Here is a 140418-nt window from a genome sequence, read left to right on the forward strand (position 1 = left end):
AGAGGTTCTGGATTGGGATGTTGGAATTTCAGTTATCAAAATAATCTTGCGCGAATTTTTAACTTCGGTTAGCGTTTCAGCCGAAGTCTCAGCTTTTAGTGATATTTTCAAATCCCGGACCTCAGCTGTTTCTCAGTTGTTTCCCTGCTGAAGGTTAAAGTTTTGATCAGCTCACAGCTATCAGCAAAACATCAATTCAGAACCGCTATACTCTAATCTCGACAATAATTTATCAGTTATCTACTCGCGAAGTGAGCCCCTCTTCATCGGAGAAATAAAGACCAAGTAATATATACTGGTACCATTTTTCATGAGACCTGTCGAGCAACACTGTTGCACTGCCAAATTGGCTCTCGTTACCTTTTATCGATTATTGTCATTTAAATGATTTCTTACTCGAGTGTTGCGAAGCCTGTGCCTCCCACAGCGGCCTTAGAACGAACACGCGGGAAACAGTCGCCATGTTTGTTGTAGTTTTTACCGTTGTGCTGCGGGTTTCCAAAAGCTCCTACATAATGTAAGTTATTTAGCCGGAAAGAAAAGATAATTCAGTGTTTGAAAATCAGTTATCTTTAGTAATTGCTCGCGTAATCTTTCTTTTTAGCGAATCGCGTACAAAGTTCAGAAGTGTATGTGGATCAATCTTGATCTCGATTGTCGGAGTTTGTAAATAAATTCTGTTTTGAGACTACATTGGCAAGCGTCGTTGCCTGTAGCGCCCGGCAAGACAAGCTGTAGGACATATTGAGAGAGGAAGAAATGATTTTACACGTGCGCAGTACAATCTACGTCGCAAAGTCTATTATATAACAAAGGCTGACCGGCGGATCTTCGCGCGTTAACCAAGCATTCCTGTTTAGGACCTGTTTACAAGGGGAGAGGGTTACCCTAGCGAGCTGGTTACCCTAGCACTCAAACATTTCCTCTTTTTTTCTGCGTCGTGTTTACAAGGCAGCCAGAGTTACCCAGGTAGGCGGGTTACCCTGTCTGCGTGCTAGGGTTACCCTGGCAGGCGTGTTAACTTTCTCCCTTGTAAACACTCCAGTCCACTCCACTCCACTCCACTCCAGTTAACATCCCTACCCAGGTTAACTAACTAATTGTTTCCAGACCCTTTGAGTGTAACCGGGTATTTAATTGTCCCGGGTTGTAGGGTTACCCTACCTGTGAAATTTTGCTTACGATTGTAAACCCGGGCTATCTTCTGCCCTCCAGCTATTGTTAACCCACTTGCTAGGGTAGACCTCTCTCCTTGTAAACAGGCCCTTAGTATTTCTTCAGACGCTATCAGTTCCTGTGGCTGTCATGTACACAGCAAGGTTTGCCGTGAGCAACAAAGTACTTCAAAAACAGAACCGCTATAATTATCACTGATATTTGTAGTCAGTAATATTCAGATGTTTCACGGTCATCTGCCCTCAATTTGCAACAGCGAACGAGCAATCAAAGTGGCATTTTCATTTGAGTGTCAAAATTCGGAAGATTTATTTCAGTGTAAAACGTAAAAAAATGTTTATTTACACCTTTTTATAATCAATTAAGGCACCTGCAACACAGATGGAGTAACGAGCCTTACATTTTGCGTGTTAACAATCACGAAACAGTGGGACCTCTATCATACTGAAAATGTATAAGATATTGGGTAGCTTCTAGATACCTGCTGCTCAAAGCTGAAAACAACACTATTTTCATTCTTGCACACATGATGTATAGAAACAAAGAGGGTTTTCGTGGCGACGTTGTTAAGTTTTGTTAGCTTTCATCAGCAAGATAGTTCTCTTGAGGAATAAACGTGATTAACTTTCCGTTAGGAGCCGTTTTTAGTACTCAATGTGAGTTTTTATTTAGACGATAAAGCTCGGTTTTTTTCGCCCAGAGAGAAAGAAAGTTCCATATAATTTCTTTTGCGACACACATGCAATGTTACACTCCACATTAAATGGCATAACTTCTTAAAACTGTCTTACGAAAAAAGGATATTAGAAGAAAAGGCGTGGAAATATATTTTACAGATTGTGGAGCCATTTTGGATGGAGAGGTTCGGCGCCAACACGGCGAAAATAATTCCAAATGAAATCGTATGCAATTTGACTGCTAAAGCTGAAATATAAGGCAATTAAGACGAACATAAAACATAATTAAAAAATCGTTTTCTTTCTTTTTCTCTAGTTAGTTTGCTTTGTTTTCATAACGTAGTTTTAATTCTTCTTTTTTAGCGATCCCACGTGGTTTCTGTTTGCTATTGGGACAACAAATACAGGATAAGTTATGATTTTTAACTTTGTTGTGATCGGTTATCATCGGTTAATTGAATGAATGCTCAAGCGGGGTGAGGCTGCAATCGAATTAGCCACTGTAACATGACTGCAATGTCATCCTGTATACCTTGGCCTATCCCGGGGGGAGAGTACTCCCAGAAAATTGGGTGGGGGTGTGCGGCCCGCTTCCTAAAATCCTACCCTATTTATGACCAAAATCTGCGATTTATGACCTGACAAAAAAAATTTGAATTCCCGGCTGGCGAAGTTGCCCTGAACATAGTTTATGAAGAGCTCTCATTGATCGGTTTTATCGATAAAGATGAAAAAGTAGCTTCTTCTAATAAAAAAAAAAAAAAAAACATACCCAATTCAAGACTAGAGTGCAAAAACCATATAATTTGGTGTTATCAACTGGGTTGATAATGTGAATTGGCCACCGTAAAGATATTCGAAAACCATGCCCTACTTATGACCAAAATGGCCCAAATCTATGCCCTGTTTATTACCAAAACGGCTGAAAAACCATACCCTTTGGGGTCGCACATGCCTATACAGTCCATATAAGGGAGTACCCCCCACCCCCCGTGGCAAATTTAGTGATGATCACTACAACCTTTTTTCCTACATAACTTTAAAGTAGTTCTGTCCTTTTCTATTGATGTTAAGATTTCTCTACTTACTCATCTGTTACTTCAAGATCTTTGCTATCACCGTGATCTTCGTGCAAAGTGTTTTCTAAGTTATGTCGCCCTGGTTTGTCCGTCTCAAACTGAAGTTTAAATATAAACAGACTGGAACAGTCAGAAGTAAACTGTATGTTATCAGTGTATACTCTTCGACGTTTAGCAAATATATTCATCGAACCACCATCAATTGGGTGTATAACTGTTAAAACAACTGGGAAAAAGTTTGTATAACTTCTGCGGAAAATTAAAGGCCGATTTAAAGCGCGCGAAACACTATTTAGGCTTATGGGAACATTGCTTTATTTTTTCCTCTTTTTTTCAAAATTTTCAAAATTAAGTGAAGACGTAATTTATAAACTCAAGAACAACAGGGAAGATGATCCCATGTTTTCTTGATGACAAAGATAACGTAACTGTATGATTTGGTAAGGGCATTGGTTAAGCCTGCAACTAATCAATTTGTAGCAAACATTAAAACTCTCTTAGTAATCGAACAGGAAATACCGGAAATACATTTGTAACGTAGGTGTGCAAGATATCAGTTGCTCAATCATTTTACGAAAAATATCAAAACTGTCCTGGCAATCGATCATAAAATACCGGAAACGCCATCATAACTGTATGAGCCTGTCGAGATCTGCAAATAATCAGTTACTAAGGTCGTGAAAACGATCTGAATTCTTTATTTAGCTTTGCTCAGCCTTTTGAGTGAAATTTTGAGTGAGGCGATTTTTCAAAGGTTCACTAGCTTTGTTTTGACGATTAATTCTGTCAGCTGGTTAAATGAATAATAGCATGTGTCACAAAAGAGGATAAAAGGTTCTAGATTTTAATTACTATTTTCATAAAATGAAAACATTGCACAAATGATTGGCAAACCGCCGTTTCAGCTTTGAACGGCTTTCAAACGGAAAAAAAAACACTTTGAGATACATATGTTGAGCAGATTTCCTAATTTCTGTTTTTTTTTCTTTTAATTATTATTATTATTTATTTAAAAGAGCGACATTGAGATTAGCAGAAAAGGAAGCCAATAGCTCTATCCTTAACCCTTAATAACCGGTTCCAAGTTTAAACAAAGCATTTTAATTTTGGGCAATCCTGGGGCTATTGAGTGTACGTGTTAAGCCGTCAACAACAGCCAGGCTTATTTTCCTTTGAAACGAGTGTATAATCTAAAATAAATTGGCTTTCAAACCTCCCTTTTAAATACAAAAAAATTCAAAGCATTTGAAACAAAATAGCAAAGGTAAAATGACATAACACATGGTTGATTTTAACCGTCTAAATCTGCGACGCATTCATGGCAGCAATTGTAGCACGATAAGGAAGTTTTTCGGCCGTCCATAGCAATATAATTGAGAAATGCAAATCAACACCTTCCAAACTAAACTTTGGTCTTGCCACCTGCCGAGCAAAACAAATTATAAAATTTGATAATAAATTCCAAGTTGTTTTTTTAATCTTCTTGTAGTGAGTGGGGTTACTTTTCCAGTGAAGTGAATATTTCGTTGAACACTGATCGGGCATGAGGTTATATAGAGGGAACGTCCAAATGGTGTTAGCCAACCAGGAATCATGTGTACATTCTATGTCCCCTCCACGAACTTGGCAATAAATGTGCTTTTTGATCGTTTTAATTAATAACTTACTCCAAGCGTATTCCACTAAGCTGTTTCTTCTTTCACAGTTTGGGAAAAGGGTTTTAACAGTGGAATGGCGATTTTTCGAACCTCCAAGGGAAACGAAAATTGTTTCGAAAAAATCAGACCGAGAAATCGGGGGTAAAATTACAGAGTTCGACTGAGGAGAGGGAACGACTTTTGGTTCGAGTTATCGGGAGGTTCGAGAAAGCTAGGGTACGAGAAAAGGCGGGATTCCACTGTATTTTCTGGCAATTGTGTGGTAAAGCTGACTGACATGACTTCAGGCAGCGTATGGCTGTATCTTTGTAATAGATATTTATATACTTATGAATGGGCTTGAGGCTAATATAATAACCGGTGTATGCATACATAACGTTGCCTCAGTTTCTGCTTAATCCGAAATCAACGAGGGTCCATTTTCTCGTTGAACTTTACAATGAAAGTTGTGGGTAGGGTCAGGCCCAGGGCATGGATGAAGATTTGATGTTTCGGTGTCGGGCGCACGTATCATTTGCACATGTGTTTCGCCTCGGAAAAAAGATAGCGGCTAAAGTTACCGCATTGCTTCAATAATCATTAAAGTTCATTCGAGATCGGAGATTTTCACTCTGATAACACAAATTGAACCGTGTAGATTAAATCTTTATTGGAAAAATCCTGGTTAAGATGACAGTTTGATCAACGCCGTGTGTGTTGTTTCAAAATATTCCAATGTGAATGGTAAACAACCATTCCACGACCCAAATCTTACAAAAGTAAAATTTTCGTGATTATTTTTGGAAAGTTAGGAATGCACCTTTTAACTTGAACCGCATTTCTTTACTAAGGATGAGTGCAAATTAACCCATTTAACTTCCCAGATCGGAGTGGGGATTCTCTTATCGTATTGCAAAACATTTCTTTTAGATAAGACGATACTTGATGAGTTTCTTTATTCTCATCACCATTCTGCTTGACAAAGGATAGATATCTGAAGGAGAGGTTACAGAACGATCAATCTTGTGTTAAACGAGTTCAGTTGCAGTCATCCTTATGGACGAGCCTAGTATATAAATAAATGATTTTTTATGTAACTCGTAAAATATGGATTCTTACTTTCAGCTTAACTCTTAAAACTGTCATTAATGTGTGCTCTCAAGTAAAAAAACAACCCTTAAAGAGAAGAATAACATTAAAAAGTAATTCTCTCAACCCTAGTTTTATCTTTGAAAAATAAAATTGGTATTGGAGTTGTCAAAACAATTTGCTTTGCTTTTATATGTTTGTGGACGTGAATAGTTCTTTTTTACTATCATAACAAAGATGACGGGTTGCAAATAGTAACTAGGTAAATACCAAAATACGTGTAAATGAGGATGTTTTACTTTCTTGTTGAACTATACATTGGATTTTAAACAAGGGCAACCACCCTCAAGTTGCGACGTATTCGTTCTGAATCACATCTCGACTGTGTGCGGTACTATGTGAGCCCTTAACAACACAATTGTTGAGTCAAGTCCATTTTGCTCGTTAGGATATTCGTCCACAAGATATCTGGGACCTAGATTAACGAAAACCATGTTCAGGTCATTATAATCGTTTCATTCCTTCACGTTCTTCAATCAACAAGTGGTTGCCACTCGACTCACAATCTAGTCTTTTCAAGTTTGATGAGTGTAATGTTACTAAAGTTCCTGTAAATACGTTTCAACGAAACCCCTGCAACCACCTCCTCGCTAGGGGATCAACCAACTCATTAAACTTCAGTAATTTTGGTGTCGCGTTCGGAACTAGTTCGTCCAAACGGGATCTTTTCGTCATCACTTTGATTAAAAGCCGAACCATTTTGCTTCGACCCGTGATTATTATGGATATGAGAAGACAGAGGTGCATTGTAACTGGAAAATCGCTTCCTTAAACAAGGACACACGTACACGAGGTACTTTATGTAACCTCTCCTAAAGCGTCTCGTCAGTGTTCCATAGACCAGAGGATTTAGGCAACTGTGGAGTATCGAAAGAGGAACGTCAAACTTGAAAAACACCTCCAAGGCAATGCGTCGTTCCTTTTCGCCGCCAAAGTCTAACATCATCCAAGAAAGCTGGACTGGCAACAAGCAAATTGCAAACACTAATACGATCACTGCTACTGTTTTTAAAACCTGAACGTCTTCTTTGCGTGCGAGACGCAAGAGCGCGTTTCTGTCGCGTCGATTGTTGTTGAGACTTCGTCCTGGTCCATATCTCTCCGTGCTCGACTGGAGTAAGTCAACTGCTATCCTTATATACGCTGCCGTGATAATGGCCAACGGAAGTGAATACTGCAATACAAACAAGCACGCAGTGTAAGCCTTCCTGGCCTTCAACGAAGGCCAATTTTCAGAGCAGTCATAAGTTCCTGGTAGCCCTCCTTGTGCAACCAGCACTAGAGGCAGAACAGCCAGGAATGACGCTACCCACAAGCCCACCAACCAAACCATGATCTTCCATTTCAGCATCTCAGGTTTAAACGGGTTTGTGATCACATAACAGCGGTGTATTGCCATGGATGTCAATGTGAACACACTGACAAAAAACGTCATGGTTGCGAGGGGTGAAATGCTCTTGCAAAACGCCGTAGTGTGACGAAATTTGACCAGAATTTTGGCCGTGTATATCGGTAGAAAGCCAATCATGAGGAGGTCGGAGATGGCCAAATTCACAATGAACAGATCATTGACTGTTCGGTTCTTCTTGCTTCGAACAACCAACAACACTAGCACATTTCCAACGGAACCCAAGAGAAATGTTAACACATAAACACAGAGCTGGGCTTTGTCTTCTGGAGTGTCAAGAACAGATTGCTCTTCGTTTTCTGCAATGGTGTCGTTTAGTGATGAGATTGACATCTTCGTCCTGTCGCTCTGCTATTAATAAAGGGATCTGATATTTTCTCCAGGTAGGTCTTGGCTCGTTTCTTTGTGGTCAGTTACGCCAAGAGTAGATGCCTCGGATCGTCACGATTTTAAATGTCCAAGAGTTTGCAGTTAACAGCTGTGAATCTCTAAGAACACGCAGAGTAGTCTAATCCAATGATGATTTGATAAATGGTCCCAGGAGGAAATTATCAACTCTTCATGTCACCGAGTCCACATTTCTTGAGTGAAAAATACCTTGTTACCTGGTCGGGTTTCAAATAGTCTTCAAATGATTCCGCGACTTTGAGGAAGATAATAAAAGACGAAAAATGGATCGCAGATCAGTTCTTAGAAATCACTCTTCTGTTTGTTCGCTCAAATGACATGCTCGAGTGTAGAGAGGAGAGCGCTCTCAAGCGATCGCCGACCTCAGCTGACCTCTCGTTCTGCACAGTGCAAGACTTACCAAGGCGCCATGTACAACTGAATGAGTTATAAAATGCGTTCTCTGTTTAAATAGAATCCTGGCTCTGCCCAAGAAACTTGCTGAGGCCAATAATCTCGATGGAACGCTGGAACGCCAAAGGAAACAATGTTCGTGCCTCCCGTGAGCTGAGGTTAATTGCTTTTCCTGATTCCACCAAAACAAGCTGAGAGGGAAAAAACCACAAATTAATCAGTGATAACTATATATTTGCGTGAAATCTCCACTTCTTTTGCACTTTGTTTAAATCCAATTCCATTTTCCAACCAAACAAACAAAGATAAGAAAGCGGCCGCCTCAAGTGTTTGAAACCAAAATAACACTCGAGAGTGGTTCGTGAGTGTAAAGTTTCACTGATCTCGGAAACCACCCATATCCATGCATGGTAAACTTGCATTTGTCGGAAAATGTATAGACAAACTGAACTTCGACAAATAATGATTTCCAAATAGGGGTAAACAGAACCTTGAAAGCATGAAAACTAACATGAAAGCTTCGTAATTGCGGGCCCCAACTCTCTTGCCTCAGTTCGCATCTTTTTTCAAACATAATTTTAGCAAAAGGAACTGTCGCTGGCGTTTTTTTCAATTTAAGATCAAGGAATTTCAACCCTGGCTTTTGTTCCAACGTGTTCTATTGCTGTCAACTGATGACGGGGATCAATAGCAATTTTACAATAATCGAATGCAGGTGATCCCGTGCAATTTACCGTTGAATCGCAATGAACGACATTTCTTGGTGGTCGAAGCTTCTCGCACCCATAGACTGGGAATTTCAAGTTCTTGTGTGAGGGTTACCTCTGACAGGGATAAGGAACCCGTTTCTTCTTGTTTACGTTTTACCAATTTTATAACAAAAGACAAAGAGAACACCGCAGTAAACAGGGCAGCGAAACTGATCTGTCTCTCCCCAAACTAGTCATAAAAACTCTAATGATACACTACAATTGTTGAGGTAGAACGGACTTTAGAACATACCTGCTGGAGCCGTTTGCAGTGTAGTCTTTAAGCCTATAGCTGACTCGTTATTGACATAACCAGAGCGTACACAAGTCCTATGCAAATTTTGCTTTGTGATGACGGATAACAATCACTTTCACTTAAAGCTGATTACGCCATGTTTTTGATACCAGCTGCTTCAGAGACGTTTCCGACAGAAAGTTGAAATACAGTTTTTCGCAAATTGTCGCTCTCTGTAAACCTTTAAACGACCCGCATGAATATTCTTCAAAATTCAGCTTCAAAATGGTCAAACATCTACAAATCTTTACCACGCGAGAAAGAAAAACAGATTTTCTTTTGTAAACGATGAAGTACTCGGTTTAATCTTTCCCTATTTGCCGTAATGGTCTGCGCAAACAAAAACTAAATCTGGACAAAGAGTTTTGAATACTGGTAAAATGACTATCAAATCCCAAGGAACAACAAGAGAAATCCCTCGGGTAATCGTGAACGCAAAAGAGATCAATAGGGAGGATTAAGAAAGAGAGAACGAAAGTCAGGTATGGTAAAATAATAAACGCGTATCTATCGCTACCTAATTAAAAGGGCGAATGTTATTTGCGCGCCCGTTTGATGTGTAGTCAGTCATTCCTGCAATAATAATTTACCTCGGCGTTGACTTTTTGCAGACCCCAGGAATGACACCGACTTTCAAATCCCTAGCAGTCCACTCATTTCACATATTTACTTCCCGGCATCTTAACCACAAACGGTGTTTCTGGACGTTACGACCCGCGTGTTAAATCATGTAAAAGAGCCCCTTCGTTGCACGGTAAACATTTATGACTGGCATTGAGAACACGTCTGAAAGCTCTCCAGAAACTCCACGAATGCGGCCGTAAAAATAAAAACGCACATCGTATTTTTCTCACGCTTCTTGAAATTTCGTCAAGTGCGCGCCTTTCCTAAATTTTGATGAGCAATTTATTTGAAATAAGCTTGTCAATACCGTTTAGTGGTATTTTATTGTGGGGTGCCAGGTTGATCGATTCCTGATGGGCGCTATCTGTACAAGACATATTTTACTGTTTGTGTCTAGGAAAAGATCTATATCAAAGTGTTCCTTAGGCCCGAGGGTATTCTGGTGCCTTCTGTCCTTGCAATGTAGTGTCTTATCATGAAGAGGAAACTTTTTATTTCAAAGATGATCTGAAGATACAATAGAAGAACCAACATGACTGTACCAGCTGTCCTGCAGCATACAAACATACAACTTTCTCCCGTTCTCTGCACGAGTGATGTTGATATCGAACCTGACTTGAACATAACGCCGGGCTAGATATGTCGGTCTGTAAGTTTATAAGTCGGCCTACTGTGAAATAAAGTCAAACGCGATTCAAGTATAACCCACCCGGCAAAAAGACGGTTCTTATTTTCCCTATAATTCGCAAGAGACTAACGTTCTTTGGTATTAGAAGTAATTTTCCATGACAAAGTTCGTGTACTTCTACCACCTCCCGCGGTTCAGTGATCTACAATTTACCTCTGTCTTGTGGAGCGAATACGCTTCTATTCAATACCACGAAAGTGGCGATAAAAGAGCCAGACCAATCTTTTCAAATCGGTCTGAAAGAACACGCAATACCGTCCAGTTTTCTTTTGAGTCACTGAAGCTCCCGCACGGAACCGATAAAAGTGCAGATGAGATTCGTGGCCTGCAGGCGAATAAATTTAGACACGTCACTCCATGGAGAGAAAATATCAAATGTTTTGGAAAACCGTATCGCGTGTTAAGGCACTGGATTAATGAAACTTCAAAGGGTTGCCGCGTATCTTTGAGGAAAACTACCCGTAAATACCAAGCGAATCAGCAACTGTCTGCCCTGAAGCTTATGAAAAACAAGCCATAGTATGACACCAGTTAAAGAGATTTTTTTAAGGTAGCTCTGGTAGGCAATGTAATCTGTGTCGCCATTGACACCGAAAAAATGTAATCTGCAGTATAAAATCTAAAGATCACCTCTAAATAATATATTTGCATCAGTCGGTCATTTTTTCGACCAATATTTACCGGACAGAAAATTTATCTACCTATTGGCATCGAACGATAGACTGTGAATTAAGGTGCACAACATGAAAATGGGACGCTGAGATTGAAGCCATAATATGATTTTCAGAAACAAAGAATAAACCCCAATGACCCTCACTAAGACAGATGGCCTTTAATAACATCAACATCGGCTATTTAGTAGTTGTGGTCTCTCCATTAAATAAAAGGCAGACAATGTGAAAGCCTAATAAAAAGCTAGACGGGAGATTCTCTTTTTAATTAACAACACGAGTGGGGTCTTACGCCTGTAATCACGGCTATATTTATATGTGAAATATAAAACATTGAGTAACATGGGAAAATCACTGAGCTTCTTGTTAGGTGGAAAACAAGGGAAATACAGTGAGATGAAGTTTGAAAACGGGGGATTTTAATAGTTTTTTTTTTGATAATATGTTTTTTTTTTTTCCTATAGACAGTATCGTCAGCCAGCGAGGATAATCTTGAATTCAGATTGAAAGAACTTAAAAATGATGAAAATATAGAGACAAATACTAATATAGAACATACAGTAGTCCTAGCTGGCATTGCTTTTTTGTGCCCGGGGCCTTTTGATCACCTTAACTGCTATTGCTTGGCAGTTTGGATTAAATGAAAGTCTTACGCAGTTCTCGAGCAATAATAACTCAAAATCTGTTAAGTACTCGAGGGGGCAGAGAAACTATTTCCAATCTCGAGAGCGTACCTTAAGATTAAATCTGGATCAAAGCAAAATTTCAAATTAACACCAATATCTTTTGGAATATTACAGCTCGAAGAGATGAGCGGAAACCAGCTTGGACATCTCAAAGAAAAATGCAGATGAAATACAAATTGATCATCCAGCAAAATCCACTTTGCTACTTAAGTGAAAATTAGTTCGATGTAATATCGTGGAGAAATTTTGCTAGAAATAAAATCAGTTTATTGAGTTGATTCCATGCATGAGAACCCAGCATTAAACTTCAACACTCTAAAATCATAACGAAAACCTTTTTTTTTAATCTTTTTTAAGTCCTCATTTTCGTAAACGCAATTTCAGTTGTCAATAGTGAGTTTTCTGTTGAGACCAGTGCAAATAACATGGTGACAAAAAATGATAAGGCATATTCAAACACTCGGCAGCGCTTTTCGAGATTTTCATTTAAAACTCCTAGAGGCCAAACTCGCCGGCTCAAGTATTACCTTCGAGAGCGGCTGAGCGGTATTAACCGTAGCAGTACAAGCAAAATCTTTGTCAGGCGAATCTTAACTTATTATAATCATTAACAAAAAGTTCACCTTATGCATGGCAAACGCAGACAGTGTTTGCGGGAGACAGAACCTTTTTTGCCCCGCTGATTTCATTAATGCCGTATACACCGATTCCATCGTCTTAAAAGTTTTGCCCGCGTCCGTGTACACAAAGACCAATTTTAATGAAGAAAATTTTAAAAAACTTACAAACCTATCTTGGTCTGTTGGTGGGAAATCTTTGGCAGTTGATAAAGATTGTAAGCGTGTCATGTGAAGCCAAATGGAACATCACTGGATAGAGAGAAACGTCGATAGCAGAAGGTCTGTCGCCGGTTCCACTCTCGCGCCAAGACAATCAATTCTTGGAAAATTGAAGTTGGTACACAAAACAATTTATTGCACCACGTCAACAACATCTACCTATCTTTGGCGCAAAAGGTTTAAATCTAAAATTTAATAAATGGATAGACCACTCAGGAAATGGTGAATAAATAGCGTTTGATTTGCATCTGATTGGTGGCATTCTTAGTCGCAGCTGCCAAAGGTTTAATATCACTCGCTATCGCCTCGCTGACTGCAAGCATTGGGCAACTCCGCACGCTACTGATGTGTGATTTTTTTTTTATCGTCGACAACAAATATCGTTTCCTATTTTTACTTTTACTGAATAATTGTATCCCCTCCTCTCTGATAATGCCCGCTAGCGTTAATGTAGCCAACTGGACTAGGATTTTCTACAGGGAACGTCGCAAAGCAACATGGCGCATACAGACGTCCTGTTTCTTAGCAACAGCAATACAGTGACTAGGTGAAAAGCTCACGTGTCACCTCATGTAGTGCTATATTGGAGAAATAGAATCTCTTTGGGAACTTGTAATATTAAAATTTTAGATAATAGCACATTGAAATGTAAAATACGAGCACTTGTTGGCAACCTGCGTGAAAGACGCTGATGAATTTTAAGGTGGTCTTAAATTTAAAGTGCATCGTGAGCTGAATGTTTCAAGGGAACAATTTTATTGCATTAGTAACAAATGATAAAATTCTATGTTAAATACGCTTGGAGATTTTTTAGCCTTAAGTAAAAAGGCTGACGTTTTAAATATCACAAAACTCGCCTTCGTTCAGCGCAGTCTCAACACAGAAAAATCGACACCGTTACCTCGTGATAGAACCCATTTCAATATATATGCGTAACTACAAAAGTTATATGAAATTTTGTTTGCAAAACGGTTTTTCTTTATCATAAATGAAACTAAGCACTATAGATTCCGACTGGGACTTAAATGAAGTAAGGAAATTAAACGAAATTACTTCGATCACAGGGTCATTTGAATAGAACTCTTCTTGTGCGCCCATTAGGGAGTTTAATATATACTCATTTCTCACTCAGGGACGGAGCAGGCCGCACTCTTGGGCGCCTGACATCCCGTTTGTGCGTTTAAACGGTCCCTGATTATCACTTTAATGAATCTTCCTGAATTTGTAGTAGCTTAGTTAGCTATAACTGATTTTAAGTGACTTCCCTACTCTCTGAATCTACACCTTCTTTGTCGCATCATACTGTTTCGTGGTGATCTCGCATGCCGGGGCAGTTGAAGTCCTAGAGAGCATTAAAAGAACGAGTTTTTTTTTTTGTCTTGTGTGGCTTCGTTTACCTAAAATCCCAGCAGGAATGTATAAAGCCAATTCTTATTCATTGGCGAGATTATTAAAAACAAAACAACAGCTTCCAGGCAATTTTTGGAAATGCAAGAGTCGTCCCTCATCGCTTGCAATATTTATTTTCTTTCTGTTTAATTTAAGAGTACATCACAGATCTTACGAAGCTAAGTTTAAAGGTATTCCCTGGAAACGTTAGCCGTGCACGTCTTCAAAAGAGGGTGGATAGTTCACGTAGCAACCCTTGGTACAGTTGATAAAAAAAATTTTATCAGTACCCAAGGGTAGCACATAATATTGTTGAATGCGAAACCAACCCAAAATTCATGAGCTTTTTTAACGCAAGCTTGGCAAACAAGTACTGTGAGCGTGTTTTGGAAAAAAATTCCAATGGTCGACCAGTAGGTAAAAATTTTTAACTTTACCTACAGATTCTGATTATGACAACTGAAACTAAAAGAACAAATCAGCACTCCGAGAGGTGTAACGTGAGCTTGTCATCATCATTATTGTTACCAACCCAATTGATGTGAATTAATGTCACTCAAGCACCGATCGAAGTTTTCAATTTGGGTTTGCGTCACATACTTACCATCTATATCATCTCTAGCATTTTCTAAACAGAGTTTTTAGTTTAGTATTATTAATTATTGTTTCTGTTGTTGGTGTTCTTCCGATTCGTATCGTTTTATCGGAACAGCAGAAGTACCCCCAACGGAAAGCTTTCGTTTTTGAAGCATCCAAGAACACAACACAAGGCTCGAACCCCAACCGCTCGATTTGGATCGAGGCCATTACGTAATCCACAAGATCACCACGCCTGAAAAACTTGATCAGTCTTTGAAAATACCTGAAAGATGATCGCCTCTGGAACACAAATTTAATTCCAATTGCAATTAGATTCCGGCATTTTGAATAACGTTACTAGGGGGGGAAGTAGTTAAGATTGTTTATCAGCCATCAACGTTTTGAATTTTCAGCACAAACAATGCTTGAAATGACAATTAAACCCGTTTCGAACGAGTTCAATTCACTGAGCTAAAATCTATTGAGAAACAAAAGGCCGGAAGAAAAGGAAGTGAGATGAGATGCTGTTTGCATGGTTCAGAAATGTGTTACACGATACCGTATTGAAATAAGCTAGTGTACGGAGCGGCAACCCTTAGTTTCTGAATCTTTCAGGAAAACGACTTTTTGGCTACTTTGGTAAAAGGTCTTTAAATTCTTTTTCTAGTTTGGCTAATTAAAGATTACGTTTTTTTTCCTCAAATTAAAATAAACTGATTCACCTTGGAATGATTGCCAATCCTCTTACAGTATGAAGATTGTTTTTCTTTATTATTGCTACTTGGTTTTGTTTTTCTTTTAATTTTTGATAAACTGACTTAGGTATTCAATGGACTCAGTATAACACACGAATTTGGCCCTGGTAAAAACCATGCAACAGTATTTGGAGACTTCTCTTGGGAAATGGTTAACGGACAACATATGCCAGAGAACGCCTTGTGAAAGGGGCCGTAATGAAGTTCACTAGTTTATACGATTCTTCTTTGTATCAAAACCCCGAAGAAATTTGAAACCACCTCTCCGATCAATATTGGTCCATACTGCTGAGCTATGTGGCCGTAGAAGCTATTCACACCCAAAATATCACAAGGATATCTACCAGGAGTAGAGGTTTTGCATTGCAGTCACGTTTCATGGCAGGAACAATGAAAATGTTTTGCATTAAACAACATTTTTTCCCATAGGAAAAATAATCGATTGTTCCCGCCATGCAAAATGGCTGCCGTGCAAAACCTCTATTAATTTTACAACAAATGTAGTGATTTAAAACGGAACTAAAAACTGACTTGAAAGCCTTCCAGTAAGAAAGGCGGACGGGAAAATAGGAAAAAGGAAACGATTGAAGTTATTTCAGTAATACGTGCATGACAATATTCATTTTTTTTCTTTATTTCGTGCTTTTTCATGTCCCCAAACTGTTTATGCACGTCGTGAGACAACGATTTATTATTAATAGGTGCGTGGTCTATGCGAAAAAGAGTGGATATAGGAAGAACACATTGTTACAAGGATTTTGATATTATTGATTTAATATAGGATGGTTTTATCTCTCAACTTACGTCCAATTTTTTTTAATTTGGTTTGATTAAATACCACGGCAGTCGATCTGCATAAAAGATGGACAAACAAATTTATTTCAGAAATGTGCGGTTAATAAATTTAAAGTTTCTCTTTTGGAGATGGAATTTTTCTTCTTGAGTTCGCCAATTAGTTGAATGCATAGAAAAAATGCCTTCAAGTCTCTAATACTATTATTATTTTACCCGCCCTGTCGACGAACAGTCTCTTAAAGGAAAGAAATGTGCCAGAAACTGGAGACAGTTAAAACAAATATTGATAATAAATGAACCACAAAGAAGGCTCAGTATAGTTACCTTTGGGTGTGATTCAATCTTCGTTTCTTGTTGCACTCGGCCAGTGTTATGTGAAAATTGAGTTTCTGGGCAAAAACTGTCCAACGTACTTCGGACAAGATTAAGAAGGACGGAGTTACGAATACAGCTGCATCCGAGAACCTTTTAAAATCTATTATTGGTCTAACATCCAGAGAAAATATGCTGTCTCGACACTAGTGAGACCCAACTGACGCCAGAACTCTTGCCACATTAATGAAAAAAACACACCTCCTGTGAATTGAAGCACTCCGCAAAACCATCGAACCCAGCATGTCGCAAAACAAATAATACACAACACACCGCGGACTCTAAATCCCATGAAGGCCGTTAACACATTTGCTATATCCTCATTTTGCAATTAGTAAGAAACTAATTGTGTTTTTCTGCCAAATTGAGCGCCTGCCAGCGAGTTCGTCAGAAAAACTGCATGATTATATATTCATTTCAGATTATTAAACTCGTCTTGCTAAAACTGTTTCTTTATTGTCGAGAACATTCGTGCTGTGTTTACATAAGCTAAATGCACTTCAAGTATAAGGAAGTGAAGTGTTTTGGAAATGACCTGCAGATGAGATCGGCATGATAAACAGACCCATTGGCTCTTAAAAATAACAAAAGTTATCTTATTAATGTCTTCATAAGTGGCTGATCACGCAGAACACGCAAGACCTGTTATAAATAACAAAGAGATTAACTTAATGTTCTTAAGAAGACGAGTGTTCTGCCAATTGCTCCAAGTTGTGGCGTTTCTGAAAAACTTAAGGCACCTGAACCTGCTGTATTTCTGTTAAATTAGCTTGCACTTAAATCTTAGTGATGAAATAAATGTGTTAAAAAGCATAAGAAAAACAAATTTCAAATTACGTCCAGTATTTTTGATTTAGTTTGCCTAAACATTTATTTGCTTATTCAACTTTCTGACGAACAAAGGAAATTAATTCAGTACCAGATGTGCGTTACCTCTCCAAAACATGGCCTCGACTTTTTAGGGTCTGCTAAAAAAATATATCAATTTGATTGCTTGTCGATCGATTTTGGCAATGGCTTATGTTCTCCCATCTAGACTGGCTGTATATTCTCTTCAGTTTTCAGTCCCAATTTAACTGCTTTTTCATAGGCGTTTCACGGGCTTTTTAACACTGGAATTATCTTCTATCAGCGCAGTTTCATTTTTCATTTTTGAGTTTCAATTCGTTTTATGTTGACATCCGTTAGTAGTCTAGCCCGGCTATAGTTGCTGAGTTTGGTGCAGCCCGCAGATTCATGTACAGATATCATTGCTTTCAGGCCGTTTTAGCATTCCCCAACAAAAACCATCATTCAATAAAACAAAATATGAACGAACTGGTGTCTTAAGAAACCAAAACCCTTCTTCCTAACGTACCGAGACAAATTTCTAGCGCTGCAAACGTTTGTTTTATTCTTAGACATTATAGGGCCGCACAATATGTTTGACGATATTGCAAGCTGCTTGAAACAGGGCAGACTTGAAAATTATTGATTTGAATTCATTGTTTTAGACTTCTTCATTTCATACGTGCCGGGCCATCAGTATCTTCGGATTTCAACTGAATTATAAACTATTTTCATCATATGCGTTTAACTCTAGATGTATAAAAGTTAGTTTTTGTCACTTTTAACAACCAAGGTAATTTTAAAAATTTTGCGATTGAATTATTAAGTAAACAAAAGGGCCTACCGAGGTCATGCAATTTTAATTTTGCCTTAATTCATTATCATCAAGAAATCTCCCGTATAGGCCTTATTCCCAATGAATCCTTTAGAGGTTATTTTTAGATCATTCGTGGCTTCAGAAATCCCACGAGGTTCTTCGCAGAAAGAGCCAATCCCGCGACGCGACTCACGTGGACAGTTTCAGTGGCTTTACAGGCATATTCGTGGTAATATTGCCTGAAGAAGAACTGGCTACCACGTCTAAAAATAACTTGAGAGAAATAACCTTGGGAATACCCTTCATACTTTTCTGTCTATCTTGTATGCGCTAAGTCACCGCGTAGGCAATGAACCTAAGATTTACTTTCGACGGAAATGAAACACGTATTCATGCAGTTATTGAACCGAATACAAAGAGCAAGAAAGCACAAGTGTGCCGAATAAATACATCAGTTTCAATCTGGTTAACCTCTGCCTATCAGTCAAGCTGTTCTGTGGTTTCTTGTCGATCGCTTTGTCATTAGAGTGTGCGGTTTCATGAGCTATTAAAAACAGTTTTTATCTCGTGTCGAAGATTCTTTTCAGACAAAAATGACGAGGAACTAGAGATAAAGTAAGAAGACATAGTAAAATCTTGCCCTTTCTTTAGTGAAATTTCATGAAATGCATGAAACTGGAAGGACTTGGAAGATGGAGGGGGCATCAAATTTACCACGAAAGGGTAAAGGGAAAATAACGAGCAGCTTGTACGTCACTAACAAATCATTATCACTCACTTTGTTATTTTCATACCAACTCTTTATTTCCCGGTTATATAGATCTGTTATTTTCCTTATTATCGTAACGTTTGCCTGGATAGATTTGTTATTTTTGTCCAAGCTTGATTTTGTTCTTATTTCAGTTATTTTCGTTATTTCATTTGGTTTTTATATCGTTCTTCCCCTAAGTCCTTTGAATCGATGTTTTATTCTTGTGTTATTATAGTTGTTTCCTAAAAAAACCACCAACCCTTGTTGCCGGTTTTTGTTATTTTGAGTCGATTGCCTGCATATCTGGCCTAGTCAGTCTTTGCCATAGTCGAACCTCTAACTTATCGGTGATTTAGTGGACAAAAGCCGACATGTTCGCAGTTACCCCAAGTTTGCTTTACGAATATGTTCTGCCAAGAACGTAACATGATCAATGTTTGTTAAATGTTCACTAGCTATTGAAGGTATCGACAAAATATTTGCGGCGTGCATTACTGACAACTAAACTTTTATTTTGTGAACTCGCTCACAGGAGAAATATTAAACAATCAGGATTGAAATTATGAATATTTTTTTGACTTCGAAAAGCTTTACGTGCCCCTACCATCAAACTTCAACAAACGTGGTAAACCATTAGCTGAGTGAAATAAACAAAAAAAGTAAATACTAAAATGAATTTGCATCCCCCTAGATATTGTCAGTGCCTACGCAACCATCTGGTTATAGAACCAAAAGTTAGGAAATCCTCTTCAACGAGGAAGGAAAATTAAACAAGGGAAAAACCTAAGTTGGAACGGACGTTGCCAGAAAAGAACTATAATAATCCTCTACAACCAAAGACAAGAGATAACGGGTTCGAGTACTTACTGCTGAAGCAGAAATCTAGTTAACTAAACATGTAGTGTCTATATAAGTCCAAGAAGAAAACAGCATTGAAAGTGGCAGTTAAGGCGAGCCATTCACTGCACCACTTTTCAGACCTACATATGATATCGACATGTATAAAAAGAAACATTTCCTCTCACGCAATCTTAACGCTCAACGTACAACAAGGAAATAAAACAAAAATACTTGTTTTATATAATTTATAAATACCTATCTCGATTAAAAACCTACAACCTACGTTTAATTTAAATTACCTTGAAGATGCAGAATAATTGATGCCCACGCCAGTTAGCCTCCTTCTGCTAAATAGAACACATTAAGGCAAGCTCTTATCCAGAATTCAAACATAAGGGCAGCTACGTATTTCAATATTAACTTTAATCCCGACGTTTTTGACAATATAATAAGTGCGGACGAAATTTAGAATAATACAGCTTTGCACATCACAGTAAGTTCCACTGTAAGGAAAGCATCTTTCAATGTCAGTGTTCAACTAATGATTTGAACTTTGTTTTAACCAAACATTACTGAATCTAAAGCATAATAAGTGGACAGTTTTTTTCTCTGTATTTCGAAGCATATCGCTCACTTTACAGCCTTTGTTATGAAGTTACGCGTTGACAATCAAACAGATCATAGCCACCTGCCTGTGGCCGCTCTTGCATATGTCCATTAAGATGTCAGTACGTCGACAAATTATCAGAAATGCTTTGTTAACCACAATCACAAAAATGACGAAACTGCGAATCCCATTGGTTCAGTTAACAGATCCTATTTATCTTCAAATAAGAGCGGAAGCGGCTGAGGTGTCCAGTTACAAAGTGTTCAATTTCTTCAGTAACAAAATGCTCGTGCCCCATGTGCCCCGCACGTACGTTTAATTTAGTTCTTTTATCATTGTGACTGAGTAATTACTCCTTCTTTATACTCACAAACCTTTTCAGAGGTATAGGGTGCTTACCATTTGTCAGAATAAACCGGTTGGGATGACCGTTGTATAATGGTAAGGGTTTTTCCAAAATCAGCAAACCAACCGAACGAGATGGCGCTTACCATTTGCAATTCGATTCCTCGTAATTGTTTTCGGCTGATGAGAGACTGGGAACTGGAAAATTTACCAAATGGTAAGGAAATTTCCGCCGTTCCGTTCCGAACGGAAAAAGAGGACTACCTCTGAAGTGGGCTCTGAAGTTAGTCTACAATTTCCGGACGGATTTTCCGGAAGTGCTGTTCCATTTGACTTTCAACCGAAATTTCCGGATTTTTTTGGTAAATGGTAAGCACCCATAGGCTTTCTAACTCGTCAGTTGTTGTCTAACAGACTTCGCCCTGTCCAACTTTTTTTTTTTCTCGAATTTCTTTGTTTTTTGCCACCGTAAGGTATTGGTAACAGGACTTTGGGTTATCCCGAATTCTGTTTGAAAACAAATTGAACTCCCGCTACGTGACCGTCCGATTTTGTTAATCACTGGTATGACTGTAGATAGAGTTGGAATGCACCCGGATTCTATTTACCATTACTTATCGTTTTGTTTTTTTAGTTCGTTTTATATCATTATTTAAACATGACATGGGTATTTCCAGGTCACGTAATGTATATTTCGCCCCTTTACTAAAACTCAATGTGAGGCGAAAAAAGTTACTTTTTCGCGGTTCTTGAATTTTGTAAGAATTGAATCTTAACATTTACTTCAATCTACGAATACTTGTTTGGAAACCGAAAATAAAACGAAGTTTATCCAAGGTTGCATTATTTACCACGTGGCTACGAAACAGCCAATGATTGAGCGAGTGAGATCTGACTAGAACCAGCTATACTTGTATGTAAAACTAGTTAGATTCTACAGGGAAGGATTTATCCACTGGACAAAGTCTGAAGCCTGCGTGGAATGTTGGAATAATATAATGGCTACATCTTATGTACTTGAGGAAAAGCTGTTACTCAGTTTGAGAAGAAAAAACATATTTTCCAATAATATGCCTTTTATTCCTAACTTCTGCTTACAAATATAATTTATATATTTATCCTTTACTTCTTACTAAAATCTTACAAATATAATTTATATATTTATTCTTTACCTTTTATTAAAATCTTACAAATATAATTATACACCAAGAAACAGATAACAATAAAAATATTGGTAAATATTTTGAAAATCGATGCCTGAACTATTACATATACATAATGAACTTAAATGTAACTTAACTCCTCTAGAAGGAAAGCTCTAAATTAATCTTTACAGTTCTAAATGAACAAAATTTATTGCAACTATGGATGTTTATCGATTTTCGCTAGGTACAAAAATAAACTGGTAAGTCTGCTTCTAATCTCTCTGTTGAGAGGGGCATCAACGGGATTTTTCAAAGATCTTTGTGCTGGTGGGGATTGGAGTGTTAAAGAAAGGAATTACGCCAATGTTCATATGGAGACTATAAAATTCTCAAACAGAATGTTGAGAGTGAGGTGTACCAGAAACTGTTTCACACAATCGTACAAACAAGGCAAAGTATTCACAACATAATATGGTAAAAAAGATGTCTTACAAAAGGACGAGAAGCCAAGAAGACAATGTCTTCTGCTAAAATAAGTCTTCATTGTAATGATAATTATTATAACTTAGATGCTCTTGAAGTCAGATGCTGTTTTAAGCAATAGTCAATAAAATCATTGACTAGTTTAAGGTATTCGTCAGGGTAATTTTTATAGTGTTGTACATGACCCGATATCTCCCAACACTTTGAAAACACTTTGATGTTTTTATTCTTGTGTGCTTCAATAAACACCCAGACATCCTTGTCTGGGACTAAGGGGTCTGTTTTACAGAACAAGAATAATTCTGGACATCCCAGGGGTGAGGATATGGTTCTCGGTATTAGTTGTTTTATATCTCGATTGAATAGCCAAACTGGAGGAAAGGCCACAGCTAACCCAACCCACACAGGTATCTTAATTAGAGGATTTGGGATTACTTCCAATATTGTCGACTGAACTCCTTTCAGACTGTGCATGCCTGGAAAGTGAGGACAGCTGTCAAATATACATCCCATGACTTGAATGGAATTGAAATGCCACTGCCCTGGGGTGGATATTGCTTGATTTAAGAAGTAAAATACATTGAATCCTCCCATGCTAAAGGAATAAAGGATGAATGGTCGGTTTTGCTGAGATTTCATTTCTACAAGTATATCCAACAATGCCATGCTAATTTCCTTGACCCTGTTCAAACGCATGAAAGTGTTAAATGGGTTAGCAGGTATTCTCACAGTATCAAAACCCTTTTGTTCAAAGATTTCGCTGTATTTTGCCAGATGTTTATCTTGTGCACTGTTCCAGCCAAGCAGAGCTACAACTGGGCTTGTACTTGCATTTTCTGTTCCAGCTCTTGTGACAACAGCGCCAATCTTTTTGCACTTCGCTTGAAAGTTGGCAGATTCACTCATTGCTGTCCTGTGCGGTACTGATGCAAACTGACGACACAAATGATGAAGTACAAAGAATTTCTTGGTACTGAGTGATACAAGTGTCATAGCTACCACAGGTTATCTTTCAGACACATGGAATATGCTTTTCACCTGAAAAAAATAAATTATAGAAACAATAACAGGTTTTATTTTTAAAAAAAATGCTTAAATAAGCTTAAAACTAAGCTTATATTGAAAATGTATATTTTAATATAACCTCCTGTTTGAGGGGGAGAGGTTAGTAGCTTATCTAAGCGGCATATTTAAAAATAATAGTTATAAAAATGCTTCAAAAAGTTAAATAAGGGGAAATTCTTTTAAGGCTAGCAGTCATGTTTAAAACATCTTCTCAGTTTCATCGTTAAGCTAGTAATATTTTTGCTGTACGGTAATATTTGCCCGGGTATTTGGCATAGCCTTCATAAGCTTTCTATAGATCCCTAATCACTTTTTCACTCTCTTGCTTTTTATAACTTGCATAAATTGTAAAAAATATATATGGAGGAAATGGAAAAGAAAGTCGCACGAACTTATTGAAAATGAAATTACCTCTAGCCCCACCGCTCCAGGCCGCTGTGGCCACTATGGCCGCTATCTTGTTTTAATCTGAGCCTGCGACTGTTTTGCACATGCACTGGTTACCGAGCGCTTGACGTCACGACAAACAAAGTCTTTGGGAATCAACATGGCTCAGATTTGCAGATGAAGTTCAAACCAGTCATTGCTGCTTAGAGACCAACGAAATGTCTGACTCAGACGACGAAACGCCGACAGACCATCAGCTTAAGTTTGTTGTTTTAGGGGATGGTGCATCGGGAAAAGTAAGTTTTGTAGATAAGCTGCGTACTGAAGGCCCTTCGGTTTGATAGAGTCGCACAGTCGGTGTCGAAAAACGACCGTCCATAAATTTTTTCCGCTCTAATCGTGGTACCTATTCATTTTTTAGACATCGATATGTGTGAGGTATTCACAGGAGAACTTCGACAAAGCCTACAAGCAAACGTTGGGGCTAGACTTCTTTTTGGCGAGAATAGTTTTACCAGGTTTGTATCGTGTTACAAATTTGAAGTCTTGTTGATGCCCTGAAATTGAAAGTTAACAGCTGGATCTTGTGTGTATGTATGTAAGCTTATGTATCACATACGATTCGTTTATATTTGTTTTAGGAAATGTTCATGTGACGTTACAAGTATGGGACATCGGAGGACAAACTCTCGGTGGCAAAATGTTAGACAAATATATTTTTGGCGCTCATGTAAGTGTCAATGCTCTCAGATACATTGACGATAATTTAAGCTTAATTGATTGTCAGCAATATTTTATTTTTGAGTGAGTATATTCATAATCAGCCACGATGAATTTGAAACACCGTCTTCCAGTTGTATGTAAACTTTATTGAAATTCCATCTTTCTTTATGTACAATTAACATGATGTGATTTTGATATTGCGAATTGCTCTCAGGAGAGGCACTTTTCTGCTCAAAGGCATCCAATTACTTGGAATCCAGCAAAAATGCTCTGTTCCCAGCTGTGTAATAGATCGATAAATGCTATTTATTGAACAAATCATTGTCAAATGGATAATGTAATTTATCCTCTTGAGGTTGATTTATCCATAGCAGTGGACAAAGAAAAAAAATCACCATCCCTCTGAACAACAAGCCCTGACTGGGGTCACTGTGTTGTATTATGAGGCAAGACAAGTAACTCTCACAGTGCCTCTCTTCACCCAGGTGTATAAATGGGTACGGGCAAAATTTAAACTTGGGGTTACCCTTGCATTAGACTTGCAGCCCATCCAGGGAGGAAATACTCCTAATCATTTAATGCTACAAAAATTGGAATAAGCTCTGGCAGTATGGGGCTCTAGTCTGATAAAGACTTTAATCTAACCCTGTGCTTTTACCCCTAACAAACTACTAACTTTTCCTGTTTAGTATGTAAAGGCAAAACTCCATGTAATGCTCAGGTTATATTCACCAACATACTACGGTGGTCTGCCTAGGAGGTCATACCCAGTGTGAGGCTAATTTACACACATTGCATGCATCAGGCTGAGCTCTCTTGTTGTATATGGTATTCTGTTGCAGGCTGTCTTACTAGTTTATGATGTCACTAACCAGAGCAGTTTTGATAACCTTGAAGACTGGTATGACACAGTGAAAAAGCTTTGTGAAAAAGATGGCTCTAGATTACCTCATATAGCACTTGTAGCAAATAAAGGTAAATTTCAGACTCTAATAGCAGATCATTTGTCATGGAATCTGTAAGTAATTGGTCACCAATAGACCATCACATTTTGCTGTATTTAAGAGTCAAGACTGTGTTAAACGGGTTCTTAAAGAATTAAAATATTGTTCAAGGATCTTTTGTTTCAGCCAGAAGGAAGTTAGTCAGGCATGAAAATAATTATTGGTTCTATTACTGACTTGGTCATAAACAGGGTTCCAGATAAGTTTTCAAGGCAGGGTACCAATAAGAAATTCCAAAGCGTAAATTCCCACTGTTCGCACCAAATCATTATAAATGTCCTGTTAATTTGTCAGGTCATGTAGCTGACCTTGTTGGGTTTTTGACCTGAGACCCCTTGCTTATCTGGAACACTGCATAAGGTCGGTTTTGTCAATCCTGTATCTGTTGGCCAAAAAGTCAAGATAGTTAAAACAGAGAGTTGTGTGTTATTAAATTGTGAGCATTAGTAGTGACTAGTAAGAATTGTTTGTAGTATCCTAAGAAATTGAACCATTTGTCCCTTTTCTGAATTCTTTTAGTTGATTTGGAACATCAAAGAGTGGTACGGTCTGATAAGCATGGGAAATTTGCCCAAGAGCATGGAATGTCCAGGTAAAAGTTTAGAACACATTGTCCCAATACTTTTCAGGGACATGTTTTAGACGTCGCTTAAGACCATGCATAGGTCTCAAGCACTATGAAGATAAATTTGTTTGACACTGAAAATTTGTTTTAAGCTTTGCTTTGATCCTAACTATCATTTCCTTTACCTTGCTGGAATATTGTCAAGTTGTTTTGTTTACTGGGATTATCACTTTATTTCCCTTTCAGTTATTATGTGTCTGCAAAGACAGCAGACCAGGTAAGTTGACATAGATTATTACATAATTTATTACAAGTTGTAACATGTTTTTGAATAAAATGTACCATAATCCATTGTAAACCTAAATAATTATCTAGACTTTTTTGCTTACGTTGCATTTAGAATTACCACTGACAGTAGCATATGCATACATGTGCACATGTACTGTAGTGTCTTGAGTGTCAGCAATAATCAGAAAGTACAGTTTCTAGAAGTTTCTAACAACAGCAAATTAAGTTAATGATATAAATTATGTTTAATGATACTAATTTTAGTGAATTTACATGCCATGTTTAGATCAGCCTTTGCTTCCAAAAAATAGCAGCAGAAATATTGGGAATACGATTAACAAAGAATGAAATGGAGCAACAATCTGTATCCTTTGATAACAATGTTCTGCAACTTCTAAAAATATACAGTAACTGTATTATGATGTAATGGTAAGTGGTATGTTGTGCAATCAGAGCTCAGATGATACCTAATGGTGCTATGAATAAAGAAATACTCATAGGCCACTAGACAAAGATTACATCAAATAATTGGAATCCTTTATTTCAACTTTTTGATATCTTATGTACAGACACAGCTAACAGACTGTTGAAGCATGACTAAAATTCTCGTCACAGCATTATGGTTTTAGTAGTCAGATAGGAGAATTCATATTTTTTTAGTTTGGGTTTGGGATTTGGTAGTCAAGAAATGTTTGATGTTTTTCCTTGACCATCTTTTTACTATGAAGAGAGTCATCAAAGCTGACATCATTCAATATAGCAATCATGAAATGCCATCGAGAGCTGCACCTACACAAACCAAAAGCTCATTCTGCTCACTTCAGTGATGATAAATCCAATGCCAGAAGATGTCTCAATTATTTGTGGATTGCTTCTTTGCTGGCTGCTAAAGACAACTCAGTTCCTGTATTATTCTGTTCCTTTAGAGTACTGTATTTTCTTGCTGGTTCTTAACTGAGCAAGTACAGTTCTTTACTAACATGTACATGTATAAAGCCCCAAGACTCACCCTCATTCATGTATATTTAGTTCAGGCAGAATCATGCTAAAGCAAGTTTTAAAACTCAAGTGTCTTGAAACATTGTATAATTATTGAAAGTAAATTTCTTCCAGCTAGAACCACAAGAAATGACGGAGGTTACTAAGAAGATTGGAAATGTTAATGTTGGGGCTACATGTTATAAACTGTAGTTTAGCTTTCAAGGTAGTAGATTTTCTCTTTGAATGCTGCTTTGCTATTGTTGTTGGCATCCATCGGTCCATAGACTATGAAGTAGTACCGCAAGAGGTCGTGTATGTACATATGTACATGTATGGGTATAATTTGATCAATTGTTTGGCTGTAAAGTTCTCTAGACCCAGCCTGGATTTGCAATCTCTGCTGCAGCCCAAGCATATGAAGACAGATGCCTGTTGTGGATCTGAGTGGTCCTGTTCATTGCAGGCTATTTTCTTGGCCTGAATGGCAGCCTCCCTTCTTCTCAGTCCCTTACTATTGCTATTATTATAATTATTAATTATCATTAAAAATAATTATTACAATAAGGAGCATCAAGAGACAAAAAGTAAATGCTCCCCTTGGTAACAATCAGCTGTCAGCTTTAGGAGCTATCAATTAATGGTTATAAATATTTAAGTAGAGGTGAAGACATATTATAAGTTATTTTAAAGAAACACCTTAGCCTTCCAGGCCATGGGTGTGTGTCCTGCAGGTTTCAAGGGGTGAAAAACAAGTCCAGAAGTACCATTTTCAAACTTGTTTCAGAATGACATGATGTAGATTATATACTGCAGGTGGTACCCTGATTTCACCATGTATAGCTAGCTGGTTTGGAGAGACATTGTACATTAATCCCTGGCCAGAACTTGGAGAAGGGAACTTGAATTGATCCTGTGTGATTGGACACCCTTCCCAGCATGTGGTCTGAGCCAATCCTATGTTCCCAGCCTCAAAACCAACCCCATTGCTTACAAATACCAAGTGCTGAATTGAGCACAAGCCTAATCTGTCTTAAGACGCTGACTCCATTTTGACTTGAGTTTGTTGAGGTCATGGGATTTACCCCCAAACACTTTGTTCTCTATCCATTAATGAGGGGATTCTTTAGAGTGGTAGAAAGAACCTTTAAAGATGATTTCCAGTCCGTACTGCACACTCTCAAGAGTTTGTGTACGTTTTTTGTTTTATTTCATGTGTGATGTCACAAAATGTGAACATTTTGCAACTACTTACATGAAGTAAATTCAAAGTTTCATGTCAACGGCCATTATGGACAGGTATCCAAGCAAAGCTTTATGTTCCGTTCTTTCTCATATCACTTGATGAAACAACTTTGCAGCTGTAAAAACAATGAAGCAATTGGAAAACAAATTTGAAAGTCCTCAAAGATAAGGTATGTGGTTTGTATCAAATAACATAGATTCACATTCTAATGAGTGAGGTTTTTTATGTTATAAACATTAGGGTGCTGAGACTGCACAGTATGGACTGGAAATCATCTTTAATTTCTGCATTGTTTTTACTTGTATACAAAATGGCAGTCATTCACAAGTTTTATACTTTACAAACTATAGTGAGGACACTAATCGTATCTATATCAAAATTCTCAACTGTGACTGGTTCTCTGCATGCCTATTTGTCACATAATCAGTACACAATCACGTGGGTGTCTAGCCTGCAGTGCGGACATTATTTTGGAACATAATCCCTTCCTAGACCAGGTTTTCGATGCCACCATCTTGGATAGTAATTGGTTGCTTGACCAGCAAAGGTGTCCCATTAAAAGTATCCATTTTCAACTTTTTGTAATAGGATACCTGTAATTGGATACCTACACCATTCGCTTGTCAGTTACACAAAATTTAATGGCTTCCTTCTAATGTTCCCTTATAGGTTTTACAGTTAGGGAAAACACTACCCACATTTTTGCTCAAAAGAAGTTCTCAAAAGACCTTTTTTTAATCTTGGAATTTGTTAGATATGATTAAGTAGTAATTGGTTCTCGTGAGGTACAGTTCGACAGAAATTGTGCTTATAATTTCAAATCGGCCTCTGCTCGCCCAGTTTTGAAATTACTTGTATAAGAAGTCCCTGAATTGTACTCCACTGGGTCCAATTACTATTACTAATTGCAAATCTTTTACTTCATTAGTTTTTCAAGTTCTGAAAAGTTACTTACATTTTCTACGGTATGTTTAGGATTGGGCTTCATATTACATGCAGTTTTTTCTCTTTCCTTTTTATAACTAATTTTTTGTTAGTGAAAAGGAGGGATAAAACATTTGCTCTTCACATCACAAGGCAACGAAACTGAAGTAACTCTAGTGGCATAATCTGTATGAAATTAATCAAAATAATGGTAGTTGATCTTTTGTACTCTCTTAAACTCTTTGTACCTAAAATGCATGTTTTGTTCTTTTAGACTGTATCAAATAAAAGAAAACAATGGTATTTTTATCATGCATATAATCATATGCACATTGAATTTAATGATAAATGTTTAATTGTACATTTTCATTTGGTAAATTATGCTACTCCATTCCTGTATATTTTGTACAGTGACAATTAGTAAAATGAGATTTCACTGTTTGTTTTCCATGCTTGGTCTCCCATACACAGCAGTCAAAGAACTTTGAATTCATATATTATGGACACCAAGTGGGTGACCCCAGAGTACGTTCTGTGGACAAATCCTGCCAGATTCTCTGGGATAATACCATAACACCAAAGTGTTTATTATCTAATGATGGTAAATAAGTGTTTCAAAAAACTCCCAGGTTACTCTCAGTTTTTCTGTGTAGTCTCTCTGCATTGGGAAATAGAAGTTCTAAATGCGGTAAAATCAAAATGAAAATTTTTTGCCAGTCTGGGGAGGCGTTAGGTTAGATATGGGTATAGGATTTGAAGATCCAAATAGAGCATTTCCACTCAGCCACCCCCCCCCCCTGCCACTCACCTCCCCGCCTCCAACTCCTTCCTGCTGCAAAAAAGCAACCAGTCAGATGACAAGATAACAGACCTTTATTTTTCCATTGTAAATCCACCAGGTTTACAGAAACTACACGTGTACACGCTTTTGAGTCTGGTTTGCCTTACTTCTTAGTCAAAGATGAAAAAAGTTGCTCAAGGTTCATGTCGCCTGCCACTGAGGTCATTTTATGAATTCGGAGCCTCATACACAGTTTCTCTAGTTTTAATGTGTTGAGTGGTTTTCAAGTAACTGTCAAATGTAGTAATACTTAGTGACACCCTGAGGGAATTGAGGGAAGAGAAATTCCATCTGCTCTCCAAACGTGGCAAGAGAAATAGCGAGACTAAATGGGATCATCCCGGCTTCGTTTACGAGGCAGGAACACTTCTCTAGTGCCTTCACTACTTGGCGAATAGCAACGAGTTCGTTTAATCTGTCTTTGAGATCGTGTACTCCTAGATTCTCTGGAATCACTGCCACTTCTTTCAGCTGCAGTACTACCATCTTCTCGATGATGTGTTCTAGAACGCCTGATCTGGCTATCAGAATTACTAGACGTTCGCTTATCATCCTTGCGAGGTCGACCTCTTCTGCGAGGCTTATCGAGACCTAATTCACTCTGTTGCCCTTTGACAATCTCGGGGCGTGGTTTTCTATTTCTTTTCTCTCCATGCCTTCGTTTACGGGAGGAATCTCGGCTTTCTTTTCTACTGGCTTCATTCTCTGAGATTTCGCTTTCACCTTCTTTCGTACTTCTGCGTGAGCTAATTCTTGTAGAACGACGCCTTGGCATTGTATTGGAATCCTGCTCGCTTTGAAGCAAGTTTGCTTGTTCTTTTTCTCCGTCTGTGTGTTTTTCGCGCTCCTCTGGTTCGTCGACTTCTTGCGTTCCATCATCTTCATCATAAGACTCACTCCCCGAACTGATCTCCCCATCAAATGATGACAAGTCGCTAGTGTGAACAGATGACACCTCGGAAATGTCCGATTCACCATCGGAATATTCACCAGTTGAAGACACCTGACCCAAGTCTTCTCGTGCCATAGAGGAAGCCACTGAGCTCGGCTTTTCGAGACCAGACTCGCTTTTCACAAGGTTTTCTTTCTGTTGGGACTGGAGTTCTTGGCTTTCATTAGGCAAAGAGTGCCTCGATAACGTATCACTCGGGGTGATTAACTCAAGACTTCCTAACTTGGCGTGTGATGGTGACTCTTCAATAGCTTTTTCAGTGGTATCTAGAGCAGTTGGAAGATCAGTCGCCTTCTTTCCACTGTGTCCTGAAGCACTGCTTTGTGTAACCTCGTCGCCTTCAGCTGCACTTTTTTCTTCACCTGTGGTATCTAATGTCATATCCACTCTTTCTGCTGGCTCCATCACTGGCTCCAATCTTTCAACGCTTTCTTGCATTTTGTTTTCATTTTGTGATAGGACTGCCCCATCAACACCAGGCTTCACGACATTTCCGCTCTGTCCTTCAGGTATTTCTTCAACCATCTTTGTTGTCTGAACGCTATCATTTCTTTGAGCTCCCGTGTCGAGTTTTGGGACTTCATCCAACAGAATCTTCTCGTGCTCTTGTTTAATACAGTCATCTAAAACCTTCATCTCTGATCCAGCTTTTACTTCCTCTTTCTGTTGATGTGGTAGATTCTTACTTAAATTTGTTTGTTCTTTTCTTTCAAATGTCTCGGCCTTTTCCTCTTTTACTTTGACCTTTGCCTCCCAAGTGACAGCACTTTCACTTTCATTCATTTTCTCAGTCTTCTCTTCCAAAACCATTTTCTCAGCTGCTGGTAAGAGATGAACTGGATTCAAGTTTTCATTCTTCTCTGCATATAAGCTGGCAATGTCACCTTGATTTTTCAAACTGTTTCTGTTCTCCACCATGGACGGCGCACAATTCTCACCAAGGCTGGTGCTTTCCACTTTCACTCTGGTTGTCTTGCTCATTTTGAGGCTGCTGTCTTCTACATGTACTTTCGGAGAATTGCGACCATCATCTCGACTCAAACTTTCTGCTTTTACTCTAGAGGTCTTACTCTTTCCTTCTTTAGCTCTGCTGCTGTCGTCTGCTTGGAGCCTTTCATTGACAGGACTCCCAGTTCTAGTCTCCTCGCCTCGTCCTGCAAGTGACAAAGACTTCCCTTGCACTGAGTTAGACTTCTTCACTGCCTGAAAGCCTTTTGAACCACTCTTTGTACTTTCTTGAGCCCCCAACTTCTTGTCAGCAGCCTCCGTTGTCTTAGCAACAGTAGCTGGTGGACCTGGAATTGGAATAAGCTGGCTTATGTCGGATATAACATCGTGCTTTGCATCAGAACTCGATGATTTACTGTCCTCTTTCTCATCCAATGTCTTATGTTTGCGATTTTGTTTCTCTTGAGCTTGTGGATGTTGTTTTGTGTAAATATAGTTCTGTACAACACCTTCAATACGGGTCTGAAACACCTTTGCCTTGCTATCCAAGGCCTGTGCGATAAGTTGTTTGATGCCTCGCTCCAGCACTTCTGATCTGAAAAGGAATTTCAACAAAGTGATGAGATGAGTGTTATTTTAAACACTTCCTGAAACACTACACTAGTCACAAGTAATTAAGTACAGTGTAAGTTAGATCCTTTATTTAAACACGTTGTGTGTAACTATATACCTAATCTAACTGAAAATTAACCTACAAGTGTAAGTGGATAAAATATGCATAATCAGATTTGAAAGTAAAACCAATACAATGTATAATATACTTTCATAATTTAAAATAATTTAAAATTCAAAATCAGACATCTTCTTTGCTACCGGCTATGCGGGTAATCTGTTAAATCTGATTTCCCTAAATGTGGGATCAGATTTCATCTTTCTATAAAATTGCTTAAAGCTACAAGAGTTATTACAGCCAAAGTCAGAAAACCGTGAACGCCTAAAAAATGTCTGGAATGTTCATTGTGTTATTACCAATCACAAACGAGATCTTCATTCACAAAAACCACAGAAACAGATGAGTTGCCATTGGTCACGGAACAAATTTGTTTCGTTTCAAAGGTTTCAAAATAAATCCTCTATTTCAGTTATACAGGGTTTGCACAACTGGTGGCTGTTAAATCCCTCAAGCATGAACTATCCAGATCAGTTCTTTCACTATTTCATTTCGGTATTTTGATAACATCGAAAAGGTATGAGTAATACTGATGAAAATGGAAGTCTTCCATTACATTTTTGTAATATGTGAATCAAGTGCAAATTTATTTGGGAAGGAACAGCAGAAAATTGAGGTGAGTCACTAGTTTAACCAAAGATGATACCAATGATTCATCCTTATTTATAGCCATGTCAAATTAACCGTCGCTTCGCTTGAGTAACCGTATACATCCGCAGGATTCTTGTTTTCCAGAATCCCTCAAACTAAGTACTGGAAGTGGTTCTTGAAACAATAGGATAGCAATTATTTAGACTTTCAGTAATATATAAAGACAGGACAAAGCGAAAACCGTGACTGTTTTCTATGGCTTCTGTGGTTGAAGATCTCGCTCGTGATTGGTTATAACACAATAAACATTCCAGACATATTTTAGGTAATCACAGTTTTCTGAGTTTGATTGTAAAACAACAATTAAGTAACACAATGCATGTGTTACACTCATTATGGTTGCCTTTCAATTGAACGCAATTCAAATTTCTCTCTAATAAGCCCCCCCCCCCCCACCCCACCCCTCACGGCAGGTCTAAAACACAGGGCACGGGTCACTGTTTTACCAATACTGGTACAACCCTAACCCCTTCCTAATGCTAACCTTAGGCCTAAGTACTACACTAAGACAATGTTTTAGGCCTAAATACTACACTAAGACAATGTTTAGGCCTAAGGTTAGCATTAGGAAGGGGTTAGGGTTGTTCCAGTATTAGTAAAACAATGATCCATGACCTGTGTTTTAGACATGCCACACCCCTCATCACTTTCCCAAGATGATAAGTTAACCAAAGGAATTCAAAGAAATCAATCTTAGGAGCAGGAGACACAGTTTTCAGTTTCCTTTGCTAAAATTTACCTTTTTTCCTAAGGCCTTCAGTTAATTAGAACAGCATAGTACCCTATATTTTTAATTTTATTATTACTTATTAATACTATTAATGACATGGCCATGGTTCCAGTCCTCAGGTAACCTGTTTGTTATGATTGGCCTGCATGATGTGGTTACTTTAGGTTTGGTTCCTATAACTGCCATTAGCAGATGACTCTATTTAGGAGCATCACTTACTGATTGATATGTTTTCGCAAGCTGTCTCTGACTTGATTTTTTGGCAGAGCATCTGTCCATGTTTGTTTTGACAAGAACGTTGCCACATGGCTCTCAACCCGCTGTTTCAACTGCCGATAAGATTCCTGTTTATAGACAAATATACAAGTGTTAGAATACAGAATAAAAACACAATGCCAATATCTGCTACTCGCTGACAAACTGGGACTTACACTTTTATGACAGCTGATAATAACCCTTTTAATTTATGGAATATGTTACACTGTCTCGTGTTTAAGCCTACTTCATGGATCCAGTCTTCTACTATCCATATTCTCAATTAGGTAATTTCGGAGAAGTTCTTACAGTAGTCGAATAGATGTCAATAAACCTTTGAAATTGTCCTTCAGTAGCATTTTGGATGGTTAAATTGACAATTCACTATAGATCGACGAGATAACAGTAGCTCAACGGCGTCGACAAAACCTGGATCGGACCGGACCGGACCAGATCACGGATCGGATCACGGACCGGATCACGGATCGGATCACGGATCGGATCGCGGATCGGATCACAGATCGGATCACAGAAGAAAAAAAAAAACGTTTTAAGGAAAAAAAAAATCGAATCGTTTATAAGATAATAATAAATAAAAAATAAAAGTGGAAAACTAAAATATGTTGAATAAAAATAAGAATCCCGAATTTGACGCAATGACATGTTAATTAAAGAGAATGACAAGAGGTCATTTAAAAAGCCACATAAGCGCCTGATTTACGACGAATTTAAATTGTAATGAACAGGCAGATGTAGTGATATTTGATCGTTAGCTGGCTTGAAACTTACGTGAACCTCCCATTCTCGTTTTTGAAATTGTTGTTAGTATCAGTAGCTAATTCTCGGCTACTTTTTCGTGTCAAATGTGAACGTTACAGTTAGCGTTACAGTTAATGAGAAAGCTTACGTACGAAAGCTTAAGGACATGACTTGCTTTAAAGGAGCTACGTCACGATTTGCGCATCTTGAAAAAACTAGCCTAGTTTTTCAAGTTCGTCATTTGTAGTCCTCGTTAATCTTTGCCATCCTTAACGATCCTCATTCCGTTTTGATTTGTTCTTGCCTCTTAAGTGCTTTCTATCCTAGAACACGATCATTTTAAGGTTTTATTCCATATAAAGGCAACTCTTTACGACCCTAAAAATGACTTCAAAAATCGTGACGTAACTCCTAAAATGTTGTCTATTCTCGGGTTGCGTTATCGTTCACACTATCGATGTTATTCCTATATTTTTTTGTAAAACAGCTATATTTCCTTGAAATACAAATGGTCTGTTTCCTTTTATTCCAGTACGAAATATCGTATTCCAAACTCACATCTTGTAAAAGTATAGACTTGTCTCAGAAACGGAAATTGTTTGAAATCATCAGGTGTTTAATATTATTAGTGTTTTTAGTTTTTGTGTTTCGATTCATACGTTCGTCCTATTATTACCATGCTGACGCGTTTTATGACAGTTTACCTTTGATGCAAGCGAATATACGAAATATCATTTATCTGAACTGCGGAGAAAGATATGAAGACATGATTGATCATCGCAATCAAAACCCAACAGCCTGAAAAAAATTCATCTGTGACCAGCTCCCAGTTGGCTTGATATTATAAAAGAATAAAGGAATATCACACCTGAATTAAATAAAACGTTCTGCTCACAGTAGTCACTCTAGTGTAATTTGCTCAACAAACTTTTGAATTTTGAATCTTGAAGTTTGAATTTTTTTTTCCTTGATCCGATCCGTGATCCGATCCGTGATCCGATCCGTGATCCGATCCGTGATCCGGTCCGTGATCCGATCCGTGATCCGGTCCGATCCGATCCAGGTTTTGTCGACGCCGGTAGCTCAAGGAGTCTTCAAGGCCTCAGTCGATAATTTTTAGTCTAAGATCTCAATACAGTTTACGAATTTATTTTAACTGAATAACCAACCTTCTGTTCCAGTTCATCAATACAGTCACGCCTGAATTGATCGAATATACCTTGGGACTTCACATGTTCAACTATCTGGCTGACTAAACGTCTTGACTCGTTATCGAGCTTGGCTGGCGGCTCGGCCGCCATCTTGAAAATAGAGGAGGAAATTTCCCAGCAGTCTGTGCTCGCTAACTTCATCTCGGTCCAGTCTTCTTCAAAATTTATTACACCTCACAGTATTTTAACAATTGAGTACGGACTACGAAGCAGCTGTCCTCGCGGTTGACAACGACCTCTTGTCAGACATGTACGTCCTAGAAAGTTTGCAGTCGTGTTTCAGTTTTCCGTCCATTTGTCTAATTTTTTTTCCGCGAAGTGGTGAGAACTTGTGGGCTGCAAAATTTATTACACCGCACAGTATTTTAACACATGAGTATGGACTACGAGGCAGCTGTCCTCGTTGTTGACAACGACCTCTTGTCAGACATGTACGTCCTAGAAAGTCTGCAGTCGTGTTTCAGTTTTCCGTCCATTTGTCTATTTTTTTTTCCCGAAGTGGTGAGAACTTGTGAGCCGCAAGCAAGTTCGCGTACTGGTCGAAATTACCCGAAAGCGGACTACTTTTTTCTTGTAAAAATCGAGCTGTAACCAAGGATAAGACATATTAAAGTGAAAAAACGTTCTCTGGTTAAAAAAGATTAAAAATATAGGCTTTCGGCTATCAGTCTATAACCTTTAACGAAATGAAAAACATTAGCGCGCTTTTTGCATACGTGCGCAATACTACATTTCCGCTTCCATGCGTGCATAATTTTTCTAACTTTCCAAAAGGTGCACGGAAGATCAGTGTGCTAAGGTGGGTAGGGTTGTAGTTGAGTGTTTTTTCTTTAAATTTGGAATCATGTACCCAAGCCGTGACAATAGGCCAATTCCGAGTTGTCTTTTGTCTCTGTGTGAAAACGAGTCTTCATGTAATACCATCCATATGGAAATGCTTCCACCTACTCGTTCATTTTCATGCAAATCAAACTCCTCTTTGTATGAAAGTTTTTGCACAAGTACTCGTTTAATTTTGAAATAGAGGCACAAGGTAACTTGCAAGTGGCCTATTGGTGGAGTCAAAGACATGGACACTGCCCTTTTTAGTTATATCGGAACTTTTCATTTAGTAGCGAAAAAACGTGGATTGCTGACGAATCATCCTCTCGACCAGCTCTCGACGAATATGATATATTATTTTCTAAATTCCTCGTTCTTTTAAACAGGCTTTTCACTTCCCTCAGGGAGCAAATGAACCACAACATGTTTAACAGCTATTTTTGCCCCTTTTATTTCAAAATTACTCCAATTCCTGTGTTTAATTTTCCTGTTGTCTGCCATGACTACATTCTACTCCCTGATCAGCGTACACTTGCCAGATATCTGAAAAGCAAGAATTGCCAAAAAAGATACACAATATTACCATAAATCTGTTTTGACGTCGGTTAGAAAAAGATATCGTATAATGGACACAATATCCCCTTTAGGGAAGCAAGGCTGTCGCACTGGTGTGGAGAGTCGCTCGCCTTCTACCGATGTGGCCCGGGTTGGAGTCCAAGCGTGCATTTCTCAGTCTGATAACATGACTGTGCACGATATCACCCGCAAATAGCAGAGTTCTAATCTAGGCAGGTATTAACCGGCATAGCTGGCGGTTTCGGTGGGTTTCCGCGCCAGGGAACCCCGCCGAAAAAACCCTCCGAAACCGCCAACTACGCAGGCTAGACTGATAGTAAAAGGTATGGTAATTTTTTTGAGAAGTTACCGACATTAGATATCAAAATGGAACTAGAGGGTATGCACACTTGCCTTTTTGATTAATAGCAAATGTATATTTTCCCGGAAGCCTTGAGAAATCTCAATAATCTTTTGTTTTGGTTTGATCTTGGATAGCTGGACGATTTCAAAGTTTTGATAACGCGTACACCTTATTTCGCAAAAGTACATACACCAGGTCATACTATTTACGAGCAGCAAATCCTCTTAAAAATACTCTTAAGGGCATCCCTAAAATAGTCCAGGGCTAAAATTTTTAAAGTTGTTAAAAGAATTTACCATTTTACCTGTCTCGAAGCCAATGTTCATTTCCCCTTGCAGATGTTACAAGTGAATTTGCAGTCCCAGCTAATGGTGGGATTACTGCAATAGCCAAGCTGTTTGTTGTAGTTGCACCAGCTGCAATTGGCCTTGTCCTTACAATCTAAACCATAAAAATGCGCATGTGAGAATATGATTTAACCCTGACTCGACAGCTCTCCACTGATGCACGCTATAGTGGTTCATTTGAATGAATGAATAAATGGCTTTATTTAATTAAGTGTCAGACAGTATTTAGCTTTTTTTTTTTTTTTTTTTTTTTTTTTTTTTAATTAACTGGGGACACTGTTTGTCGGACCGTGTGGTCACGCCGGATACGGGCTACAAATTTCGATTGTTTGTTTTAATCGATGAGGGCTTAGCTAGGACAGTTCGTTAAATTCCCAAAGGATACTCCGTTATATAAATATACCTATATAGGCATGTGCGGCACCAAAGAGCATATTTTTAGCCGTTTTGGTCAGAAATAGACTATCGATTTTAGCCATTTTAGTCCGTCAAATAAGGTGTGGTTTTTGAATTCTAGTCTTGAATTAGGTATATCGTTTTTTAGAAGAAGCTATTACTAGAAACTTCATTTATTCAGGGTCACACAGAAACAACGCGCATGAATTGCACTAAAAACGAGTTAAGGTGATTCCCTAGTAAAAGAACCCGCCATAGATTTCCGATGAAACTTGGTATACTGTTGTGACAGGACATGGAGATATTAAAAACGTAGTAAAAAGAGGGGGTCACCGTGCTTGTTTTCACGCCACAGTGCTGACAAATACGGTTATTTAGGTGACTTTTGGTAATCTCCGTGCGCAACAAAAAAGCTCGATTATTTTCCAATGCAGCGTGTCAGATATCACACACAGTTTGACTTTCTTTGATTTTTTATTTATCTACGTCCCAGAAAAATGTCTTCAAATACCCTGCATTTTTTTTACTCTTTCAAGGAAACATAATTTGGACATGCGCTGCTGGGCCCGTTATATCTCGCTCTGTATATTATATTTTATTTCATTTGCCAGAAAAGGAAGCTATAGATTTCTGCTAAATTTTTTCTCAGTTATTGAGCATATTGTTGTCATTGAAATTATGAAATAAAAAGTGGGGGTCACCGTGCTCGTTTAAGAGAAAAGGATTCATGCCGTTTTTGAAAAAGAAAAGCTGTAATCAAGGGCGATTTAGCAGGTCATACTGTTGCTATGGGAACCTATGATACCATGATATCTTATACCATGATCAGTTGTAGCATGAAGTTTTGAACCACCTTAAAAAGGATTCAGTTTCAGCAACGGTCTTTTTTTTTGCAAAATTTATGAGCATATAAGTTGACTATCTAAAAGCAAGGTTGACTGATAATCCCTTGTAGCTTTGCAGCGTTTAACTTGTGTTTTTCCGAGGTTTGTGATCTTACTGCGATTTTTCACACAATTTTTCAGATGGTTTTGATCTAAAATCTCAACGTGGCTCTTAAGTCTCATCGACACTTCCGAGGTCATTTTCGTTCATTTGCGAGATTTCCGGGACAATTTTGAGAAAGATATCGTAATCATTCCGAAATTCCGAAACCATTTTGAGTTCGAAATCATGACGACGCCCGTACCCTTTCTGATATATTGCGAAATGAAATACTGTACCAGTTTTCTAGCACGCGATTATTTCTCCTTTGTGGAATCGATTGGACGACTATTTGTACCCGACTTCCTGGCTAGGGCTGACCTCGAAGTTTCATGTCATGAAGATACTTAATCCCTTTTGTTTTCCGAAAACGTAAGGTATCCGGTGTTGGAACTGAGCACTAATATGAACTATAATGTACATATAGCTACAGCTCTCGCAACGAAAGTGACTTCCACCAACCAAAGCCAAAACTTAGCCTCGCTAAGCGTACTTGATTTTCAGGTTCAGTGCTTTTTAATTCGCCGCCAAAAAAACAAAAACAAAAACAAAAACAAAAAAACAAAGAGCGGAGTCGCTTTCTTAAGCTTTTTATTAAATCTCACCTTATTTAGCATTTTTAGCACTTATAGCATAGGTCAGCATATTCATGTATTTTCCTTCTCGCTTCTTAAATTCGATTTTTTTTATCTATGTATATTTGCAATTTTGTTTTTGTTTTTGTTTTTGTTTTTTTGTAACATTTATTACCAGGGCCCCTCTGGTGCTGAAGGGCCACCCTGACGAAAGAAAGTTTTACTTTATTAAATACTTTACTAATTGTGTTCACAAACTCGTGCTGACAGACGAATCCGGTTGAAGATGAATTTTGCCAAAAATGCATTTGGCATTCAAAAATGCACAAGTACGATTACAGTGCACCCAGTCAGAAGGAAACGCAAATATAATCCCTATTCCATGCAAGTGTTATGCGACACACAAGACCATGATGTGGATGATTTACCGCGGAGTTTCTTTAAAAAAGGAATCAGCAGGAACTGATCAATTTTTTTTGAGAGAGATCTTGAGAACAAGTTCAATTTAAATTGTGACTGAGGTTTTAGTACTATTTACAAATCAATGAGTGCAATATATATGTGGCTGACCCTTTAATCCAGTTTGGGGGTCTGGGTATTAGTGTTTTATTTCGGCTGCATGTATCACATCTTAAGAAGCTGAATAAGGGCAAACAATCTAACAAACTGCAGAAAGGAAACACCATCTGAATGCTTTAATTGCGTTTCACCCTTGACAAATGGAGAAACGAAGGCATATTTCTCTTTTCTGTTGCATTTTCTAGATTTAATTTTTCTGGGCACTGAAAAGGATTGAATTTTCACATCCTTGCTCGACAACAAAAATATTTTCAGGGCTCCGGACTCCGGTCCTAAAAAAAGATCAGGACTCGAGGCAGTGAAATGATGAGGTTCCGGGCTTCACAGCCTAACAATTCGGGCTCTAGGGACCCTGAGCTTAGCTGGCGGTGTCACAAATCGGGGTCCCGGTTACAGCGATTTGGGTATCCCCAAATCCCTAGTGTCCCTAGAAGGGATGCCCAAAACACTGTTAGCATAACATGCCGCAGACTATGCAAGTGAAATTTATCCACAATTCGCAAAACAAAAGGGGTTTGGGTGCGGAGTACCCAAAACTCGGGGATACCCAAATCACAGTCAGACGGTTCAGTCACGGTGTGGCAGTTCATGATTAGCCGCCATCTTGAAAATTGATTTGGAAATTTCCCAGCAGTCTGTGCTCGATAACTTCATCTCGGTCCAGTCTTCTTCAAAATTTATTACACCTCTGAAATTCATGTTTGGCAAACAGAAACACTATACGGTACTCAATTTTACAAACACTTTCGCATTAATGTACTCAATGGGAGTATGGAGTCCTCAAGCTGACGAAGTTTGATTTTTCTGTGCCTTCTTTCCAGTGTGTTTGGTGAACGAAACAGCTGTCCTCGCTGTTTGCAACGACCTCTTGTCGGACGTGTACGCGAGCGCCGATTTTTTTTTTTTTTGTCACAAACGCGCGTGAAATTCCTACAGCTGTGTTTTGATTTACTGCTCAACTGATCACATGTGGCTGATGTTTGGCACTGGACAATCGAAATTTGAAGATCAAAGGGAATATTTGCCTATCTATTGAAGCAGCAGGCTTAAAACGATCGAACCAGTTTGATCGAACAATGTCAGGATATTGTGGAATTTCTATGCCGACGCCGATGGTTCCAACTCCGCGTGGCTTGGAAGCCATCTACTCCACTTTGAAACAAGTCTACCCTGATCAGCCAAACCCGTTACAGGTTACTGCAGTAGTCAAATATTGGTGAGTATTTACCGAACGAAAATTAGATTCATGTATACGCACGGTATTTTTCACAGTGATTTGATCACGTACTATACGCCTGATCGTGTCTGATTACTGGACCTATGTAGTCCTCTTTTACCTGCTTTTACCGATCGAGGAAGCTTATCTTTTCCTGTTCATTTCTGGCTGTCAAGAAACACAATAGAAATATAGAAAGTGGGATTTAATATGACTCGGTTGATATTAAAGCAGATTAAAGGGCAATGTTGTGAACACTGGAAGTAAACTCACTTAAGATTGATTATTGACAAACGTTCAAATGTTTTTGGCTTTGTACCTGACTAATGCTTCGAACTTGCGCTTGTGGTTCCCAGTTGTACGGCTGTGTATTATCAATATTTTTTTAGTATTAGATAGTCCCTGTCTCCATGCTCAGAAAAATTACTGTTTTGTGTAAAATAGATAGATCAACAAAGGAATTTGGCTAGCAGACCATTGCCTTCTGGATTTTACTTGTGTTCAAACTCATTAAGTTTATGTATTATATTTGTATTTTATTTGAGAATAATTGCTATAAATAATTTTGTAAAGTGCACATGAACATATCCACATGTTAATATGTGCTGTAATAGTGCCATTATTATTACTATTTATTATTAGTAGACAACATACAATTGGGATGGACCATTGTTTTTTTTTTTTGAGGGGGGTTGGGCAATTTTCTGGGTCATGAAATTTTTCTCTCACCTTTAGGTTGTGCATGATTTTGTTTTGTAAGTAATAGCTTGTGCAAGAATTTTTTTAAATCAAACAACAGAATCTGGATAGCAGAAAGCACTTGCTTGATTTCTTTCCTTATAGCTCCCTTTGCACAATTTTTTCCAGCTGTTTTTGCTGTGCAGGAATTTTTTTTGGTAATTGAGACTAAGTATGTTGTTGTTCCAGGCTTGGTGGTCCTGATCCACTGGATTTCATCAGCATGTTTAATAATCCAGGAAGTCCAATGGATGGTATTCCATCTCACTGGCACTATATCTCCTCAGGCCTGTCAGATCTCCATGGTGATGGACGTGTTCATGAGTATGTATAATATATTATAATTTAAAGTTTTATTCATGAATGCATACTCATGCGACTATAGACTCTGCATGTAGTATCTTCTCTTCAGTATGATCTCTGACTGGATCAGTTATTTCTTGTTCTTGATGTTTTCCACAGAGTCACCAGGGGAGACAGTCCCAGTGGCTTTGGATTTGAGCTCACATTTCGTCTGAAGAAGCAAGCTGGAGAGACATCGCCGCCTAGCTGGCCAGCAGAATTACTGCAGTCCCTTGCCCGCTATGTGTTCCAGACAGGCAAGCAACAATAGAGCTTCAAGTGTCATAAACTAAGACAAAAGATTCTTTCTTAACCATTGCTTGGGGTACGTTAACTTAATTTTGTTTTTGTTCTTCAACAGGGAACACACTGTACAGTGGAGACCATGTTTCCTGGCACCTGCCGTTGGATCAGACACCTTCTGCCGCTGGGCAGTATAACTGTAATCCATCTCACATACAGCACATGTTAATGGTGGATGATCCTCGGTTACCAGTCGTAACAAGCCCGTTGGGATCTGTTCGCTTCATTCAGGTAATGATGAACTGACTAAACACAATATTTTGCATTTTTAAGTCCTCTAAGTCTATTGGGCTAACTAAGATATATTATAAGTACACTCTATCTATTATTAAACATGTGGTTCTGTACTCCAGATTGTTGTTTCCGCCTGCTATAAAATTTGTTTTCTGCCCTCAATAGACCACTTTCGATATATTAAATTCAACTTGATAGTGAGGGCTAGAGGACACAACCAAAAGAAATGAATAAACATGGTCATTCAATTTCCTTTGTTTGTGTCCTCTAAGCCTCGCTGCCAAGCTGAATTGTAATATATTGAAAGTGGTCTATTGCATTCGTCAGTTGTGATCTTTCTTGTGACAGGCAGTTGGAATTTGTTCAGAAGAACTACAGGCAGCTCAACATTGGAATGGGCCTGCTGTGTTGGACCTCTTACGAAAAGTACCACCGTAAGTGCACAACAAACCTACTAATCATGGGGTGGGATATGTAGGGGATTATGCATTCACTCAGTGGGGCAGGGACTGTTCAGTATCACACAGGTGCTACTTACATGTACCTGTGCATATATATGAAACTATCAGCCAGGTAATGCTTAGAATGAGGGAGAACATACATGTAGTTTCAGCTGGGAAACTGTTAATAAGGGGCAATAAACCAGGGTTATATAGGCTGGGGTACACTTTCTGAAAAGGGACTTTTAATGCAGGGACCAGCTACAGTACACTGAGATTTCTTTCAATTCTCTACTTGCACAAATAACATAATACACCTCTTTTACCCCCAAAATTTTGCATAATCATTGTTTGCAATTTCTCCTGGGATATCAAACAATGCCTATGAATTTTTTTTTTGGGGGGGGGGGGGATGTAAAAGAGGTGTATTATGGGATTTGTGCAAGTAGAGAATAATGTGACTGTACTATTAGTATTTTTACTGAGTCAGACTTTCCCAAATATAGTATGAATTTTTTTTGTTGTTGTTTTCTTGCTGTTCAGAGCTGGTGGGCCTTGGCTTGTAACAGACATGGATAGAATTGACTCAATCTTTGAAATTGATCCCTCTCTTCAGGTAATTTTGTTTTGATTGTAACAGCCTTCTCTGACTCATGATCACTTTGCATTTCCTGGAAAGAGAATTCAAAGGAAAAGGAAAAGGAAAGGAAGGAAAAGTCATTAACCTTAGTAGTATTTGAAGACATCCTACAAAAACGTGCTGTTCCAAAATATGTGAGCTATGACACTACCACTGAAATCAGTGAGACTGCATGTATTTACCAGTAAGTAGTTGGTTTCAACTGACATCTCAATTTTGAATTTAAAAAATGCTTCTTTCACTGGACCTGCCTCTAACTTTTCTCTGATGACCTGGTCAGTTTTAAAACACTTTAATTGACATGATTAACATAATTGCATGTGCATTAAATATTACACTGAATGTAGTTCTTAACTTGTAAGCTCCTAGCACTGTTACTTTAACAAAACAGGAAACAGTTACAACTGGGATTAAGAAAGAAGGTTCTAATCTGAGCGGTGTCAATGCTAAATGCTGGTGGGAAGAGAACTTTGTGAACAATTCTACCAGCCAACACACCGGATTCCCTCCTGGTTCATCTCACGATGCCCTGACAGGAAGAGACTTGCCTTCTCGCTTTCCTGTCCTGCCGCCCATACGTGCAGGGTCTTCAGTTACGCCAAAAAGGTCACCAGTGGATGGCATGGCACCCGAGAGAAGGTCAGCTTGTAGCAGTGTTGTGAGTGAGATTTCCAGGACAAGAACACTAAGAGGGATTCATCTTCGGTTTGGTTTGGAGGCTGCTATGCTTCTACCACTTGCTTTGAGGTAAGCAATCCCCAGTCTAGCTTGATATCACTTGCAGTGTACACAAAAATGTACTCCGAATTAAACGATTTTTTTTCTTGTGCTTGCTTTTCATAAATTGTACCTCTTAATCTTGCTATTCTGCAGAGGCCGCCTAAATCATGGACGACATTTTACGTTCCATAGTTCAATTAATGACATGGCCATCACCTTTGTGTCTTCCAATGTGACAGGCTCCATAACCGACAATGAGCACAGGTTTGCAGCCTCTGGAGCTTGGCTCCAGGTAAGTTCTGAAAAATTATTTTTACCACAATTGCTGCTAATCTCACAATGATTGGCTAATTTGCCATTGTTGATAAGAGTCCAGACAATGCTCAGCTCACGTCAATGTGTCACACAATGCCTTTTTCAGCTCGGGTTCTATAAAAACATTTTCTTTGATGTTGATATTGTGGTAAAAAACAAATCGAAATGTGGTTTAGTGTGCTTTGTACTCTTATCGACGATACGTGTCATCACAGTGGTCAAATTTGTTATGAGCTCACTTGGCTACGCCTCATGAGTCCATAACATTTTGACCATTGTTATGATGCATATCATTGGTGATAAGAGTGTAGACCATGCTAAACCACATTTGATTTGTTAATTGGCCTCCTAGGCATGGAAATAACAACAACTTGGCCCTTTGCACGCATAGCATTCCTACAATGGTCATTTGTAATCATGGTGCACACTGTAATTGATAATTCATGCATAAAAGATGTACTAACTTGCTGTCATCAGGTGCTGATTACGGATGACTTTCTGCAAAGGCTTGACAGAGACTTGGATGATTTAACAAAGCCAAATGAGGTACGTCATGTAACACCCATGCAGTTATCTTGCATTAAACCCCTGCATGATTACTTGAGAGATTATGGGAATTCCTCTAGTTACTCCATATATTGAGGGAGTGTATTAAATATTAATTTCCTGTGTGATAACGATCCAGATTGTCTATCATACTGCACGTTTTCTGTATTTTTGTTTTTGTTTCAGCTTGCCCTTCCAAGGGAATATCGCTGGCCAAGATATGGAATGATTATCTCTGTTCTTCCAGATGATAACTAGATTGTCGTTGTGGTTAATACTGTACAAAATTTGTTACTGTTAATTACATCAAGAAGCTATTGATGAACTGTAAGGCGATGAAAGGCTGTGCCTTTGTGCACTGTCTTTTATTACCAGCTCTGTAAATAACTCAGGGTGTTGGCTGCAGCAGGGTGGCAGAGAAGTGATCCTGGACACTTGGACAGAAATAAGCTTTATGTACATTTATACGTCTGTAATGGAAACAGAATGGGGTCTCCTTTGAACAAGCTAGCATGATAAAAAAGCACACTGGACCCTTCATATCTGTATCTCAGAATTCACAATCTTGTTACTGTTTTCCATACATTTTATACTTTTGCTTCAAGGGAGTTGGTTGTCTAAGGCATGTTGAGATAATCAGGCCATTCATTCATGCCTGATTGCATGAAGTAAAACTATTTAGGCAAACTTTTTTTATACAATTAAATAATAAAATAGATTTCTGGTGAAAGTGAAGAGATTCACGTGTCTTGAATTAATTTATCTTTCCTTCTGTTGGCAAAGCCTCTGATACTAAATGTGTGTACATTTTTCAAGACTCATTGCCAAATTCCATTTACATGTAGGAAATTTAAACAATTAAAAATACTTTTATGATTTTACTGATATTCCACAACAGTGGTACTGTAGTTTAATTTTAGTGAAAATAAAGTCCAGTGATATGCAATGTAGATTATTAAGGAACTTACAAAAAGTAAAGATCTGCTTTTCAACAAGATTCAAGTCTGTGAGCCATGCTATTTTTAATGGGTTGAAAGGCTGAGCTGTGAGATAACCAAACCTCACCTTTTGTAAGATGTCTGGAAATCAGCCATTGCCTAATATTTATTGGCTACACAAGTGCAGAAGTGTTAAAAAGTTCTACGTCATAATGCTGCTGTTAAAATTACTGAAGGCCAACTGATGGATCACCTCAAAATTTTACTTTCCGAAATTTACCAAAAAATTTCACCGATTTTTCCAAGATTTCTGTTACACCACAGTCACTGCCCATATTATGAGACTGAGCTGATTGCCAGCCAAGACTAAGCTGGAATCATCCTCAGAGACCCAGGGGCAGTTCGTTGCGTCAGGAGAGAGTCAAGCAGGTGAAAGCAGTGCTAAAACAGAAGTTTAAAAGTAAAAGTAAACTTTATTCACACCACCTTTGCCCATTTGACTTTCTCCTGACACAACTAACCTGAGACCGATTAGCTGAAAACAGTCTATGTGTGTATTATTAACAGTTTGCAGTTTGGAACAAGCAAGCGCTGGTTTTGCTGAAGTTTTGAGCGTTGCAGTCATTTTTTTGCTTTCAAAGGTTGAGTGTTGCACCTCAACTTGCAGGCAAACCAGAGTCCATTCCAAGTCTTTTTTTTAAAGCTGTGTGGTTAGCACTTCAGGTAGACTGTAACAGGGAATGTACTTTGATGTGCTTGAAGGTCACTTTCAACATCAATAATTCGATCCCCTCAAAAATTACTATCCTCCCCTTTCCCCTCCCTGTCAGGTAAGCAAATGATTGATTGAATCCACAAACTGTAGCACGTCAGACCATTAGACACTGTTTAATTAATATATAAAATTTAGTGGTATACTGAGTGGTAGCAAATCAATACAAATAGTTTATTAAATCCCACACGTGAGGATATCATTTTTTATCCACATGTGATATCATTTTTGTCCCCTAACTGTACCTAAATTTGTTGGTGTATGATCAAAACATCTTTAGATCGTCTTCGGAAATCTTTGAAAATCTTTGGCAATCTTCGCAATTTTTCAGAGATGTTCGGAAAAGCTTGTCTGGCATTCCGACAACTTCCAGAGAATCTTTGGAAATCTTTGGAAAGTGGTCAGAAATCTTTAGAAACTTGCCAAAAACATTGTTATCTATTATGATTATTTTTTATAATAAAAAGAAAGTTACCTCATGGCTTGGAGATAGGAAATTTCTCTTTTCATGTTGAAAAATATCTAACCTGTTCTGTGTGCTCACTCATGAAATATGTTTCAACACTTAAAGAGAAATTTTGTATCTCCAGGCAGCCATGTACTATCCTCTACTTCACTGGGTGAAATCATCCAAGATAAGAACAAGCAACACCCTATAAACCAGAGCACAGCTTCCAATCAATTATGGTAGTTTTATTTCACAAATTATGCAGGGATGCAATCTTTTGAAACTATATTCTTCAGAGCTCAACTGGTAAAGCCCTCCACAATTGATCTTGCCATTATACACTGTCTGTTAACATCTTATGGCTGGATAGATCCGTAATAATTATTCTACACTACAACAAGTCATCAACCAGTTAAATGGTTAAACTGGTAAAAGGGCTTGTAGCCCACAGAAGGCACAGAAACCTAGCAGAGAATGTCTTTAGTCCTGTCCTTTCATCGACTCTGCGACAGGATCTGTGCCTCAAAAGAGAAGAAGAAACGGATAAACACTGTAACAGCATTTTCTTCCTCAAAGAGCAGCCACCCCAAAATTAAATTTAAACAATACTGATTACATTGTCCATCACCATTATCTTTGATTTGTCATGGCAAACAAACACACAGACATACTCTCCGTGTGAAACTCTGGCATAAAATTGCAGCTTCTAAGACATGTATTGCTTTTGTAACAATCTAGTAACAATGATCAGACTCTGTCACAGACTCCTTCTAGGTTCAGATCATTACTCTAGATTGAAGACACTGTCCATAGCCTTCAAATGCAGAGTGAAACAATCATCCAGCATTAATATTTAAACTACCTACAACATGTATTCCTTTAAACCATATTCTAAAGAAACATTGTGATAATGCTGCAATGCACAATTTAACATTACGAGGCTATCAATTAAACTAACAGGAACACAGGAACTGGTCTGTAAACTCTGCAGCCGAAATTCCTCTCTCCCACCTTGTTTGACTTCCATCTACATTTTCAAACCACAGCAGTAGAACAATGGAACTGGCATATGACCACTGAAGCCGAAATTCCATTCTCCCTGCTTGGATGTCTTGTACATGTAACTTCAATACTGCTGTGGCTTCGTCAGAAGATTCGAAAAATGGCAGAGCACTCTGCGACCAAGAATTCTCCTTGTTTCTAATCTACTGCGACATTCCACGGACTAACCTCGAAGCAACACTTCAAATGGCTTCCTTGTATTGCAGATGTTCATTTCTGTTGAAGATGAACCTGGCATTACGCTTCGCAGCCAAGAGTTCTCTTTCTCTGTTTAAATTGCTGAGAGTTCTGTCTCTGTCAAGTGCATGAAATGTTTGAAAAACTCATAGACTGACCAGCAGATGGCACAAGATGGCATCTGATAAAGCACTCTAGCTTGAAGTCCTTGGAAATAGCCAGAGAAGCCCCGTAGTTTGTAGATGGAGCGGAATGCTGTGAGCATACCGCTCACATAGACAGCATGTCCCTCTGGTCTAACAAGAATACCCACAGCACTCCTCTCTTGGGTGTTAAGTAATGTCTTTGCCACATCCAGTGGCGTCGTCAGAGCAGCGGCTACTGCTCCAGCAGAAGCGCCTGCTAGCACATGAGTCTTTGGATCGTATCCATGCGAGGGATTAAGTTTTTCTCGCGCATATTCATACACAGTGAAGTGCAAGCACTGAAACGGTATGTTCATGGAGAGTTGAGTAGTATAACTGCGGTAGAAAGCTCGGATTCCTTCCTCTCGAAATATAGTCCTGACACAATGAAGTACTCCACGATAAGGGCTGCCATATATCTGCATTCTTTGCTTGACCACTGGTTAGACACCATGAAAGTGAAATAACACAAAATTAGCATTTTGACAAATTTATCCAGTACCACAGGGCTCGAAATTAACTTTTTCGTTCGGGAGCCAGCTGGCGACTAACGGGAAAAATTTGGTCGCCAGATCGTAAATTTTGGTTGCCAACTTATTTTATATATAACTCACATGAGAACACTAACATGATTTTGTACGTTACTTTGCATGCAAGAAAGTCACAAATGAAGAGCTAAAACTTTTGAAAACAGCACGAGTAGGACTTATAAACTGTTATAAAGATACCTTTGTTTTCAGATTATAGGGAGCTTAAGCACGCGCGTTTTTGAGACGCGGATGGCAACCAGAAGAGAAGATTTCGCATGCTTGGACTGTATTGTCCCCCAGATTTTTATACTACTCATCTCTAATGAAGAAAAGATACTTAGCAATGTGAATATGGTTGTGTGAGGACAAGTTTAAAGTGAAAAAAGCTCACTTCCGGTTACCGTCCACGTCTCAAAAACATGCGTGGTTAAGTTCCCTGGTGTTTCTGGTTCGCAGGTGATGGTTTTCTTCTAAGTTATTTTAAATGGAGCGAAGCACAAACACTTTTACGTCCGTGGTTTTCGTAATGACACAGACATTATTTTAGTGGGGATGGAAAGGTGAATTGTCTGCTAGCTACCAGATCCGAATAATTTCCCTATCTAAAGATTTAAAAACAAAAGTTGTGTTGTGGTCATCTTTACTTATCGTACAAATCGCGAGTCGCCAGTTGGCGACCAGTTCTGAAAATTTAGTCGCCAGTGCTCAATTTTTGGTCGCATTGGCGACCAGTGAGTCGCAATTTCGAGCCCTGTACCAGCAATATGTCCAGGATTTTTGAAGCATAAAGTGAGTACTATGTATAAATAAACTATTTAGTTGCTAGATACACCTTCTATTGGATTCATTGCACCATCATGGAAGACTGTAGCGCAAACACCAGCAAGACCTAATGGATGAAGGTAAAAATACAGAAACAGTTAATGACTGTGGACAAATGTGCTTTTGCCTACATCAGTAACTACACGTACTCAAACATTAGCCATTAAAACATTTGACCTCAAACCAGAGCAAGCCATTAAGGTTACAGTATACCTTCAGGGGTGTCTCGCGCGCAGGCGATGTAGTGCGTGCAGTTTAAGCTGTAGATACCTAAACCCGTATATCAAATTAAAGCTTATGGAGCTGGCTATCAAACTATACCAAGAATTTTGAAAGAAAATGAATTGTCGAAATTTCACGACCACTAAATGCGAGCGCCCGAATCACCTTTCGAAAGCTACAAGTCAAAGCGAATTTCGTTTTACGCCAATTTAATTTTTTCCTCGGTTTCAGGGCCCAAAGCGCTTAAAAAACGTGTCTGCGTTTTGGCATATTCAATTGCAGTAAAAAGTTACAGAACATTTTCGAAATAGAATTTAAAAAATGTGGAGTGATCGTACAAAAATCGCTCTCGAAGAAAAAGTATTTCGAAATTAACAATTCCCAGACACGCTTTTGTAGTTTATATGTTAAACTAGCCACTGTCCAAATTTAAGAGCAATTGAACAAATTCCCTTTGAGTTGTAACTCTTTAAAGTGTCTGCTTCAAGTGAAAAAATTTATTCGAGAAAACAGCGCTAAGAAAAATTTTCTGCTTCGCAAACAAACTCCGCCCACAAACGCCTTCAACTGGGTTCTCAGGTAACTAAGCCAATCAGTGCAGGGAAAGTTTACTACCGTTAACCTCCTGGTGAAATTTACGTGCGAATCTCTAAAAAACTCTTGTGTTTCGCAATGCGCTCAAGGAACCGAAAGCAGAGAGAGGATTTTTCTGTAGCTCGGTTTTTCTTGAAGCTGGTCTGGCAAAATGGGGAAGACTAAAAAGGATAGGAACGCTAGAGTGGCTGAGCGAAGGAAACAAACAAAAGAAAGCGCGGAGAGCAACTGTGTGTGGGCAACTGTGCATGAATAATATTTCAAATGGTCTCAATGAGTCCGACGATTCATCGATATCGGACTCATCAGAAGAGTCTCTGTCAGGATCCCTGTTATTGCCGTCAAGTTCCGAAATTTTTACAGAACCTTTCTTTTCTCTTACCACAAATATTTGCCCGCCTTATACGATAACTATAGCTTCATCCGCGTGGCGAACTTTCGCTTCTTCACTCATTGATGTATTTTCATTCGTTCTTCGCTGTTTTCGCTTTTTCGAACTGGTCCATGGTTTAAACGTGGCCTATGTTTACTTATAACTTAATAGAGACACGCCTAATACCAAAAATGCTGGGTAGTCAGAACAACAATGCTGATCAACTGAGTAGTCAATTCGTGACATCCATACAGGTTATTCCCGCGAAAATCGTCTCGGTTGATTGCATACGCGCCATAGGGCTGTCAATCAAGAGGTAAACTTTTACTTCCGGTGAAAACGTAAAACCGCCATTTCTCCGCCAATATTTAGCCTTTTTCAAATTTTTTTTTCAGAAATTAGAGATTATTCTTCGACCACTATTTTGACCCAAAAATCCAAATTTGAAGAAAATTGCCGACCCGAAGGTATACTGTAACCTTAAACATACATGTGAGTACATTTATTGAGGTTACAGTTAAAAATCTTTTCATAGAGAAGGAGGTAACAGTATATATACATACAGCATAAAAACAATACCTAAACCCTATCAAGTTTAAAAATATGTTGAAGCAGTAATGAAAGGTACATGTAACACTAAATTTGGATAACAGGAAATTTATTTACTATATTTTAGCAAAGAGTGCCTCCTTTCTGGAAAAACACATTTTCCCGAGAAATAAAAATAATGCTGAACCACTTTGTAACGTCCCCAAATAGTATAAAAGCACAACAAACTACAGTTGAGCCCCATTTACATGGACACTGGAAGCACAACAAAGTGTCTGCCTCGAGAGGGGTGGGGACTACTATCCATAATAATGAGTTGTCTGTATTAATCAGGTGTCTATAAAGCAGGGTTCAACTGTACATGCAATCAAACCATTGCTGCAGTGTCTTCTTAAATGACATCTGGTGCTGCAACTCAAAGAAAAGTACAACTGTTCTGCAAAATACCCAACGCCTGCTGGATGTTGGAGAGTAACCTCTGGGACATGCAGCTTTCATTGAGGGGTTTCTACTGGTACATGTCCATTGAATTAACATTTACACATTATAACACTGTCGTGAATTAAGAATTGACTGCAGGACTCTTTGGTAAGAAGGACTTGATAGTGATTGACATGCACATTGTAAAAAAGTGATTGAATCTGAAATCTGCAAAAAACAAACATGCTGAGAAGGAACCTGTAAGGTGTTTTATAATGTAACACTGCACAGCTGTTATATATTTCAATTAGTAGTATACACAACCCCACAAGCTTTGTAGCTTTAACTCTTATCGTGTCAAAATAAAGGTTTTATGTTTACATGTGTGTATGTTGTTTACTAACTAATTCAATGTGATGCCTTAAACATCGGGCTAAATGCCAGGGATCTTGTAGAAACACTATCAAAAACACTGTCAACAGTAAACATACATTGTGGTTCAATTTCTCTGAAAAAAACAATTTGCACATGATTTTGAACATCACCAAAGGATTTACATGCAAGACATTGTTTTATTACTAACATGGGAATTTGGAGAAAAAGTGAAGATCACCTCTAACCTCTTCTCAAATTTACAATGCATAAGCATGGCCATAATGATAAGATCACTGAACACTTACCATGTGAAATAGGGTTATACTTTGTTTGGTTTCCATTAATAAACTTTTTTGTCGCTTCATATGTGCTGAAGTATAATGCATGAGCCGGGCCTGCTCCTATCGCCACCACAGTCATTCCTCTGAGAGGGGCTAAAACACCTTCTTTTGTCACCATACTTGTGATTGCATGATAAATATTTCTGTAGACAGCATTTGGATGTGGACACAAGCTCTGCATTCTTGTCTGCAAAAAAAATACCAGGGAAAAACAAATCATTATTTTTCCTCAAAAACAACATGTACATTAAACTGGACAGGTTTGATTAGTAGTTTCCTTTGTTGTGCAGTACCAGAAAATATCCATACTCCCCCCACAGAAGGGATTGGAATTTCCTGGGGGGTGGGGGGTTCTCTAAGACCCCAAAATTAAAGAAATGTATTAAGTTTAATTAGAATTTCCAGAGGGGTGGGGGGTCTTGAAAAAAATCCCTTCCATGGGCGAGGTATGGATATTTTCTGGAACTACACATTCCACTTTAATACCATAATCCCTAAACAAAGAAAAATGCAAATCAATCTACGTGTAGTTCAAAATCATTTTCACCCAAAATTCATTTCAAACAATGACATTCAACCTGACCAAACTCTTAGTTATAATAACCTAACATCAAAGCTCATTTCCACTCATGTCTTAGTAGGAGGGTTGCTTATTTGTGTGGTCATTACTTTCAAAACTTTACAGTGATAACATTTAGATGAGCAAGACGGTAATCACCATATTGACAAAACAAAACAAAGCTTAATTTCCTATGTTTAAAAGATATTTATAAATCTGATTTATTTCTGAGTTGTTACTTAGTTATGATTTATATTTTCCCAATATCCTACAGCTTTCCCCAGTAACCTGATACCACCAAGACTTAGGAAAAATTTACATCACACAGGGTCACCTTAATTATACGAGCTGGAACACTTTACAAAACATGACATGACACAATTTGGCTATTCTTCAGGTTCACTGAGGTGCAAATTGGTGACACTGCCTGTCTAGTCTATAGCTAAGCAAAATATAACATTGTGTGCAGATGCCTTGTTAAATGTCTTTTAGTGCCTGCTGTGAGGTTTGAGATTGCATATGACCTTCTACTGATTAACAATTACATTTAAATGACATTTGGAAAGTATTCTCCTGACTCATGGACCCCTAAATATAACTTTTCAAGTTGTTATTGTAAGATAGTTGTGTGCTGGTATGTAGATTTTTTGGTATGCAGGTTACATAATTATGCTAAGAAGTTGATATTTAAGGAGTTTGTCCTTTGGGAATTGCCACTTGATGGCATCTCTGCTTTTGATCACTTGTGGAAATTTTGTTTTAGTAAAAATTTCCGTGTTTTTTTCTTTAGTACATTTGCTGCATTAATAACTATCCTAGGGCCAAAAACATATTTGCTGTTTATGTCTGATCAATAAACGAGATGGCCCTTCCGATACGAATGGTGTTTTCTTACTTGTACTAAGTTAGAAATTATTTTGTTTTCATTTGACTGCAGAGTGATTGGACAACAATGTACAACAATGTACAATATCTTCTCAGAAGCCAACAAGTTATTCAAAAAATATTTTAAACAGTTCCATAAATCTGTAATTTTCGGAGACGAAAACCACATTTATTTCCGACTCTCGATAATTATAAATACTTTTGATATTATATTTAAGCTCATGGGTGGCAAGCAATCATTGGACAGTCTTCACTCAAGCTTATTTACGCGAACGATTCCAATATTGCTGACAGAACATCGACAACGTGTGAGCTACGAAAATTACGTCGGAAAACAAACATTGTAGGGATCACATTGTAAAATAGTTAAAAGATCATAGCTGGTTATCATATGTACAACATTCTTACAAAAAGTCCTGATTAAAAGCTACAAACCATTATTATTCAGAGAAGCACAGCAAAATAGAGAGGAATGACCTAATATCAAATTTCACAAGGAAACGCTCTCGGCGACCAGCCCACACAACCAGACAGTTGAGATATTTTTATTTTAGCCCACCAAAAAGAAACCATTCACCATGTGAAAGTCTACAGAGGAACTTTTATACTCTAGAGTTATTAAATTCTAACAAGAAGCCCGTAAAACGAATTGATCGTACCTTAACACAATCCACAGGGTACATTACACAATGTTCCATCACTCCAGCTAACGCGCCTGCTGCAAGATGAACTGTAACTTTCTCCGTTGGCAGGCTCTCGTATTCCGAGTCGTCCATAGCGATGGGTAAAGTAATCGACTCCAGTCTTGCAATTGTTTTAAGAACGTAAAATACGACGTAGATTTGAGCGTTTCGTAATACCAAAACTGTGCACACTTTCGTTAAACTGCACCCGCCATAATAGATTCACAATGTTAGGCTGAGTAAGCCATGTGACCAGTTTTATCCAATTAGGTGCAAGAATATAGAACGTGAACCAATCACAATTTACGTTTTATCGAGCAGAACGAAAGCGCGACGAAGTTGGAAACCACTGGAAACCACGTTGATGGCCGAAAGTACAAGACCAATACTCTAAGAAATAGCAATAATATGGTTAAATAAAAACACAAACTCGAGTTGAATGCTTCCCTCTTTGCACTGAATGCCGAAGAGCGATCTGGCTAAATAAGATCCAAAGAAAAATGGTTAAAACTTGTGGCGACCGAAGTTGTCATATCGTGACCATATTACGTCATCGTCTTGCTTCAGCGAATGCGGAACTTTTTTTGCTAAAAATAAGCCTTTCTTGGTACTCGCTTAATTTGTTCAAGCGCGAAGTCTCATTTTTCTGTCTCTTTTTTTCCTATTTCAGATTTTTAAAGGTTTAGTTGGGTTTTGCAGGTGATAAAATTCCAAGGTTATTCCCAGAAATTAAATCTCGGGATGTACGTTGCTGTTACCTATTTCCTGTTGAACAAGCTGTGTTTGAATATTTACTGCTGTAGGGAGAAATATCACAACTGAGAGTTACTGAGCCGGCAGGATTAAGAAAAGTCAAATCTTCGTGAAAAGTGAACCAGTCATAACAGTCGTTTTTAAAAAACATGACTTTTTTGATACCCAAATACAAACTCGTGACGCCCGCGAGTTTTATTTGAATTAGAAGTGGGAATAATTCCAAGTCATGAACAACAAACAGAGAGGTGTTCCCGTATTTCTTGGAACTGTCAACTATTTGAGCGAGATGATGGAAGGGTTTTTAAAACCGTCAACTATTTGAGCGAGATGATGCAAGGTATGAAGTTCACCTCTAAGTCCTACTCCCCAGGGCATCGTTCCAAAGCAGGAGTGGGTGGAGGGTGGGGGTGGGGGGGGGGGGCAGAAAGGGGGGTGAGCTAAACGGTGCAGGATTTGGGATGTGCCTTTTTATGCGTTATATAGAAATCTTGTAAGGCTTGCTGAAATTAAACACAAAAAAGAGAGCGGTAAACTGCATTCATGAAGCCACAAAGGGTCACTGAAACTATAAATTGGTCAGAAACTCTGGATTTTTATGTGAGTCATATTACATCACAGCCACTTCAGTAACTTGCATCATCCCATTCTACTTGCGGAACACAAATAGTTGACAGTTCCAAGAAATGCAGGAGCTAACGCCTGTCAGTTTGTTTTTCATGACTTGGAATCGTTCCATTTTTTAATTCAAATATAAATTAAACTCCGACATCACCAATTTGTATTTGGGTGTTAGAAAAGTCACGTTTTCAGAAATGAGTTATGATTTCACCGATTTGGCTCTCGTTTCGCCAGCTGAGGATTCTAGCAGCAGTAAATATTCAAAACTTTGTTAAGTAGGAAATTGCAACTTCCCGAATATATATGGAGGAAATGTGAGAAATGTGAGAAATGTGAGTGGACAGTCCGAGATTATTATCTTTTTACCGATTGAATTGTTAGTTATTTATATTATTTTTTTCACTTATTTCTTTCTCTTTAGCTTTCAAACTAGCAATCAGTTTTTATAAGCTGGACGACGCAAATAAAAGAACTTTGTTTGGTAATTTAATAAATCTAAAAAAGAGTAAAAAAAAAAAAAGAAAACATTTCATCGTGTTTGAACAAAATTAGCGTCTACCGTACCGTAAAGAAAGGTGTAAGTAACCTTCATAAAGCGCGGAAACTAAGCAACAGTGGCAGCAACAGTACAAGGAACAAACTGGAGTACGGCGGACTCCTTGGCTGAATTTGTTTTCAAAGGGGATAGGAAAATGGAATAAGCGAACGCTATGTCCGAGGAAACCGAACATCACTGACTGTGAACTTGAGAATCGTCCAAAGCGGGCTGGAGGCAATGTACGCTACACGTCGAAGCAAGGAAAGGCCAAGTTGCATGAATTAACTTGAATGTGTGTACACCGGGTAAAACATATGTTCTTTTCCTCTCTCGACTCGGGATGTTTCACCTACGTATGTGAAAGTTTTTTTCGTTTTTAATCGCTCTCAATCTTTACTTGTTCATTGGAGAAAACTATTATTCTATAGTTTTTTCCTCGCATATTTACAAATATCTTTTAACATCGAGACATAAATGAAGTACTCTTCAGATCTCCAGAGACAAACGTGTGGCAACAAATAACGCAGTGAGCCAATCAGAACCGAAACAGAACTTGTCAATCTGTGTAAAGCACGGGGAAAGTCAAGTGTGCGACTGTGCCTGATTGGCTCTTTACCTAAGTGTTCACTCTGATTGGCTAAATCGCTCGGCTTTGAGCTGACAGTTGTAACGAATGTAGCGTTAAAGTAACAAAGAATCAAGCCAAACATTTTGCTTTCAAAAACATCTGTGGCACCAAACGGCATCGGCTGCACGTATTCACTTTTTCAAAGAAGCATTCTTGATATCAGCTGTCAGACAGCTCTACATCCTCTGGTTCAGTCTGGTCTTTTTCACCTTCAACATCTGCAGAACTTCCTTGCATCAGTGATGTGAGGTAAGCGGCGACTTCCTGTAACAACACGGAAAGAGAAAGAGAGCGCACGGTTAGAATGACAGAATCTGGATGTAAAAGGTTGCAGATTTAAATAATGGCCAAAAATGCTGTTTTATGAGGTCTTCACTTGTTACACCGGCATACCTTTCTTCCAAAGGACTTGGCAAAATCAACGGCTGTCTTCCCATACTGAAACGTTCAAAAGAAAGACAGAAATTTGAAAATAACTGACAACAAAAACAACATTCATAATAACGCTGCTATGGTATACAAACCACTTTTAACCTGCTGACGTTTGCTTAATGTAATATTAATACAAGCTTGGAACTTGGTTTTGGAAATTTTCTATTTTTATTTTTCTTGATATGTGAATGGCTGCACGAGAAAACCAAACCAAATTTGTAGAAAACATGAAACTCCCAGGCTCCAAGAAAATCAACCTTAAAGTAGAAAAGAAACAGTGCCTGTCATTTTTACATACTGTACATGTAACTGTTACTTCCACTAAAAACGGTGGAGGAAAAATTCATCAGTTATAGTTGACACAAATGAATAAATTACATACCTCATTTTCAGCATGTAAATTTGCACCATTTTCCACAAGAAGCTCAACCAAGGCGAGATTACCATTAACAGCAGCTGCCTAAAATATTTCCAGAGGCAATAGGATAACTAAATAAGTGTTACTCCATTGATACAGTCAACTGAACTAGAATCCAGTCAAATCACATCATGATGTTACCAAATTAAAAATTGACTGTGAATGCAGTTTCCATCCTCAAAACTGCCAAGTGGCATAACAGACATCCCCATTGCCCACATTACCATGGCCATTTTGGAAATATATATGGACTAGTTCTTTTATAACAAAAACTCCTTAAATTCCTTACAGCCCCCTTCCTCCACATTAAGACCCCCAAAATACTCTTTCTGTTACTCAAAAATCATTAAGGTATCTTTATTTGCCAATAAATTAAATCTCACCATCAGTGAAGACTTTCTGAATTTGTCCACTTTGTTCACATCTGCTCCATTTTCAACCAAAATTCTGGCCACGTCCACACTGCCATTCATAGAAGCTAAAAGGAGAAACAAAAATAAAATTGTATAATGCCACTATACCGGAAAAACAAACTGTAGCAAAATATGTGGTTAGATATGTGGTTAATAGGCCCTTTGCACAATCCGGTCACATGGTACCAATTAATCGAGTTAAACATGCTTTTGATGGAGGAACTCTTATCACAGTTATTAATGCCCTAGTTTTTCGTAAACTGTTTTATTGCTCAAACGTGTGGGCAAACTCCTCCAACTGTAACATTGATAAACTGCAATCTGTACAGAACTTCGGATGTAGAGTTGTAAGTGGTGCACGGAAATTCGATCACGTCACGCTCATACTAAAAGAATTAGAATGGCTGCCAGTATCAAGTCAGCTTTACTATCGGAGCACCACTTTAGCCTTCAAGTGCATGATGGGCTGTGCTCCCGACTATTTGACCTCTATTTTTATCAAACGTGCAGATATAAGCACGCGTACCACTAGGAGCTCTCAACAATTAAACATTCCTCTATTCAGAACTGCCACTGGCCAAAGAACATTTTATTATAGGACAACTACCATCCGGAACTCATTGGACCTTACTTTAAAACTCAGTAGAACTATTTCAATTTTTAAAAAAGCATTGAAACGTAAATTAATTGTAGAGTTTTCAAATTTGTGATTATCTAAATTAGAATGTAACATTATTAATTTTAGTATATTAGTATTTAATTGTAGTATTGTACCATATTGTCTTCGAAAAGCCCCCATGGGGAAAGATAATAAAGGATGTATGTATGTATGTATGTATGTACCACGGAATAAATTATGCTGGGATGCAAGTTACAGAGTGAGACTTTCAAAACAAAGAAAACTCGGGCTGGACTGGTACGAGTTCATTTGTTTTGGAAGTTCCCACTGTGGAACTTGCGTCCCAGCATAATTAATTCCATACCATGTGACCAGATTGCGCAAAGGGCCTATAGTGACAAAAATGTAAATAATTAGACAAGCAAAAACATGTGATCATGGAGGTCTGCAATGTGTTCAAAGGGCAAGCATAATAGGCATGCAATGCATGCAGATAACTAGATTTTTTTATGCATGCTGCATTTCAACAATCCAACAAGAGAAATAAAGTGTTTAATTGCAGTGTTAATGGAACTTCATACCAAGTCTTATTAGCGGAGAGCAACCAGAATCATCTTCAACATCAACCTGTTTGTAAAAAATAAAATTATCAAAATGAGTGGGAGTTGTGGTAGGAAGCCAAATAGTTAGCAACCAGTGGAGTGGTCTTGCAGGTCTTGGTTGGAGCACTGACAGTGATCAGTGTGTCATTTTCTATATTATTGAGGGAGAGCTATGACGGTGTTTGAGCACTGGCTAGCTCAGCTCCATTATCAAAATCCCTCATTCCACCCAGGAGAAATATTGGTATCAAGAAATGAATGGACAGTCCGACAAAAAATGTAATTTGATGGTAAAATGTAGTGTCTTATGACCCTTTCAATAATAAAGTGATCATACATTAATTCCATTATCCAATAGCCACTGTATACAGCCTGTTTTTCCACCATCCACTGCCCAGTGAATACAACAAGATCCACCCTTGTCCCGGGTGTCTACAGATGCTCCATGTTCAAACAGCTGATGAGCTACTTTTAAATGACCACCAAAGCAGGCCATCATCATGCTACAAAACGAAACAGTAAGGTGACTGTATCACACAGGGATATGACTAAGAAAACACTAAGTTGGCTTGAGCACATTAACAAGACTCTTCTGGCCTTAGCAGCTCCAAAGTCACAGGGGCAAATTGACCGGCTGTGAGAACGATTTTGCCCAGCTGGTTTGGGCATCTAGAGTAAAGTTTTTCTTATGAAGAAGTTCAGTTCAAATAGTTTTTCCTGCCTGTGAAAACCAGCTGCCCTAATGCTGAAAACCTTAATAAAACCCTGCAAAGTCTTTGTTTTTGTGTGAACCATTACAAGCAGATTTTCAAAAGTTCTCTTTCAGTTAGTGATGATGTTGATCAGATAAATTATCAAAATTAACACTCCATGTATTACATGTAAAATCCAAATGTAGCAATCATAAATAAAAGGAGTAATTATTAATATTAAGCTCGGTTGCAAGATAGCTAAAACGATAGATGGCTATTAATGAATAATCACCTGTTTTTCCCGCTTGCATTGGAGTAGTTGACATCAGCATTGTGTTCAATCAAAAGTGATACAATGCTAAAAGAAATATTAAGTTACTTGACTGTACACTTGGTTAAGGAACTGAAATTTACTTAAAAACAACAGATCACTATTAATAGCAACTTTTACTAACTAACTTTTACATGTGTGTAGTTGGCTAAGAATCAGATAGGAATTAATTTACAATGCAGCAGTTTTCTCAACAAATGCATTATATGATGATCACTTCAGCGCGTGGGGTATCTTTCCACCTCCTCTGCCACAACTTAACAAAATATGGACTTAAAATTTCTGGCATAAACACCTGTTTGTACCAACCTTGTGTAACCCTTTTGTGCTGCGACCATTAGAGGAGACATTCCAAATGCATCTGGAGAATCAACTAAGTTTTCAACACTGTGAATATGGAAAACGTAGTTATAACACTGAAATAGACAGCAATACTGTTGAAATTTGGCAGATTTATGTACATTGTTGGTTAGTAAGCATTGTACATCTTTGACCAACCTTTCTTCGAGAATTGCTTGCACCTTTTCTACTTCCCAATTAAGCACAGCACGGTGAAGATCATAACCACATAATGGGATTTCTAAGTTAATGGAGAATTTAGCAATAAATATTTGCTCTGTTTATTAGTACAAAGTTCTAATTTAAGCAATTATCAGTTTAACTCCCTTACATCAAGGTCAAGTTCCAAGGAAATGCTTTTAATGAACTGCAGCTCTTCAGACTGACCTGTAGCTACTACTCAGTGTTCACCACTTCATGCAGTATTTTACCTTATTACATGGCTACAGTAGCTCTGCTAGCATGCAAGATAAGCCAAATTCAGCAACGTGATTGGCTAGATGACAGGGCAGATAGGGTTATCTTACCCACTTGGGATGACTAGCTACAGGTATATCCCACAGGAAAATGTATGCAATATACCATATCATTATGTACTATAAAGACCTCTATTAGCTTTATTACCAAACTTGTTCAGTCAACATGATTGGATTTTGCCTCCATAAAAAGGTAACAAATATTCTGGCCAGGGCTGTTAATAAGGGCCATAACCTGTAACGCCAGTTACTACTGAGTATGTTTGATGGGCCCTGAATAGTAAACTTGCCTGTAGTTGATACAATTCACCATAAAGTAGCAATTTTGCTACAGGTGTAAAGATCAAGGCTACAAGTGAGTCAAAACTTACTGAAAGGCCTGCTGGTGAATGTTCAACCATGCATGTTGAGCTCACCTTTGCCTGATCAATAACCCATATACATACTTGTAGTAGTAATAGTTATCACTTGACTCCAAGGGCTATGTCCATGGTCATTACTGATGCGCAGGCGGTATCGATAAGTCTTGTTTTCATCCAGGCCTTTAAACACATTGCTTTTGGCAAAACCACTTAAAGGAGATATCAAATTAATATTGATTCAACTACTGGTAATAAGACATCTATTCCCTATTCACAGCCTACTGTACAAGCCAAAGTATTTGGAGAACTAGAACCACAATGCACTGTTAGAAGAAAATGTAGGGTACCAATAAAATTAATTTGTTGCAGCTGTTGTTGTTGTTACACTATATAAGTTGTCCTTTAAAAATATTTATGACATAGTTTTGTCAGTGACCACGTTCATAAATTAAACAATCTAAATATTTGGATCTAAGATCGAGACCTAAGTATTCTTGTGAAAATAATTTATCCGGAAGTCTGCATCAACAATAAGTATCCCACTTACAGCTACCTTCAAGTTTGCAACATCATTGATAACAAATTCTCACTTGTAGACATTTCCAAATCCTTTCCTAGCATCTTCTTCTTCCTCTTGGATACAGTATTGAAGCCTCCCTCCTGAGGTGTCTTCAGTAGACTCCTGATTCCAGTACAACTCAATACTGTTAGGCATAACCTTCCCAACAACAGGAGGTGCTGGCTTATCAGGAGCTACAAATATAGAAAAAGCAAACAGAAAAAGGTTGCAAAATGCAATGAAATCACTGTAATGGGAAGATTTCACACTGATTTTCCCCTAATTTTCTCATTAATTTTCAACCATGGTTTTCTGTGGTCTAGACATCTGAAAAATGATGTCACAAAAAGTACAACAATTGGTTTTGAAACCATATGCCTACGATGTAGGTAACGTCTGCATACGAGCTAAGTAGCCCACCAGGTCAGAGCTCATCCCAGTTTCTGTAGCATGAAGCGACTAGGAGTATTTCTACTCCCCCCTGGATGGGATGCTAGTCCATCACAGGGTTACCCCCAGCATTAAATTCGCTGGTACCCATTTATACACCTGGGTGGAGAGAGGCACTGTGAGAGTAAAGTGTCTTGCCCAAGAACACAACACAATGTCCCCAGCCAGGGTTCAAACCCAGACCACTCGATCCTGAGATAAGCTCACTAACCATGAGGCCACCGCACCTCCCACTGTGATGTAGGGTTCCACTTAAGTTATTCACAACCATTTTATGATTCACATCATTTGTATATGTGGTCTATGACTAATTAATGTAGACCGTAGAAAATGGAAATACAACATGGCAGATTTTTCTAAGAACTGAATCTTACCTGACATTGCTAAGCTCCAACATCAACTGAATAGATAAACTGTAAAATCACATGAAGATGTAAATTACTGGATAATGTTAAATGCAAAATATACACTCCAACTTCCACTTATAAAGCATAATACCACAGTCACCCTAATAAGCTTGGCGATACAAATGTGTTAACGCCAGAAAAGAACACATTTTCATGACGCTGCTTGAGGTGATAATGAGACTCAATGAATGCCAAAAAGAGGTTAATTAAGGGGCTTGAACAGTTCACAAATAAAACAATGTATGCTTTATTCCCGACATTCTAATTGTAAGTGCCTATTATTACACATAAGAGCAAAGCTAAGTGTTTTCCAAAAACCCACAGACAATACAAGTTATTCCCAGAGGACAGTTTCACATAAATTTTAAAAATGATTAGCACTATAGAATCAAGTCAATGGAATCGTCTATGAAAAGTAATAGTTGCTGCATCAAACTTCTTAACTTAAACCCGGGGTATCCAATCGATGGAAACCAGAGATCAGAAATTCAATTGATCAATCAATATCAATCAATAAAATTAGTTAATTGGTATCGATTGGTATCGGCCAATCGATGACCAATCGATAGCCACACAAAAACCATTCATCGATTGCTATCAATTGGCTCAGCAGCCTCGAACATACGTCACGCACGCTACCTGTCCAATTATCCGCCATTTTTAGGAAGCCCTGGGGATGAAATTGGTAAAACAAATTCCAACCCAGTCTTCTCAATGAAAAGAATATACCCTGTTGCACATGTACTCAAATTACCCACTTGCCCTTCATTGCCTTTCCGTGTCATAATGTCTACGCAAGACATCTGGGTAGAGGCTTTACTGAATATAAGGTGCATCGTCAAAGGCTATCATCTTTGCTGTTTTGGGGTGAACGTTGGTGAAGTGTTAACTGCAAACAAGAAGAGGGGAGAACGGGGAAACGCATTTAAAGTTGTGAACCTTAGTGGACAGCTCGGCAACCTACAGTCCGAGTTTGTGGATCCTCTTTGGCCACTACATGCAGATATTTCTGTGTTGTTCTCCTGTTAGCATTTAAGTGAAATATGTTTACAATTACTGCGTACAAAGTTGTGGCTTTTATGCGTCAATTCCTGTTCCGTCAATCTGCAATTAATCGATACCAATTGATACCAATTTATCTAGCAATTGGTATTGATAATTGATACCAATCGATAACCACACGAATCTTCGCCATCGATTGGTCGTTGATTATCAATATCAATCGATTAATTGATATCGACTGGTATCGATTGATATCGATTGTCATTGATTATCGATTCCATCAATTGGATACCCCGGGCTTAAATCGTAGAGAAAAATAAGACAGAACAGATTTATGCTGAGCTAAGCCTTTATAGAAGTAAGCTTATTTTAACCTCAAAAGGCTATATAAATGAGCTTACCAACAAGCTTGAGGGCACGTCTTGAAGCTTCTTCTTTCTGTTCATTAGCTTAATCCAGTGGCGACACAAAGCTTTCCACTCCCTAAGAAAAGTGGCAATCAAACATTATCTTGATACGAAAGGTAAACGCCATATTGACGGTTGCCATTTTTTCACCAGAGAATAAGAAGTAATTCCTTTTAGGAAAAGACAAGACAGAAGTGTCGGCAAAAGAACCGCTTCGTCTTCGTCGTCAGCTTCGTCGTCAGCTTCGTCGTCAGACTCGTAAATTCGCGCCACGCGCAAACAACAAAAATTGTCTCCCTAAGGGTAGGGTAGAGAGGCATCTCAGCTAACGTCAACAATTAGTATAAAATCGCCACTCTAAAGCTTATATCTTCCATAGGTGTTTGAATCTGATTTTTTGTATTTAACAGATAAGACTCTCTACTATATGCATAATATCATTTTGATCGTTTGCAAAAATATGACATCGCAAGCTATTCTTCCCGATCCCATCCTAGAAATAATCATTTTCGTACGCGGTCAGCGGTCGCAAAAGTTAATGGGAAATACCTTCATATTATATGGTACAGGGAAACCAAAATGGCGGAAAAAGGCATTCCGGATTCGCAGAAGTTTGCTGTTTCTTGAACAACCAATAAATCTGAATTGCCATGAAGCTATCACCACGAGTTTTGCCTGGTGCGCTCAACGCTCAAAACAGAGGGGCTTGTGATTGGTGAGTAATTAAACTTATGAAGGTCTTGTTTTCTATGGGTTTCACTTATTGTACGGCTTGCAATAGCTGTCGACGTCGTAATGTACACCTCGCATCTATTATGAAGTGTCGAGAAAATTTAAGGATAGTTATGAAGAATTTTAGTGCATAAGTGTTAACTGTAGCAATAAGTTGAGGCAACAGTACCGCTTACTTGCTCTTTTAAGACTTCAACGTAACCACTCCATGCTTTTGATAACAAAGGGCCAAACCCTCTTATACCCTTGTGGTATTCAACTAATGTACGAATTTATGAAAAAACAAAAAAAAACATAAAACATTAGCTAAATGTATTTTTGAGGTACAAAGCTGTTAAAATTTAAGCATGCGCTACCTTCTCTGTACCCTTGGCATGGGCAGAGTGATAATAATAAGTATAAAGTGTACAGAGATTATTACCACTGGTTAGGTTTGTGACTAACAGATGTTTGAACATGTAATGGTGTTTTGTTCAGGGGACGGCAGTCAATCATTGCCTATGGATGTCAAAATTTTGTGGTTGTCTTTGATCCCAAATCAGTTCAGGTAAGAGTTTAAGTACGTTAAGCCTTATACATTTAATTTATTGAACCAAAAAAAAAAAATATATGATAATCAGCTGAAAAATGGATCATTTTATATCAGCCGTAAACATATCATGACTAGTGCCTGCAGGAAACTTGTCTTCCGTTTTTTTAGAGTATTCTAGCATTAACCTTATTAATCTTTAAAGAGTAAAATTTGTAACTTCTTAGCAAGTGTCATCATACAGCACTGGTTCCTTTAGCTTTAGTTAATATATGTTTATTATTAAACCTGGCATTGTATGTTGACATTCAATAATAAAAATTTAATACAGTTGAACCCACTGGTTACGACCACCTCTCGTAAGCGACCACCTCTCCTCAGCGACCAGTTTTCCAAGATACCTAAAGTTTCCAAGTCAAATCACTATATTTGGAACCTCCTGTAAGCGACCACCTCTTGTAAGCGACCAGGACCACTTTTAGAGCTAAAAGTTTGAAATTTTCTATAATTGTTTTTAACCTTGTGTAAGCGACCATTTAATTTTGACAGATAATAGAACAAATATTGGATAACAAGGTATTATAACATCATCACACTCCTGGATAGTACAAGAGATGGAAATTTCTCAATGGGAAGTACCGGATTTTTTCTCAAAATTGACTTTTTGCACGAATAAAACTTTTGAAACAGTCATGCAGTTACCATGCTAATGAGGTAAAATTTTGACCCAATATCGTCTAAGCTCTCATAAGCGACCACCTCCCGTAAGCGACCACCAAGGCTTGACATTTTAGGTGGTCGCTTACAGGAGGTTCAATTGTATTAGAATAATTTATAAAAAAGCTTCCTGTATATATCAAGTAGTAAAATTAGATATTATCTTAAGATTAATATTGTCGCTTTGGCATGTTTTGACAGGTTATTCAAGTACTTACTCAGCATACTGCCCCTTGTACAAAGGTAAGGCAAATGTTACATTAAAGGAAAAAAAAGGTTTAAGTTTACATACACGCCAAGTGGCCCATCGATGTTACATTTTCAGAGCTTCAGTAATGAGTACTAAGTTTTTTGCTCTCATCAGCTGATAGTTATATTTTTAAGATGTTGGAAGAGTGCTTGCACACTAATACAGAATGAATACTGATTACTTGAGTAAAAGTTTCATATAGTTAGCAGTGAATGATTCGAGCCTTAAATAAACAGATGTTAAGTTGACAGCTGATAGTCAAGCATCTTAATTAACTATTTTGATGATCAAAACAACCATATTTCATTTGTGCGATTTTAGGTAAAGTGGGCACGCGATAATTACCACCATGACTTCAACTCACCATATATCCTGCGTCTTGCCTCTGGTGATACAGCTGGCAATGTCATTGTCTGGGACATCTCCCAAGGCACTGCTGTGACAGAGTTTTCAGATGGAAACAGGCCAGTCTTGGACCTAGAATGGCTTGCAATTCAAGATGCCTGTCACGATCTCTTAGTAGTGCTTCATGCACCGTCATCAATGATTCTATGGAATGCCGACACTGGCACAAAGCTGTGGAAGAAGACTTTCCAAGAGCCATTATTGTGCTTTGCTTTTGATCCTTTTATGCCTTCAAATGTGACTTGTAAGTTTATTAGTTGTTTTTCAGGACATGTCAGTGTTGTATTTGGAATGACATTTTAGCAGACACCTTGAAATAAAAATTCTCTTTGCATTTGTTTAATTTAATGTCAGTTCAGAGAATTTGGTGCTAATTTCCTAAGTTGGTGACTTTTTACGCATATTGTAAGTTTTCTTCTTTCTTTGTGAAATACTGAACATCTCCATGTAGTACCTGGGAATATTTCTTCTGAACTGTCCTTCCAACAAGTTGTAGCAAATCTAACACTGAAAGGTATTTTCTTTCTCAATCTCAGTGATGTGTCAGGACTGGATTCTTTTCATCAATGATTTTTCCATCAACAAAGCACCAGATAGCAATGGCCGCAAGTTCTACCTGACAAGCACAGGTTCCACATCACCCAATGGCAGTTTTGTTGGTTCATCCAGCACTGGACAGGACAGTAAGAACATGGCCAAACCATCAACACCTAAGTCAGCACTTTCTAGGATGAGACTGTGGGCAGGAGGAGAATCCAAAACCAGGTGCAGAATATTCTCGATTTACATGATTGTTCAGTGTTGTGAGTTCTGGAGCTGTCTATGTTCCTTATTATAGCGCTAGCTCCTTGATTAGGCAAGATGAAATGAATCCTTCACTGTGATTGGCTACTCGAGCAGCAAGATGGCGCTATCTTGCCCATACGGGATTACCTGCTGTGTCTGTATACTACTTCCCTTATTGACTAACTAAAGCTTGTTGAGTCAAGATGGCTGGATATTGGCCTCGTTCTTTTCTTTTTTTTTTTGTTTTGTTTTTTGCCTTTCAAGGCACCTCAACTCCATCTTGGTCCATAGCTGATATGCAAATAAAGAACTTGGCCAATTTCCAGTCATCTTGACCTCATGCGACATGGTTGGTCAATAACCCATATATCATTAATTAAGAAATACACTTTACAGCGGAGCTGCCATTGCCCAAAGGACCTCTGAAGGGCTGCCAAGTGGAGCACCAATACCCATATAATATAGGAAAGAAAAGGAAACCCATAAATAGATTTTATCCTGGTTATCATGGCTAGTCGTATTGCTCGTGGGCACATACACACGATGACAGCCATGAAGATGATGGCAATGACGGTGTCACACAAGATGGCGGCCATACTGAACTCCAGTTAATACTGTAGGTTGACAGAGACATGCAGCCTAGGTTTACAGTGTACTTCTTTGACATTGGACATCCATGTTACAATCAATTAACACCCATCAAAACAAAGTATATGCTTACCAGTTTCATGTGACCATATCGCAGGCTCAAGTTAAGAGCTATTCGAGATCACATGTTCTATTGAAGTTGACTGCTGACCAAGTACTTGTTTTCTATTGGATCTTGGGCTCATGCCAGGCTAACTTGTTGTAATCAGGAACCTTGCTCTTACGCTTGGCTAAATCTATACATTTCTTAATTTTTCTGTTTCAGAACTGGAGAGGAGAGTGTTGCCCTTAGCGACTGCCTCCAGCTTGCATACCTTCCTTCAGCTCGTCACCATCTTTTAGCATTGTTTCCAAGAGAAGTAATGATCTTAGACATGGAAATAAACCAGGCAGTCTGCTCTTTCAGTCTGGAAAGAAACAGTCCCTCCTTTCTCCAAATCATCCCTTGCCAGCAACGTGATGTTCTCATGTGTTTGCACGAAAATGGCAGTGTGATTATGAGAGTGCGAAGACGTGTGGCAAACAACCCCTACTTTGTAACACCTGACGAGGAAGCTAATGACACAAATGCGTCAGTAGACATTATTTATGAAAACAAATGCCAGTCAGACCCCCTTCGACTCAGCAAGTCAAGCCGATTGTTTGGTTTCATGTGCTGTCCCACCAGTGAAAGAAAAGTTGCTTTGTTGATCAGCGATGGTAGAATGATCATATGGGAATTAAAAGCTACAAGGCTTCAAAGCACAGAGTCATCTCTCATGTCAGAAGAAGCTTTGAAAGCTTCATTACCTTGTGATGCAGACCTAGACCACTTGCAGTGCAATACAAATCCCAGGTTGACTCTTTCTGACATGGTTCCACCGCCTCTTACCTCTGGAAGTGTGATTCCAAGTTCTGCACATTTCAAGTTCATCATGGTTGTTTTGTCGAATGCTGTGTCATCACCACCAACTTGCTCCGTCATGTGTCCACCCTTGACGACCAAAAACTGGGCCAGTTACAAACCACTTATAGCTGTTGGTAAGAATCTTACCTGAATATAGAATGGCTAAATATGCTGAGAAATAAAATCAACCCTTTATAATTTCAAAACCGTAGTCTTTCAAAATCAAAGTTAAGAAACTTACCACTTGCATTCTTGTCCAATCCAGCACATGAGGCTTTGGAAGGTCGTGAACATAATTACCTCTGAAACCCTTAAATCATTATAACTACAGGATTTGAGACTGCCCCTTTGCTAGTTAAAAACATTTTTCATCTTTATCTGTGTGTTGGGAAGGTGAGGAAACAGAGCAGTGACATGTACAAAGACATTTGTTTCTGCTGGGGTTACTTGTACCCTAATAAAATTAGCATGTGCATAATTATACTCAGTCTTTCAGCCAGATGGGTGTCCAGGCATCTTGTGGATGGCCACTTTCTATAGAAAAATTATTTTGGTTTTCATATGCTGCCTTATAACTTGCTCATTGAGCAGGCCCTGCAGCACATTTTGGATGGCCACTTTTCAAATACTGGCTAAAGGCATGCTTACATAATAAACATTATTTTAAACATTTTCTTGACCAGTAAATTATAATTTATGTCATTCCCCTAGGAAACAACCAGGGTTGTGTTCAGATTTTTAACCTTGGCACTGGCTTGCTTACCAGAGAATACACCATTCACACTGGAGCAGTCAAGTGAGGAAAAGTTTCAGCTTTTATTTACATTTACACTGTATTACAACTGCTTTCACTGATCGATGACAAAACAGTGAATTATATATTTTTTTGTTCTTGCAGAGGAATTGCCTGGAGCAACTTGGACAGTTTCTTTTCCTGGGCCCAACCATCTGGGAGTTCATCCAAGAATGAGTTACAACTTGTTAGCATAAGAACTGGTACATGCGAACAATGAGCTATTTCAATAAATTTTTTTGCTAATGTTTCACTATCTTTAGAAGAACCTTAGTGTAATCATGTCACATGTCTCTCAAGTAGTGAGAATCGTTTTTTCTTTTTTTCTTTTTTTCTTCTCCCAGGTCAAACAACTCTAATCGAGCTTGGCAAAGCAGCGGCAGAATCTGCTGTTGAGGCTGTGAAGGTGTCCCATCTCAGGTGACTAAATAATTAAATAATTGAAAAAATAAAAATATGTAATTATACCAGGAGAGATAATCCCCCATTGCCTTCCTTTGGTAAGCCACAACATAATTAGGAAGCAATATTGTCAGAACTTTGGGTGTAGGGTATCCATGGGTGTCCTAAGTTTGTAAAATTTCACTTTGTCCATTTCTTGCACATGGCAGGCAATACTTCCTTGTAATAATCAAGGACAGACCACTACAGCTCTGGGATTTAAAGAACCTTACAATGCTCAGAGAGATGCCATCAAACTTTTCATCAGTCACAGCTCTGGTATGTTAGTGTACATATTTTGATTACAGTTGATACTATTGATGGAAATCATTAGAGACCTGCTCTACATGTATATCCTCATGCTCAAATCTACATGTACCCTCGGTAAGTCTAGCGGTTTCGCTACTGAGATGTACTGTAGTGTCGTGCTTAATTTTGCATAAAGAGAAGTGTTGTGACTAACTGGCCATTCATTGAAATGAAACTTCTATTTGGTACTGTGGGAAGGCCTATGTGTACGTGTAGAATAAACTGGAGTTCAGTAGATCTGGTGCTGTTTGTTTCTTGTTATTTTGAACGTTAGTACATGTGCCCTTTGCATTAGTGATTTGCAGTCTTGTCTTTTCATTAGGAATGGTCTCCATCTCATCACTCCAAACACCTGAAGAAAAAGCTGAGTCAGCAGCTGGAGACAAGTCCTTCTGGAATTGCTGCTAATGTTCTGGATCCAAACAAGACAGACCACACACCGACACAGGTAGAAGTGTTTCCCCTACCTCTCACACTCCATTGTCTACTTGGCTGTTGATAACAGATTGATCAAGTAAAATCAATCAAACATACAACTGTCATTTGGTAATTATTAAATTAAAAATACTCTCTTCGAATTAATTAAACAAGTGTTCTGATTGGGCAACCGTCTCACAACCATTCCAAAGTAATATCGATGTACAATTTTTGAAATTTAATTCTAAATTAAGCCAGGATTTTCAAGGCTTCCAGTAGCATTCTCTTGCACAGAAGAAAGTAGTTTGAACCCGTTATTTAGTTGGTTGCAGCATTACTGACCTGTTGGCTCTAGATTTTTCACTGTGTTGAAAAACATTATTGAACAAAAGTCAAATTTCAGTTTTCAATCATTTCTAAGTACAATTAAGAAATTGAAAAGATTAGCTAAAAATGAACTGTGTTTTTTTACATGTAGGATGGATTAACTATAAGTGAAGTGAAGTGTTCATAACTATGTTAGTTATTATTAAGTTGAAACTTTGTAATCTTTTAATCTGTAAGGTAAGTATTATTCTAATTTAAGGGTGAAACAACCTGTAGCAGGAGTCCTTAATAAAGCTAAATTGCATTGTATTGTATTTTCTCGTCTGCCCCTGTAGTCTACCATTGTCTTGTGATCACAGACATTTAAATGAAATATTTTGTTCTTCTTTGTTTGTTTGTTTACAGTCCTGGTTAAGAGAACACTTTGTATGTGTGGATCAAGACAGACTGTTGTATCATTTTCTTGTGGAAGGGACAGTGGTTAAGGATGGCTCCAAAGTCCAGTGTGATGTAAGTGTGGTTCTGTTTTAATGGAGATTGTATTTTAAACTAAATAAATTTGTTTGTCTATTTTGAATGAAGATCTAGTTGTTTACAGCATTGGCAAATGAGTTATTTTCTGTGTTGGCAGAGCACCCTTGGACTTGTCACATACATAGCCTGGAAAGGTGATTTGTTGGTGTTGAGTGATGTAGACGGCAACCTGAGTATTTGGGAATTAAAAGCCAGAATAACAAGGTAAACATTATTACATGTAGTTGACATGTTTGCAAAACTGGGAATTCATCTGTCAGTGTTTAGTTCATTGATCATTTACTCATTTACCAACCATTGTTACACAACAATGATATTGCCGACTTTTAAAAAAGCTCATTAGTGTCACTTGCCTTCAGTTCTTGACTAATATTTACTGTCTGTTTTTGTCTGTTTATTAGCTAAGAAACCACATAATTATTAAGTTAATGCTATGTCTACTTTTCTAGGAAAATATTTAAGAATGTACTGTCAGCACTTGCACACAGGAAGGATAATTTCTCACATGTGTTTTGTTCTTGTTTTCTGTAATGTTACAGAAGTATAGCAACACACAGAGGTCACATCAAGAAAATCAAGTTTGGTCCTGGCCGAGGAAATAACAAGCTTGCTGTGCTCTTTAGTGATGGGGTGGATATTTGGGATTTACAAATGGTATCTGCAATTCATTTACTAAATAACTTTATAAAATAACTCAGATACTATGCGCACTCTCATTGGTCGATAGGTATGTTTACATGAGAGTATGTGAACACAGTTGTGATGTTTTAGATTTGCACGTAGTTTTCAGAAATATAGCTCTTAAAACAAATATCAAATCACAATATTTGAGCAATAGAACACTTTTTCCGTGTTAAAATAACCTCATCTAAACACTTGGGGGGCTGGGAGAATTCTTGAAAGTTATGCAAACTCTTGAATGCATTTCAGGTTTGCATAGCTGTCTTGAATTCTCTGAACCCACCTCGTGTTTAGATGAGGCTATGGTAAACACAGAAAAAGTTCTCTATCGCTAAAATATTGTGATTTAAAAATTATTTTAACAGCTGACACCGAGATAAGATAAAGAAGTAGTCTCCATGTCATTTAGTCAAATGTTATTTGAATCTTTTCTAAAAATCCTATCTGGATTATTTTTTCATAAGTTTGAGATTTACAGCAGCTACAAGCTGCCAAAGGATTCTCCACCACTTGCTGACATGGACTGGCTGGCTTCAGATTTACCAATTGCTACTCATTCCAATGGGGCCATTTTTGTTATGACTATGGACCTGAAAAGCTCCTCCTCAGCTATGGCTCAGATGGACCTAGATGGTATGTTCCTTTGCCTTGACCTGTCTTACATGTGCTCCTTCAAAGTTTTGCCACAGTTCTTATAACTAGAGCAAGTTGCTGGCATATGCTGACAAAGTATTATTAGTGGAATAGCTAGCAGATATATGTGTAATATAAAGTTTTGCGTAGAGTCTGGCTTGCCAGGAAAGAACCACTGAATTTCCAGAAAATACAAAATAATAACATACTTTCAGCCTATTTGGCAGACTTTTGTAGATGTATCATGATCTGAGTTTGCATATTAAGTAAAGATTCTCTAACTAAATGAAACTGCCTTATTTGCTTTTAATTGTTTAACTTAACATATATCTTACACTCTGGGAATCTTTCCTTTTTATTTCCTGGAAATTTCAACTGAAGATATATTAGGCGCACACTGCGCCAAAGAAATTTGAAAAGACAGCTTTATTTCTACCGTTAGGCCTACCGGTCCACACTAATCTATCACGAAAACGACAAAAAAACAGTTTGAAAACGAAGGTTTTCCAAAATGATGAGGTCACGATAAGTTTGTGATTTCCCTAGTTACCCGACTTTTCCTCAAACGCAAATCTAAAATGACCGATGATTGTTGCGTTTTTAAGCTTCCTCGGCGTAGTGTGGACGGAAAACATTTGATGCGTTTTCAGTGTGAAAACACCGTTCTCAGACTTCTCCGGCGTAATGTGGACGGGACCCTCATGTGCCTCTAGAGTAGCTGACTTTTGTTTTATCACTGTGAAGGTCCTTTGTGGTGCCCTCACATCATGGAACCAAAAACAAGTCTCATTCTGAAGTCCATTCTGCAGCACCCACTGGGAAGGGACCAATACTCTTTTACAGACATTGCAGACTTGTAAGATTTTAGTTGATTTATTGATTTTGCCTTTGTTGTTGTAAAAGGCAAAGTTTTCTGTTCTTTTCTAAATACCAAGGAATATTTTTGGAGTTTGTAATACATGCTTCTGTACTATTACGTTGTCTGTAACAGCACTCATTAGATTTGAATTTGCTTATCTGTAAAGACATGTTAAATATGATAGCAAGGTCGATTTGCGTTCAATCAACGGGCCATCAATCATGTTAGCGGAATTTCAGGTAGCAGAGGTTTGCCTCAAAGGGTTCAAAAGGTCACGTTTGTCACGGTCCTGTGATTGGTAGATTTCGATCCATTTTGTTTGTCTTCTTTTTTTAAGGTTCATTACTCATCTAATTATGATTGACGCCAGCCAAAAACGCAATTATGGTTAGTTTGGGTTTGAATGTCAGAGTTCGCATGTTATTGGAAAGCGCAGCAAGTGTACATAACAGCATATCCTGTTACTAGATTTAAAGAAAACGTGCTATCCAGGCGGTAGTGAATCAGACTTGAACGTTGTGTAATGCCAGGTGACTGTAGGATCACAAAAACATCTTTATCTTATCTTACCTTTGGTAACCTCGCCTTACTTCTAATATTTTAGGGAATTAAAGAAAGAAGAATCAGTGACTGTAATTCAGGACCAACTTAAAATGATTCCTCCGTAAGTATAACACACTTGATGTAGAAATTGTTTCATCACTTTTTACAAGCTATCTATCATGCAAGAATCATTATTTTGACAGTCAAGATATTTTATAGGGTTACTGAGGGTAGTTATGCCTAATGCAAACTCTACTTTAGTTACTAACACAAGACACACTTAAGCCCCACGTATCCTCTCTTCGTTCGTTCGAGAGTTGACGCAAGAAGAGACGATCAAGGCAATATTATATGCCTATAGGGGAGTTTATTCTGAAGGTTATATTTCAGAAGTGGCTGTGAAAACTAGTAATCGGTTCTTCTAATAACGATTGTGTATCACTTTGTATTCTTCAGGAATATTGGAGAACTGCTGCTGAATTCAACATTGGGAACTGCACAGAAATGTTACCTTGCAGCACAGTAAGTTAAATACGGAGTAGCAGGCATTGTAAACCTTTACAGCAAACAAACCTTTGATACCATTTTGGTCGTTTCGTTAGGTAGAGAGACAATTTGAGAGGATGTGTATTGCTTTCAAGGGAACTGGTACTCACACTGGTTCCCAGTTCCCAAATCGTAAGACTTCCGTGCCCCACTTTCCACCCCACCCCTCTCCCCTTTCCGCCACAACATCGTATTTGATTTTGAGTACGTCTTAAAAAGACACGAATTTTGAAACTGAAATCCGTCTTTCCGTTGAAATGCACTTTTCAGTTTGTTTGGAGACGAAGCAGAAACAGTGTTTTGGCAAGTTGCTCTTCACTACCTCCGACGAGAAAAGGCCAGACTGTTGTGTTCAAAACATAAGGTAGGTAAAATCAATCACGGTTATTATAAATATAATATCTTGTATGTTGCTGTTGATTGTGGATTTTATGTAAAAACTTATCTTCTAGTCGGATCATCAACCCATGTACAACCGAGCAAGGTCGTACTCTGCTGACCTATTCAACCCTTCTGAAGCCACGGCCAAACTCAGACGGAGCTTCAGTTCCAGGAGCCTGGATCTACTTTCAATCGACGATGACCTTGAACTGTGTGGCCAAGGGGAGAATGGTGCGAGCGAAAACGAAAGCTGTTGCTGTTACCCAGTCTCCCTCGACACTTGTTATGGCATCATCAGTGACACAGATGCATTCCAGGTAAGGTTTGATTTAGAAGTAGGCTATTTAGAAGTAGGCTATTTGTTCGGCTGGTACGGAAATACACTTAGCGTCTCACCCCCAACCCCCTCTGAATCAGTGTTAAATGTAAAGGTTTCTATTAACCATTTCTCAATCATTCTCTTTTCTCAGAGAAGTCAGCTGGACCGTCTCGCTCTTCATGACAGCAAGAGATCCACATACGATCACACAAGAAAATGCGCTGAAACTCTGGTGCTTTTAGGACAGGTGGGAACGTTGTTAGTACTGATAAAATTATAGCAATGAAATTGAAAATCACAATAAGCACTGCAACAGTAAATCATAGGAATGTTTACTCGATTGCTTGACTTGTCTAATGAACTTCCTTATCAAGTGTTAGACAAACTGTCAATCCAACCCGTCTTTCTGTTTACGTTGATACGCATTCTGTTCTTGTTGTAGGCCGACAGAGCAGTGCAGTTGTTCCTTGAGACAGACGCTGTTAATGATAATTATTATGTGGACTCTCTCAGGTGAGGCCTTTGAACACGAAAATCTCGCAAGTATTTAATGGAAATAAACGATTTATTTTAAAGTTGTACTTGTGGTGACTACGTGTGTTTTGCACTGCGGTTTAACTCCCTACTTCTTCAACATTTACTATTTGCCGTGAAAGTCTCCGTCTTCACTAGTGGTAATCTTAGCTTGTCCAAACATTTTTCCCTGTGATTTTCTTTGTTCTTTACCTTCATAGAGCTTGTTTAGTGGCAACCATTCGCTCCTCGGGTGCTTCGCAAAGCACAATAAAACTTGTAGCGACAAATCTCATCGCGAGCGGAAAACTAGCAGGTGAGCTTTATTACGCTGTATATTGTGTACTGTTTTGAAGTCATGTTTATTTAGGCCCGGGGAAGGGGGGATGCGGGGAAAGGGGGGTGAAGGTAAGAATCCTTGTGAATTAGGACAGGAATACAAAAGTCATGTAACTTTCGTTTGGATAGTTCGTTTACGCATCTAAATACACGGCTAAACAATAAAACAGGTTTTTCCAACAGTGGTGTTGAACATGTCTGATGTTTGGCCGCCCTTAACCAGAGTTTGAATGAAAATGATTGAATTACAGAACGATGTTTGATCGTTAATGGCCGGTTCTTGGCCGCAATGCCGAATAAAAGTGTTTTATCATTTGGCTAAAATGGGAACGAGACATACGGTATTTAACTGGGACTGTTCAGGGATGAAGAGTAGCTCTTGATAGGGGGCGGGGGAAGCCATACCTGTAATATTTTTATGCTGGGTTTGCTGGAATTATTCACCGTAATTGTGAGTTATTACGTAGCAACAGCAGATCAGGCCTGTGTATCTTGTACTCTAACTTGGTGGATATCAGCCGAGACGTTTTTTCTCCATTTATTTACTTTTTTTTTTTAACTTTACACCGTTGGTATTGTCTACAGAGGGAGTTCAGCTGCTGTGCTTGATTGACAAGGGACTGGATGCCTGCCGTTATCTTCAGACTTACGGTGAATGGGATCGAGCAGCCTGGCTCGCAAAGGTAACACGTTTATCTCAGTATCAGTGTCTTATTCACTATTTTAACGCGTCCATTGGAACACTCACTGCACTTCCCTATCTATAGACAGTTTCTTAAGTACCTAAACATTGCAACTCTGATGAAGGTGGACAGAAGCCAACAAAAAGTCAGAACAGAAAACAGCAGATCGGATAACAAAAATGAATAAGGCATAATTTTCTAAGTTTATTTTCTAGAGGATCCTAGAGGTTTGAGTCATTAGCCGGTGGACATCCTCTTTCATTCTCTCTTTCATACCTAATGTGTATTTTACAGCCGAAACGTCAGTTTAGAGTTACACTTCTCCCGCTCTTAATGTAAAAATTTTCCTTTTATTCCTGGGAGACATATTCAATACTGAACATTACATTAATCCCGTATTTTCGGTCTGTACTATACGATTTGGATCCTCCTTGTATCTCGTCGGTTTTATATCCCGGTCTTCGCGCTTGGGCCATAAATCGACTGGGAAACACTTGTTCCGTACCTAAACGCACAGCTTTCGAAGTGGATTAGTAGGAGGCCTAGGTACATGTGATATCTTGGTTTGTAATGATCATTCTTGCAGGCCACTCTCAACTATCCTGACTGTGCCGAGGTGATGAGAAGATGGATTGAACATCTGTCCAGTACTCACACGAGTCAACAGGTGATTACGTCTTGTCTGCATGTAATACTTTACCATGTCTACATTGCAAGTACAGATAGAAACCTTCTCGGTCTTACTTGTATCTTAACAATACGTACAGTTGACGAGGAAGCTAAGAAAACATGTTGACTCTTGGAGAAATCGAATTAAGCAGCGTCTACACTACGCCGGAGAAATTTGAGAACGCAGCTTTATTTCTACGGCAAGGCCTACCGTCCACACTAATCCGTCACAAAAGCGAAGCTTTTCCTGCACGCTCTTCAAACCGGAGGGATTTGATAACACCGTCTTTGCGTTTATGTGTGGACGGAAAGCATTTTGAAAACGGAACTTTTCAAAAACGAGGGTGTCACTATGATTTCCCCGACCGAGTTTTCCTCAAACAAAAATCCAAAATGACGGGTGATTGTTGCGTTTTTTAACTTCTCCGGCGTAGTGTAGACGGAAAACATTTGATGCGTTTTCAGAGTGAAACCTCCGTTCTCAAATTCCTCCGGCGGGGCCTTAGACCCGGTGTGTGGCTGAATTCAGGAGTTTCAAAGAACTCTCTTCCCATACCTTAGAGGGCGATGTGTTAATTTATCTCTATATGAAAACAAATCAGACTTTTTCGATTCGTTATGCAGTAACAGACGTCTTCTGTGTTGTACTAGTCAAGGAATACGGTGTGGATAATATTGGGTAAACGTAACGTACGTGTACTGTGCTTTTTGTGATTTCTTGCAGAGCAAGGCTGTGTTGGTGTTGTTGTCTTTAGGAAAGTTCTACAAGGCGCTAGATATGCTCTACAGGTATTGATCATGTAACAAATAAATGGTTTACTTCAGTTAAATTCAAAATTGGTTGTTATTTCAATGGTGTGATGAACTTTTGATTCGTTCTCCTTGTTTGCAGCATGCGTTATTTTGACCGTGCAGGGTTGTTCGCAGAAGCTTGTCAGGAGTATGGCTTCCTTTCTCCAAGCGACGAAAAGAACAGTATCCTTTTCACAATGGCTCTTTGTTGTAGCAGAAGTATTTTAAAGTGAAAGTTGACAACCTTAAGTGATGTTTAGGAACTGAGTTAAACTCGGCTTGTTAATTCAATCAGTTTGATTTTATTGGAAAAAGTTGTTCACTTTCTATGAACAAACACATTGGTTTCTTCATGTACCTTCAGAGCGAAGCGCGATCGTTAACTTTCTCCAACTGAGCAAGCCCAAGTTAACATGAGTGCGACGCGCAAGAGTTACGCATCGCGTACAGGAAGCGGAAGTCAAAATGATTGGGAAACGTTTCGCCGCAATACACGGTTTGCGTGTTGCGCTCGACACCCGCGCGTGGAACACGCAATAAATATATTATTACGAATATGTTGCCGTGCGTCTGTTCAGTTATAGATCACAGATGACGTCAAAAATGAGATAAGAAGTAAAAGGGAGCACACAAGGCGATAGCCGAGTGTCACCGATGTTCTTGCAACATACTGAACAGACGCATGTCAATATGGAACCTATCTATTTATTTTATAACTAGTTACATGAACAAGAACATGCTAATGAAGTCGTCCATACGTCTGTCCTCCAATTGAGCATAAGTAAGAACCAAGCAAACTGTTTTAGATCGTGAAATACTCGTGCAAAGAGAAACTGTAAACTTGAAGCTAAGCAAGAAGTGTAACAGTTGATACGTTACTCAAGACTCATCCTGCGTATTGGTTTAAGCTCTCAAATGAGGGTTTTTACTCTGTTAGGTGTTGTTCACAATTTACCATTTTCCTTAACACATGTTTAGCTGCTCTTGTGCACGCAGTTTACACAGAGTATGCTCGCTATCTTCACAGTCTTGGACTTGAAAAGTCTGCTTATTTCTTTGCTAATAAAGCTGGACCTAAAGCAAGACAACTACTGGATGGAATGTAGATAACATAAAATGACTACAGAAATAAGTTATATAACAAAAAATAAGATTCCTGAATGAAATGAACTGAGACTGCGATTAACAAGGAGATTTTAACAGTATGGAAGGAAACAAGATTTAGAGAAACTATAATAACTCAAAATTAATAAACAAAGGGCAAGAAAAAAGTGCGTGCCAGGTGGGGTGAATATTTTTATTAGAATTACAAAAGTTTTCCACCGTCATTATATCTGGTTTTCGCTACTTAGGACCAACTTCCAAGTATTCAAATTATGTCTACAACTATTATTAAACCAAAAACGTTACAGATCTGTTGAAATTCTAAAACATTTTCTTTGATATAAATAAATGACAGATAAATTATTGGCATTGTGCTGTAAGGGAGTGTTTTTATTACATTTACCTGAGATCACAAACAAAAGGGGACAAAATATCCCACTTTGAACTACCAAAGAGTGTTTGTAACTGCTGAAGAGGACAATGAAGCCCCGTTACCCTGAAACCGCATCAAATGTTGTCAGTCCACACTACGTCGGAGGAACTTAAAAACGCAACAATGGCCGGTCATTTTTGATTTGTGTTTGAGGAAAACTCTGTCATGAAAATCAAATGGTTATCGTGACGCCATCGTTTTCGTAGAGCTCCGTTTTTAACAAGTGTTCCGTCCACACGAAGACAAAAAGCCGGAGTTTTCAACTTCCTCCGGTTTTAAGAGCGTTTTCGAAAAGCTCCGTTTTCGTGACGCATAGGCCTGACGGTAGAAATAAAGCTGCGTTTTTAAATTTCTCCGGCGTAGTGTGGACGCTGCCTCAAATTGTCGATTAATATGGTCAAAACTATGTACCAGCTACATTGAACAAACAAGTACATGACGTTTTTTCAGCCTCTTTACTTATGGCTTTAGTTACATTTAAAGCGTAGTTACATTAGCAAAGCAAAGCAAACAAAAGCATTCCGACTTTTAAAGCTCTTTGGAAACCCACTCCGTAGGTAACTGATGGGAAAGCCGGTAACTCGTGGACAAAGGCAGGCTCGGCTTGGCCATTTGTTACAAACGTGTTTCCTCTGTTCTCTAAACATTTAAGAAAAATAAAATTAGTAAATTGTCTAAATTGCTTTTCTTGACAAAAATATCACCTCTAGCACAACAAAAACGCAACAAGGGCCTAGGACCTGTTTAAAACAGGCCCACCTCACCAGACGGCTAATGGTACAGTTTTGAAGAGAGAAAACATGGCTATAGCCCAAAATGGCTAGCAGAATCGTAGCTTGCTGCGGTCAATCCGCACACTATGACTGTTTACAAAATACCGTATTTTCCACTGCGTCCCCCCCCCCCCCCTGCGGAGTCTGCGGAGTAGCCCATGGGGTAATCCACGGAATAGCCCGTAGAGTAGTCCGCAGAGTTGTCCGTAGGATAGTCTACGGAGTAGCCCATGGGGTAATCCACGGAATAGCCCGTAGAGTAGTCCGCGGAGTAGTCCGTAGGATAGTCTACGGAGTAGCCCATAGGGTAATCCACGGAGCCCCGTAGAGTAGTCCGCAGAGTTGTCCGTAGATAGTCTGCGGAGTAGCCCATGGGGTAATCCACGGAATAGCCCGTAGAATAGTCCGCAGAGTTGTCCGTAGGATAGTCTGCGGAGTAGCCCATGGGGTAATCCACGGAATAGCCCGTAGAGTAGTCCGCGGAGTAGTCCGTAGGATAGTCTACGGAGTAGCCCATAGGGTAATCCACGGAGCCCCGTAGAGTACTCCGCAGAGTTGTCCGTAGATAGTCTGCGGAGTAGCCCATGGGGTAATCCACGGAATAGCCCGTAGAGTAGTCCGCAGAGTTGTCCGTAGATAGTCTACGGAGTAGCCCATGGGGTAATCCACGGAATAGCCCGTAGAGTAGTCCGCGGAGTAGTCCGTAGGATAGTCTACGGAGTAGCCCATAGGGTAATCCACGGAGCCCCGTAGAGTAGTCTGCAGAGTTGTCCGTAGATAGTCTACGGAGTAGCCCATAGGGTAATCCACGGAATAGCCCGTAGAGTAGTCCGCAGAATTGTCCGTAGATAGTCTGCGGAGTAGCCCATGGGGTAATCCACGGAATAGCCTGTAGAGTAGTCCGCAGAGTTGTCCGTAGGATAGTCTACGGAGTAGCCCATAGGGTAATCCACGGAACCCCGTAGAGTAGTCCGCAGAGTTGTCCGTAGGATAGTCTGCGGAGTAGCCCATGGGGTAATCCACGGAATAGCCTGTAGAGTAGTCCGCAGAGTTGTCCGTAGGATAGTCTACGGAGTAGCCCATAGGGTAATCCACGGAGCCCGGTAGAGTAGTTCGCAGAGTTGTCCGTAGATAGTCTACGGAGTAGCCCATAGGGTAATCCACGGAGCCCCGTAGAGTAGTCCGCGGAGTTGTCCGTAGGATAGTCTACGGAGTAGCCCATAGGGTAATCCACGGAGCCCCGTAGAGTAGTCCGCGGAGTTGTCCGTAGGATAGTCTGCGGAGTAGCCCATGGGGTAATCCACGGAATAGCCCGTAGAATAGTCCGCAGAGTTGTCCGTAGGATAGTCTACGGAGTAGCCCATAGGGTAATCCACGGAACCCCGTAGAGTAGTCCGCGGAGTTGTCCGTAGGATAGTCTGCGGAGTAGCCCATGGGGTAATCCACGGAATAGCCCGTAGAGTAGTCCGCAGAGTTGTCCGTAGGATAGTCTACGGAGTAGCCCATAGGGTAATCCACGGAGCCCCGTAGAGTAGTCCGCAGAGTTGTCCGTAGGATAGTCTGCGGAGTAGCCCATGGGGTAATCCACGGAATAGCCCGTAGAATAGTCCGCAGAGTTGTCCGTAGGATAGTCTGCGGAGTAGCCCATGGGGTAATCCACGGAATAGCCCGTAGAGTAGTCCGCAGAGTTGTCCGTAGATAGTCTGCGGAGTAGCCCGTAGGGTAATTCACGGAGTAGTCCGCGGAGTAGTCCGTAGGGTAGTCTGCGGATTGGGATGGGGATGTCATTGGATAGTCCGCGGAGCGGGGGTCAGTGTTTTCAACTCTCCCCAAGCTATAACTCTACCCTTACATACCAACTAGAACTGTACCTGAGCAGCCGTTGACCTCTTGAATATACGTTTAAACGGTGATTTTGGAAATCCCTCGACACGCCTTCCCAGTTCCTGCCACATAAGCTCTTGAATCGCTTTGATGTCTTTAAGGTTCTCAGAGTCCTCATGTCTGCTGTCTTCCCTCCTTTGGTGCAAATAACGTTCTACAATCTGCACAAGTACGTCTCTCCTGTGCGAGCAACTGTTGAATTTGGTCTTTACCATTTCAAATCCCTGAAAAAAAGTATTTGCAGTCAAAACCTAACTTAGCTAGCGAAGCTCAACATAAAGGGGTTAAATGGGAAGATGGCCAGCTGAATTCATCTTTGCATTTCATTTCAAGACGAAATTATACATGAGCTTCCAACTCACATGTACTTTTCGTGGTATGTCGCCAAGGATGTCGTGGTTGTTCATGTTAACCTCATAACGTGATTCTAAATTCTAAAAGACAAAAGTAATCAGAGTATAAAAAATATGACTGAACACTTCTCATCACCTATCCAGGTTTAAGCTTAAGCCGCAGGGTGGGTGTGGACAGCATGAAAGAAGTCGAGGGAGTGGGGAGGGTCAGTTCTCTCTTTCTCTGTTTCACCATTCTCTCTCCCAATCTCCCTGCTCCCACACCCTTTACCACCCCCCCCCCCCCCCCCGCACCCTGCCCCCACCACTTCTTGTTAATTTCCGCTTCTGCCTAAGCCTACCATGCAGACTACAACCAACCTGGTTAAATCCCCGGCATTTGTCCATTATTTTCGTGAACAAATGAATAACAGCTTTAGGATTAGGGATAAGATTGTATGGAGGGGGGAGTACACTGCCTTTGTTCACCCAGTTCATCCACATGCGAGTCCTGGACACCTTCCAGTGTAAATCCTCTGCTTCCTTTAGAAAAATAAAATAGACAAATAAAAGGAGAGCCATGAACACAAGTGCGAGTTTTACCATAGTGGATATTGTTTGGTACCTGAAGGCGAGGGCCTTCATTTTACATTTCACAACCTAAAATCTGTTTTCAGAATTCTCAGACACTGTCTTACAAAGTATACTTCAATATGGGTTTACAAAGGTTTTTCACAATTCACAGGCCACAAAAATGGTGGATCATCACCCACCACCATCTTTCCTTATTTATTATTAAATGTGTAAGTGCATGGGCATTAAAGAAAATGACTCTGTGCCCCTTATACAGAGCCAAGGGAGAGGGGAACCTTATTGGAGGTTAAAAATGTGTTCAGTAGAGTTAATCTGATGCAAAGACCTTGACATATGATGTAAATGTAGTGTAAGTAAAAGATACATGTAGGCCTGGGATAGGTAGGTAGGTAGGTAGGTACATGTAGGTAGGTGAAGTCAGCATACAAGCCAAGTGGCCCATCAGGTCAGCGCTAAATTATCTCCGGTTTCTGTAGCATGAAGTGATTAGGAGTATTTCTACTTCTCCCCTGGATAGGATGCTAGTCCACTGCAGGGTTACCCCCAGCATTAAATTTTCCCAATTTTATACACCTGGGTGGATAGAGTTACTGAGAGAGTAAAGTGTCTTGCCCAAGAATGCAAAACAATGTCCCTGGCCAGGGCTTGAACCTGGGCCTTTTGATCTGGGGAGAGCACATTAAGCATGAGGCCACCTTGCCTCTACAAAGTAAGGGAGGTACCCATTTACACCCCTGGGTGAAAGAGTCCAACAAATGAACAAACAGACAAATCGTTAAGACACTGCTTCTTTCCACTGTGGTACATTTGAATGCTTCTAAAGGATGAATGTTAAAAGCAGTTAGTACTAATAAATTAAATGAGAAATCTCACCACAATGGTTTCAAAAGACCTTGTCATCATAGCAATCAGCATATTAATTGCAACCACAGCAATCAGGACTTGATACAAGCCAAACAGTGCAACTCCTGTCTGCTGCGTGATCTGAAACTCAGGTTTGTCAATTCCAAATGTCTCTAAATCAGTCAAGCCAAACAGTGACCAAAATAAGCTCTCCAGACCCTTATCTACCCTACAAAACAGAATGTTTGGCAAAATAATCATACATGTGCTGCATTGTATCACAATTAAATTGTATACCAGTACATGTATGCATTTATCTACTGAGTGGGTGTGATGGATATGAAAATGCTATTGCCAATACATGTAGGAGATCCAACAAATGGATTGACTGACCTACAGATAGACACACACACAAATGGACAGAAAAGCAGGCAGACAGACAGACAGACAGACTTATAACTGAGTCAAGATAATTATTTATAACTATATTCTATTTGGTAATCATAAATATATTTACCAATAATAATCAATTGTTGTTACAAGACAGAGTACTTATAGCTTGATTGAATGCTACCTATTTGTAAATTTATACCGTCAGTTGACCCCTGCTATTTTGAATTCCCAGAGGAAAAGAAAAAAGTGAGAGTTAGACATAACTGATAGTAAAGGACTGAAGGAAAAATCCATTGGAAATGGTTGATTTGAGTTCAAAGTAAGAGGGAGTTCAAAATAACCGAGTTTGAATTAGTGGGGTCCAACTGTAACTTAACTTTATACATTGCAGCACTTGCCAATATTATAATGGTTGGTAATTATATTCATTTTATATTATGGTGTGCAGTTTTATTTACCTCTGTGGTTGAACTGTTAGCCAAGACTAATTTTTTTTTATCTGAATAAGGCCATCCCCCCTTTTTTTTTTCATTTACTGTCGAATGCGTTTTCTGATTTTGGGTCGGTCGGTCGGAAAAGGAAAAAAAACAAAAATAAAATTGGAAAAGGAGTCTGGAACTACGAAGCCCGATACCTCAGCATAATATCCGTGGAGCCTGGAAACAACAAGGTGTGGTTACAAAGTCAACATCGTGGCAATGGAGAAAGGAAAAAGTCGACGTCGTTGTTAAAATCAAACGAGAACAGGGAAAAACTAAAAAGCTGTAAGGCAAAAAATTGCTTATGTTTCAGATTAAAGTGACAATTGTTTGAAATAATGTGTCGTTGCCTTCATTGCCTTCTGTGTAACTTTTTTTTTTTGAAACTGTGAAAATCTGGGTCGGTCGGACAATGCTAAACAGAGAAAAAAAAAGGGATGGCCTAAGAAAAAATAAAACATTGTACCTTGCAAAATGATGACCCACTCTGCCCTTTGCATTGCCTGTTCCATTTGCCTGTTCATTTAACTGATACTGTGTGCTGATGTAATGTGAGTACAACTTTCTGAGACTCACTCCAAATGCCACAAAAAGCAACGCAAAAAAGACCAGGAACTTGAGCACATCCCTGAACAGTCGGTACAGCGACAGCTGCATGGGACCAAAGGTGGCATTCACTTGGAAAGCACTGGAGATATGGAAGAAGCTCAGCACCATGCCGACCGTGTACAAGCTATTGGCTATCAAAATAGGCTGGTACCCAAAGGAGGGGACAAACTTGCGGAACTTGTCCAGGACTGCCCAGCTCCCAACTAGCCCATAAGCAATTATTTGAAAAAAGTAGGAAAGCACAAAGAAGGTAACCATGAGCAGTGAGACTAAATTCCACCACTGCCGTCGGTAAAGGTTGGAGCCTTGACTGTAAAACACTTTAAGCTCCTGAACTGCCAGACCCACCACCCAAAGAAAGACAATCCACTCTGAAAAGAAAAACAAATTTTAAGGTTTGTAATCTAATGTGATTGTTTTAATGTAGGAAAACAGAACTGATGGCCTTGGGAAGGCATTTTGGAACTGACAATATTGGCAGTGAGTATTTCTTTTAAGCCAAAACGAGATGAAAAATAATATTTAAGGTTTTAAATTGGTGATTTAGTTTGGTAGTTTAGGGGGTCACATTTTTTGCCAATAATTTTGAACATAAGTCGCATGCTACTTGAGGTACAATTTTGGGGTTTTATGTATACGACTAAGTCTGCTTTGCGATCTTTGGATATTTAGTTAAGTATCGTAAAGCCTTTTAGCATGGTGGCTCATAAGCCTTGGTGTTTAATTTAGTTGTCTGTGCCATAAAGTGACAAGAATCACTACTCCCTAAGAATGGAATGCTACATTGATTGATATGATGTATTTCGGATGGGGGGGGGGGGGAAGGGGTGGGGTAAAAAACAATGAGGTATTTTTCAATTTCATCACGTTGGTTTTTGAGGATGTTTTTGTGTTCTCATTTGCACCTTCCTGATTTTTATATTGTTGTTTCTTTGTTTGTTTTATATTTTTTCACTTTTATTAACAACACCCCTGAGGCAAAATCTTACCAAGAGCACTTGGAGTATTTCCTGCTTCATGAAATTTATCTTGGAAGGCAGAGATAATGAGCAAAAGCAGAAAAACTGCAAAGGAACCTGTATGACTAATGAATTTCACAACTGGATTTGCCAGACCAATGGACAGTGGTAGGGTTGGAGCAAAAAGGTAGATGACAGCCAAAAACGGGAAAAGTAAGGTGTGACGTACACTGTAGATCACTTTACTTAGGAAGTTTCTCTTCCTCCACATAATTTTGCAACAGTTTAGTTCAGGAATTCCAGTGTGCAAGACTAGGTTGAGCCTCAACTGGCTGTATGGATGAGCGACAAGCTAAAACAGAAAAAACAAGGCATTTATCAGGTTATAAAAAATATTACATTGTACATTAAACATTTGCTTTTCATTCAGTTAATACAATGGGTAGAAGAATGATACTTTTGCTAGCTAATAAATTGGTATATCGAGACTTACATGTTTTAAGATCATAGCAGCATCTTGAAATCTTAAATTAAAAGTAGGTTTGCAAGTCTTGACAAGTACACATATTGCTGAAGGGTAGAATTCCATCTATTCCTATTTGTAAAGAGAGTGACAGCCTAGATGAATGTTTAGGCCTTTGGTCTTTAAATTTTAAAGTACTCAATTGAAACCCTCCACTCTCAGACACTAGCTGACTTTGGTCTAAGTAGTCCTGACTTCAACTCTGTACTCTATGCAATATTCAAAACCAATTGGGGACTTCTACAGTTACTTGGCTATCTTGCCTGTGAAGTAGATGTTTTGTCAGCAATCACAGTTTTTGGGAAAAAAAAAGATTTGTGTTAAAAATGTATATATACCTATGTAGATGGATCAACTGCATAAAAAGTCATCTGTACATTATACACACCTTGTCATTATTATTCCTCAATGCCATGTTAAGGAATATGAGCTCCTTAGCTTCTTCTGTGTGTGCACAAAACTCAAAGTCCTGCTTTTCATTCCTACAAAGTCCATGACTTGTGTCCGGTCGAATATCTGTCAGAATTTTAATTTCATCAGATGTCCTGCACTGTTCCAGAAGACCAACTGCAAACTCTTCACACCCTTCAGACAGTTCTTCATAGTCTTTCTTGAATTCATGATCGGCTATGGCCTTGCCATCAAGTGTTTTGTGCAGAGTGAATGCAGTAACTAATGGATGCTCACTTTCAGGGTTATACAGATAAGAATATCCCATGTATAGAGGATTTGAAAGAGTACGGTAAGCATTTATGTGTAGCAAGAACTGTATTTCTTCTTGGTTGTCACTTGGCAGTTGCTTTTTCGGTTGGCACTCCTCAGGATGGTTGATTCCAAAACCTTTGGACAACATGTACTGAATAATGTCGTGATCTTTGAGTCGAACTGCTAGCATCAGTGGGCTCATGAAGAATCCCTCTCGCCGATCAGTTGGTCCAATGTCGCCTCTAGATCTATTGAAAAAACGACTGTCGAGAAATAGCTCAACACATTCTCTAGAACCTTTGACAACTGCCGCGAAAAGAGCATTCCCTACACCAACACCATTTTCAAGCAAAATCTCTACGATGTCCGCTCGTTCGTTGTAAATAGCTAAACGTAGAGCAACTCGTCCTACTTCGCCTCGACTCACATCAAAAGCTGGCCCTTGAGCGAAGAACTCCCGCACCTCGTTCACATCCTGTTGCTCAATAAGATCCAAAAGTTCCTTCTGTTCTGCGCTGAAAAGGTCACCGCTGTCAACCACATCGTCATATCCAAGGGCTGTGCTAGGTCTACGAGCATCCTTTCCCTTCGATTTTCTGTTCGCCAAATTTGCTGCCGATGCCATTATTATCACTGCTGAAGTAGGGGGCGCGTGGAGCTTCTCGAACCGAAGTTGAACCCATGCAGGTTTCTTCGCTTTGATGAAACGTCACAGCGCTGGATACATTCATGTACACATGTATTAAATACTTTAAAGCTCCAAAAGGGATTTCCATGACAAAAACAAGATCCACGAGGGAATGAATTGTGAATTCTTGTGAATTCTTGCATCTACTCCAACTTGGCAGCGCGAAAGCGAAAAGTAGGCAGGCGTTACCCACGATCGAAGGGAACTGAGCACTAGCACCCAGTCTTCTTAAAGCGACTTGAAAAGATGGCGTCTTCACCGGGAAAGAAAGGTGGCAGACAATCCACACTGGCTTTTAGACTTATTAATCCGGAATTATTTATCAAACCAGTACGTATTATAAGTTTAAGCATTAGATTTTTTATATACTTTTATTTCTGATGTGGATGGAGGTCGATCATCGGTCAGCCAACATCCAAAATTGTCAAAACTGGGATATAACCTTCACCCTGCGAGCAGAGCCTCTTTTATTTCTTTTTGCTTTATCTTTTATTAAGAAAAGGCTCTCCTTGCAGGGTGTATAACCTTTAGCTTTTAAGGAAAATAAAATTTTCAAAAACAAAGTTTTCAATTTTGTTGATTACTTATAACCTAAATTTAGTTATTTCCATATCTCTTTTAACTTATTTTATGAATACACTACAGCAAGGACACTCGAACCATGATCACTCGACATTTTAATATATTTGTATGTTTTTGTAGTACATGTATGTTTTTTTTTGTTTTGTTTTTTTTTTTTGATGACTTAGACAGGCTATAGAATGACACCTCTTCCAGTATTTTACAAGATTAGCTTTTGTACGGTATAAAACCACTAAATAATCTTGTTTAAATGATGAGACCCCATTCTATAGCCACTAAAAACGTGTACAAACAAATTGAGGTGTTCACAGTTTGAGAAATTCCTCACTGTAATACGTAGTGTGAGAAATAAATTGATTTTGATTACTCAGAAGAAGAAATGGTATTTAAGTGCTTGGATTGGACTAAATGTTACATTTTGCCCTTTTTTTCTTCCTTTTATTTTGTATATTTTTCATTAGAACAAAGTGATTATGATTAGTGGGTCTGTAGCCCTTGTTGGTTGTTTGCTGTTCCTGGGCTTCATGAATTCAAGTGGAGGAGAAAAACAGACAGCTGTGTCAGTCTCAACATCACCACAAAACAACAGACGTGTTAAAAGCAAGTGGGACTGAAGCATCATGTGTTAGACCGTGTGAGAAAATGGAAAAAGGAGCACAAAGCTGCGACAAAATAATGTGATCTTCTCTGCCTACAATCTTCAAAGTACCAACAATAAGAAGCCGGCCATTTTGTGTTAATTGAACGGACTCCTACAGAGACAAGTGAAGTATTGAAACATGTAATAAAACTACCAAACATGCAGTATAACTAGAAGCATGCATAACAACTTACAAATATGGAACAGGAGCTTTCAGGAGCTAATTTTGTTGTGTAACAAGTATGTAATATTATTTGACTTTGAGGAGGCTTTCATAACAACTTTGTTTTATTAGGCATGCCAAATCATTTTCCATATGATATTATAGGTGGGTTAAGACACTTAACAGTAAGACACAGCAGCAGCTGCATATCTTAAAAGTTTACAAGTTGTGTATTATTTTAGACCTGCAGCAGAGTCAATGTACAAACAATAAGTTAAAAGATATTAAAAAACATTTTGTCCATTCTACTCAAAATTACTAAAAAAGATGTAGAAAAAATTTCCTGCAGCTTTTGTTTCTTCATAATGGGAATCTCCTTTCCCCAACTTTTCACTCTTTTTCTTTAACTCGATACAAACAGGAATGTTCTCTATTTTAAGAAGTAAAGTAATGTTCCAAATAATGCAGGCAAAAAGTGAAAACACATTTTATTGCAGTTGTAAAATTTATTTACTGGATCCTAATCACACAAAGAGTAAGTCCAGCCTTTTTTGTCCCTTCCATGTTGTTGTGCTCACTTTTGTGGATGTTGGGATAATTGTTCTCTTCTTGGAATATTGGATGACTCTAGGCCCACAGACTTATTTTATTAGTTTTTTTTTTTAATGAATGCCACACACATTGGTTACAATACTTATACAGGTACTTACACTACTTAAAGGCTAATACAGTTACTTAAAATTACACTACTTACAGTACTTCTTATTCAATATAATTACTTCGCCACTTACAATACTAAGACTTGCACTACTACATGTATTACTTAGAATATGGTACATACAATACTTACAATACAATACGATCACTTACGCTCCTTACAATACTAATACTGACGCTATTTACAGTGCAATATGATAACTCATGTTGCTTACAATACTAACACTTAAATTACTTACATTAATTAAAATACTAAGACTTCCACTACTTACAATACAGTAGATACACTGTGTACAGCACTAATACTTACACTACTTACTGTACAATATGATAACTCATGTTGCTTACAATACTAAGTCCAAACATTAAGACATTATTTTGGACAACCTGATAATCTCTAAAATTAATTATTGGAGGTTGACCCCATCACAATACGAAGACTGTTTTCTTTTTTTTTTTTAATTTTATTAATGATTGAAAATGTGACACTAGATTTACAATACTAGCTACAAAAAGTTCACTGCCACCAACACACAAATAATATGTTACAATAGTACATTAATATGAAAAAAGAAGCAAAATAGAAAGCAAAGCATAGAAAGACCTATTTACAAAAGCAATAGTCAGCTGAACTAACTACAAACAATATAAATTTACAGAGTTATGTTTCTTTGCTTCCAGGGGTGGGTGGTGGGGGTACTCCCAGAAAAGTTGGGTAGGGGTGTGGCCCACTTCCCAAAACCCTTACCCTACTTATGACCAAAATCTGCGATTTTTGCTTCCCTATTTATGACCTGGCCAAAAATTCAATACCCTATTTATGACCGTTGTGGCATGCACAGTTGCCCTGAACATAAGTCATGAAGGGCTTTTGTTGACGGTCTTATTGATAATGATGAAAAAGTAGCTTCTTCTAAGAAACATATGCAATTCAAGACTAGAGTGCTAGAACCATACCCTATTTGAGACCAAAATGGCCAAAATCGATACCCTATTTATGACCAAAACGGCTCAAAAACCCTACATACCTATATAGCCACACATACCTATATAGTCAATATAAGGGAGTACCCACCCCCCACCCGCCGGGGCTTTTGCGAGAGGAATAAGTTATTTCAAAGTTGTAAAGTTACGAATAGAGAGGTACTCATCTTTCCAAATGTTTAGTCAGTATGCCATTATTTTTTGCAATATATAATTCTAGTTTATGAACGGCTTTCAACTTTGCTTGAAAGAGTAACAGAGTAGGAACAAGCTTGGAGTGCTTACAATTATAGATGAAAGATTTGCCGGGTAGAAGTATATGATTTGCAAGAAGGAAATGTTTCTAAACATTTAGGTTACCAAAAAAATTAATGCCAAATATGTAAAAGGAAATATTGACTTCCTTTGCTATCCATGATAATGGTTATTTCCAGAAAAAGGCTGACAAGTCGTAACTATCTTAAATGCTCCAGAAACCCTTCCTCGTTCCTTTTTTTACAAAGGTGCACAAGGGAGTCTCTACCCTAATTCAAAGATTTAGGATTTGGTTTTAACCTTCATTTCACTGCGTTTTAGGGAATAGTACAGGTCTCTAAACGTGACCCAGTTGATTCCATCGGCATAAGAAGAATGTGTTCCGTTCAGGTACAGTCCGTTAAGATTTGCGCCGAGGCAAATATTGTACCACCAGCTTCCTTTGTGTGTTTGTGCGCAGCTTTCAACCCAGCCGTCATTGTCGTCATCATTCGTAGAAAATTGCATATCACTGAAAGAAAATTACAGATTGATATTAAAGATACAACAAACATGCCTGTTTAAGTTACACAGTAGCAGAGAAAGAAAAACAATTAACTAGTATTCTCCGTAACAATGCAATATTCTACATTAACTTAGTAAAATCTGCCTATTTAATACCTTAACTTTGTCAACACCGTCATCGAATCTATTACCTGTACTTACTTGCCAGCCGTATATATTGCACAGGGATTACAAAATCTAAACTGCTTTTCAACTAGTGTCGCCGAATCACTGGTAGAATTCCAACACAGCTGTTTCAAAAGGTACCCTAAGTTCCCTAAGTTAACGGCTCAATTATTCAGTATTTCTCTTACTTGTGATATATCATAGATTCACCAGCCGTGCCACTGTATCCTCCAATCAAAAGCCGGTACTTATCTGCCTCGTCTTCCACCGTAAAAGTCGTGTACTCGGCGTATGTTTTGTTCCCATCAAAGTCTTCCAGGTCAACTCTCAGTATGACGTCATCAGTGGCTGTCAAACGGTGGAGATTGTCGTTTCCAAGCCAGAACTCTCCGTTCAGATCTCCAAACCCGTTTTTGTAGGATTCCCAACCAAGATAGAAGTCAACAGAACCGTCGAAACGTCTCTGGAAAACTGTCCAACCTGCACCGTCCGTGGTCATGTCACACAACACTTGTATTGGTTTGCCGCCATCTGGATTGATTGTGTACACGCCACTGGATGTGAAACCATTTTCAAGCAGCTCGGTACAGCTTCCATTTAGTTTTTGTGCTACAGTGAAGTAGAAGAGATTATTAATCAGCTGAGATAATCGAACTCTGAACTTCTGGACTGTAAAACACTTGGTGTTTTATTCCATGCGGCGTTGCGAGCAAAATGTAGAACAGATCACAGAAGAAAGAAGAAAGTGTTGGTGGTTTGGCACTGCTTTTGTAGCATTGCAAAATACCGCGTTGCTAGAAAAATTCAACATTCCCAAAAGTGCATTTGGGGCGTGGCTTTTCACGGGAAATCATTCTCGTCCCTTGAGGAAAGCTCGACGTTTTAGACCATAATCAACCGCGAATGCTTCACACATTGCGAGCGCGAAGACTTTGAAGACAGAGACGTCCTTACATATTTTTTCGTTAAATATAACTTTTCGTTCTAATTGAACCAAATGCGCCATCGAAACAAAATCATCGTATCAAGCTTTATGAAGCGTGACAAGCTTTTTCTTGCGGGACTTGCTTTGCTCGTAAGCTTATCGACGCTTTGCGCCTTGCAATTTGCGCGCATCGAGCATCACGACTTGGCAAAGCACCAAAAAACAGACGGGAACAATCTGTTTTGTAGTTTAGCCCAATTTACGAATTGTTATAGAATGTTCTGACTGCAAACATTTTGCTGTTCCTAATCAATCAATAGGAACATCTCGCGTGGAATGAGGCAAAGTGTACTGCACAAAATAGGTTTGGGTGGCGCGCTCTAGTTGAGGACCTATGTTCCATTAGGAACGAAGAGGAATAAGTAGGTAAGTAAGCAATCGGTAAATTTAAATAGGAGAAGAACTCATTCCACAAAGCACAGAAATTTTATTATCAGAGAACACCTCGATGGACACCGTGATGTTATGTGCTTTGTTGTTTTGTGTTAAAGATGCACTTTGATTAACATTTCAGTCACATTAATTTGCCTTGAATCTATCACGCTATAGTTACTTAGTGTTCTCACCTTCACACGTGAACCCATCTCCTGTAAATCCATTTTTGCACGAGCAATTGTACGATCCTTCCGTATTGTTGCACGTAGCGTTCACGTGACATTCATTCATTCCCAGTATGCATTCATCCACGTCTATGAAAAATTTCAATTTCAATTTCTAGTTTTAGGCCAAAAATTCTGAAAAATTGTTTATTGGTAAAAATGAGACGTCTCATTTTAGTTGCAAATTTATGTTGCAAATCGAGAAATCCTTGCATAATTGCAGGTCAAAAAAGACAATTCACCATACTAAGATTGGAATTTGAAAATATGTACCCTAATCGGGCTAAAACTGTTTTTTTCCCCTTGTTTACAGTATTCAAGATTTTTTGCCAAAAATTGTATTAGTAATCCGAATCTCCATTGAAATCTATTTCTTATATTACTAAAACGGTGATGAAGTCATACCAAAATGGCTTAAATATCGGATAAAAGTCCCTCTCTTCCCCATGCACCTTAACGCTGGATTTCTACCTCGCATGCGTTCAGTTTTGCAGTATAGTTATATGATTTTAACGTGTTGAGATACACATTACACTTACCTGATTGACAGTTACCAGTAAAGCCCACTGCACATACACACTGATATGTGTCATGTTCCAAGTCTGAGAAACAACGGGAATTAACAGGACACTCAGCGTCTGAACATGGATTCTTTCGTTGAAATAAAATAAGAAAAAAATGTTCATGAGAGATGTGAACCGATATTGATAAAGCTAGTTTTTCACGCTGTAAAAACTTGCTTACAACAGTGAAAGTCTTGATGCTGCAGTATGTTTTGTGAAACATCAGGCGGAAATACATTTGCCGTCTAAGGACATGCATTAACTACCCTAGTTACTATGATTAAGCCTTAGCCAGATGCGTCACACCTTTGTTCCACCGTAAATAAACCCTTGTTTTGTAGTCCAGTCCAGTGGATTTCTGATAGCACCAGAGTCACTCAGCTCACACACGTGACCACCACCCTCCTTAGGACCAAAGTTGTATGATTGACACGTGATTTCCATAAAGCAGTGTAACTCACACACTTCTGCCGACGTCGCCCTCGAAGTTCTGATTACGTGGTTTTTAAGAGCCTTATTTGCAGTTGGCTTTCCAAACGTCTTGATTACACATGGCTCTAAATTACAAACAACAAGAGGGCTGTTTTTAAAGTGATATTCTAGAAAATGCTTCACAAAAAAATTGACAAGAAAGCCGACCAAACAGAGCGAAATCTAGCTTGTCCGGCGTTGCCTAAATAAAGGCTTCGGTTGGTATAGAAAACGTTCAAGGTGTGAGCAAAAAATATTCGGATTTTCATGATTTAAGGGAGATCTCTCATCTTTCAGGCGCTGTGTATGATCCATTTCCACTGTTTCATGTACTTTTATAAGCATAGAGTCCAGTAATATGTACGAGTTTGACATAAAAGATAGTGATTTTACGAGAGACGGTATCGATCGAGACAGAAGTTTAGTCCTCATTTCTTTCTCGTGGTATTCATCCGCGTGAGGTTCGGAGTGTTTTGCTAGCATTTTAAAACCGTCGTATATCTGTTGTAACATCAAGATCTACAACGATTGCTCTTGTCAAACCCAAGATATTGTGTATCTATGATATCTAGTATTCATAGCAGGGGAATATCAAAATTGAATTCAGGCAATTTTCTCTTGATTCAGGGATTTCGAATCATGAAGAAATAAGAAAACAGAAACCTACCTAATGCCGACACAGCCTTCCAAGAAACTCTTATAAAACTCAGCACCAGAAACAATACAGAAAACTGGAAATAAATCATGGCACTTGACGTGTGAGAACAGAAAACTAGGCACAAACTTTCGATTCTTATGGTCTCGTCAAGTATGTCAGTGTAGCTAAAGCCGAAAGCATATCAAACTTCATTAAGAATTTATACCACAAAGAAAAACAAAATCCACTTTGTGATATGACTCGATAGTCTCGCACTCTTGTAGATTTGAATTACAAGGTTGGCTTTAGTAGAAATAACCAAAGTTATTGTAGATACTCACAAACAAATTAAAGCAGCTGACACAATTCATTAGTCTTTTCTTTTGTATTCGATGATTTTTGTAGGTCGACGTCGCCTACCTAAATACAAAGGACTGCAGAGATCCCAGCAGTGACTATTAGATTCCCGTTAAATTAAAAGTCTAGAGTCTTTTGGTCTCGTCAATTATGCAAGTGTAGCTAAAGCCCAAATCATATCAAAATTCAATAAGAATTTATACCGCAAAGAAAAACACAATCCACTTTGTGAAGTATATATGAAATAATTCATATTTGAACTGCGGTAGTAGATGAAAGTGAAGTATGATCATCGCAGTAAATTTTCCAATTTAAGCAACTGGAAAGAAGAAGCCTGAAAAAAATCAGGGCTTCAACGGGATTCGAACCCGTGACCTCCGCGATACCGGTGCGATGCTCTACCAACTGAGCTATGAAGCCACACATTGGGAGCGAGGTCAATTAATTGAGTTCATATCTTCCCGTGAGTGAAATGATGTGAAGTATATATGAAATAATTCATATTTGAACTGCGGTAGTAGATGAAAGTGAAGTATAATCCCGTTGAAGCCCTGATTTTTTTTTTTTTTTTTTTTTTTCAGGCTTCTTCTTTCCAGTTGCTTAAATTGGAAAATTTACTGCGATGATCATACTTCACTTACAATCCACTTTGTGATATGATTCAGTGGTGAGGCGCCCTTGTAGATATAAATTACAGTGTTGACTTGTCAAAGTTATTGTAGATATTCAGAAACAAATTAAACCAGCTGACACACTTTAAAAGTTTGCTCTTTGTTTTGGACGATTTTTGTAGGACGTCGCCTAATAAATTAAATACAAAGGACAATGGAAAAAATATCACAACAAGGGTTATTGGAGTCCAAAAAAGAAAAACCTTGGTGTAGCCATGAATTTTTCAGAGATAATTAGCCTCGAATGTCAAGGAACCAAAAAAACGAACAAAAAACTACTTTTATATCAGACCGAATTCGCAAAAACATGCCCGCGTTTACGCATTGACCCGGCCTGGCCGTGACGGAGCCCCCCACCCCCCACCCCTTCCCCCTGGGATTAAAGTCGCTAGCTTTGCACCTAGCGGGCATGTTTCTGCGAAATCGCTCAGATAAACTTTCTGCTGTGTATTATTATGTGAGCAATGCGTCATCTTAAGACGAAACCTGATAGGAAATCGAGCAATTTCAGTTTTTAATGGACGAAAATATATTACTGTTCCTTTTTGCATTTTCTAAAAGCTAAAAATATAAATAGTTGCCTGAAATAGCACCAAAATCAATTACCATAGGAAGCTCGAGAAAATAAAATTCAAAGTTCAGAGAAATTGTACAAACATAAGTACAAGTTCGTCATCGGTTTCTTCCCACCAGTACTTTCAAGTATTTTATGTGAATTAAACTTCAAGATATAAATTTAAGAAACCGTAAGTACCCTCTTTTTGTCTTGTTAGGAATATGATTATCCATTTGTTTCTAAATGTTCTTTCAAAATTTTGCAATTTTGCAATGTTGCAATTTTGTCGACCTGTACAGCACCGCAAATGATCCCCGACCGCAAATGATCCCCGACCGCAAACGATCCCCAAACCGGAAATGATCCCCAAATTGGACCGCAAATGATCCCCGATGTGGACCGCAAAATGATCCCGCCGGAAAACGACGAATGGCATGGAGTTTGTTCTTCGTGTCGAGGTTTCAATTTTTAACCTAAACAGAAACAAGTCATAACTGACCATATTTTATAAAGATATAATTCTCAGGATAAATAGTCTTCGGAAAGATTACCGTAAAAGCTCCGCGAAATGCCTTGTAATCGGCTTTGCCTATATATCACCATAACATTTCATAACAACTTAACCGAAGCGAAAATTGTGAACGGAAAAGTCAGATCAGTCACTCGATATTCTGCGTGCATGTCAATTTCTAAATCGTGTCTAATTTTCTCGCCTGCACGTTTGGTGATACCCTGAGTACTAGAGACTTTTCAAGTGCGGTCTCCGATTTTGGTTAATCACGCAAAATAAAAAAAACCTCTGATACCTAGGGTACTCTTGTTATCGATTTTGAAAATCAGTAGCAAGAAATTTTAGCAGATATCGGGTTGCAGTGGTAACCTATGTATCAGGTTAAGGTTGTTCGTGAAGCAAGACTTCGTTGATCTGGAAATCTTACACGAAAACGGCTTACGGCTGCCATTCTACTTTTAGTTCGTAATGATATCCGGTTTCTCGGTTTTCCGCATATGATACCCACGGGTAATGAAGGTAAGAGTTAGATTGCTCAACATACTATGCAAGTTGACCAATCAGCGCCCCTGTCCAGATTCACTACACGCTTACATCTTCAGTATGGAATTTCAGGCTGCAAATTGCAGATGCGAAAGACAAACCGGCTTAGAGTGAGTTGAGATGCGGACTTTCTAGTTCACAGAATATCATACGTAGGACTAAAAGGTCATGAATACTCACGATCACTCTTACTGGTGGTATTAACACAAATGTATACAAGTTGTTTATGCCTTCGTCATGGTAGCATTAAGCACTGTTGTATATCGAGCCAATTGAGAAATGATATCGCTGTTGACGACCTTTTTTCGTGATTTTTTAGTAGAATTGTCAAGAGAAAATGAGATGGAAGTATTTATCATGAGAATTATATTTAAATTGTAGTTTACGTTGTCAGTATTTTTTCTTTTCATTTATCGTTTGGATGATGAAAATGAAAGGAATAAATAAAAACATGGAAGCAAACTCCATGCCGTTCCTCGTTTTCCGGCGGGATCATTTGCGGTCCAATTTGGGGATCATTTTCGGTCTGGGGATCATTTGCGGTCGGGGATCATTTGCGGTCCAATTTGGGGATCATTTTCGGTCTGGGGACCATTTGCGGTCCAATTTGGGGATCATATTCGGTCTGGGGACCATTTGCGGTCGGGGATCATTTGCGGTCCAATTTGGGGATCATATTCGGTCTGGGGATCATTTCCGGTCGGGGATCATTTGCGGTGCTGTACAAACCACACCAAGCCACTGCACACTACTAATAGTGTGCATTGGCTCAGCCAATCAGGTTACAGCATTTGCACTAGTGTTCAAGCAGAATTCTATTAATTACAGAGAGTAACTAACGTGATGGGATTTGTTTTCTTATTACAGGACCTCTGTTCAGACTCGCGGCTCGGAGTGACAAAAATAATCAACATGCCATAGTTATTTGGCCATGCGCATGGAGTGGAGATGACAAGTACTTCGCTACAGCTTCACGGGACAAAAACGTAAGCTCGATCCGGGACCCTGGACCTGCGATTTCCCCCCCCCCCCGCCGCCCACAAGCCTCCCCCCGTCCCCCTCACCTCTCGTGATCTTAAGAGGCGTTGTTGTTGCTGCTGATACTGAGTTCTAATACCGCTGTTGTTTTTATTTACCGTAGGTTATTATGTGGGGTTATAAAGACCCTACTAAAGATGCCTGGCAAGCGGTTTCCAGTCCCTTAGATGTTGGTGAACCGGCTACAGCTGTAGATATCGCACCACAGCTCACTGAAAACTCCAGGTAGTATGTGGTCATTATTTAGCTGTTGAGTTGTCTTAGCTTGTTTACACCTACGTCCTACAATTAGATAATATATGTCTTAATTAGCTTTACTATTAATAATTATTAATTAACAATTAATTAATTAACTGGTGATTAATTTAACACCTAACTAGCTCTTGTTAATCTACGTAGGTAACACTAGTATTGGGGATTGGTCTAAAAGAAGGAGCAAGCTTTGAACCAATTGTATCCTTGTTTATGAAAACCTATCTACGTTCGAAAGCTACGGAATACGTTTCTGTTCCGTAAATTTTCGTACGTTTATTAAAACTAATGGATTAGCTTGTACTGAAAAAATATCACCTGCATTTTGTTTAATTTTTTGTTTCTCTTTCAACGGAATTTATCCTTTACGTCATGTGCCTCATAACATGCAGGATTTGTCACGTGCTTGCCGTTCGACGGTTGCGATTGATACAAAAAAGAGACTCTGAAGTTTGCTCATGTTTACAGCTGCAAGCTGTGGCTTGGATCACAGCGTTAGAATATTTAATGTGGCTGTCTTAGTGTGACTAGCTGTGTTACTGTCACTCAATAGTACCGCCTATATTAAATGTAAGCGATTGAGCTTGGATCAAACTGCGCCCACTGTGTGGAGAACTCTGCAAGGACGCTGTGGTTTTAGTTGACGATAGCGCTTCCATCGTGTACACGAAACGAAGTGTCTCTTTTTTTGCTGGATGACAGCACAACCTATTTAAAATCAATAGAACAAAAAAAAGAATCCAAAGATCAGTAATAAGACTGAGAATATAATTTGCGACCACTTTTATTGAAATAAAATGATTCAATTTTAACATAAGCTATCCAGAAGCTTTTATTTGTTTGACGGTTTTCGTTACAACAAGTGAGGATGATTTAACAAAACGATTGGCAGTTCCCAATGATAATTTTTTGAAATCTATTTTCAGTTTCGTTGCATGTACTACTAGTGTCATATTGCTCACGTTGTCGTGACCTCATACCTCGTGCGTGGCAACCTCATTTTTTTCGCATACTACTTTACAGCGACCTCACGAAAATAAAACCAACAGATGGGACAATGTTTCATCAGTCAGGCAGTTAAGTGCTTAAAATAACCATTCCCAATTTACCCCGGAAGAGGTTCATGGATCATCCGCCCTTGGTTGCAGGCATGATCCTTTGTCACTGTGCTGTTTGAAAAGGCGCCTGGTTGACCAATATCTAATTTCTCCTAACAACATGACCGGTGATGAGAATAGAGTCAACTGGCGGACATATTATCTTGATTTACTGTTGTACCAGGTACCCTAGCCAAAGTCGCGATTCAAAAGCTGTGTCTACTGTCCTGAGAACCTGCAATATCAAATCACTGATATGATGTCGCCGCATGACAGAATTTGGGTACGTTAAATACCTATTTTTTGTTACCCTTCAGCGACAAACATCAGACTCTTTTGGTCTCTCCAAGGGTATAATGGCTCGACTGTGTCTCGCTAAAATACGAACTAAGGCTCGACCAAACCGCCTGAAATACCATCGAAACATTCTGAAAAGGTTCATTAGGTATTCAGAACTCTTGAGTTAATGTTTTTAAGAACACGGTGGTTTATCTAGAAAATTTGTTTTCATCGCCTAATCGTTTTCTTTGTACTTAAACAAACAGGTATAATCTTAAGTACGGATTGCTCGGTGGGGTACCGACTTGTCGCTAATCAAGTTTTCCTCCGGGTGTCACGTGAGTCGAGATCCTGGCCTATTAGGAGGCGAGACTAGTATCTCTCTTTTCCTCAGCCCTCTCCATTCCACCCCAACCCTATTCCAGACCCCACCGTCGCCGCCCCTCCGATTTTATGTGTGACATTTTTGGTTTTTGCGTCTCTTTTCGCTTCTCACCCCAAAAAGTAAGGAAAAAGAAAAACTGTGGATGGTTTGTCTACATCTTCACGTCATATTGACGTCATATGGCAATCTGTCTTCTTTCAATAAATACTCGGATCATTCTTTTTTCCTTCAAAAGCGAAATACTGTGTTTGCAAGAAGACCGTTTCTAATTCGAATTAATATCGTATTTTTGGGAAAGTGTTTTGCCCCTAAATGCATTTTTAAAATAAACCTTTAAAAAAGCAATGGTAACGCAAAAAAGTTTGCCTTCAAACTTGATTAATTCAGAGCAGAATTTCAGTAGTCTCTAAACGGCTAACTAATGCGTTTTATGTAAACAATTCAGGATGGAGGATTATGCGTGCCCATCTCACAATAAATACAAAATCATACTTACTAGTTAGAGACAAACATTCCAAAATTTCAGTTTTTTTGGAAAATGAAAAATCTGACATGACAAACTTGAAACTTTCATTTTCTACTTTCCTCGTGCAACGTCTGATTTTATGAATTATTTACGGATATCCGGTGTTTTACTTTCAAAAGCGAATAGTGTAAAACAAACCTGACAGTAAAGTTCACTCCATGCTAGGAATACAAACTGGTGTTCAGGCTTTTATTTCAACATTCACTGAACATTGGCAAGGTGAGTACAACTTGTCTTAAATTGCAAGCCTCAACTTTATATTCTTTACGAGCTGAACTAAACTAACGAAAATATTGTTTAGCCAAGGTATAAATACTTCAAAGTAGCTCTTCTAAGTTACAAGCGAAATGCTACCGCGCCTTGAAATTTAGGAAAAACCTAATGATAATAGAGTGGTAATTAAAAAACGTTTACGACAAATGAGAGACTTTTGCACTGACTAAATGCTTAGCCGTTTATACGGCGGTGACTAGAAAAATTTGTTCGTCTATTTTTGTGTTGGATTGATTTAAAGATTGTAGGTACATGTAAGGAAAGAAAACAAATTAAGACGCGATTTTCGCCATTTGTCGTTTACCATAAACATCATTCTTCAACTCTGTTTAAGAAGCTTATTCACGTAAGGACCTGAATAATCACTCTGACTTTTAGTGAAGTTGAATTTACTCATGAAAAGTTTCCTGTAGCCAAAGTTGATTTGTACATTCATAGTCAACATTTTGTGGTTTGAACGAATCGGAAATGTCAAGTACAAAATAGAGAAATTGAACTTGTACACACGAAATAAACTCGGTCCTTTAACAGCAAGCACTCCTTTACCTTTTATTTCTTTAGTCCATCTGACTTAAAGATGAAATGCACAGGTTTGGAAGGCTAATTTGCTAAAACATGGCTTTTTCGAGTCCCTTTACTCTTCTTTGTAATTACACAAAGCTCATTACGTAATACGGCAAAATTCTACAATCACCCTTATTTGGTTTATTTTCAGTTACAGGACTTACTGAGGAAAGCGTCATGAATTACTTAGAAGAAGTTATGCAAGCCATCTGTATAGCCCTCCTTGTCGCTAATTTCCTTCTCAACATCGGTCGTACTCTAAAAGCCATCGAGTTATGCAATGAAAGCTTACTTTTGCTCAGTAATAAAGTGCTGAGTGTACAAAAGCCATTACAGCAAAGAATGTACAGAAAAATTTACCATACCATGTTTAAGGCGTACTGCCGTGTTAGCGATCACTCGAATGCAATAGCTTGCGGCAGGAAACTTCTCAACATTCACCACGAGTGTTGTGATGCAGGTCAAGAAGGTGTGCTTAGCATAGCACTGGCACAGATATATCAGAGTCAAAGTATGTATGCTGAGGCAAAAGAACTTTATGGGAGAGCAATCCTTGTCATGCAAAAAACAAGTGACAGGAGAGGAGAAGCAATCGCTTTTGGAGGTCTAGGAAATCTGTTTACTTTACTCGGTGAATACGTCAAGGCTGAAAAATATCATGAAAAAGCACTTGCGATAAGCGTGGAAATTGGTGACAGAGCAATAGAAGGAAAATGTTATGGAAACCTAGGAAATGTGTTTCATTCTCTCTGTGAATATATCAAGGCTAAAGAATATTATGAAAAAGCACTTGCGATCAGCATGGAAATTGGTGACAGAGCGAATGAAGGAACATGCTATGGAAACCTAGGAAATGTGTTGGAATCTCTCGGTGAATATGTCAAGGCTAAAGAATATTACGAAAAAGCACTTGCGATCAGCATGGAAATTGGTGACAGAGCGAAAGAAGGAACATGGTATGGAAACTTAGGAACTGTGTTTGATTCTCTCGGTGAATATGTCAAGGCTAAAGAATATTATGAAAAAGCACTTGCGATCAACATGGAAATTGGTGACACACAAGGAGAAGGAACATGCTATGGACACCTAGGAACTGTGTTTCATTCTCTCGGTGAATATGTCAAAGCTAAAGAATATTATGACAAAGCACTTGCGATCAGCATGGAAATTGGTGACAGACAAGCAGAAGGAACACGGTATGGAAACCTAGGAAATGTGTTTCATTCTCTCGGTGAATATGTCAAGGCTAAAGAATATTATGAAAAAGCACTTGCGATCGAAATGGAAATTGGTCACAGACAAGGAGAAGGAACATGGTATGGAAACCTAGGAAATGTGTTTCATTCTCTCGGTAAATATGTCAAGGCTAAAGAATATTATGAAAAAGCACTTGCGATCAAAATGGAAATTGGTGACAGAGCGAAAGAAGGAACATTGTATGGAAACCTAGGAAGTGTGTTTCGTTCTCTCGGTGAATATGTCAAGGCTAAAGAATATTATGAAAAAGCACTTGCGATCAACATGGAGATTGGTGACAGAGCGAAAGAAGGAACATTGTATGGAAACCTAGGAAATGTGTTTCTTTCTCTCGGTGAATTTGTCAAGGCTAAAGAATATTATGAAGAAGCACTTGCGATCGAAATGGAAATTGGTGACAGAGCGAAAGAAGGAACATCGTATGGAAACCTAGGAAATGTGTTTGATTCTCTCGGTGAATATATCAAGGCTAGAGAATATTATGAAAAAGCACTCGTGATCAGCATGGAAATTGGTGACAGACGAGGAGAAGGAATATGTTATGGCTACATAGGAAATGTGTTTCATTCTCTCGGTCTATATGTCAAGGCTAAAGAATATTATGACAAAGCGCTTGCGATCAGCATTGAAATTGGTGATAAAAAAGCAGAGGCAGCTTGCTACACAATGGAAGGTCGTTTTCATAAATCCCTTGGTGGTAAAAATAAAGCTCAAGCCTGCTTTGAGAAAGCAATTGCGATTGCACTTGAAATTGGTGACAGAGAAGTAGAAGCAAAAACTTACCTCAGCCTTGGGGAAGTGCTTGAATCTCGCGGCGATCATGACGTGGCCGAAGCATATCTTGCGAAGGCACTGTCAATAAGTGAAAATATCGGAGACCTTGAAACAGAGTTTCATGGCTATTGTAGTCTTACATTGACGAAGTTATCACAAAACAACCTTCAGGAAGCTTTTTCTCTTTTGTTTCGAAGTATTGGAAAATCCGAAAAAATGCGAGGTCTTCTTCAAGACAGTGATGAAATGAAGATATCCTTCGCAGACATGCATGTTTTTCCCTACCAGCAGCTCAGTGAATTGTTTCGTTCTGCTGGAGATCCTAAGGCTGCTCTTCATGTTGCAGAGCTTGGACGAGCTAGAGCCTTAGCAGACTTGATGGCAACTCAGTACTCTGTTGAAAATCGCATATCAGCTGACCCGCAATCATGGACTGTTGTTGAAAATGTCATGAAGAAAGAAAGTAACTCTACTTGTCTATATATTTCTTATTCTCATCAAATAGTGTTTTTGTGGATTCTCAAGACAAGCGGAGTCATTCAGTTCCGAAAACTTGAAGTGGATAAAAAGACTCTTTACACAAGATTAGCAAAGGTTGCTGAAAGTTTGGATGAATTTTTTGCTATCATGGCTGAAAGCTTCCGAGACTTTGGTATTTTACCCGAGGAGATTTGCGAAGATCGATCCTTGAATGGCAATAACATTGAAACAAATCCTGAATCTTGTCAGGAAGAGATTCCCGCAACTGTGCGACAAGGTAAGCCTGGGAATACGGATGATCCCGAACCGAGTCTAACATTATTCTACGAACTGCTTGTCAATCCTGTATCCGACTTACTTGACGAGCCCGAAATCATCATTGTTCCTGATCGCAACCTGTATCGTGTTCCATTTCCAGCTTTACTCAATGAAAGTGGGAAATATTTATCGGAGCGTTTCAGAATCCGCGTAGTTCCTTCTTTGTCGACTCTGCAGCTCATTCAGGACAGTCCTGCAGACTATCACTGTCAGACTGATGCTCTGGTAGTGGGTGATCCTGATGTTGGTGTGGTGATTTACAGGGAAGAAGTCAATAAAAAGTTCGTACCATTGCCTGGTGCAAGAAAGGAAGCAGAGATGATCGCACGACGGCTGGGCGTTTGGCCTTTGTTAGGACAGGACGCAACAAAGAAAGCGGTACTTGAGAAGCTGAATTCAGTGAGTCTGATACATATTGCTGCACATGGTAATGCTGAAAGAGGAGAAATTGCTCTTGCCCCTGTGGAGCCGGTCCATCCAGGATCTACTACAGTAACCGGAATTCCACAAGAAGACGACTACCTTTTGAAAATGTCCGACATTTCAAAAGTCAAAGTGCGGGCTAAACTGGTTGTACTAAGCTGTTGTCACAGTGGCCGTGGACGAATTAGAGCCGAGGGAGTTGTTGGAATCGCTCGCGCGTTTCTAGGAGCCGGTGCACGCTCGGTGTTGGTGACACTGTGGGCTCTAGACGACAGTGCAACAAAGAAGTTGATGAGTCGTTTTTACGAGCACCTTGTTCATGGAGAAAGTGCCAGTGTATCTCTTCACGCGGCCATGAAGTGGATGAGAGATCACGGCTTTACCAAGGTTTCCAGATGGGCCCCGTTTATGCTGATTGGAGATGACGTCACATTTGCGTTTGAAAAATAAAGGTATGTTTTTTGCTAGCGAAGAAATTATTTTATAAATTTGGTTAGTTAGTTGGCCACGCGACCTAAAGAAAAATTGAAACTCCCTACTCTTCTTCTTTTAATTTGTGTTTAAAAGGGCAAAATCTAGCTGTGCTGTACACAAAAGAGTTACAGAAGTGAATCAAAAGATTTTCACTTCCAATCAGTTATTGAGAAAAATTTTTCTTTCAACAACAGACTTTCTTGTGCGGCGATGAGATTCCTTATTCTTGTCATTTCTCGACCGTAAATTTGGGACTTATGCTTAAAAAGTAAAGTGTTCTGGGACATGATTGGACGCGTATGTCTGCGATTTAAGAATTAAACTGTAATCATCATCTCTGAATGTATAATATATTTCTTCAGGTTTTATCTTTTGCGTAACAGAAATTACTGTTACACAATGGTTGGGATTTTAGATATCTTCAAATTAGTTTTTTTTCGGTTTTGTAGGAAGGAAAGACCTCGCCGATGGAGTACTCCATACAAATACAAAATCAAGCAATGAACCAAGAAAACAAGAAACTTCTGCAAGGACAGTGTAAAATAGAAAGGCAATGCTGCGTTGATTTTCTTTTATGGCCATTGTCTGTTACAAGCACAACTGTCTGTTACAAGCACCTAACTTTAAAATAAATCATCGGATAAGGGACAAAAATTACAACATAAATCAATCAAAAAGCTCATTTAAGCAAGAAAGTGTTAATGAGAGGTTTGAAGGTGTCAATTGCGCAGACAAAAATGCTAGCGTCAGTTTGATTGTATATATGATTATCGTTTTTACTTTTTAGCATAACGTGTAATTATTTTAGATTGTATTTCATGATCCTGACTTATATATTTTTTTAAAAAAATTTTACTCATACATTATAATATTTACTTTTAATTTTGATTTCTGTGGAATAACTGTGTGCCATTTTCTTTCATGCGATGTCACACCTCACATATAACTAAGAGTGTCACACAATAAATTTCTATTGCATTACATTGCATTGTACTGTATTGTGTTATTTTGTGGTTCGTCACAGCAAGATTCAATACTTATAAAGTATGGTCGTTTTCTCGGCATATAGTCACTTTAGACTTAGATTGCGACGTTTCGACTGTTTATTGAGGGTCTTCATCGACTGATCACACATTACACACTGATCATTACCCGTTAAGCACGATGTCGTCTGTGATTGGTGGATTTCAATCCTTACATTTCTGGTGAAATTCAAATTTTTAACGTTTCATTTTGTTACAAATTGTTATCCGTCGAACAAAGAAAAATGGTTGTCGAAAGCTCATATTTTAAATAATTTTTACCAGCGAACGCTTCATTCTATTTTATTATTATATACCTGAGCGAATTCGCAAAAACATGCCCGCTAGGTTTTTGCCTGGATTCGGGCTTCGCCCGAATCCAGGCTAAGCCAGCGGCCTTAAACCCAGGGGGGCTCCGTCAAGGCTAGGCTGGGCACATGACCCAATGACTGGCCTATCTGCTGGTGACTTGCTGGGGGCCAGCTGTCAAAAGCAGGGGGGAGGGGAGGGTGTCTTTTACTGACACCCCCAACTAGCTAGAATTTGAGTTTTCAGTGTTCAATAAGCTTGAAATTGACTGTGTTTCTGGGTATTTTACTCAGTTGTTTGACCTTGTTTGAGGCTTCTGTGTTGACATGGCACCCTGCTGGAGTGGTCCATGCCACGTGCATGCGTGAGGGGCCAATCTCCTAGCCAGGGGGGTGGTCAGAGGACTTCTGGCCGCTGGGACTGTCTTTGAGTCAATGCGGGCATGTTTTTGAGAATTCGGTTAGATATATTCCAATGTGAACGGATGCAATTTCGCACAATTTTACAGATTCTGTCGGAAATTTCCTCGAATTTACGTTGAAGTTTACTTGCAAAGCAAATGAGAAAAGTTTACGGCGAAAAAAGCTACAGTTTTTTTTTCTATAAGAATATTTCTTTCCGGGCCAGGCTAAATATTCTTATTTTTCTGCCGATTATAGGCTGAAAATATTCTTGTAAATATTCTAAGATTAGTTAAAGGAATACAAACTGGACTATGTCAATAAAACGTCAGATAACAAATTGACGTCAGTTTTTACGTGTCTGTCCTCTTATTGATGATAAATGGCGGCATAACTGTCAAAATGACTGTGGAACCACGAACCGCAGGAGAGTGGTTCCGCGGTAAACTTGGACAATGTTATGACGAAATTTATCATCAATAAGAGGACAGACGCATAAAAAAACTGATGTCAATTTGTTTTTTACAATAAAAAGACCCAAAACTGGTCAAATACCGGGAATAAATGGAGGGGAAAAGACGCGTAAACGTGCCGTAAACAAAGATAAGTGAATTTTATTCAAAATGACGCGAACATTGTCGATAGCTTTTCTCGCTTTTTGATTGCTTACTTAAAAAAGTCCATAAAATCTCATTGGTTAAAAAGTTGGTAGTTTGACAGCTGAAAGTTGAACTTGAAAGCTTGCACAAATTAAAATTTTTTCCGTCTTTACTCTTATTGAAGATAAAAATGAGCCAATCAGCGCGCGAGAAATTAGACAGTTATTGTAAAATTACCTATCGAATAATGACTTTCTTGACGATAGAATAGCTTTGGAGGCAGACTGCAGACAATAAAGTCTGATTAGACACATTACTTCTCGCAGAAATTTTATTAGCATCGAACATACGGCTGGTGCTGAGTTTGTTGTTTTTTGGTTAGTTTTGCCGTTTAGAGAAAGGAAGAGTTTTATACGATTTAGTTAAAATATAATGGTATTGTACTTACAAATTTTCAAAACACCGCAAAATCATGGCCTTTTCAAATTCCCAACAGGTTTTTTCTTGAAATGTTCTTAAAATTCAACAAATTTCAGTGTCGATATACTTATAAAGTATATTCTTATAAAACATTAAGATTAAGTATTAAAGTCTTCTCACGATACACAGCGGATCTTGGTTACATGTTGTGCCTTTTTTCTTTTGATGTAATAGTTGAAATATCATCTTTGTAGAGTTAAATCCAACTTGCTAGTGTTGGTATTGGCTTACAGTGCTAATGCACTTTGACCTTGGCTTAAAAATGTTTCAGTTCGTCTTCGACCTCATGTCCCGTGACCGGTCACGTGGAATAATAATAAGTTCATTTCGCGCCAAAATTATGAAATACAAAAGAGAATCAAGAATGGAAACAATAGAAACGGATTTATAACTAACAAGGTGCAAATCAATAATTCCTCAGAGTTATCCGATAATTTTCTTTAAATAACCACCAACAAAGTTCACTGCAACCTGTAAGCCGCAGATATTCCTGGATATTTTATCGTTTGTCATCAGTACGGTCGCATATCGTTACAGGGGTTTACCTGCCATCTATCGTGCGCGGTCGCATAGCTTCTAGTGGATGAATATCTTTAGATGTAGGGGCGGGTAACATGACGTAACTATACGAGACTTCACTTCACTAAATATTGTTACAGGCGAAGTCTGTTGATTAGTTGATATATTAGCATGCGTTGATTGTTAAGTGCATCAGGTGCCAGTCGAAAGATAGACAACAAAAAGTACGTATTAACAACTTCGTATTAAAAGCATCAAGCCTCTATAACACTTACGCCATTTATAAACTACTCCTTTAGGTTCGCGTTTTATTCAAGGAGACGTTTATGGTCAGGAAACGTCAAAATGAGAGTCTCAATTCAATCACGTAGAAATGTTAGAATACTGGAAGCCTTTGTTCGGCGAATGTGTTTTTGTCACATACACGGCAGGTGTACAACTGTGTTAAAGTGATACAACATTAAGATACGTGTGTTAATATTGGATGCCAATCATGTCAAATCTACACAAAGATGCTCTGATATATAAGACCAAGAACTGTTAAAACAACGAGCTGTGATTTCCGCTCAAGGAAGAGGACATTTTAAATACAAATCTTTATTCGTAATAAAAGAGATTTTTTTATTGCCAATAAAATATTCCAATTTCTGCTTAGCCCGCAAAAACGTAATCGCGTCCGATGTCCTGAGGCTTTCATTGCTAGCTCTGCTCCAGTTTGCAATTTAATGCTTGCTGAGATTTTCTGGTTTGGTTAAGCGATATACTTTATCTACTAATGTATGCTTAAAACGAAGAAAATTGATACAGAACAGTATGTGGGGAGAATATCCTTGATATTTTGCCTGGATTGTATCATGGACAGCGCTTTGGGCTGCACCAGATTCTGGTTTAAATTCGCATTCAATTCAATTTGAGAACCTTTACTAGTAATGCTACAAAACGGCCTCGATTAACAGCTGTCAAACTTCAGGTGCACGCAAACCTGTCTTACCGAAATACAGGTTATATTAGCACCTCAACTCATAATGAGATAACTTATTTCGTCATTACCCGCTGAAGTAACCGGCCTGGTCCTTCGTTGCCATCGATCCAAAGAGCAGAATTCACAAATTCTTTGGTAGCAAAGGCTTAATATAATGATACAATGAAAGCGGCTAGCTTAGTCTTTTTAAGAGAAGTTGAGAGAAATGTTTTAATGATATGTTTGCTTTTTCTTGTTGATGATTGTTTCAAGTTGGACTAACAATGTCAACATACTTTAATTGGACCTTTTTATTACTACACGACTCAAATATTAGATCCGTTTAATCTCGAGAATGAAACATCTTTTTTGACCATATGCATTTTTTAAATTTCAGTTACAAATTCAGATTAAGATTAATTATTTAGTTTGTGCATCTCTTACTCATAAGTGTAACATTTTCTTTGCTTTATAGCAGCCTTTGTCAAATTAAACTAACGATTTAAAATGTTAAACATAGCCTGGATGGAAAGGAAAGATCATGATCTGCTCGAGTTTCGTTTAATTTTTCGTCTGAATTAAATTGTTTTGTTTCGCCGTAATTTCAATTAGTATATGTTCAATCCTTTAACATCGAGCTGATTATCAAGAGTAGAAAACAGTTTTATCTACATGTATATCCTATCCTAACGAGAAACACGCGAACTTAATTAGGTGATGAGTTCGTGTTCGTAGCCAGACTAATACTGTCCTTAGTCAAGGTAAAACATCGATTCTAGCGAAGCAGTGCGATCTATTAACGAATCTATTTTCATTTTGAGGCCTGGATCAAATAATAATAAAAATCAGCGAGTTAAATCTCCGTTTTCCAGCGACATCTTAGGAGCTTTAGGTATTCCACTCGGAACGACCTGTTCATGATGCCGTACATGATGATGGGGTTTATGGCGCTGGAGGTGTAGGCAAAATAAGTGTACGCCAGGTACACTCGGCGGTCGAACCAGTCATCTCTCGTGATGTCCACCAAATCAATAACAATGCAAGGAATCCAGCAAATAAAAAATGCTAAGACGATTGCAAACACAGTGCGAGTGACAACAATCTCTGCTGGATTTATGCTGTTAATAGATGCACGGGACATCTTTCTGGCGGCCAATCGTCGAAAGTGCCTTCTGATGGATCTAAAGACCTTGGTATAACACCATATGATTACTATGGCAGGTAGAAAGACGAACGTAACGCTAGAGAAGGTGGTGTATACTTGGGTGCTTATTAAGCTACGATACAAATTGACGCAGATTGTCTCACCAGGGTGGAACACGAACAAGTTCCCATGCTGCGCGAACGTTATGCTTCCCAAAATCCCGGCGGACAGCAAACTTGCCGACAGTATTATCAAAGTTGTATAGCCAGGGGTGAAGATCTATTTGTATAAATCTGGTTTCATGACTCGAAAGTATCGATTTACGGCAGTGATTGCCATCATTTGAAGCGAAAGAAACGCTAAAAAGTGGGCGAGAAATCCTTGAATGTGGCAAAGAAGATCTCCAAAGATCCATTCTCCGGCAACGAGCGATCCTTCTGATAGTGGCATACAGGTAAGCGACATGATAATATCACCGACGGCCAGCGTTAAAACAAATATGTTTGTTACCGATCTTAGGTGGTTGTTCTTTAAGAAAGCGATGCAGAGCAGCGTATTTCCAAACAGAGCTGTTAGGTTTATGAGGAAGAGAGGTCCAACATCTACAACCACTTGACCCATCGAACGGTTCATCAGTGTTGGAAAAAACCGCTCGGGGAACGTTGGGCTGTGACACGTTCGCTTCCATTGAGTTTCTTGTCAACAACGACGAGACAGTTTCCTCGAGAATTAGTTGCACAAACTGAAGTTCTTTAATGGTTAATCTTTCCTAACAGACCCCAGATGTTGTCGGGAACTTGTTGCGTTCAATTGTGCCTTCTTAATTCACAGTTGTGAAGAATTTCGGAAGAACCGAGATATAGCAGTTAGCAGTTCACTTCAGCTCCTACTTCAAATTATTATAAACCATGATATATAGATTATTAGCTCAGAGAAGATTCGCGAAACGAAATAGATAACCCCCACATATATAAAACTATTGCGCGCAAAGAAGTTCAAAATACTTCTGTGATGTAAATATTGAATGGCTTGACGACTCAATTGTAAAATATAATCCACCTTATGAAGAAATTGCCGCCGTGCAAAAAAATAAATACTATTTTTTTGTTTGTTTTTAAGTGACGACGTTTTTTTGCGAAAAGTTGGACATTTACACTGAATTGAAAACGCTGTAGAAAACAAAAGATTGATCGAGAAATTCGATCTTCGCACATATTTCACGACCGCAATCGGCAGCCTCAACAAAGGCTATAAATTTCGTTTTGAAGAGCAAAAATGATTTTAAAAAAAAACGGTTATCGACGAAAATACATCTTGTTGTGCCTGTTTGAAATTTCGCATGATTGTGAATGTGATAAGGTGAATAACGGTGAGCTGACATTTGCAATAAACCGGCTACATATCTGAAATAACATGAATCAGAGAATCAACTTCGTGGCTCCTTGTAGACAAAGCTGTCGTTAGTACACCTAATGCCATTGGATTTTCTAAACAAAAACAAAATCGACTACTGTAAAGCTCGGCAAATCAAAAGAGAATCAGGGAAGTGTTACAGCGCGCTAAAAACTAGTCACCGCTTTATTCCGAAATACGTTGCTAAAGCAAATGTTTATAAAGATAAAAGCCACACTAGTCTGAAATTAATTTGCAGCCTAAAGGTAGTCCCTCAAGCTCATACGAGAAGGTTCTCATTTGAACCGATTTTTGCTGTTTTTACCCGAAAAAAAAAAAAACATTCTCCTTTTTGTCTTGAAAAGTAACATAGAGAAGTATTCATGTTTACACTTTCGTTTGAAATTCTTGATTTTCGACTTCGTGACGTTTTGCATTGAAAATTCACCGACTTTCTTCCTCACATGAAATGAGTTTTCCTTCGAGAAACAGCTGGAGAAATTCTACAAACCAAAAGAGATCATAAAAGATCAACTAAGTTGTAGAATTACCGCATCAATCTTATCCCTAAGGCCCGGTTTAAACGTCGCATTTTACATGCGCCGAATCGAATTGCCGAATTAAGTGCATGTAAAATGCGACGTTTAAATCAATTAAATGCGACATATTTCAATTAAATGCGAGTTCAGTCGAATATTCGACTGATCCAGTCGAATATACGACTGAAGTTCGACAGTTGATTTGAACGCCGCATTTTACATGTGCCGAATCTAATTCATAAATTATGTTAAATAAATTATGTTAAATAAATTGTGTTTGCTCGAATGGGAATTACCACGTCGCTATCGCTCGCGCTCAGCAATTTTATTCGGCAAAAAAATGCAACGTTTAAATCAAATCAAATCAGCCAAACTTATTCATTCGAGTCGACTAAAATTAGTATTTGATTCGGCGCATGTAAAATGTGACGTTTAAACCGGGCCTAACAGAATCAACACAGTTCCGGTCACAAAATGAAATTCAAATTCAGTTTCCTTTAGTTTATTTGTCCACATTATGTGAAGTAATTTTCCTGACGGCATACTACATTGCATAAAAATATGTCACTCCAAAGCTTTCTCTCAAGGAAATTCATTAAGTTATTTGCATAAGTTGTGGTCTAACTGTTCACAGCAAATGAACGAGAAAAGAAACATTATTATGTTGCCCTGGGTCGGTGACAAAGCAAATTCTTTTGAGTCCCGCCATGTTATCAGTTCACTGCTTGTCGATGTCGGAAGATCTCTATCATAGTTGACAGAGGTTTATCTTAAATTACCGTTAATAGCAAGAAATACAATCATTTATCTCAGAGATTGCAGCCTTTTCAATAGCCTATTGACGAATCCAGACTTTTTAATGTCCAAGAATCTAGAAGGATCAGTTTGGTGTAGACGTGAATGAAAAAGTTAATTGATGTTGTACAAAAACAGTCGTACGAATACACTCCTAGATTATCAAATGACAGAATTGCGCAGTAACATTGCTTGCGTCGTTAAACCGTATTTTTGTAGTTTTTTGAATCACAAGTAAGTTCCGTTCCCTGTTGAGGTGTGCACATCTAATAACATACGCTAACTATGACCTCCGAGGCGTAGAAGTTGGTTACCAAGGACCTTGTAATGAAGTAAGGAATATTCCACTTCCAATACATACTGAATGAAATAAAAACGTGACTTTATTAATATTAAATATATATCATAGCTTTGCTATGTTAGACTAGAGACACTTACTGAGCAAGCAAATGAATATTTTTACGCACTCCGAATGTATGTACTCCGAAGACTGTTTTTTTGTAAATGAAGTGTAAGTTTAGTTGTAATTTTTGTAATTGTTCGAGCAGATAAAAAAAAAAAAATTCTACTCTGATTCATCCTGGATACGGTCCCTCGAAATTGCACGTAAGTCAGTAACCGATGCATCGGTAAATTAAAATAATAACAACCATTATCAACATCCAACATTTATTTTAAATCAATCTTGGTTTCTACATTGCTTTGATTAATACATGTGAATATATCAACATAAGATTTTATAAAATAACCGAGCCATTACGCGGTCATTGGTCGATAGGTGTGTTTAAATGAGAGTACGTAAACACGGGTTGTGACGTTTTAGATTCGCGCGTATTTTTGAGAATTCTTTTATAAAAGCAACAGAGCACTTTTTCCGCGTTTACATAGCCTCATCTTAACACTCGACCCTCCTCGTGTTTAGACGAGGCTATGCAAACACGGAAAAAGTGCTCTATTGCTTAAATATTTACCTACTGTTTACTTCCCCATCATCATCAAACTTCACAAAGTAATATGAAAAGTTTATCTGTATTGATGGCGTGAAGTTTCTCGACAGAATTAAATTAACGCAACTGAAAAGGGTAAAACGTAATAATTCCGTAACTTCATACTTATATAGCTGCAGTTGTGAAAGACTAAAACAGCGCCTGTATACGTAGAGAACGTAGAGAAAAGACTATTAAACTACAAATTCGAAAAGATTCAACTTCTGTTCCCTAAATTTTAGTATTTTCGTATTTTCGGCTGATGAATTCGAGCAAAAGACCACTAGTTTTGTTTTCGCTAGGCATACTGTCTTTTTTTGTTTGTTTGTTTTTTGTAACTTTTTTATTTTATTTTTTTTTTTGTGGTACTGATAATACTTAGCTCTTATTAACCGAGCAGGAGGTCTGTATGGAAGAATCTTGACCGAGGTCGGGAGTACAGACCGAACCCAGTGAGGTCTTTACACACGACCGAGCTTTTTTTTTTTTTTTTTTTTGTAGTTTTTTAATTTGTTGCTGTTGTTGTTGTTGTTGTTGTTGTTGTACTTATAGTACTTAGCTCTTATTAACCGAGCAGGAGGTCTGTATGGAAGAATCTTGATCGAGGTCGGGAGTACAGACCGAACGCAGTGAGGTCTTTACACACGACCGAGCTCAAGATTCTCACATACAGACCGACTAAGCTTGGTTAATAAGATGTTTATTATATGGCAAACAAGAAAAAACTGATTCGTTTAATGTAACTGGTTTGTACTAGCTGACATTTTGCTTGCGAACGACGATGAGCTGAACTTAATTCTGCCAAAGTTTGCTCGTCCTCTATACTGTTTTTCCTCATCAGGCTTGGCACTTCCATAATATGAATATTTTCTGGAACTAATATTTTGGAAGAAAATAGTCAATATTTTTGTATTTAGTTGGCAACTTTTTCCCGGCAAAATGTGATCGGTCGAGATGCCGGTCTAGATGGGAAAATCTAGACCGCTGTCAATATCGATTTCAGCCAATCAAATTCGTGAATTCGGTAGTTCCCAGTCCTTGTGAGACAGCCATATAATAAAGTACAATATGACACACAACTTAACTATACCTAAACATACCTCTAACAATACTTTACTTACAAATACCGAATTACAGTATGTTACTTACAACAGACTAGTTACAATAAATTACATTACTAAACGTACCCTACATACACGTAAATTACTTACAATAAATTACTCACAGAAAACTGCTTACAATACGTTACATACAGTAGAGTCTCATTTACAATACTTTTTTCGGGAGAGGGGATTCTAGAAAAAACGTCGAAAGTTTAAATGAAATTACAAGTTAAGAGTTTTTCCCATTTTTTGTTATATTTAGTCATCTTATTATGGTTTACTACTATTTTTCGTTCTATGTCCAGAACTATTTTAACTTTTGCTACGAAATGGTTCCATATTATTCAATTTGCATTTATAAATATAAAATTTTGCCATAAGTATCAGGTGATTTAAAATGATTTTATCTTTGCTTTCACTAAACTCACCAACTAAGATAGTCATTAGTGTTAGAGTCTCTACAAAGTGCATACTTAGCCTCTCAGGCCCGTGCAAAATAAATTCCCTCGCTTTTCAGTTAAATTTTGAACATACATTGCTGACGAGAAGCGTTCGTGCAGTTAATTTTTTTTTTTTTTTTTGAGAACTGAGATGAGTTTGAATCGGATCGAGCGGAAACAAAGCTAACTACCGGCTCTACAGGGGCAGCTCGCCTGTTTTGAGGTCGATAATTAAAATTTGTCAGATTAAAAATTTAAATTAAAAATCCGTAACACAGTTAATAGCATAGCGCTTAAAAAGCCGTGATCTAAACTAGGTTTCTTATTGTTCTATTTTTGCTATATTGCTTGCTAAAAAAAGGACAATTTCAACTTCGGACAAAAAAACGTGTCCCAAAATAGAGACGTCCGGAATTCTTAAGCTTCCGAAATTTTAAGTGTCCGAATTATTTACAGTACAATGTAAAATTTTAAAGCAGCTTCAAAGCTCTTAGTTTCCTTTATGGAGCGAACTCTGGTTGAGACACTGCTTAAGATACGTAACGGCTTGATAGAATTTGTGTTATTTCCTCCTTGGTATATCTCTAAAACCTTGAGGGGGCAATAAAACTATCATTCTCACAGATGATGTTTAAGTTGAATTCGTGTTTTGCAGGTGTAAATTTACTCTAGCTATGCTTTATCACAGTGTCCGAATTGTTTCCGATATGAGATAAAAAGTGTCACAAAATTGAACGTCCCAAATTTCAACATTCGTATTTCCAGACATCTTGGATTTCCTGATTTTCAAAAACGTTCGAAAACCATCAAAATCGACTCAAAGCTAGCTAACATCAATTAAAACCCTAAAAAGTCTTAAAAATGAAATATCCTGAATTAGTATATACCACACAAGTGAATAGTGCTTTTCGCGCGCTCTGATTGGTTAACCCGGAGGTGATTAGCAACTACTATTCACCTCCACTTCGGTGAATAATTGTTAACTATACTTGGTTTTCGCCAGTCATGTGATCAAAACTAAAACTCGTAACCATTCAATAAATAAATTCAAGAATCTGGAATATGATAGATGATTGCCATATAAACAACCTCGCCAAGAATCAGGTTTATGCTGTTTTTCAATCGCGCGTTATTCGCCGAAGTGTGTCACCGAAATTTATAGAGCTTTGTATGGAGACGCCATGTTTGTGCCCTTCGGAGGGGCACAGACATGGCGGCCGTAAAGTAACAGAAACATTTGTCATTGAAGTCTGCTATTGAAACGAAAAATGTTTACTCTAGAGCTTCGACACATTGAAATAAATGCTTGTTCTAGTGCAAGCACCGTTTAGTTAGCAAAAACTAAAGCGATAACTCATCATTTGACCTATGCGACAGCCTTTTCGGGCCTCCATTTTCATGTCACGCAACGCAAAAGCTTGGAAAATTACAAAAAGAACCTTGTCGAGCTAAAACATTGTCAAACGTCAAGTTCGTATAGGGTCTTTTGTCTAATGAAACTAAAACCTCAGAAGGAAAGGTAATTTTTAATTTTGGAATATGACTGCGTCACATGACTGAAACCAAGAATATAAAGTCACATTTTCTTGATAAAAACAAGAAAATTCCAAAGTTCAAAAAGCATGAATGTCAAAATATACAGTCACCACGAAAACATCCTTTTCCAAGATCATTGACATACCAGACCATTAGCAGCCTTTAAGGTGTAAATGGTTAAAGTTAGAACCGTGATGCCTTAGTTTTTGGTGCGTATACTTGAACTTTAATGAATAAGGTGTCGTCAACAAGAAAGCGTCTTGTCCTGAGGTCATTATGTGATACAAATTGTGGGAATCCCCACCCTAAACGGATTTCTCCTTCAGCAGTCCTTTCAAAGGATTTTTCTGGGGGGTCTGCATTAAACCCCATAACAACGTTTTGTCGTTCATTTGGATTATCTTGCTGGTCGATTAACGTAATTTTTACCCGCTTTGTGAACCCCTTGGGTAATATGGCGTCATATTCGCCTTTCATTACAGCAATAAATATGGAGAGATGAGTGTTCTCTCCAGCGCCATCGCCATCTGGATACAATCTTAGCATCAGTTTGTAGCCATACGCGTAAAACGGAAAACTGTCAATTAACCGCTTTTCTTTGTTTTTTCCTTGCCTCAATTTGTTTTCAAAGCTTGTTATCTTCCATATAAAATCGTGAGATACTTCTGTATGCAGCTCTAATATCAACAGTCTATTGCTAAGATAAGTGTTTAACGATTCAAATTTGTCTTCAAGATCCTTCTTTACCATACCCACATTCTTTTCATGCATGCTCTGAATAACACTTACTTTTTCTAGTTTCTTCTGGAATCTATCTTCAAGGTCCTTCTTTACCATACCCATATTCTTTTCATGCAGACTCTGAATAGCACTTACTTTTTCTTCTAGTTTCTTCTGGAATTTATCTTCAAGATCCTTCTTTATCATAACCATATTCTTTTCATGCAGGCTCTGAATAACACTTACTTTTTCTAGTTTCTTCTGGAAACTATCTTCAAGATCCTTCTTTACCATACCCACATTCTTTTCATGCATGCTCTGAATAACACTTACTTTTTCTAGTTTCTTCTGGAATCTATCTTCAAGGTCCTTCTTTACCATACCCATATTCTTTTCATGCAGACTCTGAATAGCACTTACTTTTTCTTCTAGTTTCTTCTGGAATTTATCTTCAAGATCCTTCTTTATCATAACCATATTCTTTTCATGCAGGCTCTGAATAACACTTACTTTTTCTTCTAAATTTTTCTGGACTGTATCTTCAAGTTTCGTCAGGTAAAACTTAAAAAACACAAGTCCCAACACCAAACAAATCGAAAATATTGTGCTAATTTTCCTACGAATTTTCTGCTCTTGTTCAAGCTGCTCTTGAAGGATACCAACTCTCCGTTGGTGTTGCCGTTGTAAGAAATCTACATTGTTTCGAAGCTGGTCTTGAATATCATCTACTTTCTCTTCAAGTTGCTCGTCTAAGATCCTTCCCCTCTCTTCAAGTCTGTCAAAATGTGTGATCTGTTCTTTTACTTTTTCCTGCGTGTCCCTTAACTCACCGCACGCTAAATCGAGGTGACTTTTAGTTGCACATTCAAGATGTGATTCGAGTTCATCTCTCTGCACCTGAAAATAAAATGCTATAATTTTAACTATTTCTTTCGCAAGAACAAAGCTATTAACTACACCTTTTATACTTGCAAAGTTTTCCTTTCCTTTTACGCTATCCTCTTTCTTTCTTCTTTTAGCGTCGAATAGATTTTCTAATCTTAGATCGGTCGATCGGTAGGAGTGGACAATAAGCCCAAAGAAGAAGGAAAAAATACAAGATAAACGTGGAACTAGGAAGTCCGAAACAAAGCACGTTGGTCACGTGACGATGGAAAACGCTTTAGTTGAAAGAGTTTGTGAAAGAAAGTTGAATGGATCTTCCGTAACAAGCAAGAATATGAGGCTCTACTCTTGGTAACAAAATAGTACAACATAACACTTAATTTAGCCACCGAATTTCTTTACAGTTCTAACGGTTCAAAGAACGGATTAATATATAAATATGAAACTTAGGCGCTATTTATGAGGTCTCGGGTACCCGAGACAACTCTCCCCCTGAGGCAACTTTATCGAGCGTTTATATGCGAAAACGGTTTCCCTACAGGCCGAGTCAAAGTTGACCCCGCACGATTATTGATAACTCTTATTGAATAATCAAATACGCAAATATCCCTCTTTCTTTGAGTTTTCCTCGGTCATTTAATAAAATTTCTACTTTAAACCTTTAATCCAGGCATTTCGTGACACTCGCTACGCTGAGAGTTGTCCCAGTTAGGCGAACCAAAGCGTCTATATGCAGAAAAGATGTCCTGTCTGTCAGGGTCACCCTACCTGCCGAGGTGAAACGAGTCGGGGACGTTCATATAAATGGTTTTTTGAATTTTTCAACGACACAGTGAAAAGTTAACTCGCGCAGGGTAACTCGGGGGGAGGGTTGTCTCCGGTACCCGAGACCATATAAATGGGGCCTTAGAAACGAACGGTGTTAGCCTTCGTCTTCAACAAGAATAACAACAAAACACGTATCATCTTGACTGTTTAAAAAAAATGTAAAATTAATTTGAAATGGGAAAAATGAAAATCTAGTTAGCACATTTTACATATAATGGCTAAAATTGGTTATTCAGCTACAGTACGTACGTCCCTATTTCTACACTCAAAATATTAGTAAACACTATACAACTTGAGAGATTCACTGTTCAACTGATGTAGGCTCATGAACAAAAATCGCTCAAACGGTGTCAAAGACAAGTTCCTTTGAAAGGCTAGTCTGTTACAATCGCGCTGTCCCCTGTTACACTACTTTGAATGTCTAAAGTAAAAGACGTTCACCTATCATATACACATGAACTGGCTCCCTGGTCAGTATTACAAAAAAAAAAAATCCCCTTAAGAAGTTGCCTTGGTGATTGGGAAATGTACAAAACATTGATAACTTAGTCATAACGTGGTTGTATTTAACTATCGAAAAACGTTTACCTCTGTGCAGCAGCCCATCCACGCGAATGGACACGGCATTTTTGTCAAGGGGCAATAGTCCTTAATGTGATTAGAAACCTGTAAGAAAACGATGACAAAACAACACTTAGTTGACACCATTTACAGTCAAGTTTGCAGTACTGCTGCCAGTTTTTTGACAACTTTTTGGCATCTTTTTCACAATAATAATACTTAACAATTAGATTATGAGTTCAAGATTTCTATTTAAAGAATAAAGCATTTCTGTCGAGGAACTGTCCCGGCTGATAGTTTCCCCGCGGAAATATGTTGTTCTTAACACAAATATTTGCCCGAGAAGGGCAAATATGCTATATACTTTTAAGAACATCAAATTTCCAAGGGGCAAGTACAGGACCGGTAGTTCCGAGACATAAACACTTTTTTGTCTTTTTTGTTAACCTCTAAATTTTGTTCCGCGCCCCAAATCAAAAATCATATTGAACTATTTCCAACATTTTTAGATGAAAGGCATGAAAGGCAAATTTAAAATCAACAAGAATTCAGATAAAAATCCACTAAATGCAGATCAATCAAATATTTATTTATGCATAACACCTGTCACAAATGTTTACAGAAAGTATTTCACGGACGAGTACTATCCACCCGGGTATTGTACTGGGACGGGCACCATGGGCAGTTATAGCTCATCTCCAGATTCTCTCCCAAGATTAATTAGTGTTTATCGGAGAGACTTTATCTATGAACAAGTGGGCTGAGAGAAAAAAAATTGACGCCGCAATTTTTCTGTTTTTGTTGTTGTTACCAGATGACGACGGTACGGTGATCAGTACTGTCACATATAAATGAGTAAATCTGGCCCAAGAGAGGAACAAAGTGACACTATGTTCATTTGTTTTGCTACTACATGTTCATATTTTCAAGCAGTTAACAGTAGTTCGTTGTTGTTCAATTTGAATTATTTGTTTCAGTTGTTTGCTTAGCCCCACTAGCACTTGTGCTATAACACTGCCGAGGGCAATTAATGGTTATATATATATTTTTTATTTTTGTTGTCTTCCATGGAAAAGGTGTCAATGATAATTTCTCACAAACAAAGGGCGAAAACCAAAATTCTATTAATTACCGACAAGAAGGAGTACTGAGGTGACCCACCATTTCTCGAGAAACTACTTCTTCGCAGTTGTTAGGACATCTCAGTGGGAAGCGTTCACATGTTTTAAGATGATCCTGCAATTCCTGCAGTTAAAACAAAACAACGCAAGGCTCGTGAATTATTTCCGTGAAGTTCGTTACCACTTCAAGCAAACGGTTGAACGGTTGTCAATGTTGTCGATGCTTCTGCTGCTGACGATGATGATGATGATGATGACTGAGATAAGAAGGAGGAGAAGGAGGAGGAGGATAGTGTTGATGATTATGCTATGCTGTGCTATTGCAAATAGTCATGGAATTTAGAAGAAAACACAGATTCGTCACCCTCACCTTGTCTCTCAGGTTTAAAGCGCCGCACTTGAATGGGCAGGGTAATGGACGCAGTTTACATTTTTCTCGGACATGATCCTGAAAGTAATAAGAAGTCAATATCTCTCAATTCTCAAAATAACACCTGCCTGCTATAGCTATATAACTGCCTTTTCAATCCGTTACATTTGGAAGTTTTCTGACTCTTTATTATGTTTGTTTCACACGAAAAAACCACAAATTTTGGGTACAATAGGGTAAAAGCATCACCGTTTTATTTTTTTGTTTTGTTGTCTTTTTTTCTTTTTCAGAAAACGGCAAAACCTTGCGCTGATTCCCGCGGTGGAGTTGAATAACTGTACGTGTTTATTATATCTAAAAAAAATTGACTTACCAAAATATGGAGAGTTTCATGTTTATAACCGTCTCATTTCTCGATAGTAAACAAAACATCAGATTTCGGACCACATTTTAGTGATTTTATTACTGACTGTTATTTGGAAAAGCTACCTACCAAATTTCGGTACTGTATCTGCTGAAGCAAGAGCTTATTATACAGAGAGGTTGAACGAACTCGTTTATAGAAATAAAAAACACAATTCTAATTATGTTGCCTTAAGAAAAGGGGAAACCCGTAGATTGGAAGTAAATAGCAAAGGATATCATTACATGTAGTTTGATAAACCAATCACGGCGCGAGAAAAGCGTGGTACATTATTTTGGTATATACTAAGACGAGTATTTCCGTATTTGCATATTGACAACATGTGATCATTTTTTATTGTCCTGTTAGATTTAATCAATGATTTGTAGGAAAATACACAATTAACGACGACCCAACGAAGAAAAACTTATCATGATAATTCCTTTATTAAGATGACAATTTGAAGATTTGATGAGTGCACAACTGGTTTCAAGATCATTCAGCCCAAACTGTAATTAGTTAAAGTTTTACACTCTATTTAAGCGATGCTCTCATCGGTTTACTGTTACCTCCATTTGACACTTAGGGTGTGGCTCGTTGCAGTGTTCACACAGTATAATCCTCCACTGGCACGTGACACTCACGTGTTCACTGAGGTCTTTCCATTTCAGTGTAACTTGACAGTTATCATTGATGCAGGGAACATCTCTAAAAAGGCAGGATGCCAAGTGAGTCTGTCGGAAAACCAACATGCTTTGGTTGAGAGCGATTACTTTTATCAATAGATCACTTCTTCATCGTCTGCGTTATTTAAAACAAGTCATCTTTCATATGAGGTTTTCATATGTCACAGCACGCCTCTGTCAAGTAAGTAAGTAAGTAAGCAAGCAAGCAAGCAAGTAAGTAAGTAAGTAAGTAAGTAAGTAAGAGTTAGTAAGACTTTATTAAAGTGTCTAAAGTGACTGATTCTAAGCTACATAGAAAGCTACTCAATAGGTCTAGTCACAACATAAATGAGAAATAACGCCGCTTTGCGCTTGGGCCATAAATCGGAGGGGGGAAAACTCGGTCCGTCACTCACAATACGGACCTCGAACTCGGTTAGTAACAGGTATGGCTTAAGGTCTACCACGAACCCCGCACAGTATAATCAGATCCGCGCCAAATTTTTCTTCGCTATTTTGTTGAAAGGATAACAATCGATAGCCCATAACATGCCTCAAAAATAAAAAAAGAGGAAACCAAAAGAGATCACACAAAATTAAATAAGACGGAAGCTGATGCTATCAAATTTCACATTCCTCGTCAGCACTAAGGAAGCTGAATGCACTGAGCGTAAGCGCGAGAAAAAAAGTTCTCTAGCTACAGTGAAACCTGTATTAAGGCGGCTTCCTATAATTTTACGATTGCACGCGCGCATAGGACGAAAGCTCAAGTAATTTTTCATTGTCCTGTTAGATTTAATCAATGATTTGTAGGAAAACACACAATTAACGCCAAGCCAACGAAGAAGAACTTATCATGATAATTCCTTAATTTATTAAGAAGCCAATTTGAAGGTTTGTTGAGTGCACACTGGCTGGTTTCAAGGTCAGTCAGCTCAAATTGTATTTAGGTAAAGTTTTACAATCTATTTAAGCGGTGCTCTCATCGGTTTACTGTTACCTCCATTTAACATCTCTAAAAGGGCAGGATGCCAAGTGAGTCTGTCGGAAAACCAACATGCTTTGCTTAAGATCGTTTACATTCAATCAGGAGTCATAATCGGGGACGGAGACCGTAAGTCTTATGATCCGCGGGCACCTATGATATGGGACAATTTTTCTATTTTTAGACCAAATTGCGCCACCGTGACGACATATATCCGCGCGGATCCACGCACATGTCGGGGATTCTCGCGTGGATGTTGTCACGTTCCGTGATCAAATGGCGAGAGTTGCGAGATTCTCTTGCAGATTTTTCACAGCGATGGCAGGGAATAAGGCAATGAATAAGATCCAGGACTCTTACATATAGGTTTATGCTCTGAGCTGATGGAAAAGGTGAGTTTTTCAGGGTCGAAAACAAGACTTCAATTTCGCGCTGTGAATGCGTAAGCTTTTGCGTTTGTTCTGTAAAGAAAAATTATGAAAGAAAACTCTTTCCTCTGGTATCAAGCTAATTTGAGAGTTTTTCAAACAATGCTTAATCTTAACCAGAACCTGTTTTTGATAGTTTCTTATAGTTTCTGTTTGTATGGCGACTTTGCAAAAGTTTTTGACTAGCTCATTTGCATAGTGCAGCGTGTGCACTTTCAAGTCCGAGTCGGTGTTTTCAATTGTCCACAAATCTTGACAAAGATTTCTTTCGTTGTCTTTCGTGCTGAGATGCTGCAACAATTTTTACCAACGCCGAAAGGTTACTAACATCATGTGTGTTTCTTTAACACAGTGAAATTTTACACTGCGAAAATAAAATAGAAAAGGAGTTTTGATAACTAAACCAACAAAATCGAAATGGTTGTTCGAGTTGATTAAAGAAATCGTCATCGTAACTTTGCCGATTATTTCTGCTCTATTCACATATTTTCAGCTAGGCTTTCAAAATTTTCTCAAACATTTATCAACCTTAAACATATTTAAAAACTAGAGATATTATCTGAGTTCGATGTAAGTTTTCACACGCACGAAAGTGCGGGAGTGCAATTTGTCATGTTTTACTGACTGTACAAAACACACATCGGCGGGCGCTCTTATTCATCGACGACAGACAATTTGTTAGATTTTTACACAAACAAAACTGAGCAGCATCTACAGACGTAAACTCATTTTCACTTATTGGGCCTTGATAAAACATCAAGCGTTGCTTACAATTCAGGCGAAACTCAAACTTGCAATTATTTTTTTACTTTTCGGTCGCGATCGACTGGCGAAATCCTCGCAGGCGTGTGGCAAGAGGAGGGAAACTTTGAAGTTCTGAAACGCTGCAATATCCAACTATATCCGACTAGTTTTTTCTTGTGTTATGGAAAAGCTGTCAATGTTCAACATGTATGAAACTTCAGTAGAGTGGAGTAATGTGGAGCTCTTGTAAAAGAAGCAGCGGAACATAACTTGGTCAGTGATATAAAGCGGGACATAACTTAATTCGACACTGTCTTACTTCACTCGAACTGGAGCAGCTTACGACGAAAATACTGAAGTGAAAATTCCAACAGACATGAACGTATTGAGTTGTGGGCCAAAAGTATCAAAATATTTCGGGAATTTTGGACGCCATTTCCCCGCGCTACATCCGCAAAAATCCTCGCATCGTGTACGCGCGTGTACCGCACATGATGGTGCAATTTGTTCTAAAAATAGAAAAATTGTCCCATATCATGGGGACAGCCCCAATACTAGAAATAGAGCGCGCTTACGGTCTCCGTCCCCGATTATGGTCCCTGATTCAATAGATCACTTCTTCACCGTCTCAATCTCGTTCCCAGAGTCTTCGTTCCCCTTGACCAGCGGTCGGAAAACGAGAGCGCTGGGAGCAACCATTTTGAAATAACCGAATTCTGCCCATCCGGTTTCACTGCGCAGTCTGCATCTATGGCGCACGCCTGAAATGGTTACTCCCAGAGCTCTCGTTTTCCGACCGCTGGTCAAGGGAAACAAAGACTCTGGGAACGAGATTGTCACCGTCTACGTTATTTAAAACAAGTCAACCATCATTCATATTTGCCTACTCTGTGTACGTACGCGCTTTCTTCACATGCTGAAGAGGGGCTAAGCCCGAAACGTCTAGTTTACATGTACGGTAGTATTTGACACTTTCAAGAGCTTTTTCAGCCTTAAATTTAGTTCATCTTGATGCCGACCTGAGTTGGGAGTTGACTTCCAGTAGAGAGATTTAATGTTGGAATTTGATGGTGCTATTTATCCTTCCACTAATATTAAACAAACAATCTGTACCTCTTTATATCTTAATTCACCAGTCCACTCACAACCATCACTTGGACATCTTATGATTAACGATAGAACCTTCCGCCCCGTTGCTTTGTCTGGAAAGATATCCTAAAACGAAACAGAAAGTCTAAGACTATTGAGAGATCGAATGATACAATTTCGTATTGAACTATGCCTTTTCAATTATGCCTTGGAAAATCATCAGGAATAACTTCTTTAAAATTAATTAGTAATTATAATTAAATACGTAATAATCAAATATACGTAATTATCAAGACAGTAATTATTTGTGAATAAATTACTTTACCAGGAGATCTACCATCACTTAGGCCCAGTTCAGACGCCGAACTTTTCATGAGCCGAACTTAACTCGACTTTGGACCGACCCAAATTATCAAAAGTACGCCTGTTGATTCAGACGTCGAACTTAATTCACCGAACTTAATTTAGTTTGAAGCAAAACACATCGAAACATCAGCGGTCTTCAGGCAAGGTGTATGCATTAGGGTTGGCACATGAAAAGTTCGACGTCTGAATCAAAGCCGTTCCAAAACCGAAATTCCCGGCTGAGCTAGGCGGGAAGAACGGCTGAGCCGTTCCAAATTCAAATAGCCGTTCTTAACTGATTCAGACGCCGAACTTTTCATGTACTTAATTCAACGTATTAGGTTCGGCTGATGAAAAGTTCGGCGTCTGAACTGGGCCTTACTTCGCATCGATTGTATCAAAGGTTTTCGGCAACTTTTAGTTTTTTTTTTAGTTTTTGACGGAAGAGAGATCGGTCTATAATGTGGAGTGAACCTCGTGGTGGAACCTTATAACCAAGGGTTTATGGTAAAATAACGTGTTGAAAGGGTGGGAAACGGTCCTTCAAAAACTCTGGGTCTCGCAAAATTTTAGTCGAATTTCACGGGACTCGCAGTCTCGTTTTTTTAGCAGTTATGTGCGTAGTCACGATTTTTTCACAACGCTGTGTCGCGATCTCGCTTTTTTGAAAGGTTGAGGAAGTCTCGAAGCCCCGTGACTGTTTGTTTGTTTTTAGAAATGACGTCTTCGCGTCACTTGATATATTGAATTTTAATAACGCAACTAGGGCAACTTCCAATTTTGCAAGAAAAGGTTAATCCGAAATTCTTCTCAATTGTTTGAATTCAACCAAAAGTACCGCCACGTCATTTTGGTGCTACAATGAATTTTAAAACAGGGAGCGTGTTCTAGGATATCAAAACGTATAGTGTTATGGTTGAATTTCCAGTTACAGATAGTCTCCGTGTGGCAATTTAAAGTCAAATAAAAAGTCAAAATCTGTTCGGGCTCGTAACGAAAACGCACGTCACGACGTCTCGCGAAGTCTCGCATTTATCATTCGCCATCCCTTTTTCAAGACTCTAACGGGCCCTATTCCAATGGAGGAAATACTGACGGTTATAGACTTATGCATTTAATATACCTCACGGTTCAAGGTCTGCCAATCCGCGGGACAAGTTAAAGGTTCGCCGACTCGCCTGTTAAAAGAAATGATAAGAAAATCAATGTAATTCTCTCAGCTCTACCTCATCTATATACCGTAAAAATTACTTGTTCCTTGTTTTCAGTCAGTTTTGCTTAATCTAGGGAGATTTTGTACGCGGTACGTGTGTATTTGTACGCGCCTAAGTTTTTTTCTGACGTCAGTGATCCCTCTCGCAGGGTCCCAAATTAAAGCGAGTGGAGGTGGGGAGGTGTCCCTGGAACCCTGGAGTCCGAACGTTTTAGCTGTTGAGTCCCAAGCCCCATCATTTCACTGCCTGGAGCCCTGACCAGGAGTCCGGAACCCTGAAAGCTCTGCTGCGGAGCGCGGAGCCTGAAGCATATTAAAACTGAATCAATTTTAGTGCCCAGTAAAAGGAATTTAGTGAGGAGAAAGCGAAAGAGATAAGAGAACTATGCTTTTCTTTTGCCATTTGTACAGTGTGTAACGTAATTATCATATTCCCATTGCGTTTTTTGAAATTTGTTAGATTGTTCACGGCCTCGTATTTAATTTAAAGTCTTTGCTATTACGATGAGAGATGGCCGAAATAAATCACTTATCAACACAGTTACATGACTTCCATGCTGGATGAAAGGGTCAGTCACATAAAGCGCCATCTTAATTATGGAATTGGAGTTCCTTCTAATTTCGGTGCACAGTAATCGTAGTTTTAAATTTTTGTTTGCCAAATCAAAACATGAAAAAGCATTGTGTACAGGTAATCAGTAACTTATCTTACTCATGTACCAACCTTTGGGATAGATAATAGTAAGTTTAACAGGAGAGACTAATGATTTAATTAATAAGAATGCTTTTCGCCAATAAATATAAATTTAATATACCTTTTTCCTCGACTTTTTTATGTATCAACCTTTGGACTTACAGATAGTACACGTAGGTTCATAGAATAGATTTTTTTCTCAAGCAATTTTTTACTCAGTTTATTACCTATTTGAATAATAATACTGACAAAAGTGCAAATGAGGGTTGACACTACCGTGAAATTGATGTTAAAATCCTCTTAAAATCCACAAGCTTTTTTGATGCAATCCACATCATCAGGGGTAAGAAAAATATTCCGCATAAGGCTTCTATACAGATGTAAAGTAAAAATGCGTGAAAACGGCAGGAATGGGAAATGTATAAAACAATTAATAAGGCGCAAATATGAAGAAATGAGTAAATGATCTAATGGGCGAGTGTCGACACTGTACAAAGAGTCTCTCTACATATACTGAAATAGTCATTAGAACAAAAGTATCCAACGATTACCTATTTGAACTATCCCTGTCTGTCCTGTCGAATAGCTGTTTTTTTAACTGCCTGAAAATTGGACGTTAGGGAAAAAAGAGAGTTCACAGCAAACTCGATAGCAAGCGCAAACTGATGAAATGACTGACAAGCTGCCGGAAACTAGCCCGCAAGAGCACCCCGTTTTCCGGCTCTTGAAAAACCCGGATGCTCCCGCAGGCCAGCCGGAAACGCGCAAACGGTAGCAAGAATGGCCACGTATCCAGTTTTCTCGCCATTAATTACGTTTTTTGTTTAGACCTTGTAAATGAGAAAGACAAAATAAAGATAAAACAGTGCTAAATTGTTAATTCCATTCACTCCATGTTCTCATTTTTGGTGAAAATTGGAGCTATAGTCTACTAGACAACAGTCTGAACAGTTGAGCCAGGAACTTCAAAGTAGGTGTTTGGACAAAAAAACAGCCGTGGAAAACCAAAAATCCATAACTCGCTTAAAAGGCTTCGGATCGAGCTGAGAAGCGAGATGACAGTAGAGAAGACAACAAGGCATTGAGGTAACTCAATTTCTTTGCCAGAATGTCAAAATTTCAGCTATAATGTCGATTACCGTTTCTCCCAATACAAATCTTTATAAATTCAAACCTTTGTAACACAACACCTCCATATGCCGTAAGGCGAGAGTCACGTTTCGTTGTGTAATAGTACATGTCACCGGCTTAGTTTTTAAGATAGATGCAATTAGTGGTAAAAAGTGGGTCAAGTTTGTTGCCATGCAACCGAACAGTGCACCCTTAATTTATGACTTAAACACAACTACAACAACCACAATCTTTATTCACTATTCAGGTACAAAAAGAACGGTAAGACAAAAAAATAGCACAGCCATTCAAAACAGGACAGTTCCAAGCCTGAAAAATCGCACCTAGTTCCAAAATTCTCAAAAACAGAAAACTGTTTTGAGCCACCTTAAGCGATTGAACTTTGTTGTTCACTTATAAACAGTAAAAGTAAATGAAAATCGATTAAAATAACTTGAGCAAATCTCCAGATATTTTCGGCCTCTCTTCGTGAGATTCTTCCCAAAGCTTCCAAAAAATCACTGACTATCTTACTCACCGTTAGCATAATGGTGACTGGCTTAAGCCAGTAACCACAATTAAGCCAGTAACCACAACAAGAAGCTATTTCTTAAGGTTGCCGTAGACCTTCAGGAGCGATTTTCTGCGATTTTTTTTTTTTTTTTTTTTCTCATCAGACCAGACTAAACATTACCAATTTTACAACATTTTCGAAAACAAATTATTTCAAAGTATTGAAATGCACGTGGGTTGTCGACAAAAACTTGTTTTCGAATTAAATTCTATAACCCGCCAAAGTGTCGTAAACCAATTAGAATGCGTCAACCGCAGGGCCTCCGGTGACGTTTTCTGCAATGCCAATTATTCAATGGCCGGCCTCGAGTAAAGTCTAAAATGATCATGGTTAAATATATGATAACGCAACGAAACATACCCCAGTGTCCGCATTTCTGAATGCAGTTCTTCTTTAGAACGGGCCGATGAGGACGCCGCTGCTGATGCTCCAGTTTTGCGCTGCCTGAAAGACTTCTTTCTGCCCGGCATATCGCAGTGAAATACTACGTGGATCTCGGGACGTGGATAGATAGTCGCACTCTACACGAGTTTCCCGCGAAATAGTATCCCGCACAGAGTCTCGTAGGAGTCCGCAGGGGTCTCTCGTAATTCCATCGGCTGTCAGCATTGGCGGTACATGTAACTAGAGCGTTGACATAATGCCCAGCAACGGCGTAAAATGTTGCTTAACCTTTAGACATTTTAAGTTCCTTTTGTTTCCGTGTTTCCAAGTTATTTTTGGTCTGCATGTTTACCTTGTGAATCACGAGCGTTACCCTGATAACATTCATACTCACTATGTCAATAAATCACTCTGAAACGGAAAACATTACCGCTTCTTTGGTGATCTAAACGAAACTAACTACTACCATCGCCATAAAATATTGCATTGGTGGACAAATCGCGCGGTGTGGCGATGTCTGTAACTCGAAAATATATTTCCTTTTCACTATCACTATTCGATTAGAAGTCCAGTTCATAGTTTTCTTGTGCAATATAATAACGAGAAACGAGAGTTTCAATCGTCATTCCCCATTTTCGTACAAACAAACAATTAAAATGTTGCAAATGCCACATTTTGTTGCGATGCAACGAATTTCGGCGGAAATTTTGCCGCCGGATTTACATTAACAATTACGAACTTTATTCTGATTGGATATTACCTCCACTATGTCAATAGTGCACGCTGAACTGAAAACAATACCGTCTCGTTTCTGAGAAAAGGAAACAAAAATTAATTCTGCCAACGTGTAAAATTAATTCATGCTTTCGCTTTCGCCTACATTTTGTCTGTTAAATGAAGTAATTCAGGAGCAATTAAAGAACTTAGTCGATCTAAGGAAGGTAAGGAAAAAGCAGTGACGTGTAAAGCAAAAGCCGTACACGATATGATCTTGATACGCTTGAACGAAATCGCATCAAACGAAAACATTTCCATAAAGCAAGTGATGAAAGTCACATCATTTATCTGCCTACTGAATAACCTGCGACCCAAGACCTTCTGTTGATCAAATTTATATCGGCGATAAACACTACAAGAGGTTCAGTTATATTATAGTAAGCTAGCTATTGGTAAGCCCGGTCGCGATGCAAACATAAGCACTTCTATACTGAATTGTAAGCACACGAGTCGGCATTACCTCGAAGGACAATGGGTATTTGGAGGAATCGAGCAGGAAAGTTGAAAATGTTTTATGGTTGCAGTGGACAAAGGAGACCAAGCAACTTTGTTGCTGCTGATAGAAAGGTGGATTGAAGAAGGAACAGTTATAATATCTGACTGCTGGAAAGCGTACTGCAATCTCGAGAAGCATGGCTATACACGCAAAACAGTGAATCACTCGCAAGAATTTGTGAACGAAAAGGGAGACAGTACCAATAAAATAGGTTACTGCAAACAAGCAAAGGTGAAACTACCTTCTTTCGGTGTGAGAAAGCATCACTTCTCCTCTTACTTAGCTGAGTTTATGTGGAGGTATAAGCACAGGGAGGAGGACGCGGGGGGGGGGTACTTTGGGAATTTCTGGGTGGGGATGTGCTGCTGGGACCCTGGAACCCTTAGCCTATACCAGAGCTAGTTCAGCTGAAGTTTGCTACCCTATACTAGAGTTAACTCCCCAAATTCCCCTCATCTATCGACACTGTTGAGGCTGATTTGCGTAAATTTAAACTTGCCGATCTGATTTTTTTATATTTTTGAGTGGCGATTCCTGGTTTCCTTAGTCTAGATAAAATCTTCAACCAACTAGTCAGTTTTGTGAAAAATTATGCCCTATTCTAGACCCGAACGCTCTAATTTATATACCCTATCCTAGAGTAAACTGCTTGCAAACCATACCCTTCACAGCGGCACATACCTATATAGCCCATATATGGCAGTGCCCCCCCCCCTCCCCACCCCCGCTGGGGGAGGGCGTATATTTGAAATCTTCTTACGAGGTGTCAAGAAAATGTATAGCGAATAAGTTACGTTTTGTAGATATATGAACTGGCTATGCGACGCGCGGTGTGGTACACGATGTAACGCTTAGGGGTAACGCTCATGGACCGAGGAACAATGATATCGTACGTCGTAACATTTATTCGTCTAATAGGCTAAATTTTGATGGTATCGCCTCCTCGGTAGCGAAGTACAAATTCCAGTGGCATTAAAACAAAGTGCATGATCCACCGTGGTGTAAATTTTAGTGGATAACGCTTATAGAACGAGCAACACACATGCACAGTAATTTGTCAGTAGTCGTTTGCCAATAGCTGTACTGAGTCGCCTCTTGAGGTACATAAGTGAAAAATGCATCCAAATTAGTTCTAGTTTTGAAGAAAAATTAAAGAGATTACACGGTTTAGCTTTCAGCGGATAACACTCTTAACTTTTTTGTGGATGAGTGGTTTAATTAATTACCTTTGAATGATTTACATAATTTCATAGCTGTTCTGAGTCTTCTATCGACGCACATTAACGAAAGTTGCTTCTAAGGTAGTCCTGGTTTTGAATAATAATTAAAGAAATTGGTCTAAAAACGTGTTGAAGGCTTTAGGCATATTGTTTTTCAGCCTTTGAGTAGTCTTCGCAAGCATTGAATTAAATAGACTCTGATCCCTGTGTTTCCGCCTGCATATTCTAGTGTTTTTATGGGATATTTCTTCTCCTTAAGCTTATGCTTTTGCAGCGAGTGTAAACTAGGCCCTATAGGATATTTGTTGTCCTTAAGCTTATGTTTTTGCAGCGAGTGTAAACTAGGCCCTACGAAATCAGTAACACTGTAACCTAAAAACGTAAACAAAGCCGCACCTTCTAAAATATTCCTCGAGGCATTCTTCACAAAACCTGTGGCCGCATCCCGTTTGAACAGGCTTCTTAAACGGCAAATGACATATCAAACAGACAATCTCATCTTCAACTGCATCCACAAAGTCCTCGTCATAACCAGAAGGTAGCCGATTTCTAGAGGCTACCGCCATGTTGTAAATTTCAGAGTGAAAGCCAACCTCGCCCCAGGGCCTTCTCCGCTAACCCGGCCAAGGCTGAACTAATACCCTTGCTGGTTGGTCCATTCACACGAAGACACTGATTGGTTAAAATAATCATATGGCGGACGTGGCGGGTTTTTTAATGAATAAGAAAGGGCTGTAGCAAGTTGTATTATAGTCGAATTTAAGCGATGTTGAATCAGACTGCCGTTTACGATTCAAAAGGTGAATCTTTTCTGTTATATAGATTTTAATTTGCAAGATGTACCCGGGAAAATAGGAATAACGAGTATGATGTTTAAGCTTTTGATGAAGTACAGACCTGCCGACAACTATCGAGCTGCAGCTCGCCACAAGCGGCCTTTTTTTCTCCTGTTCTATAGTTATGTGCAATTAGATATTCTGCGTCCGGAAACAAAGTAGAGCTACTTAGGGATGAGATAGTTTGAAGCGTTTGTCATGTTTGAATTTCAAATCTAAAAGGAGCTTTTGCTTATTACTGGCCCTACGCTTCGTTTCTCTACGGAAAATCGTTTCTATTTTCTCGTGTCCAGACATGAATACTGAATAGTGTTGCCAACCCAAATGGGGCCTGCTCAGCTACCAGGAATACTCCTTTGCAGGCTATAGTGACGAGGGCAAAAGTGATTGCGCGTAATCCCAAGCCATCTAGAGTTGGGAGGGCGGAGGGGTCGGGTGGTATGTGACTTTCAACCCCTGGAGGTACGACGAGAGCCTCCCCGTCAGTGCCATAATGAAAGTCTCTCAGACCCCCTCCACACTACGCTGGACAAATTTGAAAACCGCGTTTTCACTCTGGAAATACATCAAATGTGTTTCGTCCACACTACGGCGGAGAAATTTGAAAACGTAACGATCACCGGTCATTTTAGATCTGTGTTTGAGGAAAACACGCGCAGGGAAATCAATCATTAATCAGAGATTATCGTGACGTCATCGTTTTTTCAAAATGTTTTCCGTCCACACTAAAGCGCAAAGCCGGCGTTTTCAAATTCCTTCGGTTTAGAGAGCGTTTTCGAAAATATCCGTTTTCGTGACGGATTAGCGTGGACGGTAGGCCTATCAGTAGGAATGAAGCAGCGTTTCTGAAAATGTCTCCGAAGTGGTGTGTGGGGACCTCTGGGATACTGAATGACGAAAATATGCCTTTTTCAAGAACCATCTCAGCCGCATCTCGAAAGAACAGTCTTCTTAAGCGAGATATTGCCGCCGCATGGCCGCATTTGATTCTTTTGTTATTTTTTCCGTCATCATCGCATCCCTTTCGTTTATCTCGCTTTCACGTAATCAGTATTCTGTTAGCTTTTTTCGCATAATTCCGTTTTGTTTCAGGCCCTTTTACACGCGTTTTTCTAATCTATATCTGCATTTCCATCGCTACGTTACAGTCATCTAGTTTCAATTTACCGTCTTCAGCGCTTTCCTCTATGGTGTTCGTAGCCGTCCTAGTCATAAAACTTTTCAATCGCTCGCTTTTCATCGCTTTTATCGCCTTCATCGTTTTCACCGTTTAAGTTGCACATTTCGTGGCTTCGATTAAAGCATACTAATGTTGCGTGTTGGCCGTTTGACTATAAAATTCGTTGAAACGTTATGGCTCTAATCGAGGGCATTGGGAGCCAAGAGGAACAAATTGGATTGGAAAGCGACAGTTTGGAATCTGTGGACGCTGCCCTCGCAACCGGTATAACAAGGCTGTCCACCGACAAAGGAAAGGCCACACGCGTGTTTCACACGTGGAATTCTATCGAACAGGACAAAGCGTGGATTAGAGGTTTTCGCCCATGTAATCATATTTTTCTTTCTTCTCGCGCGTTTGGCGATTTGCCACACTTGATTTTTTTTAATCGCGCGATCCTTGAGATGTGTACAAAAGGATTTCCCGTTTTCCAGGATTTTGCATTCCTAGCCGTGTTTATAGTGTAGTTGAACCTTATTTTTGGAAGAAAGTTCCTTTCCTCACCTCTCTTTACAATTTTTGGGGCCGTTTATCTCTGTCTAGGAATCTTCTGCGCTTAAAGTTTTTTTAAGAAGTTGCCAATTTTGGCCTTCTTTTGCAACTCCACGCGTGTGTTTCACGCGTGGACATTTCTCTAACGGGACAGTGCGTGGGTTGAAGATTCTCGCCCATGTCATTTTTCCTTCTTCTCGCCCACTCTGGCGCAGTTAGCGATGTGCCACAGTCGTCTTCTCAGTCTCGTAATCCTAAACTATGTATGATCGGTTGTTAAAATGATCCTCCATCAAATCTCCACAGGCGTGGTTTATGCGTGGATTTCTATCGAGTTGGACAGTACGTGAGTTGGAGATTTTCACCCAAGTCATTTTATTTCCTGAGATGTGCAACA

At 38.8% G+C, this 140418-nt stretch overlaps 13 protein-coding genes and 1 pseudogene across 17 annotated transcripts; 5 read left to right on the plus strand and 9 right to left on the minus strand.

Annotated features, from left to right (window-relative positions):
• Positions 1 to 5214: 5214 nt before the first annotated feature.
• LOC110042721 (neuropeptide FF receptor 1-like) lies at positions 5215 to 20291 on the minus strand. 3 transcript variants are annotated; one of them, XM_020748088.2, is made up of 2 exons: positions 19905 to 20291; positions 5215 to 8118 (listed from the first exon to the last, which is right to left on the minus strand). In XM_020748088.2, the coding sequence occupies exon 2, from the start codon at positions 7457 to 7459 to the stop codon at positions 6329 to 6331; it is 1131 nt and encodes a 376-aa protein (XP_020603747.2). In that variant the 5' UTR covers positions 7460 to 8118; positions 19905 to 20291; the 3' UTR covers positions 5215 to 6328. The 3 variants fall into 3 exon arrangements, with proteins under 3 accessions (XP_020603747.2, XP_020603748.2, XP_089140275.1); XM_020748089.2 differs by lacking the exon at positions 19905 to 20291 and adding an exon at positions 16322 to 16668; XM_089284149.1 differs by lacking the exon at positions 19905 to 20291 and adding an exon at positions 12430 to 12689.
• A 1324-nt stretch (positions 20292 to 21615) lies between these two features.
• On the minus strand, positions 21616 to 23725 carry LOC110042642 (transmembrane protein 53-like). Its single transcript, XM_020748011.2, has 2 exons — positions 23662 to 23725; positions 21616 to 23223 (listed from the first exon to the last, which is right to left on the minus strand). Exon 2 carries the CDS (start codon positions 23176 to 23178, stop codon positions 22261 to 22263), a length of 918 nt encoding a protein of 305 aa, XP_020603670.1. The 5' UTR covers positions 23179 to 23223; positions 23662 to 23725; the 3' UTR covers positions 21616 to 22260.
• Positions 23726 to 23756: 31 nt separating this feature from the next.
• LOC110042643 (ras-related protein Rab-28-like) lies at positions 23757 to 29804 on the plus strand. The gene is made up of 8 exons (XM_020748013.2): positions 23757 to 23933; positions 24059 to 24155; positions 24279 to 24367; positions 25203 to 25335; positions 25884 to 25956; positions 26176 to 26206; positions 26504 to 26581; positions 26946 to 29804. The coding sequence occupies exons 1-8, from the start codon at positions 23856 to 23858 to the stop codon at positions 27042 to 27044; spliced, it is 678 nt and encodes a 225-aa protein (XP_020603672.1). The 5' UTR covers positions 23757 to 23855; the 3' UTR covers positions 27045 to 29804.
• Positions 29805 to 30220: 416 nt separating this feature from the next.
• LOC110042641 (uncharacterized) lies at positions 30221 to 36583 on the minus strand. The gene is made up of 3 exons (XM_020748010.2): positions 36401 to 36583; positions 34437 to 34561; positions 30221 to 32701 (listed from the first exon to the last, which is right to left on the minus strand). The coding sequence occupies exons 1-3, from the start codon at positions 36581 to 36583 to the stop codon at positions 30532 to 30534; spliced, it is 2478 nt and encodes an 825-aa protein (XP_020603669.2). The 3' UTR covers positions 30221 to 30531.
• A 5146-nt stretch (positions 36584 to 41729) lies between these two features.
• Positions 41730 to 47555, plus strand: LOC110042694 (suppressor of fused homolog). 2 transcript variants are annotated; one of them, XM_020748060.2, is made up of 10 exons: positions 41731 to 42280; positions 43208 to 43342; positions 43481 to 43617; positions 43722 to 43894; positions 44246 to 44331; positions 44881 to 44953; positions 45369 to 45724; positions 45851 to 45989; positions 46490 to 46558; positions 46745 to 47555. In XM_020748060.2, exons 1-10 carry the CDS (start codon positions 42141 to 42143, stop codon positions 46814 to 46816), a joined length of 1380 nt encoding a protein of 459 aa, XP_020603719.1. In that variant the 5' UTR covers positions 41731 to 42140; the 3' UTR covers positions 46817 to 47555. The 2 variants fall into 2 exon arrangements, with proteins under 2 accessions (XP_089140227.1, XP_020603719.1); XM_089284101.1 differs by lacking the exon at positions 46745 to 47555 and having other exon boundaries at positions 41730 to 42280; positions 46490 to 46708.
• Positions 47556 to 48940: 1385 nt separating this feature from the next.
• LOC110042698 (mitoferrin-2-like) lies at positions 48941 to 56937 on the minus strand. Its single transcript, XM_089284238.1, has 4 exons — positions 56470 to 56937; positions 54331 to 54553; positions 51503 to 51559; positions 48941 to 50579 (listed from the first exon to the last, which is right to left on the minus strand). Exons 1-4 carry the CDS (start codon positions 56584 to 56586, stop codon positions 50050 to 50052), a joined length of 927 nt encoding a protein of 308 aa, XP_089140364.1. The 5' UTR covers positions 56587 to 56937; the 3' UTR covers positions 48941 to 50049.
• A 1826-nt stretch (positions 56938 to 58763) lies between these two features.
• Positions 58764 to 67019, minus strand: LOC110042695 (fibronectin type 3 and ankyrin repeat domains 1 protein-like). Of its 2 annotated transcripts, XM_089284206.1 has the most exons (14): positions 66537 to 67019; positions 65863 to 66022; positions 65101 to 65139; positions 64308 to 64470; positions 63802 to 63926; positions 63039 to 63120; positions 62850 to 62927; positions 62502 to 62567; positions 61855 to 62020; positions 61497 to 61542; positions 60267 to 60361; positions 59848 to 59925; positions 59427 to 59471; positions 58764 to 59297 (listed from the first exon to the last, which is right to left on the minus strand). In XM_089284206.1, the coding sequence occupies exons 3-14, from the start codon at positions 65105 to 65107 to the stop codon at positions 59193 to 59195; spliced, it is 1056 nt and encodes a 351-aa protein (XP_089140332.1). In that variant the 5' UTR covers positions 65108 to 65139; positions 65863 to 66022; positions 66537 to 67019; the 3' UTR covers positions 58764 to 59192. The 2 variants fall into 2 exon arrangements, with proteins under 2 accessions (XP_089140332.1, XP_020603720.2); XM_020748061.2 differs by lacking the exon at positions 65863 to 66022.
• Positions 67020 to 67075: 56 nt separating this feature from the next.
• LOC110042690 (WD repeat-containing protein 11-like) lies at positions 67076 to 83490 on the plus strand. Its single transcript, XM_020748056.2, has 28 exons — positions 67076 to 67257; positions 67752 to 67821; positions 68722 to 68763; positions 69092 to 69419; positions 69712 to 69940; positions 70875 to 71629; positions 72207 to 72291; positions 72394 to 72491; positions 72633 to 72708; positions 72900 to 73008; positions 73361 to 73486; positions 74188 to 74292; positions 74414 to 74520; positions 74856 to 74970; positions 75462 to 75630; positions 76375 to 76486; positions 77094 to 77153; positions 77489 to 77554; positions 77849 to 77942; positions 78031 to 78276; positions 78430 to 78525; positions 78721 to 78791; positions 79013 to 79107; positions 79716 to 79813; positions 80400 to 80480; positions 81207 to 81271; positions 81375 to 81457; positions 82253 to 83490. The coding sequence occupies exons 1-28, from the start codon at positions 67193 to 67195 to the stop codon at positions 82378 to 82380; spliced, it is 3774 nt and encodes a 1257-aa protein (XP_020603715.2). The 5' UTR covers positions 67076 to 67192; the 3' UTR covers positions 82381 to 83490.
• Positions 82558 to 91754, minus strand: LOC110042691 (short transient receptor potential channel 5-like). The gene is made up of 8 exons (XM_020748058.2): positions 90589 to 91754; positions 89708 to 90029; positions 88576 to 89089; positions 87268 to 87466; positions 86182 to 86343; positions 85831 to 85902; positions 85456 to 85692; positions 82558 to 83450 (listed from the first exon to the last, which is right to left on the minus strand). Exons 1-8 carry the CDS (start codon positions 91528 to 91530, stop codon positions 83427 to 83429), a joined length of 2472 nt encoding a protein of 823 aa, XP_020603717.2. The 5' UTR covers positions 91531 to 91754; the 3' UTR covers positions 82558 to 83426.
• Positions 91755 to 91796: 42 nt separating this feature from the next.
• LOC149117671 (small integral membrane protein 8-like) lies at positions 91797 to 95487 on the plus strand. Its single transcript, XM_089284293.1, has 2 exons — positions 91797 to 91923; positions 92637 to 95487. The coding sequence occupies exons 1-2, from the start codon at positions 91840 to 91842 to the stop codon at positions 92787 to 92789; spliced, it is 237 nt and encodes a 78-aa protein (XP_089140419.1). The 5' UTR covers positions 91797 to 91839; the 3' UTR covers positions 92790 to 95487.
• Positions 94139 to 97255, minus strand: LOC110042663 (ficolin-2-like). The gene is made up of 3 exons (XM_089284261.1): positions 97155 to 97255; positions 95792 to 96212; positions 94139 to 95445 (listed from the first exon to the last, which is right to left on the minus strand). The coding sequence occupies exons 1-3, from the start codon at positions 97252 to 97254 to the stop codon at positions 95217 to 95219; spliced, it is 750 nt and encodes a 249-aa protein (XP_089140387.1). The 5' UTR covers position 97255; the 3' UTR covers positions 94139 to 95216.
• An 8774-nt stretch (positions 97256 to 106029) lies between these two features.
• Positions 106030 to 110619, plus strand: LOC110042661 (uncharacterized). Its single transcript, XM_089284020.1, has 2 exons — positions 106030 to 109614; positions 110086 to 110619. Exon 1 carries the CDS (start codon positions 106088 to 106090, stop codon positions 109610 to 109612), a length of 3525 nt encoding a protein of 1174 aa, XP_089140146.1. The 5' UTR covers positions 106030 to 106087; the 3' UTR covers positions 109613 to 109614; positions 110086 to 110619.
• Positions 110620 to 114274: 3655 nt separating this feature from the next.
• LOC110042615 (beta-2 adrenergic receptor-like) lies at positions 114275 to 119120 on the minus strand (annotated as a pseudogene).
• Positions 119121 to 119260: 140 nt separating this feature from the next.
• LOC110042659 (TNF receptor-associated factor 4-like) lies at positions 119261 to 138085 on the minus strand. Its single transcript, XM_089284069.1, has 8 exons — positions 137871 to 138085; positions 132130 to 132184; positions 130686 to 130787; positions 127320 to 127484; positions 126348 to 126425; positions 126018 to 126101; positions 124884 to 124961; positions 119261 to 123479 (listed from the first exon to the last, which is right to left on the minus strand). Exons 1-8 carry the CDS (start codon positions 138038 to 138040, stop codon positions 122046 to 122048), a joined length of 2166 nt encoding a protein of 721 aa, XP_089140195.1. The 5' UTR covers positions 138041 to 138085; the 3' UTR covers positions 119261 to 122045.
• Between the last annotated feature and the right edge of the window lie 2333 nt (positions 138086 to 140418).

The sequence above is a fragment of the Orbicella faveolata genome, unplaced genomic scaffold (genome assembly GCF_042242905.1).
Source record: "Orbicella faveolata isolate gen_17 unplaced genomic scaffold, um_ofav_v1 contig_1, whole genome shotgun sequence".
Classification (NCBI taxonomy): Eukaryota; Metazoa; Cnidaria; class Anthozoa; order Scleractinia; family Merulinidae; genus Orbicella; species Orbicella faveolata.

What these genes read in the sequence shown, in the direction of transcription:
- LOC110042695 (XM_020748061.2), bottom strand. An exon ending in AATGCAAGCGGGAAAAACAG is followed by an intron (nt 62,021 to 62,501) that starts GTGATTATTCAT and finishes TTCGTTTTGTAG; the next exon opens with CATGATGATGGCCTGCTTTG. An exon ending in CTCTCCGCTAATAAGACTTG is followed by an intron (nt 60,362 to 61,496) that starts GTATGAAGTTCC and finishes TTCTCCTTTTAG; the next exon opens with CTTCTATGAATGGCAGTGTG.
- LOC110042643 (XM_020748013.2), top strand. Translation starts at nt 23,856, where the DNA reads ATGTCTGACTCAGACGACGAAACGCCGACAGACCATCAGCTTAAGTTT. An exon ending in GGGATGGTGCATCGGGAAAA is followed by an intron (nt 23,934 to 24,058) that starts GTAAGTTTTGTA and finishes TTCATTTTTTAG; the next exon opens with ACATCGATATGTGTGAGGTA. An exon ending in GGCGAGAATAGTTTTACCAG is followed by an intron (nt 24,156 to 24,278) that starts GTTTGTATCGTG and finishes TATTTGTTTTAG; the next exon opens with GAAATGTTCATGTGACGTTA.
- LOC110042691 (XM_020748058.2), bottom strand. Translation starts at nt 91,530, where the DNA reads ATGGCATCGGCAGCAAATTTGGCGAACAGAAAATCGAAGGGAAAGGAT. An exon ending in GTGGGTCATCATTTTGCAAG is followed by an intron (nt 87,467 to 88,575) that starts GTACAATGTTTT and finishes TCTGTTTTGTAG; the next exon opens with GGTAGATAAGGGTCTGGAGA. An exon ending in ACATACCACGAAAAGTACAT is followed by an intron (nt 85,693 to 85,830) that starts GTGAGTTGGAAG and finishes ACTTTTTTTCAG; the next exon opens with GGATTTGAAATGGTAAAGAC.
- LOC110042659 (XM_089284069.1), bottom strand. Translation starts at nt 138,040, where the DNA reads ATGGCGGTAGCCTCTAGAAATCGGCTACCTTCTGGTTATGACGAGGAC. An exon ending in CTCGAGGAATATTTTAGAAG is followed by an intron (nt 132,185 to 137,870) that starts GTGCGGCTTTGT and finishes TTCTTTTAACAG; the next exon opens with GCGAGTCGGCGAACCTTTAA. An exon ending in GTGAATTAAGATATAAAGAG is followed by an intron (nt 127,485 to 130,685) that starts GTACAGATTGTT and finishes GTTTTCCGACAG; the next exon opens with ACTCACTTGGCATCCTGCCT.
- LOC149117671 (XM_089284293.1), top strand. Translation starts at nt 91,840, where the DNA reads ATGGCGTCTTCACCGGGAAAGAAAGGTGGCAGACAATCCACACTGGCT. An exon ending in CGGAATTATTTATCAAACCA is followed by an intron (nt 91,924 to 92,636) that starts GTACGTATTATA and finishes ATTTTTCATTAG; the next exon opens with AACAAAGTGATTATGATTAG.
- LOC110042698 (XM_089284238.1), bottom strand. Translation starts at nt 56,586, where the DNA reads ATGGACGACTCGGAATACGAGAGCCTGCCAACGGAGAAAGTTACAGTT. An exon ending in ACCCTGTGGATTGTGTTAAG is followed by an intron (nt 54,554 to 56,469) that starts GTACGATCAATT and finishes TTTTTTTTGCAG; the next exon opens with ACAAGAATGCAGAGCTTGTG. An exon ending in GTATAACCCTATTTCACATG is followed by an intron (nt 51,560 to 54,330) that starts GTAAGTGTTCAG and finishes TTCATCCATTAG; the next exon opens with GTCTTGCTGGTGTTTGCGCT.
- LOC110042641 (XM_020748010.2), bottom strand. Translation starts at nt 36,583, where the DNA reads ATGAAGTTAGCGAGCACAGACTGCTGGGAAATTTCCTCCTCTATTTTC. An exon ending in TTGATGAACTGGAACAGAAG is followed by an intron (nt 34,562 to 36,400) that starts GTTGGTTATTCA and finishes GTCTATAAACAG; the next exon opens with GAATCTTATCGGCAGTTGAA. An exon ending in TTGCGAAAACATATCAATCA is followed by an intron (nt 32,702 to 34,436) that starts GTAAGTGATGCT and finishes ATTCCTTTTCAG; the next exon opens with ATCAGAAGTGCTGGAGCGAG.
- LOC110042661 (XM_089284020.1), top strand. Translation starts at nt 106,088, where the DNA reads ATGAATTACTTAGAAGAAGTTATGCAAGCCATCTGTATAGCCCTCCTT.
- LOC110042642 (XM_020748011.2), bottom strand. Translation starts at nt 23,178, where the DNA reads ATGACACTTGTATCACTCAGTACCAAGAAATTCTTTGTACTTCATCAT.
- LOC110042694 (XM_089284101.1), top strand. Translation starts at nt 42,141, where the DNA reads ATGTCAGGATATTGTGGAATTTCTATGCCGACGCCGATGGTTCCAACT. An exon ending in GGTGATGGACGTGTTCATGA is followed by an intron (nt 43,343 to 43,480) that starts GTATGTATAATA and finishes TGTTTTCCACAG; the next exon opens with AGTCACCAGGGGAGACAGTC. An exon ending in CTTCTACCACTTGCTTTGAG is followed by an intron (nt 45,725 to 45,850) that starts GTAAGCAATCCC and finishes GCTATTCTGCAG; the next exon opens with AGGCCGCCTAAATCATGGAC.
- LOC110042721 (XM_020748088.2), bottom strand. Translation starts at nt 7,459, where the DNA reads ATGTCAATCTCATCACTAAACGACACCATTGCAGAAAACGAAGAGCAA.
- LOC110042690 (XM_020748056.2), top strand. Translation starts at nt 67,193, where the DNA reads ATGAAGCTATCACCACGAGTTTTGCCTGGTGCGCTCAACGCTCAAAAC. An exon ending in ACTTGTTAGCATAAGAACTG is followed by an intron (nt 72,492 to 72,632) that starts GTACATGCGAAC and finishes TTCTTCTCCCAG; the next exon opens with GTCAAACAACTCTAATCGAG. An exon ending in TTTACAGACATTGCAGACTT is followed by an intron (nt 76,487 to 77,093) that starts GTAAGATTTTAG and finishes CTAATATTTTAG; the next exon opens with GGAATTAAAGAAAGAAGAAT.
- LOC110042663 (XM_089284261.1), bottom strand. Translation starts at nt 97,254, where the DNA reads ATGAATGAATGTCACGTGAACGCTACGTGCAACAATACGGAAGGATCG. An exon ending in AGATGGGTTCACGTGTGAAG is followed by an intron (nt 96,213 to 97,154) that starts GTGAGAACACTA and finishes ACTTCACTGTAG; the next exon opens with CACAAAAACTAAATGGAAGC. An exon ending in GAATCTATGATATATCACAA is followed by an intron (nt 95,446 to 95,791) that starts GTAAGAGAAATA and finishes ATTTTCTTTCAG; the next exon opens with TGATATGCAATTTTCTACGA.